The 144,179-nt window shown below is 32.5% G+C and overlaps 2 protein-coding genes across 3 annotated transcripts; one reads left to right on the forward strand and one right to left on the reverse strand.

Annotated features, from left to right (window-relative positions):
• Positions 1-2,635: 2,635 nt before the first annotated feature.
• LOC149902530 (neurotrimin-like) lies at positions 2,636-102,341 on the forward strand. 2 transcript variants are annotated; one of them, XM_090109937.1, is made up of 8 exons: positions 2,636-2,775; positions 48,842-49,072; positions 83,920-84,131; positions 92,451-92,579; positions 95,831-95,924; positions 99,475-99,602; positions 100,129-100,297; positions 101,713-102,341. In XM_090109937.1, exons 2-8 carry the CDS (start codon positions 48,967-48,969, stop codon positions 101,835-101,837), a joined length of 963 nt encoding a protein of 320 aa, XP_089966063.1. In that variant the 5' UTR covers positions 2,636-2,775; positions 48,842-48,966; the 3' UTR covers positions 101,838-102,341. The 2 variants fall into 2 exon arrangements, with proteins under 2 accessions (XP_089966063.1, XP_089966064.1); XM_090109938.1 differs by having other exon boundaries at positions 101,740-102,341.
• Positions 102,342-109,865: 7,524 nt separating this feature from the next.
• Positions 109,866-111,339, reverse strand: LOC149902531 (uncharacterized). The gene is made up of 2 exons (XM_090109920.1): positions 111,177-111,339; positions 109,866-111,082 (listed from the first exon to the last, which is right to left on the reverse strand). Exon 2 carries the CDS (start codon positions 111,007-111,009, stop codon positions 109,876-109,878), a length of 1,134 nt encoding a protein of 377 aa, XP_089966046.1. The 5' UTR covers positions 111,010-111,082; positions 111,177-111,339; the 3' UTR covers positions 109,866-109,875.
• Positions 111,340-144,179: the final 32,840 nt, after the last annotated feature.

Here is a 144,179-nt window from a genome sequence, read left to right on the forward strand (position 1 = left end):
GGCCTGTTGCAATACATAATAGCAACTTAACAAGAGGTTCTTTGTTGGTGATAAAAAATAGTGTAAGTTTATGATATTAGAGAAGAGAAGGTTAACGAATCGTATCATAGTTTGAAGTTAAAATATAACAAAGGGGTGTCAGTCCCTAATTATGTGTCCAAAAATATCTTTATTTAAAGCTAACCATCCACACATAAAACATTTTTGACGAATAGTGTGTAGCAACCTATCCTGATAATGCTTAGGTAAAATATAATAACTACACAGAATGTTTTATGAACAATTTTTATAAAGAACTAGCGGTCCGCCCCGGCTTCGCCCGTGGTACATGTTTACGTTTTCTCTACATAAGAACCATCCTCGTACTTCGAGGAATATAATAAAAAAAGAATTATCGAAATCGGTTCAGCCGTTCTCGAGTTATGCGCTTACCAACACATTTTGCGATTCATTTTTATATATAAAGATTTTCCTTTTGATTAAATGAAAAAATACATATTAAAGAAAAGTCTCTTATAAAGTTAATAAAACATAGAAAATTTGCAATATAATAAGAAGAACCCTTTCGACCGCCCGTTGCGAGCGATAAATAATTTTAAATTTGTGATATTTTCCAAGATATGAAATTAGACGGTAAAGGCCAATTTTGATCTAAATTAAATGCAGCGTATAGTATTAAATTGATTGAAACTTAAAAGCTTGTAGTTTATTAAATATTAGAGAGTAGAATCTTAAACGTAAACAAAACCTTGAGAATAATTTTATATTGTCTTTTTATAAATTAACTACGAATCACTCAACTTTATTCTATTATACGACCTCTAGTTAACCACCTAGACAAACAAGCTTAGAAAAAGTAAAAAGATTTATAACAACTTTCTTTTATATTGTGTTTCTATAGATCATTATTTAGCATTCATAAATTTAGGCTACGCTGCTACGCTTTTATTGGTTCTACGACTCACCGTAGTTTGCTACGACGCCACTACGCTCTACGACGTAGATCATAAAACACTGTTCATTTAAAATATTATAAGAAAAACTTTATTTTATCTTTATTCACAGCATTTAATTATTAAAATATAACTCCTAAATAATTTAGATTTAACTATTTGATATTATCTAATTTGCTTGAAATGGTTATTGGTTATTGTGCAGATCATATAATGTGTAATAATGTTGTTGCGAAAAACTTTCACCTATCGGTGACGTAATATAATTTATACTATCTATGAATTTTCAACATGTATCTCAAAGCATAAAATATGTTTTATATAATAAAAAAAGTTTCCTGTATATTTCCAAGACACATCGTATTTATTTAACACAATATTCCTTCTTTGATTACCCATAAAAATTCTCCAAACACTACCCAACTAAATTCGTTAAAACGATTATAAGCTAAACCAACGCACGAGCATAATCCAATAAAATTAAGACTCCGAAACGTATACACATAAATCAATTAAGAAGTCGCAGGAGTCTCGATGTAATCCCTTCTAGTGGGTCAAGCTGGGAAGAAAATTGACTTGCACATTCGGGGCAGTGATCTTAAAGGCTTAGAAAAAGGCTCTTTCGTTTCTTGGAATAGGAGATTGGGGACGTTGTTTGTATCTCCCTTTTTTCGCATAGTGTATTTTAAATTGTATGGATGGTGTGTGAAAGTGATTATTTTAATGGCAAAGGATAAGAGATATTAAAGAGATATAATTTTTAAGGTAACATAGACGAATATAATGCATACCTAGATACCTAAGCTTGGTTGTCAGGCAGATAATTGTTCTGATATTATAATTTACTAGCAGTTCCCCGCGGTTTCACCCGCATTGCTCCGCTTCTGTTGGTCTTAGCGTGATGATATTATATAGCCTATAAGCCTTCCTCGATAAAATATGGGCAACACCGAAAGAATTTTTCACATCGGACCAGTAGTTCCTGAGATTAGCGCGTTCAAACAAACAAACAAACAAACTCTTCAGCTTTATAATATTAGTATAGATTTATACTCGAATAATAATAATTAATTAATGCAAGTTAATAAAGCATTAAATATACGGAAAAACCGCACCGTATTGTCTTATTCAAAATTATACAAATTTGAATTGCGGTCATTTTCATAATTAATTCCTATTTAACTACAGCTTTTATTATATAATTTAATTTTCCTCAATACAAATTTATAAAAACATCATTAGCCTGGCCGAGACACGATCACTCAAAAATAAAAACCCATATTTATTAAAAAGAGAATACAAAAAAGAATCCCGCGCAAAGCCCGCGAAAGTATTTCAATTCGAGAAAAAACAACACTCCATGAATAATTATCAAATAGCACCCTTAGCCTCTCGAAAACTTTTAAGAGTTGCAATTTATTCCGTGGCACAAACAGTCGGACGAACCTCAACCGCCTGGAACTAATTAGCGTAACGTACACGCTTCTAATTAAGCATTTCTATCATAGCGAGATTTAAGCATCCAACTTATTTATCCTAAAGGCAGATCCGTTTTTCTTTCTGTCCTTACAGCGCATACTTTAGTTCCATTTGCCTGTGCAGAGGTGCGCGGGGCGAGGGCGCGGGGGCGGGGGGCAGGACACGCGCGGTAGCGGCGCCCCAGCCAGTCCGGCCAGCTATGATCGAGGGTTCGCTTGTGAGTGTGACAATCTAACAAAATAGTGACCTACAGCTCTGTGACGTGAAGTGGATGAAAACCCTAAATTGTTCTGTGACTTGTGAAAGTGTCTGTGTAACTTGGGCTTTTTGTACCGTTCTCGCGGTAAGTTCTTTTTAGAGTATAAGGTATCGGTGGAGGGATGATTATAGTGCAAGCAGTCGTGACGTGCTAATGATGAGGGCCCACTTATCGTATTATAATAATTATGTTATTTATGCACCTGAGAAAGTAGAACGAGCTTTAAAAAGTTGAAAATGTGTTGGGAGATACGCAATACGCAACCTTTAAAATATGTACAAGAAGATTGTTTAACCTTTTGCTCTACAAAGCGTATAATTATTACAAATTGTATTAATTATTATGAGTGAGTATTATGAGTAATAGTTCAATTGAAACTACTGACTTTATCTACAAGGAATTAAAGATATTGATTTAATTGTAAAAAAATAATCCGTTGAAATTACAGAAAACGCACCCCGAGAACTCCGTTCTTGCTTAAATGAAAAAAGATTATTTACACCCATTTTCTTATTCAAGGTAACGATAAAAAAGGTAATTATTTTATTGCTTAAAGTTCATAAAATAAAATAATTTTGTTATTTTATCATTTCCTTATTTACGAAAAATATCTAACAGGACTATCTACGTTATTCTTTTTCAGCTATTTTACCGCATATTTACATAAAAGAAAATCTGTTTTAATTACATTATAAGTACAAATCTACATGTTTTATTTCAATGCGTACAAACACAATTTTTACTTATAACTGGATTAAATGAATACAATATACACTTCAATTAATCGATACAAGATATACAATAACGTTAGCTGTATTTCTAGGATAGGATAGGTCCAATATCTATCACAAATAATAAACGTTATCACTTTGAGCGCTTACCGAATTTACTGAGCCAGGTACGTGTCTTTTGACCACTTCCTACGGAACGGAACTACGTGATTCGAATAAGGGACTATTTTGTACAAAAAATGTTAAAATCATCATATTATTATTTGCTATGCGTAGCGTTTGGACATGTGTGAGCGATATGAGTTTAGAGTTGTTTAAGGGTTTTTGAAGTGAAACTTCTTTATCGGGGTTGGAAAAAAATTTAGTGTAACATTTTTTCATTACGCGTGACATTTTTCCGTTACGCGCCATCTTTGATTCGACGTATTTCTGTAAAGTTGCATATAGTAAATTATTTTTTGAAAAATGAGGTCATAAAGAAGTTTCACTTCTTACGTGTGTATGTACACGCACACATTTTTTTGAAAGAGGGGTAATTTTTTTTCACTATATTTATGAGTTATTAACATTAAACCGACTTACTATTTTTTGGGTAAATTGGTTCTTGTATGCTTAGTAAAATGTGAAGTTCAGAGATTGTTTATAAATAAAATCATTGAGAAGAAAGTTTTCTATATCTTTGCTGTTTTAATATTGTGAAGTGGAAATTTTGTGTTGATACCTATGCGAATTTTTCTCTTCTAAGTGGGACACTGTTTTGCATAAAACGTAGGCCGTTCACATTAATATTTTCCAATTTTTAAGTAGTAACCTACACTTCTGACTTTAATGATAAAAAGGACAAGATCAAAAATAAAAGGGATTTAAAATTAAATATTTTCATATTCGTCATTTGAATATTCATCATGAATGACTTCGCGTTATTTACCAGTTATTTATACAACAAATCACTTTTGTAAATATAGATTCATTACGCCTTTGGGATCGAAACGGGTTAATTAATAAAAGAAATATCCAATTTATTGAAGAAAAACTTTAAGATACCCGATACTCGGATCTTGTAATTAAGGAATACTAATAATAATAAACAAACATTTAGACTTTAACTGGAAAACTAAGTTTGAAGGAATCCTCTGAAGATCTCAACGGTGAGGATAATGTTACTTTATCCTTGATTGAAAATAATAGGAAAAAGAAAGGTTTCTCAGAGTTAAGGAGTTAAAAACAACAAAAACTTTTAAAGCTTTACATTTAATTTTTTAGCTAGCAAAATAAACTTGTTTGGTTAGTCGATATGAATAAAGGCCTTTTTTGTAGAGAGTTTTTTATCAATGGTTCTTTTGGGTTAACAATTTTTTATTTCATTTTTCTCTGGGAAGAATACTTGAATAAGATTAGTACAGAAAATGTCCATAATCCACCACGCGGGCCAAGTGCGTGTTGGCGGATGACAAGTCATGTCGTCGAATTTTTGATTCTTCGACATGTCGTTTTCCTCACGATGTTTAGCAGTGGTGATGTTATTTATATAGTTTTAAATTGATTATTTTTCCGACCCAAATATCGACCAATAGAATTGCACCATTCGACGTCACGTGGTACAACCTACATGGTATTATACTGATAATTTTTTGAAAATTTTCTCTGGTCGTTGACGTCAAACTGACAGGTTGAATTCAATTGTGAAATTATTGGCCGACATTTGAGACGGAAAAATAATCCCCCGAATACCACACGAGCTTCAAAATTATCTGGCATTTCCCTCAAGGTTTCCTGCAAACAAATAAAGTCGTCAAGTTTTTCAGGTTAAAAAATCACGAGCGCGAAGCGCGAGTGATTTTTCCTTCTCTCTCCTTCATTTGTTTGCAACGAACCTATCGGAAAATACCCGATAATTTTGAAGCTCTTGTGGTATACTCCTTCATTTGTTTGCAACGAACCTATCGGAAAATACCCGATAATTTTGAAGCTCTAGTGGTATTATAAGTGAAAAATCAATGGTATTTCCTACGAGCTCATTTGGTGTCGAACCCCCACCTTATCGATTTGAAGTTCGAGTTTCATAACATAACATAAATAGAAATAATTAAAATATAATATAACACACAACATTGTTTATTTATACCTACACTATTAAAAGTATAATTCATATTTAATTCAATACGTGATTATAATACAACACGCGTGGTTTAAACTACAATAGAAAGTTCGCGTTCAAAAGCTGGATATTAACAATTAAACCAAATTAGTATTTGAAACATTCCACCGCAGTGACCACAAATAATTCCATGTTCCGACTGACTTTTATTAGACTAAAACGTATATTCGATACAATAAATGTTTATTTAGAAACACGGCTCGATGAATTTCCATGAAATTTGTAATAGGGTTTTATGGGAGCGAAAAATAGTTAGATTTCAAATCTGGGAAAAGACAATTCCTATTTTCACCTGAGTAGCATTCCGATTATTTAGAGTCTAATTTATTGAAAAAGTATATAGACAAGATACTGCGGTTTCTCTCAATTAATAATGGCATTTGTTTATGTTTCATATAAAATAATATGAGTTGCAAGTTCGACATAGAAGAGATTAGATTTTACAAACATTATTTTATGCAAAACTAGCGGTCCGCCCCGGCTTCGCCCGTGGTACATGTTTACGTTTTCTCTACATAAGAACCATCCTCGTACTTCAAGGAATATAATAAAAAAAGAATTATCGAAATAGGTTCAGCCGTTCTCGAGTTATGCGCTTACCAACACATTTTGCGATTCATTTTTATATTTTTACTAGCGGTCCGCCCCGGCTTCGCCCGTGGTACATATTTACATTTTCTCTACATAAAAACCATCCTCGTACTTCAAGGAATATAATAAAAAAAGAATTATCGAAATCGGTTCAGCCGTTCTCGAGTTATGCGCTTACCAACACATTTTGCGATTCATTTTTATATATAAGAGAAGATATATAAGATTATGTATCGCGTGGCGTGCAAAGTTTCATTGCCTGTTTATGCGAAAGGGAAGAATTAACTCGATCATTGGGTTTGGTAGTGGTACGTTTGAACACGGTAGAGGAAAGCTCTTAAGGCAAAAATAGTTTTACAATTATTATTATTATAGTTTTACAAACGCATTGGAGATTAAAACAAATACCCTGAAAATATTATAACATTAGTATGGCTTGATACACAAACTATTCGTAGAAATACCAAATTCGAATAATTTTATTATTATCTATACATTTGTATTTTTACGTTTTATACTATTTCGTATTATTAACTAGAAATAAATTTGACTTAATTGTAAATTGGTAGAGTTCCAAATTGAGCATTTATTTAAGCCCATTCTGCCGTTTTCTCGTCAAAGCCTTGTTTATTTTTCATCATTCACATTTCCCTTCCAACATGATTATCAAACAGTCCCTGATTTATAATTCAATTTCCCATTATATGTACCCTTTAAACAAAATCTTGCCATTCACAATACTCTGAATGAAATTTATTTAACAGAAATATTCAATCTTCCATCGAGCATTTGGAAGCATATCATTGGCTTACGACTTACCTTTTTATTCATCGAGTCGAAAAGCCCGATATTTTCACCCGTGATAATAAAATGTATATAAATAGGCACTCAGATTGATCAGTTCTCCGGTTTGTGTGTGAATTATTCACGTCTACCAGCCCGGGACGATATTGATTTGTTGAAAATAGCTGAAAAAGGTCTATTTGTATATTTTATACAGGTTGAAGTCAGGTCTAGATGGCTTTCCATCTATCGTTCACTGTGTATACTATATAAGGTTTATAGATGTGTTTTGAAGATTACATGAGATTGTGGTTTTGATGTAGATACTGAATTAAAATATATTTATTCTTTTTCTAGTAGCCTACTTTTTGATGTAAGGCTTTATTTCCAAAGACTAAAGAAGTTAATATTTAAATTACTTGCTTAATCTACGAGTAGCAAATTTTCATGGTTCATAGGCGGTTAAAGTTCAAAGGCTTTTCATTTCTTCAATAAAAGTATGACACGTTTGTATTAAATAAACATAAGCTTCTTTGAAATGTTTTTTACATAACAATTTTTTGTAAAACAGGTTTATCAACCGCTGGGGTTGAGTAACCTGTTTCTACGTAGACAGAATAGTAATAAACTCGGCGTTTTCCTTTTCAATACGTATTTAATTTCTTATAATAATTCGCAAATCATACATAATATAAATATTCAGATAGATAAAAAACTTATAAGATAATTATAACCTAAGAATAACCTCTATCTCTTTAGAACAAATATACAAAATTCGATCGATTTTTATACATTTAAAACGTGTTGTATATCTAACCCGTCGAAAATGTGTTAATAAATGTAGTTTTTTCGTATCTTATCTAGAACTCTGTACAAATAATAATATTATAATGAATGTATCATTCACTTGATATAAGTTTTTAGTGAAAAAGTAATAGAGCATGGACATTGTAAATAATAGTTATTTTAATTTGTAACCTTTAATGTCGTTTTTAATCTAAATAAGGAATTATAAATTATTATAAGTTCTACCATAAATAGAGTTCAAGCTACTTACTTTGAGCAAGTATACAATTTAGAATGAGTTATATTTATTATTGAAAAGCGTTCTGGTAAACGCATCGATGTAGCCCACTCTGTTACATTGGTAAGGCTTTCTAATTGCTATTTCAAACGTTCCAGGAAAGAGAATTTTTACTTGAATAGCGATACACGCTTTTAGCGTAGGAACTTTTAGAACGTTCTAGTGTGGTATTTCTTATTATGCTTTAGAACGGTGCCGATATTTATTTTAAAGAATTATGTTTTATACTCCGCTGTCAATTGTAATGGTTGATAAATAGTGAAATAGTTATACTTACTATATTATATAGCTAATTAGTGTTGTCTTCATAAATATATTTATATTCTTAAATCAGACATTCCGAAATGCGACAACCTTAAAAGAAAAAGAAGTAAAAGGGACATTTTTTGCAATATAAACACTTTTTTTTATCAATCACTGCATATTAATGCAGTTAAAATTTCTTCGCGAACTTAAAATTTGAATAGCGATAGTGTATTTTTTTCCTCCAACTACGTATCTACTGTAAGTATCAAAAAGTATACAATATAGAGCGAAATAAATTAGGGTAGAGAGCGAAAAAGCCTCTTTCTCACACCAGAAAACCTTATTATACGCAACCATTACCTACACCATACCTTACAAATACTAATAAAACTGATTACCAGATTGATCCTTACGTAAAATTGAATCTTCAATCTAGTATCGTCTGTAAGACCTCGTAATTGGCACAAAGGCAAAATCACAATATGATAAGACAAATACAATTTTCTGATCGCAATCTATTCGTGTTTTCTCTTTCAATATTTATTTTATTGGAGTAATCAATCACTTTTGTTGTAGTCTCGGCTTGTTTCGAGATGGTTTGAATAAATTAAATTTGTTATGAAGGGTCTCGGAGTGAGGTAGATATTGTGATGTCAATAGTTTATGAATACATTTGGAAAGGGTTTCTCAAAGTGATTTAGAATCGTATTGATAATGAGAATTTGTAAAGAGAGTTTATTTTTACGATTTAATTAAGGATTCTAAACAAGGTTAGGTATAACTTATAATAAAAAAATATAGTATAGTAAAATGATGATCTTTCCGGTAAGTGTTCTAAATAACTAAACTAACACGTTTTATATACTTTTGCTTATATCCATATTCTATATAGTTATGCTATCGAATTCGTATTTAAATTTGTTCAATTCATAAACCAACTCGATGAATTTATGATAAAAGATTTGACATCTTTCGATAAAAATAATGATTGAACTTGATAATAGAAATAATTTTAGCTTGTTATAAAATTATAGAGATAAAAAAGAACCGTTTCTTAATGGAAACATAATAATAATTTTCATTCCACTTCAGTATTCAATCTATATTTCACTAGTTTTTGTTGATACCAATAATAATGGGCGGGTGTAGTCTAAACAAAAAATATTTCGGATATAGATATAGTCTATTATTTTATGGAGGAAGGCTACTTATCATCCCGCTAATCTATACTAATATTATAAAGCTGAAGAGTTTGTTTGTGTGCTTGTTTGTTTGTTTGAACGCGCTAATCTCAGGCACTACTGATCTGTAAGGTTTGATAAGAGTATAATAGTGTGATGCCGTATTCGAGTAGGTACAGAAATACATTAGTGTTTCCGAAACCTCAGCTGGCGAAGCAAATGATACGAATTTTATTAACATAATGGCAGTGATCATTAATTTAATTTTTCCTCGCCACGTCCGAAAAAACAAACGACTCATGAAACTTCCATTATGAAATAATTAACATTTTTTATGATTATAAAATTTTATTATACTTCTGACGTGACTTGCTAAGCGTTTATTTGTGGGCTTTTTTTATAGCTGTCTGTGATACCATGAATTTTATATTGCGTTGAAGTTGAATTTTATTATTGTTCGTTAAAATGTTATCTTTTTGATAACTTGCTTGAGTTGTTGAGTTGTGCGCAATGTACTATGAATTGTATCGATTTACAAATCGATGTAGGTAATGTAGACTTTTTGTTTTTATATATTGTGGTGGAATGAAAATATATAATATAATGAATGAAAATGAAATTTCAAGTATTTATTAAAAATTAAAATACGAATATTGTTGAGTAATATAAGATGGCACTGGTAAACGGATTTATTGCATTCTCCGAAATAAAGATAAATCTTATCAATATTTAACAGAAAAAAGGATTTTCCTTAATTTTCTTCTACGAGTATATTTCTTGGTAGAGGTCCTTTGAAATGCAATGTTCGAATACCATGAATGCAATGTCTTAAACATAAAAGCAATAGAAATTACGAGAAATCATCGGAAGCTAAAATACTGATCAATTCTCAGCAACTATCTAACGCAAACTGAGAGCGTGGGAGCTGCAGTAAAGCTGCCACTTTCACAGAAGAGGGTAGAAATATAATTAAATTAGGGAAATTAATTTGTAAACTACTTTTCACCCGCGGCTTCACCCGCTTTGTCTATAATTAAACAAATTATATACTTAAACCTTAAGAACTACTGATCTATCTATTAAAAAAACCGTATCAATATCCGTTGCGTAGTTTTAAGCATTAAAGCATACATAGAGGAGGACTGACAGTGACAGCGACTTTATTCTATGTATCATATTATGTATCATAATATGTACATATTAGTTCTCTGTATTTATTTTACGTATCTGTCTATACCTACTATGTAGGTAGTTATTTACATTTTTATATTATATAGTTCACCAATTTTACAATTTAGTGCGAAAACAGTAACGTTAACATGCCAGATACAAAATCCAGATTTCGATTGGTTAAAATATGCAAAATGCATGCATGTTCTATACTTTATATGGACAATACATAATCCGGGGCGTTCAAAACTGCAATTGTACAAGTATTTCTAGTGTAATCCTATTTTATGTATTGCGGCCTGAGGATCAGGTTGCTTGGCTTCATGGATTGGATAATTATAATACAAGCTGATTGCCGCGGCTTCGTTTTGATTTACTTAAGATAAAAATAGTTTGTAGCTTTAAAGTTGTCAAGCAATTTAATAATTGGCACAGTAGTGTTTGTGTGAAAACATTACAAACAAACACACAATTGCTTTTAGTTTTTGCTTAGTGAAACCGTTGGCGTTACTCGCGTGGTACCCGGGAAAAACATCCAGAATTTATTTATTTATTTATTTATTTATATATATAATCAAGAATATAATCATCATCCATACAAATCTGATCATATTTTTTTAATGAGTTACATAAATTCGTGATTTCTGAAAAACTCTTGCGTTTATACTTAGTAGAATTTGTCTATGAATCGCAAGTATTATATAATATAGCAACGTCCAGCTATTAAAAAAAAAATATTATGTAACATGTAACCATACAGAGCAGGTATGTATGTTCTTATAATATTGGTATATGCATATATTTTTTACTATGCTTATCTTCACCGACTTGTCAACATTGTAGGGGATAAAATAAACTTTTAACCTCCATCTGTACTATAGAAGTGCCCTTCAAACAGTGTCTGTTACAATAGACGCTTACTGCAAAAGAGATAATAAGAATTAATAAGTACTAGTTGGAAATTTATCTCAATTATTATTATGTATACCGATATCGATATAAAGTAATTCACGCAACGTTCCAGAAATGCAAACTTTTTTAATATTATATACTTAACTGGAAAGCTTTCCACCCGCGGCTTCGCCTGCGTTATCTAAAACGTTAAAAATTATATACTAAAACCTTTCTCTTGAATCACTCTATCTATTAAAAACCGCATCAAAATACGTTGCTTAGTTTTAAAGATTTAGGCATACATAGGGACATTGGGACAGAGAAAGCAACTTTGTACTATGTAGTCTGATTTATATACTTTATTGTAATGTTTGAACATACATTCGTGTTGTCTTTTTAGCGTAACTTAAATCCCTTCTCAAAGGCGTTTAAAAATTTAAATTTGTCTTTATGTCTAGAGCTGCATAAAACGCAGTTTTGTAGTAATAGTTACTTCAAACTTTTTCTTGTAACATGCTGTTGATAAAACAGCTGTTTCTAACATAATATTGTCCAATAATAAATACACAAACCAATACCAAATTTGGTCTTCATATTCCATATCAATCATTCATATTCCATAATCATACCAGAAGAAAGGTTCAAATGATGAGTCATTCTTCATAGTAAAAATAATAAAAACACAATTTACTACCGCTGTATTACTGTATATCTAGGACACAATAAATATTCCAATTAGTAGCTGAATAGGGTCTTTAATATAAAACGAACACAATAGGATTACAGGTAATAAAATACGTTTGTTTATTAGGCCTCTAGGCCTCGCTTACCTAAATAATAACTAACTAAAAACCTACAAGTCTTTCCCTACTAATCTTTAATATTAAACCAAAGAAGAAGCCAAAGAAATATTGAGTAATGACGTATATATCACACACAATATAGTAAATTTAGTTATATTTTGATTAATGCGAACGCCGGGTTTTATAGTTATTTACACTAAAATTTAGCCTCGTAAAATCGCAAAATGTTAGCGGTAGGACAATAAAATTACAGGGATTATATCGTTCGTGTCGCGTTCGCGTGATTTTGTCAAGGAACCCTAATTGTAGTTAGAGGTTTTCGCTATTGCAACATACAATATGCTAAATAACCATTAAAAGTTGGGACTACTCGCGGTTTGTTTATAGGTTATTATGGGAACATTACACACGACATTTTGTGTTCTATTTAACTTTATAGATAGTTAGATTAAGTAAGGCTAGATATGCGGATAACTAAGGGGCTGACTCCACGAGCGAGAGAATCGCGACGAGTCTGCCCTTATATCGTCGGACAATCTCCACGAACGAGCGATAATTCCGCCGCGTATCGTCGCGTGTCGTAACGGAATCGCAGCGTTTCCGCGGCGACTCGTAACGGTATCGCCACGTTTCCTTGAAGAGAACTACGAGAAGACCAGAGGCAACGCTGAAATGACGCTGCGTTTGACAGCGGGCCCGCCGCGCGCTCGTCGCTAGCCCGCTGCTAGTCGCGGCGGGCTAGCGACGATGTAATGACGTTTCGCGCGCTCATTGCCACTCGTCGCATCGCGGCGATAATATCGCCGTGTGGAGACTGTTCCATAGAGAGTGTATAGAAATACGTGGCACGACGATAATATCGCCGCGATTCTCTCGCTCGTGGAGTCAGCGCCTAACTAGGCTTAGGCGCTGACTGAAACGCTGCGATTCCGTTACTACTCGTGACGATACGCGGCGGAATTATCGCTCGTTCGTGGAGATTATCCGACGATATAAGGGCGGACTCGTCGCGATTCTCTCGCTCGTGGAGTCAGCGCCTTAAGGTCGTGAAACACGTCATTATTATTAACCTGAATTTATTTGCGCTCTACCATATTCTGTAAATCTTAGCTGTAGATTTATTGCTGAAATTTCAAAGCAGTAATAGTATGTATCTATTTTTGTCAAAGTATAACATAAGAATAATTGACAAAAAATATTTTTAAGCTATTGCATAGCTTCTATCGCGGGCCTTGAGCGCGGGGACCGAATCCAGAAATTCCGTAACGAAAAAACCTCACGCTCCCCACTCCGACGGGCGCGGATGTGTGGCTTGAAGGCATAGCATGCAATAGCTTTACCGCAGCAGTCCCCGAGTGCTACACGTCTTTTTTTATTTAATAGTTTATTCGTTCTTCTCAGAAGAAACTATTTGGTTGAATTTGATTAATAAATACAGCAGATATAAGTTACAGATGACAGATATAAGCGATTCGAAATATACACAATACACATGTTATCCTAATCCTCCTTTATTATTCAAAATACACCAAAGACTAGATAAAAATCAGACGCGATACCGTGAGTCGTTACCGCGCTCCCTCTGGGAGAACACTGTAAATGCCAGTGTCATAATGGCTTCAAGCGTTAAGCAACGTGCTGTCTGCTCGTTACAAGCTTGTTAGACGCTCAAGTAACTGTTGTCAAATATCTGTGCTAATAATTCCGTAGTCTTTGTATGTTTACATTGTGTGTGTAGTATTTGATTTTGGTTTGAGATACAGTTTAATAAACAAGGTGGGCTTATATTGAGCATGGAATTCTCTAGAGCTTTGATTATGTTACTATTTGAGTGCTAGTTAATCAAATAAATTGTATTATAAGAAAGGTACGTAATATGAAATATTTGCATATTTACTGAAACATAAATAATTTCAAATAACATGATTAATATGGTTTAAAAAAAACACTCATCCTATAGAATAGTATTAGGTATTTTATCCAAAACTTACAAATCCCATTGTTTTAATTTTTGTTAAGATATTTTCACTATTATGTGTTAGTTCAGACATTAATTATTAAGATAATAATAGAGGTAAAGATCAATCATTCACTACTACTACAACTGCTACTAGTCCTTACGTATGTACTTACGTACCAGCCACCACTTAAAGCCTATCATGTTAGATCAACATTTTTCCCAGCACTTACAAACTAACAACACAAACTAGCAAGTTAAATTACTCCAAGACATTCGCGACAATTCACGAAACTTAACTGCTAATTCAGCTAAACAGTGAACTAGACACTTGTGCATGACACTTATAGAACATTCGAGTGAAGTGCACAACAAATGAATAAACTTTTGATTTCAAGGCACTTGACAGAACGCTGGTTGAAAGTTGGCTTTCTATTAAATACTTCTGTATTGGCAGTTTTTGTATAAAAGTTCGATTTGAAGATGAGAATTGTTCTTGTTTTTGACTTAAAATAGCATCGATTACTTTCATCAGAGTACTGCATCTATCACTTTTATCTTTGAACGTTATTTTACAAAAGAAAAAAGTAAGAAATATTATAATAAGCTCCGTACAATTTTGAATGTATTAATCTTCCGCATAATTCTCTAATTATTATTTATTTCATTCAATATATCTTTGGTTATTATAAGAACTTAGTTAACTGAATATAAGACATAAATATTTTAATAAAAACATAATTTTTATATCTCTCAAAAAACCAATACAAATCATGTATTAACCGTAAAGATTATTTGATAATAAATTGTATACTTTTATCGAACTCAAATAATAAATATAAATACGAAAAAAACATGAATTCGTTATTCTTAGATCCTTTTCTTGGAAGAAGTAGGCTTTCTAAGAAATAATATTATCAGGAGAAATAATTATTTTATGATATTCTAGGCATATTCACGACAATTCTGTATTCATTGAGAATTGAGATATTCTTTTTATTGGGAGCTAATGTGTTTTTCTGTTTATTTCTTACTAGTGGTCCGCCACGGCTTCGCCCGTGATACATATTTCGTAATAAAAGGTAGCCTATGTCCTTTCTCGGGTATCAAAATATATCCATACCAAATTTCATGCAAATTGGTTCAGTATTTTAGGCGTGATTGAGTAACAGACAGACAGACAGAGTTACTTTCGCATTTATAATATTAGTATGGATTCCCTAATCTCTACATAAAACAGAGTCGTTTCCCGTCTGTATTCATAGAACTTCCAAGCACGTAACGGGGTTTAAAAGATTTGTGTGAGGTGCAAAAAACATATATATTGGTGAGAAATTAACTCGACATGAGTATAAGTAAAATAAAGAATTTTTAATCAAATAATGAAACAAATCAAGTCTTTTTAACTTTTATATGCAGATTGTAGTTAGCTCAAATAAAATTCATAGATACTCGTGTTATTAGTTCTTGTGTTCCTATTAAGTAGATATTTGTAAGACTTGGGAATTGTAATTAATTGAAATTAGAAATACATTTTATAATGCGACAAATATCCGTCTATCCAGAAGTTACTTTGAATATTTATCTACACATCTACGTAATAGGAAAGGTAAAACATTGTATTATTTAAAGCAAAATCCCCGGATTTTATGATACACACGAGAACCGCGTATCAATACTCTCATTTATCACTGGAAAAGAAACTCGTAAAGAAACATAAGCCTGGGAATCCTTCGTGATAAAACCTTGATGAACGACTACAATATAGCCATTGTACTACGGTATGAATGTCTGCAAATACTGGGTCAAAGTAGGTGCGTAGAGATTACTTTAAGAGTTGTGAAATAACTATGTGATGTCTCATGCTCAGTTTAATGTAGATGCGTTAAGAACTGGCAGTTTATAAATAAAATAAAACCTTTAATACCCTTCGTTTGAATCATAGCGAATGTGTATGATCCCCGTGGGATAATAAATGAAATAGTCTTTATCTGTTAAGACACAGAAGGCTAATCACGTAATTGTCCATGAAGAAAATCGTACAAATTCATATACCTGTGTGTCGCCGTCATCTGATTGAATTAGCTATTTGATACTAGCCTAGTTATTCAATTAAATGTCGTCATTCAATGAACGCGCTAGTCATTCAATTAAATAGCAGATTCAACTAGATGACTGCGAAATATACAAGGTGACAAGGAATTTCTGTATCTTGATTATATATCCATACTAGCTTCCGCCCGCTGCTTCGTCCGCGTGATGTTTTGATAACCTATGATCTTTCTCAGGGTCTAAAGATTGTCTGTGCCAAATTTCATCAAAATCGGTTGAGAGGTTTAAGCGGAAAAGCGTAACAGACAGAGACAGGACAGTGTTACTTTCGCATTTATAATATTAGTAGGGATGACTTTAATCTCTTTACGTAAAACATCAAAATCCTTTAAATTCATACACTTTCAAATAAGCTAAAAGCAACATTCCCATGGATTTCATAGCCTTATTTTACTCTCCATATTTTTATCAATCACTCAACAAACAGCTGTGTACGATTATTCTACATTCACAAAGGATCTTTTGATCAATGGTGAATTTCATAAAAAAGATTTCGCATTTCGCGTTCAGAATTTTGTTTTGCAGAGAAAAAGAAACGTGAGCCGAATGTTATTATTAAGTGCAGCTGATGTATGAACATGTTAATTTAGTGAGTATATTACAATCTATAAAATTATAAGTTGAATTATTATTAAAACGATAATGATTTGTTGATTTATATAGGCAATTGAAATAATCAATTAGGTTTGTATATTTTGTTTCAGTTACATACTTACAATATATTATAGCATATTAATGTAACTATCTATAGGACAAACATTTATGAACTAGCAAGACATTGGCTAATGATAGTATTCAAATTATTTATTATTTCCTACGATGAAATCTAAAGTAGTAAAAGTTTGAAAGTGAATACGGATGTACAATGAAAAATTACAAAAAAGTGTGTAAAAAACGTCAAGGAAAATATAAATTATAGTTTTGAATCCGTAAACTCCTTCATGTTTGTTCCGGGAACATTTTAAAACGTCGAAATCGCCATCAATATACATTCCCCGGACAATAGCATACAATACCATACAAAGTATCACCTGACACGTATAAAATGTGCTTCTTGCCTCACACGGCCCTCGGGTGCCATTACTTTACAATACTTGTTCCACGGCGATATCAAATAAAAGTTTATTTACAGCTTTCTACGTTGTTCTGTTGCCCTGGTACCTACGTGGGGTAAACATGTGTGTTACAAATTGTTATTTAATTTTGTTGCGTTTGTAAGTTATGTGTGTAATAAATATCGATAACAGTAATTTTCGGAATTAATGTAACGACTTGCAAATGTAGAGCTAAGCTATTAAAAAAAACCTTTCTAAATTTGCACACACCAGTGTACCTACCCATAGTCATAAAAACGATTAAACAAAAAGAAGACTTCTAATTAGAATAAGTCCGACTTTATACGTAACTTGCATATTTCGAAGGTCTTTTCAATTTATAATAATATGAACGTAATAAGAATTTCCAAACTTAAGTAATAGGTGCAATTATACAGTGCTAAAATACAAACGCATGCTCAATTTCATTAGCCAAAGTAAACGTGGTTATTTAACGTTTCCAGCTTAAATTATAGAAAATTTAACGCTAAAAAGTCACCAGTGGCATAATAAGTAGGGTGAAATTAAGCCACGTTATATTTTACTGTGTTATACTATTTCTTAACGTATAGTGGGTACTTCGTTAACGTTTTAATTTCAAAACCAGGCCAAGACTGGTTTTTGTGAACATCTTAATAAATTCTTGATTGCGTTGAAAGACGAATAAGTAAGATTTTGGTCAAATGTTAGGAGTGACAAGAGATATTATCATGAATGTTTTCTTATTTCAAAATATTTTGTTTGTTAAATCAATAAAACAAGCAATTATTTGTCTTTTTATTGCATTTCGTGAACAATATTCGACACATTTCTCATTTTTCCTAAAACTATTTTATAGGTTACTTTTAATTACAATAAAAAACCTCAAACAAAAATTATTTTATAAAAAATAGAATTGTTGCCAGGCTTTTATAAATTGTCAGTAACAAATAAACTTGCAAATGATTGGACAGTTTTCAATAGCCTGTTTTATTTTGGATTCCTGTTTTAATCGGAATGTTTCTGATTAAAAATGTTTCTATTTATAGATTGGAATTTCTCGTTTAAGATATTTAAATAAAACTGAAATGAAATAATAAACCATCGTCATTGATAAAGTAATTTTTGGATATACAATAATAACTAAACTTTATCACTTACAGTAAAAGTAATTAAAAACACGCGTCTTTGTTCGATTATTTTGAAAAAAAAAAACTCTTTTAGGTTTTCGAAGTAAGATTATCTCATTAAAAAAAAACATCATAATAACGATGTTACGTTGCAGCGTATCGAAATTATCAAACAACATTGCATTTATAATGTAAAGATTTTTAACCCATGGACTTGTCACAAAACCTTCAAGAACACGGCTTTCACTATTTACTACTTAGATAAGGTTATTTAGCGTGTAATAGTTACATTATCGTAACATACCTCCGTGACATAAGTGAGATATAATCTTGATGAATACATTAGTTTGTTTTAAGACGGAAAATAGTGACTCGCTAGCCTTATTACAGAAACTAGTAACCTCGTTTATTTCGTGACCAATAAATAAGAGCAAGGTTTTTGGTTATGGCTGGCCTTAAGGTTAGGTGTAATGTGATTTATTTCATTATAATATATTGGCGCTTATTGGGTATGCAGAATGTGGGGATATTTCTGGTTTTATCAAAACATTTAAAACTGGACTACTGTTACTACTATTACAGCATTAAGGAATATAATATAGAAGATGAAAACCCATGGAGGGTTGTCGCATAAGAACCACAGGACAGTTCTTTGGCATAATATGATATTATATTATGTAGTTAAATACTTTGTAAATTTAAATTGTATTACTGAGATGATTTTAAAAGAGCAACTTATAGGCATGGATTTTCTTGCCGGTTGTTTCCCTAGATACTGCTTTACGAATCGGTGGTAAATTAAAAAAAAGACGTGTGGCACTCGGGGACTGCCGCGGTAAAGCTATTGCATAGCATACTTTCAAGCCACACCTCCGTGTCCGTCGGAGTGGGGAGCGTGAGGTTTTTTCGTTATGGAATTTCTGGATTCGGTCCCCGCGCTCAAGGCCCGCGATAGAAGCTATGCAATAGCTTAAAAATATGTTATGATGATTCAAAAGTGCTTCTAGAAGAAGTCTAATTCAATAAATGTTAAAGTTTGAGTTTGACTGTTTCTACATATTTAACTTTCTAGTACTTTCATTTGATCTACTTTTCTTAGCTTAATGAGTTCTATTTTTCTAGTGTTCGATACTTGTTTGTTAGGACTTGAGATATTAACTCAAACAATATGAACTTTGGCAATTTTCTTTCACAATATATCAAGATCAAATCTCGTATTATTTATGATAATATTTTATGGTGTTATATTATGTTTTAGCAACGTTTATTATTAATGTGGGTGAAGGTTAATATTTGGCTAGACGATATAGACTGGGGTAAAAGCCTTTGAAAATAATGAAAAGATAAAAAAAATCGCAGTCGGATGAAACCCATTAGAAAAGGAGGGGAATATGATAAAAATGTAAGGAAAAATAAATTACGGTCAATCCGAGTTCGGGAAGCGGGAGGGGGGAGCTTTAAAGAGAAAAAAATGGTTTCTCTCGATTTCCGTCAAAACTACAAGTCCTATAGAAAAAAGTTCAATCGCAAAGTTGTAGGTAATTAAAAGTTCTACAACTTTTGTATTCACAATTTTTTCACATAACCTAAAAATTTAGGTGAAAAATTCAAAATACCAAGTTTTTGGTCTTTTATTTCTATCTACTTCAAAATTTATTTATTTTCTACGAAATTTGGTGGAAACTTACTTTATTATGTCCCAAATACACTGTAATTTATTTGAATGAAAATATTTATTTTTTCGCCTTATTTTGAATTAAAACCAAAAAAACAACCTAATTTTCAATCGAAAAGTCACCCGTCAAAATATCAGCTTTTTTCAAAAACTTGGGGTGCCTTTTATTCATTGAAATCTCTACTTTCATATGGTGTAAAAAAAAATAAACACCACCATAGTAAATGTTCTCAAGAAATGCATACAAACAGTCTGAAAATTAGCTTTTACTAAATCAGGCACACTTCTTGAACTCTATATCTTCTCTTGTATCGGCTTTTCGGTAATATTTCAAAAGAAAAATAATTATCTGTTCTAAGTTTAATATTTTACAGCATATTCAAAAGCAAAATGATGTCGATAAAAACATTTCAGGTAGTTCGAGAAGTGTGCCTGATTTAGTAAAAGCTAATTTTCAGACTGTTTGTATGCATTTCTTGAGAACATTTACTATGGTGGTGTTTATTTTTTTTTACACCATATGAAAGTAGAGATTTCAATGAATAAAAGGCACCCCAAGTTTTTGAAAAAAGCTGATATTTTGACGGGTGACTTTTCGATTGAAAATTAGGTTGTTTTTTTGGTTTTAATTCAAAATAAGGCGAAAAAATAAATATTTTCATTCAAATAAATTACAGTGTATTTGGGACATAATAAAGTAAGTTTCCACCAAATTTCGTAGAAAATAAATAAATTTTGAAGTAGATAGAAATAAAAGACCAAAAACTTGGTATTTTGAATTTTTCACCTAAATTTTTAGGTTATGTGAAAAAATTGTGAATACAAAAGTTGTAGAACTTTTAATTACCTACAACTTTGCGATTGAACTTTTTTCTATAGGACTTGTAGTTTTGACGGAAATCGAGAGAAACCATTTTTTTCTCTTTAAAGCTCCCCCCTCCCGCTTCCCGAACTCGGATTGACCGTAATTTATTTTTCCTTACATTTTTATCATATTCCCCTCCTTTTCTAATGGGTTTCATCCGACTGCGATTTTTTTTTGTTTCAAAAATTATCTACTCTAGTCTAATAGATCTATGTACCTATATAAAAATGAAACCCGTTTTCCTTGGTCACGCCATCACGCGTGAACGGGTGGACCGATTTCGATAATTATTTTTTTATTATATTCCTTGAAGTACGAGGATGGTTTTTATGTAGAGAAAACGTAAATATGTACCACGGGCGAAGCCGGGGCGGACCGCTAGTAATAATATGAAAGTGTACAACCGAAATGTAGAGAGGACAAGTAATTTAATTCATTCACAATGAATGAATGAATATTAAAACAAAAAGTTACAGTTCAATTAATTTTATAAAACTTGGATTATTTCAAAGATCGTTTATCTTGATAAAATGGCAAGAAAAAAGGCGAACGAAAGATCCATCATTTATTTTCTTTGCATCAAATATCTACAAGTTTTTCTATATTATTCTTACTCCATTTAAAGAGGACAATTAAATAAAAATTACCATCACTTTAATAGAAATTCATTAACTTTACCGTCCATCTTTTTCCGCAGAAAATAATCGTAGTCATAATTCCATTGACTTGCTAAAGAATTAATTCCTCAGAGGTTTTTTCTCTCGATAAAACGAGAGTATAAAAAGGCAATATCTTGCAAGGTTTTACAACGTCAATTCTCTTTGAGTTTCGTTAAAACAACACTTCGAGTAAAATAAGCCTCTCCGGACATTTGAATCAACATAAGGCATTTTGAATACTCGGTAAAATTTTCTCTTGGTCAAAATATTTCCCACTTAAACGTAGTGGATTCTATTACGTTCCCGACTCACGTTGCGAATGACTCTAACATCAATAATTGTATATGTTTGAAATGAAACTCGCATTTGATACCGCTTTGAAAAAAATATTACCTATAATATGTTTTGAAGATATAAAAACATACATTTTGTAAATTATTATTTATTTTTCAATATTTTCATTGTAATGGCAACTGTTTTAATTTATGTATGTAATATATGTATTATCTAGCAAATTATCGTTAGTTATTTAATAACTGAACTAAGACAAAATTATACAGTAAAACACTTGTATTACATTGATCTGTTAATGAAATTCATATATTATAATAATATATTCATATATTATAATATATATAGATAATTTGAACACTGATCCTTTCTTTCGCAATGGCAACATACATAACTTAGTCCATGAATTTTCTTCCTCTATATTAAAAATATTTGATTTGCTTGCACCTCTTAAGCTCGTACTGGCACGTGATAAATGTTATCCTTGGATAACCTACAACATAAAACTGTTGATGAAGAAAAGAGATGAAGCTCATGTAAGAGCGAAGCGTACAAAGCTTCCGTCACATAAAAAGTTTTACAATGACCTGAAAAAATATGTTAGTGATGCAATAACTCGTGAAAAGGCTGCATATTTTCATCGATACATAAATCAAAACATAGACAGTCCACAAGCTCTCTGGAAACATATCAGCAAGCACGTTAATTTTAAAGCAAAGTATACCGATACATTACCACTACATATACGAGATCCGGACCAAATTAACAGTCATTTTTTAGACATACCCGGAGCGGATACAGTGCAGGCGGATATCATTAACTTCTATAATGCTAACAGGTTTGGAGGTGTTGAATTTGGTTTTAGTAAAGTATCTAAAGAAACAGTCTTGCAGCTGTTTAAGGGGCTCAAATCCAACGCTGTTGGCATCGATGGTTTATCTTTGGATATGATGCAGATTGTAATGTCAGATTTATTACCCGTTGTTACTCATATTATCAATTTTTCACTAGACTCGTGCACTTTTCCGTCTCTGTGGCAGCGGGCAATTGTGAGACCACTTCAGAAAAACAATAACCCTACTGATTTCAAAGATCTTCGACCTGTTAGTATACTGCCATGTCTCTCAAAGATCTTAGAAAAAGTTGTGTATAGCCAGATGATTAAATATTTGGAAGCAAATAATATTTTGCCAGTATTTCAGTCCGGTTTCCGTAAGCATCGAGGCACAGGAACTGCCTTAATTGATGTACTGGATAATGTACTTTCCGATCAAGACACAGGAATGGTTACTATTTTGGTTCTATTGGATTACTCCCGCGCTTTCGACACAATTAATATACCTTTACTATTAGCAAAGCTGTCCTACTATGGTTTCTATGAGAAAGCTGTGGAATGGTTCAGGAGCTACTTGAGTGATCGCAGCCAACTGGTCGCGGTGGCTCAAGATGATGGAACTACGTCTTATTCTAACGTGAGGTCAGTTGGGAGGGGGGTTCCGCAAGGGTCGATTCTAGGACCGTTACTATTTATTCTATATGCCGGAGATATAGGGGACTGTATAAAAAACTGCAGATACCATATGTATGCGGATGACATACAGCTCTACATATCATTTCCACCCAACGAAATACAGACAGCTTTGAAAAATCTAGGGGCCGATTTGGATAGGATAGTGAAATGGTCTGAAAATAATACACTGATTCTCAATCCAGACAAGACCAAATATCTTATTATGGGAACAGCAAAACAAATTGAGAAGCTTGAAAAACAGCAAAATATAGAAGTGTCAATTAAGGGCACGGTCCTGCAACGTGTTAATGAAGCCCGCAATCTAGGAATTATATTTGACGAAGGTTTGAGGTTTGAAAAACATGTGAACAAAATAATTTCAAATTGTTTTTATCGTCTTAAGGTCTTATACCGTCTGAAGCGTTATATAAATTCTGAAGTAAAGGTTAGATTATGTGATACATTAATTCTCTCAAAATTTGATTATGGAGATACTGTATACGGCCCTCGTTTACTTAAAAGAACTAAAAATGCTATTCAGCGGGTTCAAAATGCATGTGCTCGATTTTGCTGGAACATACCTTCTAGGCATCATATATCACCTTATCTTAATAAAGCCAAAATATTAAATATGGAAAATCGAAGGCACATGCATTTTGCCACCTTACTATTTGGAATAGTAAAATCTACTAAACCTGAGTATCTCCATAATAAAATAACTTGGGGGCGTAATATAAACAGCAGGTATAATACTAGGGCAACTCCGTATATAATGTATTTTCAAAAATTTCATACAAACGCATTCAGAGGCAGTTTTAAGTACAATGCAACTAAATGTTGGAATAACCTGCCTCCTCCTTATCGTAACATTCAATCTGTGACTAATTTTAAAAATAAATATAAAAATTATCTAATCATAAGGCAGGTAGGCCAGCTTTAGTTGCATCGTAACTAAATGTTTCACATTGTTTGCTCCCCTTACAACCTAGTCAATATATATGTAGTAAAGTTTCTATAATTCTATAACATACAAATTATAATGTAATTATGTATATTGTATATTTATGTAATATGTTTTTCTTTTTTAATATATTAATTATTTATGTATACCTATCGCTTTCTCTTAACTATATAAATATATTATTTAAAAATTTACACTGTTCCTTTGACTGTCGAGGAGGGCCCACTGAAAACCGGTGCTGCGATGCCTCTGCATCACAGAATATCACCGAGTGGTTCCCTTTTTTAATGTTTGATGCTGCACAGACCCTATGTGTTAATGTTAAAATCAGTATTGAATATAATTTTCTGTTTTCTTCGCACTCCAAACTTTATTGTATTTTACTATTCTCTGTTTTTTTCCTGTGTGGCAAGACATTAAAATAAATGTATTTTCTTTCTTTTCTTTCTTTCTTTCTTTCTTTCATATTCATAATTTCTTTCATTAATTCATAATAAATGATTATTATAATAAATATTCATATCAATGATGTTTCACCTCATGCAAATTATATACACAGGTAAATTTCGAAATAATCAAGACGCTATCTAATTGCACTGATTTCGCCTAAAGTCAGAATCGCGCAATGACGCACTGAAAATCGATTCCTAACAATCCGATGTTGAGTCAGCGTCTTCCAACTTTCACCCAGCCATAAAATAGGTAGTGCTTAGAAAAAACCTTTTTCGTGAACTGCTAATAGATGTGTTGAATCAGCGAAATCGCAGTTCAGTGGTAATTGTTACTATTCTATAATATCGAGCAAGTTATAACGAAGGTAACTGTAGAAGGTTGTGTATTTCTAAAGGTTCATCAAATCTATACTTAATATTATAAAGCTGAAGAGTTTGTTTGTTTCTTTGTTAATTTGTTTGAACGCGCAAATCTCGGGAACTACTGGTCAGATTTAAAAAAAAAATGTGTGCGTGTACTAGAGTACACACGTAAGAAGTGAAACTTCTTTATGTCCTTATTTTTCAAAAAATAATTTACTATATACAATATTAAAGAAATACGTTAGTCACACGCTCGTCGCTACCTACTTAAATATTTACACCGGCCGCTGCTGCAACTCGCTCGCTTCGCTCGCTCGGCTCGTGCGGTAGTTCAAAAGTTAACCTAAGATGCTCGTCGCTTCGCTCCTCGCTACCTATTTACATATTTACACCGGCCGCTGCTGCAACTCGCTCGCTTCGCTCGCTCGGCTCGTGCGGTAGTTCAAAAGTTAACCTAAGATGCTCGTCGCTTCGCTCCTCGCTACCTATTTACATATTTACACCGGCTGCTGCTGCAACTCGCTCGCTTCGCTCGCTCGGCTCGTGCGGTAGTTCAAAAGTTAACCTAAGATGCTCGTCGCTTCGCTCCTCGCTACCTATTTGAATATTTACGCCGGCCACTGCCGCGACTCGCTCGCTTCGCTCGCTTGGCTCGTGCGGTAGTTCAAAAGTTAACCTAAGATGCTCGTCGCTTCGCTCCTCGCTACCTATTTAAATATTTACACCGGCCGCTGCTGTAACTCGCTCGCTTCGCTCGCTCGGCTCGTGCGGTAGTTCAAAAGTTAACCTAAGATGCTCGTCGCTTCGCTCCTCGCTACCTATTTGAATATTTACGCCGGCCACTGAAGTTTTCAGCTTATAAAGGATTTCGACTTAGGCGGATTTTGATTGGACAGAGAGTTTGAGGTTTATTCTTATAAATTTTGAATTCATAAAATTATAATTGAATACCTGACACCAATCAAGCAAACACGTGTTTACGTGAGTCATAGTTTTATTATCGTATACTCCTAAAATGTTTTCTAAGAAACAATTGTGTACTTACATTGTCGGCACGTTCTTAAAGTCGGTAACTTATTTTTGTTCGAACAATAGAGGTAATAAATTCCTAATGATCAAGTTGTAAAGGTTGTAAAATAAAAAATATTCTATATTAAAACGTATATAATATAATATGTGCGTCATTAATTTCTGACTGTTTCGAAATTTGGTGCAAAATAAAATAGTGTGTAAATAAAATTTGTAAAAAATCAATAAAATAAAACAATTGAGTAAAGATCTATAGGCATATTATGTATGTATTTATACAAGATATGTATATATATATTTATACAGGGAACTTCTCAACGTGTTATCTATGAAATTATACTTTTACTCAATTGTTTAATTTTATTTACACACTGTTTTATTTTGCACCAAATCTCGAAACAGTCAGAAATTAATGACGCACATAGTACATAATATATACATATTAAGACAGAGGTTAAGCTTAAATAACTTGAAAAATAAATAACATGATCACGCCCACGTGTTGGTGTTTTAAAAAATTCAATCATAAACTGAGAATAACTGTAAATATTTTAGAATTAGAAAAATAAATATGTACCACAATAACATTCAAGTATTAGAAAAAATTTATACATAATTCCACCCACGTGCTAGTGTATCTATACATATTATCTATACATATTATAATAAAATTGAAAAAATTGAAAAATACAATCAAAAAGTGAGGTTAATTTTAAATAACTTAGAAAAATAAATACCATAATTACACCTAAGTATTAGAAAAAGATATGTAATTACTTACTTTTTTTTTAAATTCACTGGAATTAGAATAATTAAAATAAACACTTTGATTGTGCTGATCACTTTAATATAATATTATCACGTCACCATAGAGCGTTGGAAATAAATACGAGTGCAATAGAAAAACGGTCAAGTAAAGTGGTAGGACGTACGTTAAAACGATACGATATCCCTACTCCGCTGGAGAAAGTATACGTCGAATCACGCGTGGTAGGGATAAGAAAAAAAATGTCACGAGTACGGCGTAACGCAAAAATGTAACGCGCGCGGCGTAACGCAAAAAATGTAACGCGCGCGGCGTAACGCAAAAAATGTCTCACAAAATTTTTGTCCACCCCCGATAAAGAAGTTTCACTTCAATTATTTCGTTGTTAGATAGCCCATTCATCGAGTAAGGCTATATAATTATCATCTCGCTGAGAACCATCAGGATCGGGGCACTGCGGGTAAAACCGCGGAGCAGAGCTAGCAATATATATTTATGTTTTACTCCTTATTAGAGAGAAATAAAAATAATTGTAACATCCATATTTTAAACATACTTCACAAATACACCATATTTTCTAACGATTATTATTCTTGTGTAGTAGAGTCGACTCGTTATGAATAAAACAAAACCAAACATAAATTCAATGAACTCCACCTTAGAATACGCTACATATTGGCAATATTTTTGGAAGTCAGTTATAATCAACCCCATCTCCGACGTTCTGCCAATCAATTTCCGTCTAAAATCATCTCATATAATATAAAATTTTCTGCTAAATTTAACTTTGCTATTTCATTAGCCATCACGGCGTGTTATTACCCGACGTCATGCAGAAAGATATTACGTAGGCAATTTGATAAAATTTGCATGTAGCGGAAAATAACTAGTCAATCTGCGTTCGTAATAAGTATCAGCACATAGACTTCGACATATAGAGGCTTTACGCCTCATTTTTTGTAATAACATCGTCAATAGAAGAGGATGTTTACAATTTTTTGAAGAATTTACATAGCCGAGTCCTGGATTGTAGAGTATTTACTTTGCGAAATTAACAGAACTTTAAAGGAGTAGGTAGTACAATACAGCACAATATTGCAAAGATGATTTAATTTAATTTAATAAATATGCCTGAAACAGTTTATATTTCAAGGCAAGTGTGTAAACTTTGAGACTTCTATGTAAATTATTAATTATATTCTATTGTACGAGCTGGTGTACGAGTTAAGAGAATAATCAAAATTATTCAAAAATGTTATACTATAATATATTATCCTAGTATTTTTGTACAATAAAAATTTTAACTTTAAAACGTAACTAACTTAAACGCCAAAGTTGTTGCGCAACCATTTTTAAATCGTCATTAACTTCCCAAATCCAGCACAATCAAAACGCTGAAATGCAGCACATTCATTTTCAAGTAAATGCCAGTTTTCTTACAACAAAAGCCCAGTGTAAATGGCTTTTAAGATACGTAAGTGCCTTTATTAAAGTCTTAGCCAGGTTAGCTCGTAGATTTCATTAAGGTGTTATGACACGAAAACGTTGTGTATGTGTGAGTGTGTGTGTGTGCTGTGCTAGTGTTGAACTTTGGACGACGACCTTTTCAATACTGCGGGCTTAAAATTAAATTATTTTTGCTCTAGTTACTTACTTTGTAACTTCCTCTGCCTGTATACATTTAAATGGATAGTTGTTAAGATAAAATGTAACAATCTTATTTTTTGTAACGATGAAAGAAAGCGTTGTCTATCTTATACGGCTAGTAGGTCATGGCCATTCCTTAAAAGGGGTATAACGGTCCATTAACTATTCAACTGCGTCAAAGAAGGGTTATGTTTTTTCAGGAGTATACACAGTATACTTCTGAAGTATTTACAGTTAATAGAATCCAGGAACAACTTATTTGTACTTACAGAAATTAGGTACACAGAGATAGTAGTATATTATCACCTGAACAAATGAAACTTTTTATTCATGTTCTTGTGAGTGAAAAGCATCCGACTAAAGCTTATTAAATAAGTGAAACTTACAATTATTAGTATACAAAAATTATAATCCCATCTTATAAGTATTTCAAAATTAACGACTAAAAAGCTTCACCCTAATTCATAATTACCTTTGATCTTAATTCAGTAGCATTGAAAACATGCTGTGAACGTGTCCATTAACGAAGCTTATCGTCTCAGAGACGTTATTCCAATTACATTATATATTCAACAAACGAAACAGCTTTATGTTGCTTCAGTTTTAATGCCTATTATTCTGCTGTGTTAATGGCTGTTATAATGTTTGCATCATCGTCAGATTGAGGATTGCGAATATTTAACGATATTGTCTGAGTAATAAATAATCACTCAAGGAAAAGTGGTCATAAGATCTTTCAAAGTTTCAAGTAACGTCAAATTCTATAAATCAACAACTTGAAAAAAAAATGTAATAGATTATTTGATGTTATGACAGTTTTCGTATTGAACATCATGTATTAAACGGAGATAATAAAAAATACTAAACATGTTTTAGTTGCTACATTACGAGGAATAACTATTCCTAAGATGTTAATTCTTAGGAATAGTTATTCCTAGTTTCAGGGTTGATACGGTGTATGAAATATACATGAATATTCTTGTATTCCCATATAATATAATGAGACTATAATCCCTGTATTTTTGAACAGAGCCTGTGGTAAATCTCAGCAGCTATTACAACTGCAGGCACAGCTAATTTTGTTTAACCACCACTACCTAATGTCTCTTTCGTTCCACATTCAGCGATGTATTGGCAAGTTGCCAGTTACTGTGGCATACGGCGAATAAATGTATGTATTGCATATTATAATACGAATATAATATATACAATATTGTACGATCCAGCAGTGCAGTATTAAAACGTACGCCATTTGATTGGTTTGGTGTGAATAATTTGGTGCAGAGGTTTTAAATTCTGCATTGTTTGGGACTAAATAATGCTTTATTACCTTGGTACATGTTACTATCCGTCAATAGTTATCAATTATATTAAGGAGAAATTCCTTAAATTTCCTTTATTTTACCTTTTTTAATTATTAAATAGTGCATATTGTTAATGTCCTAACAAAAGAAACGTAAACACAAAGTGTATTAAATTAATACTCCTGCAGTCATGATTTTGCGTTGATTAAGTAAAGCTTATGAAAAGGGTTTCAGCCTATCTATTACTAAACATTAATCTCATCCTGCTTTTCCTTTTCTATAAATTTTACATAATATTATGTTTTAACAAAATTGGACTTAATGGTAGAATATTATGACATCGCAATACACTTCCACTTCAATTAAAAATGTATAAAACCTTTTGGGGCCATATTAACTCAATTTTCCATACCTTTAAGCAATCAATACGAGTACAATAAGTTCTAACGATCACCCGTTAGCAAAAACAATGTTATGCGAAGTATATTGCTCATGAAATTCGGCTTAAGGAAATTGCCTGTACTTCAAAGACGTTTGAAGGAGAAAATTTGATAGCTTATATACCTTTATAGCGCGACGTGAGTCCTGGGCATGCTCAGGTGCAAAAATTACGACTGTTTCATGCCAATGTTTGAACTGTTGTGTCTCTGTTAAAGACTGTTTAATAGCGGTTATATTGTGATTACATTATCCGTATTAATTTATTGTTAAATCTAACTCCTACATGAATAGAGGTATATGCAGTTAATTTGTTAGCAGAGTGTGATTAACTATTGTTGTATTGTTTAGTTTGGATATTTATAGCTTAATGTGTGGGCAGTTTGAGACTATTCAATTTAATGTTTAGGAAGCGTAGGCTACAATTGTTATACTTAGAATTAATTTAATATTACTACTTGACGGTCACTATGTCACTATGTTACTATGTCATCTAAATTAGTGGTTTTTTAATTGATAATCATATCACACTAACATTATAAATGCGAAATTTTTTGAGGATGGATGTATATGTATGTAGGTATGTTTGTTACTCTTTCACGCAAATACTACTGAACCGATTACAATAAAATTTATCACACATATGGAGTATTACTTGGATTAACACATAGGATAGGTTTTAACTTTTATCCCAGAAATTGCACTTTAGCAGTTTTGAATTGTCAAAACATTTTTTAACATTTACCACCGATTTGGATAGGCACAAACACTAACCATTGCTTCCATTGCTTGTTTCCATTTGCTTTTGGTTTTCCATCGTATCGCCCTATCAGTAATGAATAAGCAAGGGATTGGTGTAATATAGTATTCCATTAAATGCACGTTTCTGCAGTTTCATCAGGAATATTTGCGTATCCACAAAGCTGGAACACGAGAACATGTTGCAAGATTGAAGACGTTCATTACGTATTGAGTGCATGCTGAGAGTCGGTTTCACGCGGCGCCCGAAATAGTTCCCTGCAAGGTTATTGCAATATTAAACTATAGTTGTTTTAGTGACGGGAGACGAAAATTTCGATAAATGATTTCTATTTCTATGGACATTATACATCTATAAAGTTGTTCTTAAGATTTTCTATTTATTCCTACTTCGTCCTAACTATGTTACTTAGATGTAGAAAATTCGAATGAAGTGAATGAAAATTTTAGCAACAAAGAACTTGCAGTGTTGGTATTAGTCTTCAAGACAAGAGTGAACAGCTACCATCTAGAGAAGCGCGCTTCATTTTAGACCACATCTTCGCTTACCTGTAGGCGAGATCGTGATCAAACGCTATTTTTCATAACAAAGTGTATAAATAACCTTTCATCAAAATGCAAATACTAATTTGAAGATTATAATATTTGCAATTAACTTGCAAACATTGTACTCTAATTATTCAATGTACCATTCTTATTTTCGTATTTCTTTCCCTTTAACGTAAACGTGCCTTACAAGTGCCATTTACTAAAATCCATTCACTATAAAAGTGTAGTATGTCAACTCATCTCATAGCAAATATACGGGTACTAAGGACGCCCCAGATGTATGAAAGGCTGCCTTTCAACCTAAATTCCCTTCTAAATCGCCTTTCAAAACGTTTTCTTTTAGTTCCTTTAATCTTTAAATTAAAGGGATATTTGCGTGGGTGTATGTATTTCTGGCTAATGGTATAAGAAATAAGCTAAAAATCAAAATAATATAAAAATGTTGTGTGGTTTTATGAAACCACGGTAAAAGTGAAACTGTTCGAACGGTTCCGAACACTGCTTTGTGTAGCGCATGTCGCGTGACGGTCGGCTGCCGAGTAGGTATAGGTAGTAGGTAGGTACGATACACGCGACATGCGCTACACAGACCAAAAAGTTTGAGACGATGTAATAAAAGTTTCACTTTAAAAATTCTGAATTTTATGCCTGCTAAAGAATATCAAGAAATATGAAAAATGTAGTTTAGTTCTGAGGCCACATTCTGTTTTACAACTATATATAGTCAGATATAATATAGTCCCAACCTAGCATAGTAATATTATTGTATTTTTCTGTAATTTAGCTCACAGACACACAAAAAATATATATTATTGTATATGTACCTAACTATGTATATGTAACCTTTTAATATTATGTGATTGACTTATTTTATATGTGTCTTTATATGAACAACAATATAGCAAAAATTAGAGCAGTCTCAAAATACTTTCAAAACCATTTGATCGTAGACTAACCATTCTTTGTAACATTTAATTATCTCAGGAATCTGTTAAAGGAATAACTAATTAACAACAAACTTATAACATTTATTAGAGCGAACTAACGAAGTGTTCTAGAAAGATCTCCCTCACATAATGGACATGGCCTAACTGGAAGCCACACTTACAGACTTTGATGTTTGAGCTGAAACTTATACTTAGTAGATAACTAATTTGGTACGATAAAACTTTATTATTAAACTAGCGACCCGCCCCGGCTTCGCACGGGTGCAATGGCGGCCGGCCGGTACCGCCGCAAACGCTACGTCCCGCAATTTTTAAATCTGTAATATCTTCGAAAATATTCACTTAAATCATATGGTGTAAAGGGCCATATAGATCTATATTAAATGAACAATGCATTCAAGGTATTTAATTGGTTAAGGATTAATGCTGTATTGGTTAAAATCGCTTCGAAAATTAGCCATTATTTGTCGTAAAAAGAAAATGACAAAAAAAGTTGAGTAGTTTCAAAGATTTAAGCATACAAAGGGACATAGGGACAGAGAAAGCGACTTTGTTTTATACTATGTAGTGATGACTAGATTTTCGCCCCGGCTACGCTCTCCTGTTTTTCGGGTGATAGCGTAAAGTCATTCTTCATGTACTTGAATTAATTTCATCACCTTTTATAAGTAGTAGTGAAGGTTTTTGAAATGTAAGATTAATTAATCTAGGATCGTTACTAAGGAAAAAATAGATACATAAGTTTTCTAGTAGTAGTAGGAAGAAGTGAGTTTTTGAAGGAGCTTATATTTAGATATTTTAAACATTGATTTCCTTTTAAAATTTCCATAAAAACAGACTGCTAGACAGTATTACATTCCGTTTTGTTAAAAAAATCTACAATTTATAGATATTTCGAGTAACTACCTACTCAATACTTAAATGCACATTAGAAATTGGATAAAATACGACAATTTTATTTATATTGTGTAAAACAAATTCACGTTCCAGACATTACATAACACTACACTACATCTATATTATATAGGCTTACTGTTAATAAACCCTTGTGATAGGGAATACGCCCTCTGTGATCCTCAAGAGCCAAGGCTTACAAAACAATAAGGATTAGGCCCTTATTGCAAGGACGTTTCAAGGACACTAATCTAATTTCAATATCTATTGAATATATTTAATTGTGTTGGCATTGTTTGCGGGAATAAACTTGAAGCCAATTAGGATGGAGTTGGGAATTTTCGCGCTCCAACTTGTTTAGTTAATACAACTTTAATTGTATTGTAATTTTGTCACGTATCAAATTTCATTAAGATTGGTTGAATGATAAAATTGTGTGTGTATTTTTATATTCAAACTAAATTCGAGTGTCTAACAAAATGACGGGAGAAGGGGAAAAATAATATAAATTATGAGTTTTATAAGCTGGTCTAGGAAGAATCTAATTTAAATAGAGGTTATGGGGTGGTAACTAACTTTTAGTTGATGCGATTAAATGGTTGGTGGAAACTTAAAAAATGCACAGTCCAATTCTATTACACAAAATATCTACAAAGCATCATTCGCTTTAAAAGCAGTTTTAAACCAACCTTTTAAAGTGTATGTTATAACAAAAAAATAGGTACTTAATTCCATTATTTAAATAACGAAAAACAACGTTTTGTTCATAAACGTAAAGGCTACATTTAAAATGTAAACATGTATGAAATTTCAGGCCATATCACACAAAACCCGTCAGCAATGTTACATTTGATACGCAACAAAAAAAAAACAGCGTTGTAAGTTGAGGCCTTAATTGTTCGTACTAAAATAAAAGTTAAACGCTCTAAAAAGAACATGTTTATTTTTCTGTATATCTAAAGTATAATGTAGTTTCAACTGTTTCCTATTTCATGGTTAAAATTGTAGTGCAGTTTTCCTAACTGGTGCATAGAAAAAGCTTAAATAGTGTAGTTTTGATATTATTTTGTTTTTGATTTTTTATTATAATTGATAAGCTCTGAATACATTTTTCAAATAACCATTAAGTGCGGATTGTTAAGAAGTATTTTTTTTTTCATAAAAATATGTTGGAAGGAAATATCAAATACGTCATCGTAACAGCAACAAAGCATTACTTCAGAAAGCATTAATAATAATAAGCTTTATTTATTCCACCTTACAATTAATAAATACATATACATAATATGACATTTTAGTTTTTTATCGATTCCTTGTTAGGTGGCCCCTTATGGGTAAAAGCCTCTCCATCTTGTACCAAAGATCCCTATCTTGGGCCATACCTACGCATCCAGTTTTTGCCAGCTATGTTCTCTATGCCAGAAAGCATTAGCTTCTGAAAAGAATTGACTAATTTCATATACACTTGTATTTGAGCAACTTGCATACAAAATACATACTATGTAACAATAATTCGATAAGAAAACTGACATGCGATGTGTAAAGTCGTGTAAAGTTTTGAAAGTATGTTCTTATTTTTAAACCAAATCTGTCAACTTTATTCAATGTAGCACGCAAGTCACAAGACTGTCTCACCGTTCTATACTAAAAGTTGAATAAATCACATTTAGAATAACTTTTAAAAGTAAATCCATTACAAAGTCTTTATTTCAAGACCTTCTTCAGGGATTCGACCTAAAAGTTTACATTCGAATATATTTTCATATTCGATCGTATCGGTCAAATGTCGAAGTTCGTATTCCCTATGGGGATACTAAATCTTTATATTTGTAAGGTTGGCAAAATGCCTGCCAATGTATGGATTTTATTAGAAATATGGTTGATTTATTCAATGTTATGTTTTTGGCTGATGCCTTAATTAATTTAAGTGTGTTACGGTTATGTAGCGTCTTCTAATCAATATGATTAACTGAATACAATAGAGTATTATTTAGTTTTTGTTTAGGTAGTATCAAAAATCTACCACAGCATTTTTTATTCAACAGAATATAAAAACCAAACGTTTTTGTAAAGACGCGCTTATTTTCAAATTACTCGTAAATTAAACCACGTTTTAAAATACATCGTAATATTGTAGTAATGTTGTTTGATAGATGTGTCAAATAAAATTAATTTTAAATTCAACAGCGTGTGATTAGAGTACAATTAAACTTTAAACTATTGGTATTAAACTATGTATGAAAATATCAGCTGTATCCCAAAGGTTCTCTAAATCCATGTAATTCATATTAATAGCGCAAAATTTAGTTTAGTTTGTTACAAGTCGCTGTTTGGGGACCAATTCGGGCTCACCCAGTAAATCATAATAAATTGTTTCTTCGTAATATTGTTATTATTCCCTTTAATGAACTATGTAACGTTTTGTGATTTACGTAAGTATTCGTTTCAATCGAGTTAGCAATGGCCTTGCGAATGCTTACTGGATTAAATTGTGTCGCATTACAGCAAATAATGAAAATAGTTTTGCGTTTTACGTAATGAAATAATACCAATAGGTACTTGAAGTTATTTACTACTTGTCTTTGAGCGGTTTTAGAAATATAATTTCGTTATTTAATATTGACGCGGTATTGTCATCCTAAATCATGGAATACCTATTAGTTTTCAATTTCTTACACAAATGTATGACTATAATGAAAAATTAAGCAGATATTTACTTTTAATTTAATTTATTTTGTATTAAAATACTGTATACACACGAAGAAAATCATTCCATTCTTAAAAGACAATGATAGTGTATTATTACTTGAATACTCATGATTTATTAGGGTTCCGTAGCCAAAATGGCAAAAACGGAACCCTTATAGTTTCGTCATGTCCGTCTGTCCGTCTGTCCGTCTGTCCGTCTGTCACAGCCGATTTACTCGGAAACTATAAGTACTACAGTGATGAAATTTGATGGGAATATGTGTTGTATGAACCGCTACAAAAATATGACACTAAATAGTAAAAAAAAGAATTGGGGGTGGGGCCCCCCATACATGTAACTGAGGGATGAAATTTTTTTTTTCGATGTACATACCCGTGTGGGGTATCAATGGAAAGGTCTTTTAAAATGATATAAAGTTTTCTAAAAAACATTTTTCTTAAAGTGAACGGTTTTTGAGATATCAGCTCTCAAAGTCGTAAAAAGTATGTCCCCCCCCCTCTATTTTTATAACTACGGGGTATAAAATTCTAAAAAAAATAGAGGTGATGCATGCTAATTAACTCTTTCAACGATTTTTGGTTTGATCAAAGTATCTCTTATAGTTTTTGAGATAGGTTGATTTAACTGTAATTTATTATATTTGCTGCTACGGAACCCTTTGTGCGCGAGCCCGACTCGCACTTGGCCGGTTTTTAATATTATAATTCAATAACAGAACACGAACGAAGCGACCAAAGAATACCTTATAGAAATTGCACATTCATGGATGCACAAGTGTACAATACACACGCCTGCATACGAACGAAGCCCGCAATCTATCCACTTCACCCCCTTGTGATATACCAGCATATCGCTTATTACCGTCTTTTGTGTTCCTAATTAATGCATGGTTATCTTACGTGACACTTACGATAACAAACAGGTGCATCGAACAAAAAGATGCTTCCACTGCGCCTCGATGACTCCTTCAAACACTTGACCTGTTACCAAGGGTTGATCCAGGTGGAACAAAATATTCGTTATTTATCCGATTGAAGTGTTCTTTGATAGAGGTAATAAGTATTTATTGCGGTGGGCATAAAGTCGACTTTGCAATGAGCGTTGTTTTTAGCTCATACAGGAATTTTTTTGATGTTTGTATACCTAGTCTCTTATCCCTCTACAAAGAAAATGTAGACTATCATGCGGGGTATCAAAACTTTATAGATTTGGATTCCCTAATAATATATCGATCATTAAAAGCAGAAATCATTCCAAATCAAGTTAGAAATAAACCTTTATTTACACAATATAATATTGTGAATATGTAAATGTTAGTATCAGCATCATATTTCAGATAATGCTATTTACCTACCCATAATATAATTAACGAGGCCAGCCAGCTTAGATTTATGATGATGTCGGTTTGTAGTCTGTAAATATTGCTATACAACTTTTCCCATTTATCAAAATAATATTGTAATACCAAAAGCTCGCTGCATTAATCCGCCTCCTTATTAAGGATGACAAAACAATAAATAAAAATGTATGCGTGTACTAGAGTACACACGTAAGAAGTGAAACTTCTTTATGACCTTAAAAATGTCACGAGTATGGCGTAACGCAAAAATGTCACGCGTACGGCGTAACGCAAAAATGTCACGCGTACGGCATAACGCAAAAATATCACGCGTACGGCGTAACGCAAAAATGTTACACTAAATTTTTGTCCAACCCCGATAAAGAAGTTTCACTTCAAAAATCAAAAGCGCTCGTACGGCATAAATGACTGCACGCATTAATAAAGTGTAAAATTTTATCCTATTATACCGTAGCAATTACGCGAATATTATGAGAAGCAGGCGCGTCAAACGGAACGAGTGCAATTATTCAAAAGAGTCAGCCATTTTTTCACAACCCTAAGGTCTTTTGTCGTTGAAATTTCGAGTTGAAAATGTCGTTACTTTAATGTGGACTAAGCCACTTGAATTACTTTTGTTAATTATAAACTGGGGATAGTGGAAGGAGATTATGAAGGACTGATTTTATTCATCAGCTCGAAGTATCGGACCCAGATTAAGAATTGTAGGTAGTATTAGTAGGGCTAAATAAATATTGAATACCTACTCGGATTACCTGATGTAATTAAAGGTAAACAGATATACAGGGGACAGTCAAGCCAACACTTTTATAACATACTAGCTTTCCGCCCGCGACTTCGTCCGCATAGTCAAAGAATAAATTCGCATAGTTCTCGTTCCCGTGGAATTTCAGGGATACCTAATACCTATCCTGTCTCCTTTCTTCCTGTGGCTAACTTAATCCAAAAGGGTTCAATCAGTTTTAATATGAAAATTTCTAAGGTTACTGCTAATGTTATTTTAATCTTTCTGTAATAATAACAGTAGTGGTAAACTTTGTTTTTCCTTGTCGTTTTTGTAATAGGTAGATAATAAAAAAGTTTGGGTACGTGAACTAGTTTGAACTTTGTAAAATTAGTTTTAACATTTTTACCCAATTATGTCTGTTCAAAAACACAATGTTAAAATATGTTTAATGTTCGTATATCATTTTGCCTAAGAGATTTTTTTTTATAAAATGAAGTAATGTTAAAACCATATTATTATATTTATCTGTTTTTCAGATTGAACACTAATTCATTATGTATAAGCAGTCCAATCTAGCTGGCTTATTTGACTGGATATCAAACCTCTCTTTCTATTCTACGATCTTCTCTACACAAAGAGAGAGACGGGGACTAGAATTAAATTAATTTATATTATATCTGCAATTAGTTTAAATAGATGCCGTGTAACCTTGAGGCGTTTTTCTGTGCTCGAGGAATAATTGTTTGTTACAGTTTTATTAAGTATCAATCAAAGAAAAGAACTTCAGTAGCGAGATTATATTTTTAAAAGCGTCAGTGTTTTTCAAATTTAACACAAACTTCGCTAATTTAATAAGAACTGATCCAAAGTTGAATTATTTTATTAGTATTTTTTTTAGCACTTACAGAAAATGGTGATAATCAATTTCTTTTGCTTTTGAAAGAAAGATTATTAAATATAAAAAGGTCAGCTTGAAACTTTTGAAAATAAGGAAAGTACATATAACATTTAAGTTACCTAATTGGTAATTACTTTGGATACAATGTTTTAAATCACAAAAAAAGAGTACGTTTTAAAATAAGTATGAATTTATATTAACGATAGAATATATTTTAGACAATATTTAGTTCCAAATAAAACATTTCTTATAGTAAAAACATTAAACTGTTCATTCAGGATAATATCCATTCATAAACAAACGATCCCAATATCGCCTATTCATGACGTCATACTTTCTCCGCCTAGTAAGTTTATCGTTCCCAAATCTGTATAAATATCTTAATTTATATTTCCCTAATGCTTAATGAAGATGGAACAACCTTTACATTTCCTTATCAACTTGACAGAGGAAATATGTCAGAGGAACAGAGTTTCTGGACAAAAAATATGGCCGCGCTTTTGGAACGCTTCCAACGGTATGAAGGCAAGGCTATTGGTATGCAAGAACTAATACTGTTTGAATAAAATTTGTTATTTTTACGTTTATATTGTTTTCATAGATTTTTGACATTGTGATACATTATTATTATCCGACTTCTTTTACTTATGATATTTAAACGGCAGAATTGTTTCCTTTTTAAAGTAATTTCCAATTGTACTAAAAAAAACCGTCTTGTAAAAGCCATAATCAATAACCAAAAAATCCTACAAATGATACTTTTAAATTAACTATAAATTTAGTTTTAAAACAATAATAACTTAAAAGTTATACATAATACGCAAGCATAATAAACCACAAACTTCTACAAGATGTCATCGCTTTCATAGCTAAAACTAATTAGCAAGAGCCAAGACATTACGGGCAATATCAAAGTACTATTCGAAAAGCCGATGAAATATAAATGCGACTACATTAACGTAGATGTAAAAGGCTTCTAAGTGATAAATATTAAATTTGCGAAAGAGCCCGCGCTTTTATGCCTACACCGTTTCAATTTTTAATCAGCCCTTTCATTATGTATCTGTTGAATGTATTTGCTCGTAATTTCCGTACTTTTCAATTCTTCTACTCACAATCTGGTTTTGTGATTACATTTTTCGGTGTAACTTTTGGTGAATAAAATCCAATTTCATTTAGGTTTTATATTAATAAATTATACTAATAATTCAAAATATTTATCTCGTGACAAAAATTACAAAGATACGTACTAAATCCAATATAGAATGACCTAAATATATTCCTCCGATTCTGCAAAATAGGAGCCACCTGCATACGTTTAATAAAGCGGACGTTCGACAATACATCACTAGAAAAATCGACAGTCACCTTTATTTGATATTCCATGCCGGTTCGCCCTGATTCGCGGATAAGAATTGCTTCGCAGCTTCCGTGCGCGACGATACGTGAGCTAGTGGCATTTCTCTTTGACTTCTCTCTTTAACTGTACCGGAGTGTTGTTTCGTAACCGGTGTTGTGCTTACCAGCGGATGTGGTACAGTCGCGCGCAATGCATTGTATTTGAAATAAGCAATATTTTGTATTCTCTGTTCGACAGTACCTTCATATTCCGAACTTCAAACTTTGTATTATGTTGAGCAGGTGGAGTTTGTTGTTTTTTGTCCGCTGGGTCAACGTGTTTTTGCATAATTCATAAACTGAAAAGTGAAGTTTGTAGTCTCCGAAAATATACTAAGAATAAAAAGGGGAATATTATATATAAGGTATATACTTACATGGTCTAAATACTGGCAAAACTAAGAAAGGTACTATTTTTTAAATCTAACGAGGCACGGGTAAATTTATTATTCACTAATGACTCGCAATCATCATCCCGCTATTCATACTTCTATAGATTAAGCCTCGTGAGGGTTTAGGTTATAAAATTAATAGTATGACTAATGGATGAAGGTAATGTTTACGAATATAAAAATACTAGCTGTGCCGCGCGGTTTCAGCCGCGAACGAACCCCCCGTAAAAGTAAATATTTTTATAGCTTATAATAATATGTTATTCTGATAATATCAGAATAACATTATTTAAGCTACCTTCATCACTGCCAAGTATTATCAAACTCCGTTCAGTGGTTTTCCCGTGGAAACATACATACATCCAACCATGATCCAACCCCACAAACCTGCGTAAATGCCAACGATTAAATGTATAATAATTGTTAGGTACGTAGCACATTTAATAATCTGTGATATTAGTAGAACTATTAAATAAATAATTAAAACTAAGTGGTATATAGTGAGTATAATCTATATAAACTGGAAAACATTGTTTTACCTTACAATTTAGTTCTTTATTTTCGTAATGAAGTTTAATTCACAGAGTACCTTTTTTTTTTTTTTTTTTTATAGTGGGGAAATCTTCCAAAGATACCCACGGCCCCCGGGGAAGGAGCCGTGGGTTATGTCGGATTCTTACCGACTAAAACCCCACTGTGTTCCGTCGAGCCGCTTTAATGATGGGGCCGCGGGTATTTGTTAGAATTCTTCCGCGACCCCCTCGGCGGCAGCCCATCTCCAGGCCAGGCGCAAGCCAAGAACAGGAAAGGTGCCTGCTCTTCCCTCCCGTTGGCGGCATGAGCGGAACACGTCTCAAGTCGCCTCACCGCACCGGACGATGGATTACATTCCCCGTTCCACCGCCCGATTCACAGAGTACCTAACAAAGTTATATCAACAGCCTATTGTGTTCCCATTTTAGAGGCACAAGCCTCCTGAACTTGTAGCTTACAGCCTAAAACACTTATGTTTTCGGCTTACAGGCTATGTTGATAACAGAGTCTAAAACAATTTCTTGCTATCAATTTGCATAAATCCTCTTTAAAAAATGTGGCAAAAATGACGTCATCAATAACAATGTCTCAACGCATCTAACGAGCCACACCTAACCATTGCATTTAACCTAAAAGATATTGGCCATAAATTCAGTTAGTCGCCTTGCCATAAACTTTTTACATCAACAAAGTTACAGTGTAACAATGCAAATGAGTTCTTCAACTCCACACTGTAAATCTTTTAAGCGTGGCTGAATTGAAAGCCTACTTTGGAGAAAATATGGCAAGAGATTATATCGATCCGCTGCAAGGCCGACAAGCAACGAATTCTGTATTCATTCTTCAAGCGCTTTAATTAAGGTTTTATTGTCATTTGAATCTTGAATTTAATTATGCAGTTATGTATTGTTATTCAGCAGTATGTCGAAGTGGTAAGTAAATAAATTTCGATTATTTTATTGGTATTGTATCAACGTTACAGATAATAATTAATTAAATGTGCAAATACACAAAGCTCTACATGTATTTTATGTTTGATGAGATATTATTTGGTTTTTAAAAATTGATGATCCTAAAAATCGGATCGTATGTGTTGCCATTTGTCCCCGTATGATTCGAAATCAATCTATTTAAGACAAACTTCAAAATCTGACCTTCTTGAAGGAAAATCTTGCTCAAGCTAATTATATGTTCTGCACATATTTCCTACAATATTAAGCAACAAATCTACTCACCCTCCACGCCTTCAATACAAAACGAATCACAATAGGCAGATCTTAATACACCTACTGTAAAATAAAGCGTGTCATCTGGATAGGACGTCGGGACGTGCCATAAAATGGTTTTATGTTGACACAAACTTGTTTTTACGGCGTGTATATGACCTCGCCGAAAAATGGATATGTAAGGATGTCGGTGATTTCATATTTATCCTATATAATAACTTTTATTGTTGTTTACAAGCAGTTCCGTATCACAGCAAAATAAAGTGGGGAATTTGGTTGTTTGCGTCAACATGATTCGAATTAAAAGCTGCGAGCATTATTTTGTGTTGAAGTGTAGCTTTGTGTTATTAATTTTATGCTTAAAAAATAAAATATTTTAATTACATTAGGCTTGGCACTCTACGTCATGCTAATAGACTTTAAGCAATAAGAGACTTGTATAGGTATATTAAGAAGAGCTGGAACGTCAACACATTTACACATTGCACAATGCACATGTTAGGCCGGGAGATACTGACACAAAATTTCGGGTCATTTGTAACAGAATGGCGGTTCTACAGAGGTCTTATTACGCAATGACTAAAAGAAAAATGATGGTCAGAACTCAGAACGCTGGTACCGGCGGACTAGTCGCGTGGGCGTTAGTCGAACTCGTCGGAAAAATAGCGAAGTCAAACGATTTGTAACACAAAAATTTTAGAATTTACCGATAGCCCATAAAAAGAAGTAGGCGGTAGTGTATAGGCCATACTTTTCCGGTGTGACTTACAGCCCGCAATACCGACGCAAATGTGTTGATTAAAAAAAAAAAATTCAACCATTTGTACCAGGCTAACTTTTGCACAGGTAACCATCGTCGTGCAGCCATTTACAAAAATCGCCATGCCATACTTTTCGGACGATTTCAAATGGTCGCCATACCGCCGAAAATCTGCAAATTTTTTTTTTCGCCGAACCATTTGTAACACCCTAAATATTTTTTTCAACAACTCCTGAATGATTACTTATAAATAGAAGTGTGATAATTCATAATGCCATACCTGTGGGAGGTGCGAATGTGTATAAGATTTTTTTCTTATTGTAAGATTTTATTCGTAGTTTGAACGATTTGTAGCAGTAGGACACTAATTTTTTCCTCTATTAAAAGTATGGCAAATATAATAATGGTCACGTTGCATCATATACTTTCCAAAAATGCCGTACTGGTACAAATCACCAATTCTTTTCATTTTTTTTTACGTCTTGGCTTAAGTCTTACAATCATCCGCCCCATGTTTGCAATCTGCGATATTTTTTTCTAGGTAGAATTGTATACAAACAAACAGAATATAATGATCCCATACTGTAAAAAATTATTTTACGTATTGTACAGTCGTATTTTTGAAACGTGACGAATAAATTAATTTTCAAGTATAGCAGCACTTTTTCCCCCTACTAGAAGTATGGCAAATATAATAATGGTCACATTTTATCAAATACTCTCCAAAAATCCAAATGCAATACTGGTACAAATTGTTTGGCGAAAAAAAATTTTTTTGCAGATTTTCGGCGGTATGGTGGCCATTTGGAATCGTCCGAAAAGTATGGCATGGCGATTTTCGTAAATGTCTGCACGATGATGATTACCTGTGCAAAAGTTAGCCTGGTACAAATGTTTGAATTGTTTTTTTTTTAATCAACGCATCGCGTCGGTATGGGGGGCTGTAAGTTACACCGGAAAAGTATGGCATGACACTACCGCCTACATCTTTTTTATAGGCTATCGGTGAATTCTAAAATTTTTGTGTTACAAATCGTTTGACTTTCGCTATTTATCCGACGAGTTCGACTAACGCCCACGCGACTAGTCCGCCGGTACCAGCGTTCTGAGTTCTGACCATCATTTTTCTTTTAGTCATTGCGTAATAAGACCTCTGTAGAACCGCCATTCTGTTACAAATGACCCGAAATTTTGTGTCAGTATCTCCCGGCCTATGTATGTGTCATATTTTGCAATTGTTTATAAATACAGGGTGATGTAATTGGTGTAGTACGAATATCTAAAAATCTATGAAGAATTTTGTGATACAGTAAATGGAATAATTATAGACTATTTTACAGTATTTAATAAAATCATTTAATTTTTTGTTCATTTTCATTAGAAATGTCAATTTTTCTCACCAAGGTGGAAATTTGGATGATAAGGATCTTGTTAGAAAAATATAAATTTTGACTAAAACGGCATTTTTTTTTTCAAAAATCAAATTATTAATTAATAATCAGAGTTATCACATTATTAAAAAAAATAAGCCAAACTATACACCATTTTTACCTACTTGATGCAATCCTCAAAGATCATGGACATAGTGTATTACGCCTTCCACCATACCATCCAGAACTCAACCCAATAGAGTTACTGTGGGGCATAATTAAAGGGAAAGTAGCATCACAAAATGTGAACTTTAACTTGAAAACTGTGGAAGAATTATTTAGAAAGGAAGCAAATGCTAGATATTAGTTTGGATATGTTTAGTGACGTTTGGAGAAAGACGCGAGAACATGAGGAAAAATATATTCAATTAGAACCAAAAGTAGATAATTACACTGACTCATTTATAATATAACATTAAGAAATTCCGACAACGAAACATCGAGTTCTTCGAGCGATGAAAGTTACAGTGAAGTAGAAGATTACGATTATAATTAAATAGATTCTTCTTCTTCTCTATAGATACTGCTTTCTGAATTGGTGGTAAATGTTAAAACTGTTAAACTGTTATGACGATTCAAAAGTGCTTCTAGAAGAAGTCTAATTGTATAATTATGTTTGAGTTTGAGTTTAAAACCAATAGTGTGAAAATTATACAATAAACATGTAACACATATTTGTTAGCGCGTATTGGTAGGTATTACGTACTTACTACAAATATAATATTTCTTAGATATCTTTACTCGACCAAAGTCAGGAATTTAATTATTATTTGATAATTGAATGATTATTAATACTTTTATCCAATTGATTATTATTAGAATAAATAATTAACTTCATCAATTGATTTACTTTTAAATTATAATTTTACAGGTAAATTATGAGAGCTTTCATAAGTAATTATATTTGCATATATATATATATATATATATATATCTACAACGCACCCATTTTACAATTCAAGTCTAAAATGAAACTAGAGTCGCATTTATTTTTGAACATACTGTAAGTGAAATTGCATAAGTGTGAGTACTGTGAACATGCCAGCTTTCCCTAATTGACCGATAACTAAACTGACATAAATCGTAATATAAGAAACAATACAATTTGTACCATTCTGTACAAAATATGCTCTTTCTATATTACTAGTTATTTTGTATTAAATTACCTATACAAATGCAATTAAGAAAATATAGACTAATGTAATATAAACATGCAATATAAACACAGATGTAGCTAATAATAAGTACAACAATATAAAACAAAAATTTATTCTTTGCAATTTATTATTTGAAAGATAACCAACGGCATGAACTGGAGTGTAAATAATCTTGTTTCCTCTGCATTAACATCTGAAATAAATTGGAAAAAGCTTGAAAGGCAAAGAAATGATAGGATTTTACTGTCGCTTTGAGTAATCACAGACTCCCCTTTTTCCGTTTGAAGGCATTATTTAGATTACTTCATTAGGATTAGTTAAATTACAAACGAGTTACACGATACTGCATGTGTATAATCAAATATGTTAACATTTTTTGTAAATATAAAGAATAGTACGTTTTATCCGTATAAATATAATCAGAAAGATTTAGACTTTTCCTTTGTTTTGCGAAGAAAATTTAGGTGGTAGTGTGTTTTTCATCTTTACTATAATAAAATGTTGAAACATTTTAATCAATAATAAGTTTTTGACCCCTATTTTATCATCCCACACTTTGAAGAGCATCTGATTAATATTAATTTTATATTTGATATTAGCAAAATACATTTTATTTATCATTATCGTTTAATATTATTCGGCAACTATTTCGCATGTAATCTTAAACAAGGCAATCAAATTAATCCTTCAGACAACATCTTCATATAAAACAGTCAAGCGAGATCACAAGAGCTCTTCACCTATACTCTCATATAGGAATACTAAAACAATATGTTATATCCTTAAAATAATAGTACCACAAAGAGCTCATACCTGTGTAAGTGAATAAAACATTTCATTAGAAAAGCGCGGTACAAACAACGCCGTAATAAGTGGGTGACACGACAAAGAATAGACGAAGGTATACGGTAAACAGAAGTGACACTCGCGGGCAGTATAAAGCGACGTCACACAATACAATTTCTGCCTCGGACGCCTTTGTACAATATGTCGTCCTTTTCAGGTCAGCTATACGCTGTACTAATAATTATACAGGGTATTGTGTAAAAATTGGTTTTAATAATTGTACTAAGGGTTGTGCTGTTTCTATTATTTATTTACATATTCTATGAGTGGTTTTTTTACTTTATTTTGGTAATGTTTATTCAATCAATCAATACACAGATAATTAATTTAAAGGGCTGCCGTGGAATGTTTAAACTGATTAAGGTTTATATACACAGCGTAAATTGTATAGAAATTCAATAATATTGCACAAAACGTACGATTCATATAATGGCAAGTCACTTTTTAATAATACGTTCACAATAAAAGTTGTTCATTACAATTTAACACGTTTCCCACCTCGATACAAAAATAAAAGCGAATAAAGAATAATCTCCGGTTCGAAATTTCAGTAAGTAATTACCATATAACATTTCACGTTAATCGAATGAGTCATGGAAAGCGAATATCGTTCAAAGAATTTCTGAAGCGTTACAGTAACGACGGTTGTATCCAAGAATAGGTAAATTGGTAAAATATGGGTTCAAACGTATGTGACGAACGAGTGTAGCTGACAGCGGGAGAAATTGTGACGGACAGGCATGATTAGGGAGAAATGTTACATGGAGCGTCTGTACGATTAAGTTATCTGTGACCCGTTTATCTTGGCCTTAATTGTATTTGATTTTGTCGTAAAATTTTATTTGCTCGCATTAAAGTAACGTGTCATTGGGCAGGTCAACATGAATGGATGGGTGATGGCCGAAAATATTTTCGCCTTGCCCTGGCTAAGCTAGATTTATGTTTACAATTTACATTAACGACTAACAGGGTTATGCTCGTCTAGTTTAATTATTTGTCTTTTTTGTAAATTTAAAAGTTCAACTTGAAGCTTTTTTGTGTAAATATTTGTAAATATTATATTTGCCTAGCTAAAACTTTTATAGGGATGACTTTCGAATTTGAATTTTGTATGAGAGCAAGTAGTAACATTTTTATATTTACTTTTTAGCTTAACAAAAAAAACAAATCGTTAATTTTCCAGAAGTAATCAACATTAATATTTAACTATCTATAATTAATTGAAATTTTAAGGCTTATAAATAACTGTGACTACTTGTTGCTTAATCAACCGTATTTCGCAAACAACAATCACCTGACAATACAAATGACACATGTCGCTTGTCAATGTGACAAATTCATATATCATTACACCCCATTGCAATGGCGCGCATTCGTCTCGGTCTTTGAACGACTACCCTCATTTAGTATTAATTGTGACATGTTTTGAGTAGTTAGTTTATATTGACATCAATTATCCAGTTGTGTTGTATCACATTACATATTTTATATAATATTTCAATGTTATCAGCGTTTTTCATATTTTATGTCTTAAATCATATTATACAATGTGTAATTGTATAATTTCTTCTATGTATTACGTGGCTCAAAACTAAACATTAATAGGAAAACTACAATAATTAAAAACTTCTGCAATAATACATCAATGCCGCTGCGACTATAACTCAGGACGAACTTTTTCTTGTTGCAGATATGAACATTAAAACGAAACGGAGGGACATAAAATGCAGTTAGAAGTATCGACCGGAGGAGCAACGATGAATGCACACAGGCTTTAGTAACACCGTGATAGTACAGAAATAAAAATGTCGGTAAATGCTAGCGTGGGTTAAAAAAGAGAAAATGGGAAGCAAAGGTTTCGGCGGTGAGGTGGTCGGCTTTTTACTGGCAGTAGCGTTTTGTGTCACTTGCCCCGAATACGGTATGTATCCTTTTTTCCTTTATTTCAAAGTATTCACTGAAACGCTTTTTGTAGCCGAATTTTTGGAAAGTTACTCGCCAATTATGAACTTAACACAATGTGTTGGTGCATTTTTGTATTGTACATCGCGCTGTTTTTGTTTTCGAAGTTTGAAAAGAAATCTTGAATTAAAGGATAGCACAATATATATATTGCTGTGATATATTGTATGGATATATTTTTTCATCACAAAAATAAAATATTATATTTCATAAAAGTTTGGTCGACATTTTGAAAGACAGAATATGAGCAAAGAAATAATATTATTTTACATTCATTTAGAATCAAGTTTTGCTTTTACGTGAATGGGAAAAAAACGAGCCCTAATAAATTACGTGAATTTATTAAAATTGTTACCAAGCATATCATAGCCTTTAACTTCTCACCACTTTTCATATTATAATATACCTATATTCGATAATATTCATAAATAGTTTGGAAAATCCAAAAGTGCACGCCTCATAATTTTTTTTAAATAATTATTTATTAATTATTATTTTTGTTTATTTAATAACAATTAAACCACATCGAATCAGACCCTGAAAAATGAAAGGGTTCTATTCCTGAGCATACTCAAGCGTAAGAGAAAAAAAAAGACTCGATTAGTAAAGTATTTCGGTCGCTATCGTGTTAACAAGAAAAAGGATACGCACATACAGACACACGGACGTCCAAGACAGAACTTTTTTAAACTGTTTTTTAACTAGTTTAAATAACAAAAATGACATCAAAAATATCATGAACGTTAAAAATAGTGTTTTTTCTTAATATGTGTGTGTATGTATTATCTTACAAGTGCAATGTATGATACATAAAGACATTTTAAGTTTGAAAAATCAGATGTTTTGAGCGAAGTGACAGTAGTACCCACCTCAACGCTTCGCTTATGAGGCGTGCAATACCTAATTATCGACGGTTACATTGGGGATTTGGTAATAGCTGTCTCAAAAACCTTGAAAATGACACCCATGATGAAAAGATGTAAAATTTTCGTCGGCGCCATCTTCGATTTTAGTTTTGACCTCATATTGGTTAATAGCTACCCCAAAAACCATGAAAATGACACCCGTGTCGAAAAGATGTAAAATTTTCGTCGGCGCCATATTGAATTTTAGTTTTGACCTCATATTGGTTAATAGATACCCCAATAACCATGAAAATGACACCCATGACGAAAATATGTAAAATTTTCGTCGGCGCCATCTTGGATTTTAGTTTTGACCTCATATTGGTTAATAGCTACCCCAATAACCATGAAAATGACACCCATGACGAAAATGTGTAAAATTTTCGTCGGCGCCATCTTGAATTTTAATTTTGACCTCATATTGTTTAATAGCTACCCCAAAAACCATGAAAATGACACCCATGACGAAAAGATGTAAATTTTTTGTCGGCGCCATCTTGGATTTTAGTTTTGACCTAATATTCGTTAATAGCTACCCCAAAAACCATGAAAATGACACCCATCACGAAAAAAAGTCAAATTTTCATCAGCGCCATCTTGGATTATAGTTTTGACTTCATATTCGTTAATAGCTACCCCAAAAACCATGAAAATGACACCCATGACGAAAAGATTTCAAATTTTCGTCGGCGCCATCTTGGATTTTAGTTTTGACCTCATATTGGTTAATAGCTACCCCAAAAACCACCCACATTTGCAAATGTGTTTGCTACTTAGGAAAAGTTCAGATTTAAAGATATAAGTAGGTAATGTGACGAATTTAATTTATTTCATTCCGACTGTTTCTCGGAATAACATACATTTACTAAGAATTGCATACAATGCCGGTTTTAATATATTGCCGGTAACATAATATTATGTATGATAATAATTCTTAAAAAAGTATTTTATTCATTTCTTAAAAAGCTTCGATATTGTATACAATAATACAATTCATATTCAAATTGTTGTAAAATAGTCACACTTTTTTAAGTTGGTTGAATACACTAAAATACTTATAAGGATCGTACCTACTAATAAAAGTAACAAAATGAATTTTTAAAGTTCCCAGTAATCTTCTGGAATCAATTTCAATAAAAATATAAAAATTCACTTCAAAAAAAAAAAAAAACATCCGAGTTTTTTTTTGTTTATTTAATAACAATTAAACCACATCGAATCAGACCCTGAAAAATGAAAGGGTTCTATTCCTGAGCATACTCAAGCGTAAGAGAAAAAAAAGACTCGATTAGTAAAGTATTTCGGTCGCTATCGTGTTAACAAGAAAAAGGATCCGCACATACAGACACACGGACGTCCAAGACAGAACTTTTTTAAACTGTTTTTTAACTAGTTTAAATAACAAAAATGACATCAAAAATATCATGAACGTTAAAAATAGTGTTTTTTCTTAATATGTGTGTGTATGTATTATCTTACAAGTGCAATGTATGATACATAAAGACATTTTAAGTTTGAAAAATCAGGATGTTTTGCGCGAAGCGACAGTAGTACCCACCTCAACGCTTCGCTTATGAGGCGTGCAATAATGTTACACAAAATTTCTTAGATGTTTGAAAATATCAAGATTTTTCCAAATAATTAAATATTGTGTAATATTCGTTTCATCAACATTAATTCAACATTTCAATTTATTCTATTTTCAGATATTAGTTATAATATTCTTTTGTAAAACGATCGTCGTCGTCTTCATCAAAATTATTGCTCGTCTGGAATATTAAAAAATAATAAAGATTGTATGATGTTTCTAAATTAACTCGGCAGAATATTGCGAGACCTTTGGCATTTACGAATATCGCAAATTCCTTACATAGTGGAGAAAAATTACCCTTTTGAAGGAAACTTCTTATAAATGGGTTAGGGGGTTATATTTTAAATCCTGACGACCTAATTGGCAGAGTTAGAGCCTGACTGTTGCGTCAGAGTTTTGATTACTTGGTTAGGATTGAGTTTAATCCCTTCTGGGAAGAGAATGGCTGAATATGGGATTTAACTATATCTAGGAGAATTTCCTTTAGAATTTAAGATTATTTTACTAATAGGCTTGATTAATTAATTCTTAATTGATTAATGATTGGTTGATTGATTTTTATTGTTTATCTCGACGCTTCAAACACATAACAGTGAGCGTGGTTATTGACAAATTTAAATTATAATATAAAGATAATATATAAAATTATTATAAGCTAAAAAAAATCACTGAATGAGTAATATGTAGATAATACACGATAACTTTATTTTCTACTCTTATAGTTTCGTCGTTTTGTTAGCACACCTAGATTTATTCTATGTATAATATTTTATGCGTCTAACACTATTGTGGATAACAGAGCATATTGTAATAAATAGCCTGCTTTAATACAGAGGTTTTAAAGAGTGCTTGTGGTCCGCCTCGCTAATCCCTCTAACAAAAATCCGAATGCATACTACGGCTGTCGGACTACGCTTAGAGAGGATTTCTGTGCTGTTTTGAGCAGTTTTTTCGAATAATGTCAGGGAGAAAATAGAAATAGGTGTATTTTAACATGTTTTTTAACTGCATGCTTTTTTAAAGTATGTATATTGGATTCGTATATTGTAAAAAAAAAATATTTGATGACTATATTTTACGAGTAATATGGTTCAAAATCAACGTACAAAAATGTAAAACTTCTTAACAACGTACATTATATATTTAAAATCCATTAAGTTTCGCAATTACGATCCTAATTTGGATTCAGAGACTAACTGCAAAAAAGCATTCTAAAAGCAAAATTACAAGAGTAAAGAGCACTGAAATACATTACGCGAACGTGTTGTAGTTTCCCATTGAAAGGCAAACCGAGGGAAATTGTTCGCAAACCTAATTATCCGGCCCGAATTCAGCGGGGCTCCTTTCAAAAAGTCCCAATAACAAATTTAACTGTGACAAAACTAGTTTGGTGCATTCTGACGCAGGTCGCTAAAAGCTTAACAGGTATGCTAATGAAGTATATATACAGGATTACGACGAACGATCCTGATTCCGTTTTTCCCTTTGTCGTGGATTTAGAGATTTTTAAATCTTTCCAATCTTTCGTTCTTTTGTAGCTAGAATGCTCTTTTGTTTGTTAAAACAAATGCAATCTTAATTCATCTGTCTTGGAATTCACAATAGATTTTGCACTAGCTCATATATCTTAAAAAGTTATAAAACACAAAACTTAAATAGAACATGAATAGAACATTGCTACTCTTTGATTGGATTTCTTTATTAGACTGATATTTTAATAACGATGGAATTGGTAAATAAAAAAGAACGTATGGATACTTAGAGCTACGTTGGTGCAGATTTTAACTAATTACTTTTCATTTTTTCTACTTTGATGCAGATTTTAACGAATTACCTAACATTTTTTTCCAATATTTTAATATGACGTATTATAACAATAACAATTAAATAAAACTGTCGAACTTCATGAATCGACGTATTATAAGTTTGAACAGAATTATGGAAGATGGTTGAAAATTTCCCACATTACGGCAAACTTTAGGGTCTGACCCGTTCGAGGTTGAAGCAGGAACGTGCAGATGTGTTTTGTTTCTAGAAAGAATTTATTCTTAGTACTTGAACGTTTTATAGAACGTACATATGCTGCACTATACTAGGATTATATATTGGAATCCATGTAACGAGATAAACAGTCAGAATGTTAGGGCAATAACTGTAGAAGCTGTACATACAAACACTTTTTGCAACCTAAAAATTACAATTTATTTGCAAGAGATGATTTGTTTTTATAAACCATAAAATTTTACTTTAATTAATACTACTCTATAATAAACTAGGGACATAGTTGTTATACTATGTAATGATGATTTAACCAATGTAAAATTATTTATATCTACATCTGTCTGATTAAAAAAAAACATCATCTATAATGTTAATGATTAAAACCTAGTGAATATATCCCAAAGGCGCTGTGCTGAATTTCATTATAAAAGATACAATGTAGGTATGTACTTATAAATGAAAAATGTAGCATGTTTTGGTCTCGGTTATACCCTACGTTTTTTTAAATTTCAATAATGCTGAGTATAGCTTTTCTATCGCAGTTTAATTATTACTAAAAACAAAAGCTTTCAAAGTATACAAGTCGAAATATAAACCCACCAAGCCAAATGTAAACTTGCTGTTTAACAAAATTTAACAAATTCAACGCACCCTAAAATTGTCAAACGCAACTTTCCAAACAAGCTTATAATATTTCAAAATAATCGTTTACGGTCCCCTTAAAACTAATACCGTGAAATTAATTGCTTGCCCAGTTCACAAGAATGATTTTAAATTTCAGAAGATAAGGGTGTTAACTTTTAAATTTATAGTTCAGTAACCTTATTATAGGGTTATAGAGAAGTATTTAGTAAATGCGATTAATTAAGGTTATGGTAAAGTATGAGATGTTTTTACACGCAATTGAGCGATTATTCGGACTCTAAGCGATGTTATATTATATAAATAGCACTGACCGAGTTAAGTAGTTTGATTGCTAAAGATTGGGGTTACAGTTTAGGTGTTTTTATTGGCGTAGAGCAAGCTATGGCTATGGATATGTGTATAAAACATTCAACAGTAATCAGTACCTTTTTAACAGTGTATTTCAGAGAGTTTTGCCTTTTTCGGGAAAATTACACTAGAAAAACTTTAAGTTCATAGACAACAGATTACCAGAAGTGAGGGATGAACACACACGTTTAAACCATTTGATTTATTAACACTTAGTGACATATCACACTAGCGGATTGCGAGCGGTTTCAAAGCGGAGCGGGTGCGCAACGAATACGTTGCGGGCGCGCAACGAACACGCCGCGGTTGCGCAGCGAATTCGTTGCGGACGCGTCATTTTGTATACTCTCGCACAAAAGCCAGCCCTTCCGCCTTGCCTAACTTCCATTCAATATTTCCATCGTTTCTGTAGCACTCAATTTTTTAACCGTACTGTGGAAATGCACTTACTTAACAGTTAACTAAAGATGTAATAACAACTGGAGTTGTTAAAAAAAGGTGCTATAAAATTGAATTACTAGGACTTTTAGAATGTACCATACATTCCAAAAGTATGTAACGACTGACCAGTATAATCTCTCCCATAGCAACGTATGTTATAAAGAGATTTTGTGAACCTAATTATGAGCAAAGTGATAGTGAGTTGCTGGTTGCTTGATAAAATTTTCTATTCACTGCTATTTATCTAATAATAAGATAGCCCTGTTTTAGTTAAGGAGCTTTAACATTTATTTCACTAATGAACTTTCTTAATGAGCAATTAAGTTATCTGATTGCATTTCGACCAAGATTTAATAGATAAAACAATACCCTAAACATTAACATGTTATGAAACTCGTAAAAAATAATGATCTCATAATTATTATACTATCACAAGTTATAAGTAACAACCAGCACGGATTCCATTTTGTTAATGAGTGTACATGACTGCGACGTAAACGTTGCGCATCTGCCACGCGTCCGCAACGAATTCGCTGCGCAACCGCAACGTATTCGTTGCGCACCCGCTCCGCTTTGAAACCGCTCGCAATCCGCTAGTGTGATATGTCACAAATACTCGTAATAGTAAAAAAGACGGGTTGCACTCCGGGAGTGCCGGCAGAAGTGAAAACTTGATTATTAACGTTGAGCATGTTTGATATTTTGGAATGGTATCCGTCTTACGCTTTTTCGATCAGGTCACGTGTCCTGACGCGAGTTTAAGATTTTATACCCATTACAGAAAAAGTGCTTAACGCCGCTAAAGAAGTTTTCACTTCACAAAAAAAGACGTGTAGCACTCGGGGACTGCCACGGTAAAGCTATTGCATGCTATGCCTTCAAGCCACACCTCCGTGCCCGTCGGAGTGGGGAGCGTGAAGTTTTTCGTTACGCAATTTCTAGATTCCGTCCCCGTGCTCAAGGCCCGCGATAGAAGCTATGCAATAGCTTAATAACAAAAGATTATTGATTGTTGATTTGTTGTTGATTTAATGATTGTTCAATGTAAAAAGTTCATTTTCTCCTAAACTATAAAATCCATAACGCAAGAAATAAAACTCGCTTGCCTTCCAAAAGCAAACATTCATCCGCTTAATACTTTCACGACAAAGTTACATATTTTCCTTTAAATTCACGTTTGCAATTGCAAGTTTCGAATGAAGGTTGTATAAAATGAAATTACCGGGTAATAAAGTGGTAAATTCCGTAGCTTCGTAAAAACTATGAAAATACGCTAAAATTTTATAGCTCGAACTCGTTTGTCATGTAACGAGATTGGGATTTTGTTTCGATCTGATAGCCGGCCAATCTCAGTAATGCAGGGTTGGATGCGGATGCTTTTAATAAATTACTAGTAAATGTATGTTACTTGGATGTTGCGGTAAATTATACTGGTTTTAGATATTTAAATGAGTTAGCACGGGAACGAGTTTAGGGAATTACAACCAGCGCAATTTGACGTCGGAATTAGTCGTTTGTAGACTACTTTTGTGCGAACATTGTTTAGTGTGAAGTGAAAAGTTTATTAATATTAACGTATTTAATTGAAGATATTAAATTGCAAGAAACAAAGGATGAGGTTTTTTAACAGAAGGAGATAAAAGCTAGGAAAAGTTAAGTTTTACAACACAACTTTTTATTACCACTTTTGAAATCAAAACATAAACATTAATTTCGACATTAACTGTTATGTAACGATATTTAAAATACAAAATTTATAAAGTCATGCCGTAAATTAAAACTAAATTACAGCAGCAGAGCCTGTTAGACCGGGCTCCAAGGAGATGTTCGTTTGCATAAATCGCGGACCTAAATCTGACTTCTGATATATATTGTATAGATCCCAGACATCCTATAGAGTGATGTTGCCAACCAGTTTTGTGGTCCCCTTCCCCGCACCCCGGTAATTAAATATGGCATACAAAGAAAAAAATAAACATTTCCAAAACATGCCGTGTGGGGTATCAAATGAAAGAGCTTATTGAGTAGATCACGAATATATAGCATACTATAACATTTCTTACACTTTCTCTAAGATTTTTTAGAAAATTTACGAAAATGGTCCATTTTTGAGTTAACTTTAAACCACTATAGATTAAAAACTCATGAATATATTTTTTAAATTATTATTTTAAATAATTAACAATAGTCCATTGTTTACGATTCAATAGTTCGTACAGTGAAATAGTTGCATGGGGGAGTGGGGGGAGCATTCAAAGATGGCGAGTATATTTTCAAGTTTATGCCAGAAATAAAGGCCTAATACAACAATATCGGTGTCAGGGCTTAGAATACTTATCTCTGCACTGTCTTTGTGTTTGACTGAATGAAAAATATGGCAGAAAATTCTTGAATCAGCCTCTGTGTGATTAGATTTGGCATAAACTTGAAAATATACTCGCCATCTTTGGATGCTCCCCCCACTCCCCCATGCAACTATTTCACTGTACGAACTATTGAATCGTAAACAATGGACTATTGTTAATTATTTAAAATAATAATTTAAAAAATATATTCATGAGTTTTCAATCTATAGTGGTTTAAAGTTAACTCAAAAATGGACCATTTTCGTAAATTTTCTAAAAAATCTTAGAGAAAGTGTAAGAAATGTTATAGTATGCTATATATTCGTGATCTACTCAATAAGCTCTTTCATTTGATACCCCACGCGGCATGTTTTGGAAATGTTTATTTTTTTCTTTGTATGCCATATTTAATTACCGGGGTGCGGGGAAGGGGACCACAAAACTGGTTGGCAACATCTGTCTATAGGATGTCTGGAATCTATACAATATATATCAGAAGTCAGATTTAGGTCCGCGATTTATGCAAACGAACATCTCCTTGGAGCCTGCTCCTGTCACATTTTTGTGCAGTTTTTGTAATTCATGTACCTACCTAATTGATTAAAATGTATGAACGAATATATTTTTTAAGGGTTATATCAGTGTTTTCGTAGGAACATGAAAATTAAATGAATTAATATAAAATTTATTTCTTACTAAATTACTATCGATTGCAAAGTTTTTTTGCATCAAAGTGAAGGTCTAACCAGCAACAATATTATTCTAATAAGCAACCAGCTATCCTATCAATAAAGATATACATTACCCATATTAGCTGAACTGAAAAACATTATTCTTGTGGTACACCTTAATCACTTCTCAAACTTACTAGAACAAAAAAAATCGGTTGAGCCGTTTCAAATGGTTCTTACAAACATTGTGACACGGGCTTTTGATTCATATACAAGCAGATCTTACATAATACCACAGACTATACGACACAAATATTCCCATTCTTACTCTAAATTAATAACATAACAATAGTAAAAGAAATTCTATTTCAGCAGTTTTCTGCACGACAGTTTCTCGTGTTTCAAACTATATAGTAAAGGCACGAAGGCTGTATCACGAATGGGGTTAGTTTGGCGACTTGCAATTAAACTTTTTATTGAAAAATAAGGTTTAATATTAAGTTCTTTTTTTTTCTTTTAATTGTAGGTATCATCAAGACGCAGATTTTATATAAATTTTCAAAAAATAAAGTGGGTCCAGTTCCATTAGCATAAAAATGCGTTAAACTAGGAACTATTTTGTTTCTTTTAAAATATTAATTAAGGTCTTCTATTAATTTTAAATTGTAATAAATTGAATCAGTTTACAATTTCATAATCTATTCTTTCAGTGAAATCAGGTATTGCAACCAGCCGCATGTTGATCCAATGTATAAAATGTAGCCTTCGCTACTCGATAAAGTTAAAGATTTCTTATGCTTAAATTTTTTTTCCAAATCAGTCCAGTAGTTTGGAGTTCAATCACTTAAAATCCACTTTATAATATTATGAATAAGTATAAATGAATAAAGCTTAACAAGCTTTAATTAAGCATGACCAACAGTGCGGTGTGGAGCGGTTTTGATTCTATAGTTTCATTATACAATGGTAGTGTTTGCAGGGATTCAATCTTAGAGAGTAGGTCATCTCACTCGCTGTAGCATCTGTAGATTATTGTTAGATCGAAGACCAAGCTGTATATTGTTTTAAATAGTGTTTGTTAAACTATGGTTTATATATTCTACGCTTGTACTGATGCAGATGTTTCAATCACAATCATGTATGGCTTTATGTCGAGTTAGAAATACAATGCTTGGTAAATTATTTATTTTAAATTATTTTCCGAATCACGGCAAGCTATATTAACTTCAACTACCTACGTATGAATCTATAGATGAATAATTCTTAAAAATTCCAAATCCATATATTACCAACTATTTTTTCTTCAGCATACTTTACGAATGCTTTATCATTTAATTTATGAATGCTTTTCATAAAATAAATGTTCTGGAAACTTTCTTCATCAATACTAGTTACGCTTTAATCTGAACCAAAAGATGTCTTATTATTTTCATATCTTAACAATCTTATGTATCTAAATAAGTAATGAGGTTCGATAAGACTATTTGTTTTGCCTCTCCCATGTAACACATCCAAATTAGATTGCTCTAATAAATTGTACCGGTTAACACATCTGACCAAAATTTCATATTCCATCTATTTCAAACCCAAATTACTCTGGAGAACCACAACCGTACTCATATGGAGTTTAATTTATTGCAATAAATTACGTATCGTAATCAATTAAATATTTTATCCGAATGAAATCACTCTTATCGAATCAGTGATTAATTCTATTATGGCAGTCGGAACTGTGATAAAATAATTTAATTGCTATTCCATTTATTATTTTATTGCTATGCCGCTGGGAGTGATATTTTAATGTCCTGTATTGAGAGGTATTAAAAAACATAGTATTGCAATTTCACTAATCAAATGCGATTCCAATAGCAGTCCTCATGATGTTCATAGTTAATAGGCGGGTCTACACAGAGAAAAGCTCTGTCTATGTGAACGTGGCTCGATCGAGGAAACTGACAGTATACGGATTTTCTTGGCCAAGCTACGTCTATATAAAAGCTGCTGTAGCAATAGCTTCATGAGACTGCTTTTTTCAGCTCGGCCTACGAAAAAATCTCACTATAATATCACTACCTACGTCATAGTATTAAACAAAGTCGCTTCCTCTGTCCCTATATCCCTTTGTATGCTTAAATCTTTAAAACTACGCAACGGATTTTGATAAGATTTTTTTTAATAGATAGAGTGATTCAAGAGGAAGGTTTTAGTTTAAATAATTTATTAGGTTTTATACAAAGCGGGCGAAGCCGCTGGTGGTAAGCTAGTTAATTATATAATATGTCTCTAATTGACGTCAAAATTGCGAAAATTCGAATCCAATGTCACGCGCGCAACGTCAACCATCGGCTTTCGAAGAAAAGCCTACACTTGCATAATTGATAACGCAATGTGATAGCGAACTTCTAAATAAAAATATCGTTACCAGAATATCAAATTATACGAGTATGGTCGTTATTTCGTAGGTGTTTAGGTTGTGTTTTCCATTTATCGCATACGTTACTACGTCATAATATTACAATGCAAATATGTAAAGTGTACATTTTAGTCTAGTTGTAGTGGAACGCAGGTGATATAATGAGAATGTTGAATTAGAACCGAAGCGCCTCCAGTATTTAATAAAGTTTGGACAATAAAAGAGCGTTCTGTAATAAGCCATGATAAATAGAGCTGGCATTCGTTAAATTATTCATAACCCTCTAAATATGTTCATGTGAATGCGAAACAAGTAAAGTTATATTACGTTCAAGAAGTTAAATTACCGTTTAGCCGGATTTCTGGCGTATATAATAATATATAGAGGCGTTTTTCGCATGCACTGGATACCGAAAAGTTATCTCTATTTGGATTTCACTGCATATTTATTTATGTAAATTTAGATGTTATATCCAAAGTCTAATATAGTAGAAACGTGATTTTAGTTTAATTTAATATTTTATTTCATTATTGTGTTAGGCTATCTAGATTCTAAATTGTCAATTGAAGTTTTCCTTGAATTATTAGTAGGTCACTTGTTAAACATTTTTGGTCGCTTTTTCTAGACAAGGTAAGCTAGCTATTTTAATACATGTATCTATTATGATGTCCTTGGGACCAAGCCTTCAGAGAGGGGCTATTAATATTTTTTAGTTCTTTGTTTAGTAATTATTTATATATATTTCTTAAAAAAATCGGTAAAATATACGAAATAGCTATTACGACGCTTATTTCGTCATTAATAAAAATATCTTAATAAAGATTCAGACCATTTAATTAGCTTAAAGATTCCTATAAAAAACTTAAACAATTTTTTTATCGAGCGTCAGATTAGGCGCTCCAAAGCAATATGGCTTCCACTCAAACAGTATTTTTGTTAATTCAGCAGACTGTAATAAAAATCCTTTGAAAGCTGGTTATTCGATACTCAACGTTTATCAAACTCGTATTTGTAAGTATTCTTTATCTAATTTGTATAAAATTGAATGGAAAATAAACCTGATTTAATGGCCACGTGAATTGTATCGTATTTCAGCATCGTTGAAAGGCTTGTAGTTAAAATTATAAAATTAATTTATTTCATTTTAGATATCATTCTATAAACTTCATGTTAGATCAGTTTTCTTGTCGAGTCTATATTATTTATTTGCTTGTATGTATATTGCAAACTAAATTCATGTCTCTGTCTGTTTAAATATTGTTTCATTTTACAAAAGCCTCCTAAAATTGCGTCAATTGACCTAAAAACGCAAGAGTAGCTTACTTATATAATTATGTGAAACGAAACCCATCCTACATATTATTATGCTTCAAGTAAACAGAAAAACTTGAATCATTTGCTCGATAACTGAATGTTACATTATAAATAAATTGAAATACAAGTAATTAAAATCAAACTACAAATTTAGAATAAAAATTAACTCAGCCATAGAAAAGACATTTCTAAAACGAGGAGAAATGGATTTCCAAGAAAATCTCTTTATTACACTGCAAAATTAAACTTTCCCGTTTCAAAATCCCCGAAGAGGAGACATTTTAATTAAATCAGATTCGATAAACACATAAAGGACATGATTTATAAATAAATTGTATAAATGTTTGAAAGCAATTTGCGGGGGGCTTAAATGCGTAATGTTATCGAGAATACTGCTCCGACTTGAGTTTTAATGACGAATTGTGGAAATACTGATTTTCTGACACTGTTGTCCCATGACAAATATTCTTTGTCTATACTAAAATTATAAAGCTGAATCTTGTTTGTTTGAACACGATAATCTCAGGAACTACTGGTCTGATTTGAAAATTTCTCTAGTGTTGCTTGCAACTCCGCAAAATGTTAATTGAACTTTGTTGCGAATCGAACGTTTACTACGAGAGTCATGAGTAGAAACCTTTACAAAGTCTTTACTGACATTTTCAACAATATAATATAGACTGACCAAGACTGACCTGGTTGGCTTGGTTGGTAGTGGCCCTGCCTTCCAAGACAGAGGTCGTGGGTTCGATTCTGGCACCCGGGGCAAATATTTGTGTGATGAACATAGATGTTTGCTCTGTGTCTGGGTGTTAATAATCTATATTTAAGTATTTATTTAAAATTATATATGTATGTTTATCAGCCATCTGGTTTCCATAACACAAGCGAAAGCTTAGTATGGGATCAGATCGTGCCGTGTGTGAAAATCGTCGTGAAATATTTATTTATTTTATTTATTGAAGTGAAAACTTCTTTAGCGGCGTTGGGTATAAAATCTTAAACTCGCGTCAGGACACGTGGCCTGATCGAAAAAGCGTAAGACGGTTGTTTTTTTTTAGCCCTTATATTCCATGCGTAAGACGGATACCATTCCAAAATATCAAACATGCTGAACGTTAATAATCAAGTTTTCACTTCTGCCGGCACTCCCGGAGTGCAACACGTCTTTTTTTATTAATATCTATAGGTTACGCTTTCACTGCTAATCCAATTTAGATAAATTAAGAATGAAGATAGTCAAAGTCCCATCAAACAAAAGCTACTATTTGCTAGTCAACTCTATTGTATAAAATAACAATATGTTAAACGATTTATCCAAAGCAAAACTTATTAGCTTGTAACAGCGTTGCGTTGGATACTTGATAAATATAATAATAGTTGAGCAACTTCATTTGCTCGTACTATTATTACGTAGGACTATAGAAGTTATATACACTAAACAAACATGGACGATATTGATCGCAATCTGTTTGAATAGCCTTGATGAAAAAGTCTATTACAAAATTTTTATTCAATTTGTGAAGATATTATTCAATATTCAATTATTTTACAATAACGGATAAAATTCCATTTACATTTTACATCCCAAATTATTCGTGTTAATATAAGGTGTTTATCATTTTCATTTCGACGAATTGATAAATAACAAACAATAATTTATTAACATTAGCATGAGTAATGAAACAGATTTGAGTTTGAGTTTCAAGATATCTTCCGAAATAAATAGTTTAATAAAGGTAGGTTCTCTTTAAATATATGCATTGCTGAATATAACACTATTCAATGAATGATTCGTTTGCGTTGTTCGAACGGGTACGTATGCCTCGTTTGCGTACCTAAATAACAAAAAAAAAAAAATACAGTCGTAGTAAGAAGTAATAAATCATACGAAAATAAATCCTTAAGAACTATTAATTCAACCTTCACTGCGATAACGTACAATTTTATCATATTCCAAGGAAAGATACTAAGTCTTTCTTTAAAAAGTTAATGGACACAAAATAAACCGGAAAGAGCGAGTTGACTGTTAAATTTTCATTTTCCTTTTATACCTCAAGTTGTATAAAGTACGTTTCCGTAATTCCTCGAGGTGGCATCACGCTATTAAAGTTTTTCTTTTCAAAGCAGTACTGCACAAAGAAAAGTTTAAGAATAGCTTGAAATCACTAAACGTAAGGAACAAATGAGAAAGTAGCTTATTTCCTTTGTTCAGTCCAATATATACAGAGTTTTTGATTAAACTATCATACAATGTTACTCTCGGTATTGGAATTGAATTGCATCTTGAATCCGTGCGACTTAAATGTGTTTTTGTCCGATCTATTTGTTTTATCTTATTATGCACGTAGGGATCTCAAACGAAATAACTTTGTACAATGAAAACTAGATTTCTGATGTACTAGATTTTTTTTATTTGTGCTTACTTAGAATAGTATTGGATATAATAGCCTATGTCCAACAGTGGACGTCCTGTGGCTGAGAAAAGAATGGATAAAGAATTGTTTGCTACTCTTTCACACATGACAGTGAATGAATTTAATAATAAATTAGCTGTGCTCCGCGGTATATCCCGCAGTGCTCCACTCCTATTGATCTTAGCGAGATGATATATCGCCTATAGCCTTCCTAAGAGCTATCTAACACCGAAAGAATTTTTCAAATCGGGTCAGTAGTTCCTTAGATTAGCGCGTTCAAACAAACAAACAAACTCTTCAGCTTTATTATATTAGCATAGATTAGATAATAGTAAAAAATATAGTTCATAAACAACATTCTAACCAAGATGCTAAGGAACAGTTAGAAACAAACACAACATAAACCAATATTCACATACCGCCATTAGAAAAATAGCACACTTCGTGAAATGAAGACGCAGCATTGTAAGCACGCATTATAACCTGGGCACTTTCACGATGAACTCTGTGCGTTTCTACTGACACCGTTTTTAAGGACTTTTAACCTTATTTCTGTTCTTCCTACATCGAAAGAACATCGCCATGTGCCTTTGAGTTTAAGAGATCCTTTTCCTTGATGTATAAGTACATTTGCATTGTTTCCCGTCTCATTTCGCTTCCATGATGAGTCGAAACTGTACTGTGTACGTAAGTGAGAAAAAAAATTATAGCATTTTCGGTAGTACCAGCTGAATCAAAGTAAAAATTTAAAGGTAAAGAACTAAAGGTTATGTAAATATAAACACGAAGGCTTCCGCGTTTAATTATATACAGTTACAAAATAGATATTTTTATAAGATGATGTTATTATGTAAACCAAATGAACGTTTTCAACGTCAATTGAATATTTAAATTAAAATAAAGCCGCTCTATTGCTTGGTACAGCTGATTAAGGGTGACAAATCAACATCGAGCTATGCTGCGCTGTACTGCGCTGTGCTGTGCTGTGTTTCTTAAGCTACGTTTTTTTAACAATTAAACGATGCTGCGCTGTACTGCGCTGTGCTGTGCTGTGTTTCTTAAGCTACGTTTTTTAACCTTCCTATACTCGCGCGTTGGTCTGTGAGACCGACGAAACACATTTTCGTAATTATTTTTATGCAGGTAAATCCTGTGAAGTCGAGTTCCTTGCTAGTTTCCGGATTTGGGGCTAACTTCATTTTAGTGCAGGTCGCGTGGTCGGCAGAAGTTCACGTATCATAGCATTTGGCGCCAATCGGTCCATGAGACCGACGCGAGTATAGGTGCAACTTTTTGTGTAAGTATTAATATTATATATTTTGTACATTTATATATTTTTTAAGACTTTGAATACTTTATGAAGTATGTATAGTAAAATATATGTATGAATGTTACTCTAAATTATATTTTGACCAATTTTTTAGGCCATACTTCATGTCAAAATGAACGATGATCAAATCAGATTGTTGCTGGAAGAATCAAGTTTTGGTTCTGCTATGAAGACGAAAATGACAGTGAGGTGGAAGACAACGTGGAGGTACAAGAAGAGACATACGACACCGAGCAAGACGATGACAATGAAGAGATATCTGAAGTTCCCGTGATTTTTACTTGGGAAAAGATGGACAGACAAGGCTCAAAACTAAGCCAAACATAGATAAATATGTGCTTTGATATGTTTATTATTATTACTTAGAAGTATATTTTGTTTTGAAAAAGAAGTTCTGTTTTTAATTTAGTTTTCCCTAGTACTTAAGAAAAACATCTCAAATTCGAGGACTGATTAGACTATAAGTCAGTAAAATAATAAAAAAACTAAGCAAATTATATTTATCGCGCCCGAGAGTCCCAAAAAAAACCAATTTTCAAAGATAACTTTATTGAAGAAATATTACAAATAAAAATTAAACATTAAAATTACTTTAAATACCAATGGACTTGCTCGAGGTTAGAGGCTAAGTAAGGTGGAATCCATAGCGGCGATCCAATTTCGATGTCGATGCAAGTCAGCAAAATGTATCCATGAATGCTACCGATGAGTATGTATGTACGCAGAGGCGACTATAAAATATACCAAAGATTATGCAATGGTATAGAGGCGATATCAACTTGTAGATTTTACTATCGGATTTTACTATAGGCTTGGTAGTATATAACACCTCCCCCCTTAGTTCAAGGACTATTTTTGAACGACAGGAAAAAATGTCATTGGCAGCTTTCCACAGTCTTGGCTTGGTCCAGGTTCAGCATAAGTTTGTTCTTGGCGAGGCTTCTTGCTTGATTGGCTTCTTTCTTCATTCTTCTTTCTTCTGTTCAGGATTAATCTTCTGCCCAAAATTATGAGAGAAAGTGCAATAGCACTGAATAATATAGTATAGAAGGGAATAGTTGTGTTATAGAACATTGGAGTTTGTTCTAATTGAATAGGTTCTTGATGGTGAATCTTGTCTTGAATTTCATGAAGTTTCTTAAGGCTGATTGAATTACTTTTAATAGAGAAGGATAAGGTAGGCTCTTTTACATGAGCTGAAACTTTAGTAATTTTTATGGGCTGTCCTTTGATGTGATCGTTGGTGTTGACGATGGTGAAGTCTTCTGTGTGCAGCTTGCAGGTAGGTGGTATTGTAGCGAGGTAGCTTCCATTGAGATTAATGATTTCTTCTCTTTCGCAGGATAACCGGGCTTCAGTTGGAGACGGGAACACGACGACGTAGTGGCGGTCATCAAGTTTTTCCATTGCAGGTTTCATCAGGTTTACGGTAGTCATTTCGCAGGACCTGTCTTCATGGAGATTTCCTTCAACGATGTTGCTGATACAGTCCGGCTGGGGTTTCAGCATGTGGTGGAGCTCGTCTTCACATAAGTACCTCATGCCTGACTTCGGGCATTCTGCCTCTATGTACACGTGCATATTACCAGTGATTGCAAGGAAAGGAGAAGGAGGGATTATAGCTTGCCTATTTTTATTAGGAACAATAGCTAATTTATAAAAGTTATATTCGAGTGGTGAAACTATAGGAAATTTAAAAGCAAAAACTAACTGATCTCCATTAAAATAAGATGCTGGCTTAATTATATTGTAATAGTCTCTAATTTCTAAATCTAATATTTCTTCTTTATTATAAAATGTCTTAAGCTTACTTAACATATTTTTCATTACACCTATACCTATCATAGAATGATGAGTGCGCGAAGCACTGCAAAATGCTAGCGCATTCTCTAACCTAGTTATTTCGCTTACTAAACTGTCTACATTATTACTGCTTATTGCTAATGCTTGTGCGAATTTCGCAAATTTAACTATATCCGGTGAAGGAAATGAGTCAGGGTTTAATATCATAAATAATGTTTTATTAATTTTATTTTGACTTTCTATAATTTCAGCAATAATTTTATTTTGTTCATCCATCCAATCTTTGCTAAGACTGATGTGATGATTCTGTTCAATAACTATTTTATCTTGATTTTTCTTAAGTACTGAAAGAGCTTGATCATACTTTACTGCATCCGAATAATCTAAATTTCCAGTTATACTCTTAATTACTGACCCAAGACTATCTATTAAGCCTCTCTTAAACCTTAAGGGTTCTAGAGTTTTTAATTGTTGCAAAGCAAAATCAAGTTTATCACTTAAATAATCTATTTGCGATTCATAGACAGCATAAGTAAAGTTATCTAACTTACTTCTAATTTCACTTAGCTGAGACTGCACTAAACTAATGTTAGAATCTATTTCCCTTAATTCTATAAACTGTAAAAATGTATGATAATGATGGGTTAGTTGCATGGGACCTAACTTAAAGGGTAAAATTCCAGGGCTTTCTCCAAGATCTTCAAGTTTTATCTCGAGAGCTAGTGTTGATGTTAGAAGCATCATGATCAGCACCCTGCAACAATTTGGCGGTCTTAGGGATTCGTTTTAGCCTATTTTTAGCTATAGGAGCTTTCTTTTTGGATGTATAAATATGAATAGGTAAGTTTGCTAAAACAGTGTCCTGGGTATATCGAGGTGCGAGTTTAGATCTGGAAGCTGAGGGGTTACTGACAAAAATCTGCTGGTTAGGTTCATAATCTACTTCATTTTCTCTAGTTTCATTACGTTTTTCAATGATAGCCTCTCTGTTAGCTAATGATGATTCATTCACAACGTCATAAACCTGTTTCATTTGTTCTCTATGAGATTGCATATATTGTTGAAGTAAATGAATAGTTAAATCGACGTCAGTAGGGTCACGTGGATCAGTATGCCCTAATATAAGGTCATAGGGTTTACATTTAGTAAAACTATGTATGGAGCTATTATATGCAATTAAAGCGTAAGGCATTAAATTAATTACAGGTTGATCACGCTGTTTTAATTTTAATATACGGAGATGTTCAAGCAAAGTCGAATGAAAACGTTCTATATTACCATTAGCGTTAGGGGAATGAGCCAAAGTTTGATGATGAATTATTTTATGAATTTTACAAAATTCTGAAAACATTTGGTTATTAAATTCTGTACCCTGATCAGTAATTATGGTAAGTGGTAAACCGTGGTGAGTACTAAATGTTAACAAAGCCTGTATGACGCTGAGTGCCGTACCATCTCTAAGTAAGTATGCCTGTCCACTTAGATTACAAAATAAAATACAGATGGAGCATGTCAATCATTCATCGCCCTTGTCAAAGAAAATACGAAATCAAAAACGAATACGTTCCTCCGCTAGTGCTATAGCGATTCTAGTGTCATGCAATACGTCAAAAGGGGTTTGATATTTTAGTAAAAAAATGCTGTCTTGTGATATTAAAACGCTGTAAAACTTGTTCCCGAAAACAAACAAAAAGATAAAACATCGTTTTACAGATTTTCTGTAGATTATTTGGCTTATTTAATTTTGTATACAAATAATAATTTTACAAATACGAAGGAATTCAAAACTTCAACGTGTGCTGCCAGTATTTTGAAAATGAATTTGCCATTTTTAGGGGTAAAATGGTTAAAAGATATTCGGGGTAGTGCTGTTGGATTTTTCGATCGTGAATGTGATTATTTGTATAGTGCAATAAAAGTTCATGGTCATTATTAGATTATTTTAAAAAGCATTATACATTTTTTTTGTTACTTTTATAAAAAGCATCGTTTTCGCTTGCGATTTAATTCATGTGAACTCCATGATGGATATGATGAAAATAAAATGTCCCGCATTCTCGACTAAAAACTACCGCTATTCGCATTCATATGTTTTGAAAAATAAAAACTTTTTTTAATGTAATTTATGTAATAAATTTAATGTAATTTATTTAATAAATTTAATGTAATTTATTAAATAAATTTAATGTAATTTATTTAATAAAAATTGATTAAGATTATTTTGTCCATGTATAACTTTAGTAGATAGGTGCTTTATGTAACAAAATAATTTTTACAATATTATAAAATAATATCAAAAACCCGAATTTAGTTATATTAAAATAAAAATTAAAACATGACTGCTAATAATTTATGTAGCCTACGTCACTACCACCACAGCTACCTTCATAATTCAGATGATTGCAATGACACCTCACAAGTCACAACTCAAAATCGATCCAACAGTTTATACTGCAGGGCGTGTCAAAGAAATATTATACATACATACCTACACTCGAAAAACATAACCCTCTTTCTTCCGTAGTCGGGCAAAAATTTGGGAAATTTTTCATTATCTGGTAACATAACACGCACACAGAAGCACCGTGTTCGTACAGTGCAACGGCGAAATGACAGCACACATAGCTTTATGGAAATGACGATAAATCATTCGGTTTAGTTCGGCATCGCTCCATCTGTCTTTTATTTTGTAATCTAAGCCTGTCCATATTTCGAAAAAACATCTATAAGGGTTACATATTTTTCATTATTAGCTGTAAAGGTGTCCATATGTACGATCTCAAAAGGTTTTGTAGCTGGGGGTACTAAATTAAGCTTAGGTCTAATAGGGTTCCTGTCATACTTAGCTTGACCACATATTGTGCAATCATTAATATACTTTGTAATATGTTCTTTCATTTCAGGCCAGAAGTAACGTGCTGAAAGTGCAAGGTAGCATTCATTTATCCCGCGATGATTGGTTTTGCCTTCATGATAATTACGAATAATTTCTTGTTGCCTAAGATATTCCTTGACATTTTCTAATTCTATTTTAGCTATAAAAACTTTCATGCATGAGCTTTTAAATTTTTCCTGTAATATTGGGACTATTTTGTACATACCTAACGGAGGGTTAATAAGTATACCGGTCTTTATTTTAGGGTTTACATATTCTTTAATAGCATTGATTAAATCTGTTTCTAAATTTGATTCTGATAATTGTATAGATATCCTGGAATGAGTATCGAACGGTTTGGTAACCATTGTACGTTTCTTTACATCACTAACAATATTTAAAACTAACTGGCGATGAAATTTATTTAAGGGCTCAGAGGATATAGGTATTTCAAGGATTGGGTTTTCATTAGAGGTATGGGCGGTCATGGTACTTTCGGAGTCGTCGGCTACAGATACTTTGGATGTATTGCCTACTATTGAACTTATCTCTTCGTTAAAGATTTCCACACGAGATAGAGCGTCGGCATTTGTGTTCTTTTTGCCGGGCTTATATTGGGTAGTAAAATCAAACTCGCTTAATTTTAATCTCCATCTCGTTAGTCTAGAATTTGGTTCCTTCAGACTCATAACCCACTGTAATGGTTTATGGTCCGTTAAAATTTTAAATTTACGTCCAAAAAGATAAGGACGAAAATACTTAGTTGCCCATACTATGGCTAACAATTCTTTTTCAATTGTGCTATAATTTACTTCGCTATCATTCAAAGTACGAGAAGCGTACGCTATTGGTTTGTCAGATCCTATGGGTCCTTGTGAAAGTACTGCACCTATTGCAAAATTAGAAGCGTCAGTTGTCAGTAAAAAGTCCTTGTCAAAGTCAGGGTATATTAAAATAGGATCATTAGTTAAAAGTGTCTTACATCGTTCGAAACTGTTAACGTAATCTGAGTCAAAAGTAATTTTCTTTCCCTTTTTTAAACATTGAGTTAATGGTTTCGTGATCTTAGCAAAATCGGGAATGAATTTTCGGTAGTAGCCTACTAAACCCAGGAATGATTTTATTTCTTTAGATGTTTTAGGAATAGGGAATTTTTGAATTGCCGAAATTTTATCGGGATTAGGTTTTATTCCTTCTTCAGTTATTACATGTCCTAGATATGCTGTCTCGTGTTTAAGAAATTCTGATTTGTCAAGCTGAATTTTAAAGTTAGATTCACGTAATCTTTGGAAAACTTTTTCTAGATTTATTATATGTTCCTGTAATGAGGTTGAAAATACAATTATATCGTCGAGATAAACCAAGCAAATGACATTTTGAAGTCCTTTAAGAATATTATCCATAACTCTTTGGAACGTGGAGGGACTATTTTTTAAGCCCATTGGCATTCTGAGAAATTCAAATTTGCCGTTTTCTACACTGAAAGCGGTTTTATGAATATCCTCCTCCGACATTTCCACCTGATAGAAACCTGATGCTAGATCTAAGGTTGTGAAATATTGACATTTCCCTAATTTGTCAAGAATATCATTGATATTAGGTATGGGATATTTGTCGTCGATTGTTTTTTCGTTAACCTTGCGAAAATCAATGACTAATCTCCATTTCTGCTTCCCCGAGGCGTCCATTTTTTTAGGGACAATCCAGATCGGAGAGCTCCAGGCAGATTCCGATGGTCTAATTATGCCCTGACTTAGCATTTTTGAAATTTGGTCTTTTACCTCATCACGCAAAATATGTGGATAACGGTAGCTTTTTGTATATACGGGGACCTCATCATATGTACGGATTTTATGTTTAATTTTGTTCGTAAAAGACAAAGATTCTCCTTCAATATAAAAAACGTCTGCATATTTACTACAAAGTCCTGTTAAATTGGCTTTTTCTTCCTCATTTAAATGGTCTATTCGCAAACGTGAAATAACGTCACTGGCACGGTTTGAAGATTCTTGTGAAAATTCGGAATTAAAAATAGTTGCTTCTGTCGGATGGTCTAATGAAAAAATTATGTCATTTTTAGTATGATTGGTTACCTGAACTATGGCTTTATTATTTTTAACTGTAGTTAAACATTCACTTATAATGCAATTGCAAATTATTTGTTCTGGCACTAAAACTTCACCATCCGCGGCGTTTATTGGCAATCTAAGAAGTAAAGAGGTTTCACTTGGAATAACTTTTTCATACAAATTAAAATTTCGAGAATTATATAATTTAATTGGGTTTATGGCATTTTTAGTAATTAATGTTGAATTTTGAAGATCTAATTTAGCTTCAAATTTAGTTAACAAATCCATCCCTATCAGACCTTCAAAATAATTATGAAATTTATATACGTATAATTTAATATTACAGTTATCATTGAATTCCTTGAAACAAGGTAATGTAATTGAATAATTGTTTCTACTAGTTGCATGGACGTTAGTGACTTCAAACGGATCAAAATTTAGTGGTATGTCTGGAAAATATTGTTCTACGGCCTGTGGACTAATAAAGGATTGATTTGCTCCAGTATCTATCAAAAATTTTAAATAGAATCCATTTCCGAGGGAAATGCGAATAAATGGCAATTGGCGTTGAGTTTGGAGATTTAATTCTATTTTAACTTTTTTATACTCTGAACCTTCTGAAAATTTTCATTTGTTGATGGTTCTGGTTCTGACTGGGGTTGTTCTACTAACTCCTCGACTATAGGGCTTTCACCATATTCATATTGGTTCATTACGGGATAGTCATTATAATAACCTTCATAATTGTAATAATCATCATAGTAATTATAGTAATCATCATAATTATAATAATCAGGAGTATCGTATTCTAAGTTTGCACATTCATTCACATTAACATCTCGGGGTTTAAAATAATTAGAGGGTGGTGGATTGCCCTGCTTGGACCAATTCCATCCACTAGGACCTGGTTGCATCGGTCTTTCCCTAGTCACAAAATGAGAAACTCCACTCATAGGCTTAGGGCCTTGAGATGATGGTTGCGGTCTAGTTTGTACTTGAAAACCTTGATTATTATTTGGAAGTGGTGCACTGAAAATTTGTTGGGTGCGCGTGGGCATTCGAGGTTGATTAAAAGGCATTTTAAATTGATGTTGGGGTGAAAATGGTGGCTTATGCATAAATTGTGGTCTAGACGGACCTGGCATATTAAAATTATTAGGCCTGAAGGGCTGAAAACTATGAATAGGCATTTTAAAAGGCTGATTATTGTCACTAGGTTTTTTATCTGATACGTGTGAATTCCTATTCTGAATATACATGGTATTAATTTCTTCGTGTACTAACTCTAGAGCTTTTTCTATCGTTTCTGGACGCATACATCTAATACGAGAACCTAAAGGATCTTTTAACCCACGTAAAAATGCTTGAAGGGTTAATTTTTTATAAAGTTCTCGTTTAGCATCGATAGTGGAAACAAGAGATTCATGCAGTGAAACATACGTCATAACTGTACTGAATAAGTTCTGGCAACGTTCATAAAATTCTTGCGGCGTGTTAGACCCTTGTGTTAATAAAGCTAGATCATTGTATAGTGCAGTTTCGTCTCTTTGGTCTGCAAAATTATTTATTAAAGAATTACGAATGCTAGTCCAATCGTTGGGGATACCGTTGGCATTAATTTGTCGCGCGGCAGCACCAACTACTTTGTTCAAAATTCCATTTAAAAGACCCGAATTAATTAATTGATCACCGGCCTGACCATACTTTGCAACTAACTGATCACAAATATTAATAAATCTTACTAAAACATGAGAATTCCCATCAAATTCAGGAACTAAACGGAGGGCTTTACAGATATCATCTAGGGTAGCCATTTTAGATTCTTCAAATTGTCTTAAATTATCAACTAAAATATCCCTGTTAATTTCACTAATTTCTGAATCGTCAAGTTGTCTTAATCTGTCAATTAATTCTTCCCTACTACTCATTTAATTAAAATATTACCACAAATCTAAATTTTATAATTATTATAATGGAAAAATGATTTTAATTTCCTTCAATTAAATTTTTAAAATTTTACCTATTTCTAAAATCAAAAGAAAATTTTAATTCTTATTGATTTAAAGTTCTATACGCCTATAAAATATTAATTAAAATTTTCAGGATCGAAAATTTTGTAACACGTGTTGAAAAAAAAAATCTAAAACTAACATAGGAAATAAAGGAGCAATCACTGAAATAAAGTGTACTCACATAGATCTCGGCATTTCTTGGGAGGTATCGAGGTTTGGATGCTCGGCCACGTTGTTCTTCTAATTTCCGGTTCGGCTGGAAACGCCTATCTCCTCCAGAATTTTCCCTAATTTTGTATCCTGGGGGACCCGGAAATCCTACCGACTGCGCCAATTATATTTATCGCGCCCGAGAGTCCCAAAAAAAACCAATTTTCAAAGATAACTTTATTGAAGAAATATTACAAATAAAAATTAAACATTAAAATTACTTTAAATACCAATGGACTTGCTCGAGGTTAGAGGCTAAGTAAGGTGGAATCCATAGCGGCGATCCAATTTCGATGTCGATGCAAGTCAGCAAAATGTATCCATGAATGCTACCGATGAGTATGTATGTACGCAGAGGCGACTATAAAATATACCAAAGATTATGCAATGGTATAGAGGCGATATCAACTTGTAGATTTTACTATCGGATTTTACTATAGGCTTGGTAGTATATAACAAGCATGATCAATATCACTATTTTGTTTCAGTACATCGTAAACTTTAAAAAAATTGTTATAGTTGTCGGTTTTCTTAGTAAATATATATAGTGTAGGGGTAAACACTATCGGTCTGTGACACCGTGAGCGAGTATAGATAGGTGTTACAAAAATTGGCGCGAGTATAGGAAGGTCTAACAATCTAGCTCAGTATAAAGTAATCAGCAGCTCGTATATTCGTCATATTTGATTTGCTTGCACCTCTTAAGCTCGTACTGGCACGTGATAAATGTTATCCTTGGATAACCTACAACATAAAACTGTTGATGAAGAAAAGAGATGAAGCTCATGTAAGAGCGAAGCATACAAAGCTTCCGTCACATAAAAAGTTTTACAATGACCTGAAAAAATATGTTAGTGATGCAATAACTCGTGAAAAGGCCGCATATTTTCATCGATACATAAATCAAAACATAGACAGGCCACAAGCTCTCTGGAAACATATCAGCAAGCACGTTAATTTTAAAGCAAAGTATACCGATACATTACCACTACATATACGAGATCCGGACCAAATTAACAGTCATTTTTTAGACATACCCGGAGCGGATACAGTGCAGGCGGATATCATTAACTTCTATAATGCTAACAGGTTTGGAGGTGTTGAATTTGGTTTTAGTAAAGTATCTAAAGAAACAGTCTTGCAGCTGTTTAAGGGGCTCAAATCCAACGCTGTTGGCATCGATGGTTTATCTTTGGATATGATGCAGATTGTAATGTCAGATTTATTACCCGTTGTTACTCATATTATCAATTTTTCACTAGACTCGTGCACTTTTCCGTCTCTGTGGCAGCGGGCAATTGTGAGACCACTTCAGAAAAACAATAACCCTACTGATTTCAAAGATCTTCGACCTGTTAGTATACTGCCATGTCTCTCAAAGATCTTAGAAAAAGTTGTGTATAGCCAGATGATTAAATATTTGGAGGCAAATAATATTTTGCCGGTATTTCAGTCCGGTTTCCGTAAGCATCGAGGCACAGGAACTGCCTTAATTGATGTACTGGATAATGTACTTTCCGATCAAGACACAGGAATGGTTACTATTTTGGTTCTATTGGATTACTCCCGCGCTTTCGACACAATTAATATACCTTTACTATTAGCAAAGCTGTCCTACTATGGTTTCAATGAGAAAGCTGTGGAATGGTTCAGGAGCTACTTGAGTGATCGCAGCCAACTGGTCGCGGTGGCTCAAGATGATGGAACTACGTCTTATTCTAACGTGAGGTCAGTTGGGAGGGGGGTTCCGCAAGGGTCGATTCTAGGACCGTTACTATTTATTCTATATGCCGGAGATATAGGGGACTGTATAAAAAACTGCAGATACCATATGTATGCGGATGACATACAGCTCTACATATCATTTCCACCCAACGAAATACCGACAGCTTTGAAAAATCTAGGGGCCGATTTGGATAGGATAGTGAAATGGTCTGAAAATAATACACTGATTCTCAATCCAGACAAGACCAAATATCTTATTATGGGAACAGCAAAACAAATTGAGAAGCTTGAAAAACAGCAAAATATAGAAGTGTCAATTAAGGGCACGGTCCTGCAACGTGTTAATGAAGCCCGCAATCTAGGAATTATATTTGACGAAGGTTTGAGGTTTGAAAAACATGTGAACAAAATAATTTCAAATTGTTTTTATCGTCTTAAGGTCTTATATCGTCTGAAGCGTTATATAAATTCTGAAGTAAAGGTTAGATTATGTGAAACATTAATTCTCTCAAAATTTGATTATGGAGATACTGTATACGGCCCTCGTTTACTTAAAAGAACTAAAAATGCTATTCAGCGGGTTCAAAATGCATGTGCTCGATTTTGCTGGAACATACCTTCTAGGCATCATATATCACCTTATCTTAATGAAGCCAAAATATTAAATATGGAAAATCGAAGGCACATGCATTTTGCCACCTTACTATTTGGAATAGTAAAGTCTACTAAACCTGAGTATCTCCATAATAAAATAACTTGGGGGCGTAATATAAATAGCAGGTATAATACTAGGGCAACTCCGTATATAATGTATTTTCAAAAATTTCATACAAACGCATTCAGAGGCAGTTTTAAGTACAATGCAACTAAATGTTGGAATAACCTGCCTCCTCCTTATCGTAACATTCAGTCTGTGACTAATTTTAAAAATAAATATAAAAATTATCTAATCATAAGGCAGGTAGGCCAGCTTTAGTTGCATCGTAACTAAATGTTTCACATTGTTTGCTCCCCTTACAACCTAGTCAATATATATGTAGTAAAGTTTCTATAATTCTATAATAACATACAAATTATAATGTAATTATGTATATTGTATATTTATGTAATATGTTTTTCTTTTTTAATATATTAATTATTTATGTATAGGTACCTATTGCTTTCTCTTAACTATATAAATATATTATTTAAAAATTTACACTGTTCCTTTGACTGTCGAGGAGGGCCCACTGAAAACCGGTGCTGCGATGCCTCTGCATCACAGAATATCACCGAGTGGTTCCCTTTTTTAATGTTTGATGCTGCACAGACCCTAGATGTTTTAATGTTAAAATCAGTATTGAATATAATTTTCTGTTTTCTTCGCACTCCAAACTTTATTGTATTTTACTATATTCTCTGTTTTTTTCCTGTGTGGCAAGACATTAAAATAAATGTATTTTCTTTCTTTCTTTCTTTCTTCTTTCTCGTGTAGTCGTTTATCTCGTCAAATATGACCCTATTTTCAAAAAAACGTAAACATTACGACATAGTTGAATCCGATGAAGATGAAAGTGAAGAAGAAGCGGATATGGATATTTTATGTGTTATTTTGTCGTTAAAAGAGTCCAGTTACGGTAGCTTGTTACCTACCTAGTAAATGGTGTGAACCATACGTGAAAAATACGGAGAATTTTAATGAATTTAATGCGGCGATGGAGGGGCACGCAGCGTGCTCCAAACCTAGCATAGCTCGACACAGCGCAGCATGGCAGAGCTCCATAAAAACATAGCGCAGTTCGGCACAGCGCGGCCCAGCACGGCGGGTAGCGCGCCTCGCTCGAGACTGCTGCGTTTTTAAACAGAGCGTAGCCTCACACAGCGCAGCACAGCATGGGTTGTTTGTATCCTCATTAAAATATTAGACGAGCGAGTTGACCAAACACAGCACAGCGCAGTACAGCGCAGCATAGCTCGATGTTGATTTGTCACCCTTAGACCACGCCTATCTCTGCCCTTCAAGTTGTTTATTTCACGAAAGTTGTTTATTATGATTTTAATCAAAAGTAATAATTTTCAGCGGGCCGCGCTTGTATAAGTGAAAATCAAGATATTTTCAAATGATTCAGTCTTCACTTGTTAATCTACGCATTACTTTTTGAGACATACTTCTACATTAAAATTAAATTAGGTATTATCTAAATATATATAAATCTCGTGTCACAATGTTTGTCCTCAATGGACTCCTAAACCACTTAACCGATTATAATAAAATTCGCACACCATGTGCAATTCAATCCAACTTGAGAGATAGGATAGTTTAAACATGTAGGTACCACGGGCGAAGCCGGGGTGAACCGCTAGTTTATTATAAATAGTGACAACCGTAAAATAATATTTAACTATGATTCGATGTTCGCTTGTTAACCTACGCATTCCTTTTTAAGCTATACTTTTACATTAAAATTTAAACAGTTATTATTTCTTATGAACAGTCAAAACAGGAAAAATATAAAACCTCCTATAGTAATAGCAAAATACATAAACATTTCAGTGATTGCAAAAGTATAAATGTCAGAGTTCCTCTTCTTATCGTACCGTATTAGTTTAACCCCGCAATCCTATCTCTGTGAAATATGTGTTATCCCTTCACCGACCGAAACTGTGTCAATAACGAACCTTTCCGTACACATTCAATAAATATCTGAAATCCTTTATGAAGAAACCAAAACATCAGCGTTTCGGCCAGGTCCATACACATTACATCTGGATTTACGATAACTGTGTCTAACACAGTTTTTAGGGTTCCGTACTGAAACGGTAAAACGGGATCCTATTACTGAGACTTCGTTGTCTGTCTGTCTGTCTCCAGGCTGTATCTCATAAACCGTGACAGCTAGAAATCTGAAGTATTAACAAATGATGTATTTCCGTTGCCGCTATAACAACAAATACTAAAAAATAAAAAAGTAAAATATTAAGGGGTTACCGTATTATATACTCCATAGTACGGAACCCTTCGTGCGCGAGTCCGACTCGCACTTGGCTGGTTTTCTTATGTAATGGTCACTTTTATTATTACGTTCTCGCATTTATTTCATTGCCGTTCATATAAATCATATTAAAAGCTCAGTAAATATAAACTTCGTATAGTGAGGGAAAGATAATAGATGGTTATGTTACTTTATTCTTCAAGAATGAATTTAATTTTCCATTTCTAACTGGGCGTTTTATAGGGTAAGGTTTATGCTAATAGTTTCTAAGTATTTATTAGAATAGATATCAAAGCATGTAAATGAGGCTTGGTAAGTTGTTTCAATACAAATATATTTCACTTATTCAGTTTCTTAATTGAACAAATACGAAATAATTATCTATTTGCAATTTATCACGCAATTGTTTCTTGACTAGTTAGAATCGATAGTGTATGTTATTTTCTTTAAATTAGGGAAAATCTTATTAGATTGTATTACTGTCATGTCATTTGCATTTTATTTATTTATTTAAAAAAGGCTTACCATCTAGATAATTATATTTGTTACAATAATTCAAGTTAGTTTAAAATAAACATTGCACTTGCGTAAACAAACAACTTGCGTATCTACATTACAGGTAGGCACCGCTGTAACACTAAATCAACAATTTATCGAAAGCTATTTTCAGTAAAACAATAACCAATCCTTGATGTTTAGCTAAACAAGCTACATGGCATTCCTATTATGCCAACCATAGTATATACCATAGGTATATAAATTCCTCTGCAGTATTTGCACATAATTATATAATATTCATATGATATAACTTATTTGCCTTGCCAATTTATATATTTGCGGACACATGCAAGTCTAGTGCAGTTATTTATAGAATTTCCCTTTATGCTATGTTTATTTGATTTACATTTGCTACACTTATAAATACACTATGTATGTATAGTTCGAATACAAGCTGTGTTTTGATATAATTGTAGTTTTAGTGAATCGTTCATTTCGTCTTACATTTCAAAAGAAATTCGTGTAAATCCTTGTAAACATGTAACTATCCCTTCAGTATTCTTTAAAAACTAATCATAACCTTTATATAAAGTTCAACTAAATAAAAAAATGTATAGTTTACTTTCTATTCCCTATAACATTGTTTTATTCTACGCCAGGCTAAAAGCCTCGGGAAGAAACGTAGCCGGGGTTAAGCAAATATTTTGTTAGGGATTGTTGATATAAATGGAGTCGACCTTCGCATGAGTGACGCACTCGCAAGTTTTATTTTACGAAAAGTCTATCTTTAGGTAGGTATATATTGTGCTTTCACATTTATTTAAAACTAGCTGTTACCCGCAGCTTCGCCTGCGTGGAAAAGATAAATTTTCATGGTACAAACTTTCATCCCCTACTTGGGGGATGAATTTTCTAAAATCCTTTCTTAGGGGACGCCTACGTTATGACATCTACCTGCATGCCAAATTTCAGCCCGATACGTCCAGTGGTTTGGGCTGTGCGTTGATAGATCACTATATCAGTCACCTTTGAATTTTACATATTTTATTTAAAACTATGCTCTGACAGGTTTCATTACAGTATAGTTACATGGTTATGTAAGAAATGGGAATACAGATAAAATATCTTCATAGAAGATACTTTTGACAATTTCAGCGCAATATTTTTTTTTTGCGAATAGCTACCAGCACCACCCATGAACATTTACAGAGACCTTAAAAACTAAAATCTAATTAGTACGCTTTTAAACAATGTTGACAGCCAGTACTTTTCTTAAAATATTATGTTAAACCTCCTTGGTCAAGGCCACAATACCTATTCAGGTCCCAAATTTAAATCTCATTACCGTCCCTTACGAGTCTCTCGAAGACTTTACCCGCGTTTATTTAAGAACCAATCATGGCTTTTTGAATGGACGAGATAAAAAAGTAATTTTATGACCGAATTGTCAATCATGTGACATCCTTTGTTGAACTTCTATTATAACGTCGTAATAGAAATAAAACCACACAGAGAAATACTAAAATATCGTGTGATAAATCCTACTAATATTATAAATGCGAAAGTTTGTGAGGATGGATGGATGGATGGATGTTTGTTTTACTTTCACACAAACACTACTGAACCGAATACAATGATATTTGGTAGGTATGTAAGTAAGTAGTCCTACAATTATTTCAAAGACAAACGCGGGTGAAGCCACGGGTGGAAATCTATTAAGTAAATAATTTATTTGTTTGTGAAGTAAAACAGATAATCATTTATTGAGGATATATTAAACATATTATATTGTTCCAGAGCCTTCAAATATAATTTATTTAACCAAGTACAATTAATTACACAAATAAATCTACGATTTAGATTATCGGTAATCAATTATTCACATATCATATACGCTAAACCATAGTCAATTTAACTGAACTGCCTCATATTTAGGGCGCGTTTTGGATGAATGACGTCACAACCTTAGTTCCGTACAAAGGCCTACAATTTCAAGTGTCATGACGTTTCTCGTTAGCCGAGTTGAAGAGTTGGTCATTAACCTGCTTTCGTCACTGCGAAATAAAATCATTTATTAGCAAATAGAATTTGGATCCGGCAATTAATTATTAATGACGGAAAATTGGGTTGCGAAAATGTGTTGTGATGTTTTTATTGCTAATGATAATTGAGGAGGATATTATTATTGAATTTTCATCCTATTCTGGATTCAATTTGTCAAAAGTTTGGACTTTAAATCTGCGCTCATTCGTAAATTAATAAATTTATTACTTATTAGTCTATTCTCGCTTTTCGAGATTTGTTTTTATTATTATTGAACACTAGATTTCCGCCCGCGGCTTCGCCCGCGTTTTCAAAGGAAAACCCGCATAGTTCCCGTTCCCGTGGGATTTCCGGGATAAAACCTATCCTATGTGTTAATCCAAGTTACCCTCTATATGTGTGCTAAATTTCATTGTAATCGGTTCAGTAGTTTTTACGTGAAAGAGTAACAAACATCCATACATCCATACATCCATACATCCAAACAAACTTTCGCCTTTATAATAGTATTAAGATTAAGATTAAGATAACCAAGTGTTTTAAATATATATCTACTGTATAGTAGGTAAGGTTATATAACCGTAGGATTTTAATGAAATACTTAAATTTAATTAATTGCTTCTTATTTACTCTATACATCAACACATAAAGATATCAGATCAACCAAAAAGTTAAATATAATTTACTAGTTTACATAAGCATTAGATATTTATAAACTTTTAGTTAAATAAGTATAGAAATTAAAGTCTTTTCAAAGGATTAAGGATATTCACTTTTGTTTAATATATATCTCGATATTTAGATATTAAAGACTTTTTGTGTTCGAAAAGCCGGGAAAATAATATAATGAATAAATCGCGTTTAAAATCCGTTAAAAAGTCTTTAATTTCTAAATGTATAATACTCGCGTAAAATGAAAAAGCAAACACTAGAAAAAACTATACCTCGATATTACGAAATATGCAGAGAGCTGCGAGCGTGGTTCTGAGTAAGGAAGTGTTATAACCTGAATTTGAATCTAAACTTTACCTACATGGGTGGATTATAATATATGGTAAGTAACAAATTCTTAATTAATTATTTCGCAAAATAATTAATTTATACATTCAATTTAACATCGCGAATTCTCGTACCTACTTACATAATTAACCCTTAAAATTTCCTGTTATTATTGGTTTCCCGAATATTCTGAATGAGGAAACTCTTATAATAAACATGTCCGATGATCCATATTCTAGTACAATATTCTGTCATGTACGTATTTAGATAATATTGTCATGACATAATTCGGACATGAGAGTACTGTATTTCGTCTGATAAATGACGTTTTGACAAGCTCCAAATAGAGGCTCTATCACATAAGAGCTTTGTGTTGTTCTGTGTAAATCGCTTACTTGGTAATATCATAGATAATATTATAATACTATCGTCTATCACTACATAGGATAAAACAAAGTCGCTTTCTCTGTTCCTATGTATGCTTAAATCTTTAAAACTACGCAAAGGATTTTGATGCGGTTTTTTATAGATAGAGTGAATCAAGAGGAAGGTTTTAGTATATAATTTATTAGGTTTTAGACAAAGCAGGTGGAAAGTATTTATATTACATTTATTATTGAGCACGATGCGACTATAAAATATATTAATTATATAAGTCTTACTGAGAGAGAAGCTTAGAGAGATAATCGTATCCTTAAATAAGAGAGTTGCGTCTTGGATAACTTTTAATGCTTTTATTTATTGACTTTAAAAGACACATTATCGAGATAAAATATGTTTTAAGTGGATTAAAGATAATGTTACTACTCTTAGCATTCATTTAATATATAAGTAAAATGAACTATTACCTACTACTTCTATTAATAAGAAAGGAATGTGTCCTCTTCCATTTTATTTATATGTTATATCGGTTACGGATTTCCATCTTTAATTCCGTCTAAGCTTAATAAATACTAATGGATTATCAATATTTAGAATTGCACAATATTATTAGTGGGGGTGGATGAAGCAAACAAAATGCCCAATGCTACTTCCTAATAACATAGCTTCATATATTAATGAAAAAAATCATTAAAATCGGTCCAGAACTTTCGGAGCATATTCATCATAAACAAAAAAAAATTATGGTACAAGTGTAGATCATTTAATATTTATTTTCTAAAAGTATATCTTTTACAGTGTCATCAGCACAACGGGAGCTAGGGAAGGGGAACGCCACCGCGCCGCCGGCCGTGGACAACGCGATACGGCCGGGGGGCTCCATAGATGCTCCACGGCCGACGCCCCGCACCGGCCCGTACTTCGACTTGGCGGCCTCTAAGAATGTCACCGCGTTACTTGGCAAGACTGCGTACTTGAACTGCCGTGTTAAGAACCTGGGAAACAAAACGGTGAGCAATAAAAAGTATTATCAAATAGTGTGACAGTAGTTTGGTTGGTGGCTCGATGCCCCAAACTAGCTATACTTTGACTTGGCGGCTTATTTACTAAGAATGACACCGCGTTACTTGGCAAGACTGCATACTTAAACTGCCGAATTCTGAACCTGGGAAATAAGACGTTGAGTGATTAGTGGTATTAAGTAGATGCTGTTATAAAGGTTGTCTTGGTGGCTCGGTTTGTACCAGACCATGCTTTGACTTGGCGGCTTCTAAGAATGTCATCGCGTTACTTGGCAAGACTGCTTACCTGAACTGCCGAGTTAAGAACCTGGGAAATTAGACAGTCAGAGAGTAGTGGCCAAAATTGTCTGTTGTATAATGTTTTTAATAATTGTTAGCAAACGCATTTAAAATTAAAACTAGAAACTACTTAAAATAATATATAACAAATCTGTTGTATTGAAGAATCTATCGTAGGAATCCATACAGTAAGAGTATTCGCTTTTGGTATGTAGTAGAAATTCGGTGAGCATGGAAAACCCTACAAGGTTTTTACTGTATCTACTCTATGAAAATAAAAAAACAACTTGAATTTATCATCAAAAGAACAACTTCGTTCGAAATTCGAGGTAAAGCTTCCAATATTTTACAACAAATGGAAAACGAATAACGAGAAATACGTAACACTATCATAGTCATTTCATTAATGAAATAAAGTTGATTGAAGGGCACAGCAAAACAAGGCCATGCACGTTCTCACTAACGAGGTCCCTTATTTCATAACCAACGTCCAATTCAGATGGCGTACCACAAAATCCACGTTTCAAATGAAATGTAACAATGGCACAATGCAACTTTAAGCCGGCATTGTTGAAGCAAGTTTATAAATAAAAAGCTCATTAGGCCGCGATGCCACATCTTTCATAAATAGCAAGCGTTGAGTCAAGTTCATGTACTTTAATATCATCCACTATAACAACTCTTACGGTATAATGACTGTATTATTCCATCTTCCAATTCAGCATAATGTTATTCAAAAATGTTTCTGTACACCTCATTAGCTATAGAACACAAAAGGAACATTTTTGGCCTAGTTTTTTCCGAGTTCTCGTCAAAGACAGAAGACAACTTTCGGCCTGAATGATGATATAATTTATTCATAATTTCTTCGTGATAAACGGTTGTGCTAATTATAAAAGTTATTATTTGAAAGAGATGAAAATCCGTTTATAATGTTTTGTTTGTTTTTAAGTTTTTCAATTTTCAACTCGGCTCGTAGCTTTCTTTCAAATATATTTGAAAGCTTTGAAGCGTTATATTTGTTAATTAATGTTAAACTCTTAAACTCCTTTTTAGTTACTATCGTTATTTTTAATTAACAATACTTTTACGCTAATAACATTATATTTTTACATTGCTTTATTGTCATTTATAATACATACAATAAAACATCCATTTATATTCATTTATCATTCACAAATCGTTGCACAATATTGTATGCAGATTATATTTTAAGCTGGTAGCTTAAGCTCTAAACATGCATTGAAATTCACATCACTAAATGTATAATGAATAATTGTATGTCACACTGCGAGTGCTTGTAATTTGCATACAGTACTATTTCTATAGTTTTGTTATTATTAAACTCAAAACTTTTATTAAATTTCTTCACTTCTTCAGCAATTTGTACAGGGAAGAGCCAGAAAAAAATTCCCTGACAGAGAGAGACAATATCTCATTCGATGGTTTTTAACACAACAATACACAAAAATATCCTTACAAAATTGGTTAAAAAAACAAAGCGCATTAAAATCTCGTAATGTGCACCGCACAGGCAATAATCCCACAACCCACTTGAACTAACGAGAAAAATGTAACAAATCAACAGAAACGCCCCAGCGCATCCGTGAGATAGAACTAACGATCAGACAAATGAAAGTCGAGCTTGAAATTAGATATGCTAATGAGTAGCGCCTAGGAAATGGAGCATTAAACTGTATTTGTGGGTGTCACGTCCATTGCGCATTGGACGCCACATTAACTGTTATGACAAGTATTCCTAATGAGATCGTCAGCTCAGATTTTTATTTCACCGCGCTATTTATGACGACAATGTGGAAAATATAACGCCTTTTCTTCACTGTTAATGGTATTGGCCTAGTTTTGGTACCTTTTACTGGATGACCCCGAGAGTAATTGCTTTACGCGATGACACAGTTAGTGCCTTGGGTTATAGCTTACCGAATGAGCATATGAAATGGAGATCTGAATTCTGACTAAATATTTCAATTACTTTAGTGGTCAGTGGTCAGCATGCCAATGTTTAAGGTCAGTGTAGTATCTCACTTATTAAAGCTAAGCCAATGCTAACCACAAATACTTGAGTACTAAAATATGAAGATGAAAATAAAACACGGTTAGCTATAATATTATTCATGTAAGGTAAAAATATTCCGTGTTATGTTACCTTTCTTTTCAGTTTTATCAACACAAAGCGTCCTAATAAAAGATTCGTCCATGTCACATTTCGGCAAACTAACTTCAACTACATTTGTGCCCGTACAAATTTATAACACACCATAACGTAGAATGAAGATTGAAACCTTCGTCACACAATCAATTCCAGTGACACAAAAATAGACCCAGTCGGTAATGAATCGAGCTCCTTCAGCCACAATGATTTCCTGTGAGAATTGGCTCGCCCCAAATGCATTTGAACGGATCCTTTTCATTTACTTGACCTACATATATATGCGCAAACGGTTATTCGGCACTAGCTATGCTCCGCGGTTTTACCCGCAATGCTCTGTTCCTGTTGGTCTCAGCGAGATGATATATAGCATATAGCCTTCCTCGATAAATGGGCTATCTAACACCGAAAGAATTTTTCAATTTGGACCCGTAGTTCCCGAGATTAGCGCGTTCAAACAAACAAACTCTTCAGCTTTTTAATATTAGTATAGATTTGATCAAAACTATGAAAACGGATCGGCTAAATTCAGCACTGTGTTATTAGATTTACAGCCCATATAATATAACCTCTGTCAGAATAGTGCCAGTAAAAGAAGAAAATATGATCGGGTATCTGCTTTATAGGAGATACGATTGTTAGTACAGATTTTATGAGTTTCAGTTTCTTTTATGTTGTTTAATATTTATTACGTTCGTGTTTGTTTATGTGTGTGCTAATGTAATGGCTTTGGATATTCGTTCACGTAGTTGGCACCTTTATTTACGTGCAGGTTTAAAATTATTACCTTAGATAAGATAATAAATAGGAATATGTTTATTATAAATAGGTTTTAGGAATTAATACTTTAATTATTTATTTATTTTATTTATTTATTTATTCTTTATTGTACATAATATACCAAACATAAATAAGCTATTCTATAATTACAATTAAGATACAATGAAAACACACGGCACATACGTACTAAAAGGCGGCCTTATTGCTTAAAAGCAATCTCTTCCAGGCAACCCTGATTGGTAAGGAATGTATGCTAGAACGCGACTTGGCGCAAATTCAATTATTTGCTGCTTAATGTCCCTTTTGTAATAATAATAGTTTTAATTTGATGCTTTTTAATATTGTATTTGCCACGGTAGTGTTGGTTGTTATAATGATCAGGTCAGTCGTTTTTAATTTATAATTATTATACTAGATAAGAGAAGAAATGGTAATATAGGATATAGAATAGGTTGTTTAGGATATACCTCTACTGTAATTGATTACGGCTTTACTTCCCTTTCGTAATTATTATTAATACATTTCGTTACGTTTTTCCTCAGTTGTTCATCCACTCGCGTGGTTTAAGATGAAAGGGTTCTGAATACCGTGAAATCAGATACACTAACTGTCTAGATGAATCCAACCAGAAGAGAAGATAAAAAGAAATATAAGAGAATTCTCATTTTTAAAGTTTTACAAAGAGTCTATTTAAAAAAAGCTTAAGTACCTATGTAAAAGAAAAGCGCTAAGTGACTGCGAATTTATAAAATAGTGATTTTTGTTTTAATATTTTTCTTTTAACGGACTATAATTCACGTAGTAACTATTTATTTATTTATTTATTTCTGATTAGCTGTAAGGAATCTTCTTACAATAATTACATAATAATTGAACAATACGCCAATGAAAAGGAATTCCATTAATAGAATTATTATAATAAACATGTGACAAAGAAAATTGAGTAAGAAAGTAGGAGGAAAAGATATACGTTAAAATAATAAACAAAATACTATAGTGATGAGTGTAGGTGTAGGAATGGTGACTACACTACACACTCACTCACAAAAGACTTTTTTTGAGTGAGTGTGTGAATGAGAGTATGTATGTATATAATTTAAGTAACTAAAAATTAAGTACTGAAACCCATATTATATATTATGATAGTTATTATGAATTATTGGAAAAAGTGATTTCTTTTTTAAAACTATTATCTTATCTGTGCTTAAATTTAAGCAATGTTATAATAATTAACTAAACTAAATTACTGAAAATTTCACTGAATAAATTTGAAGAACTATCCAAGTATATCAAAATTATTCAATATAAAAATAGCCTCTGAATATTATAGCGAGTTCAACATTTGACCTCCAAAGTCTAATATCATTGTATACAGTCTTCGAAGTACTTATCGGAGGAATCTTTACATTTCACGTCTCACGGATTAACTGAGTGGTTTGGTTTCAAAGTAACCAAGTAAACTCAAATTATATTATCTTCTAGATGTCTCAAACAAATAAGAATGTTGGCTCCACTTAAATAAGTATTAAAATCGTAGCTTCAATCAAATTAATTGCAGACAAAATTAATTTTAGATTCAAGATTCCAATTTGTTTTAAAATTAACAAAGATTGAATGTTATTTAAATATTTAAAAGTGAAGTCCCATGTGGGGTAAGGGGCAGATGCATTATACATCTGTTTCACTGATCGATTTTCTTTAGGGACAAGTAGGTGATCAGCCTTCTGTGTCCTACCAGACCAAGACATTTTTTTTTCTTCGTCTCCACCGGGAATCGAACCCAGGACCCCTCGGTGTTACGATCACGCATCAACCACTGTATCGAGGAGGCGGTCTGGTCTATTTAAATATTTGGGTAACCTGGTATTACGTGGAAATGCGAAGGCTAAATTTACAATGTTCGCGAATGTGGTGCGTAGAAATTTGTGCAAAATTATCGTCCTATTATGAAGGAATATGAATAAATGAACAGCATGGCGTTCACCAGCGGTTTTGGATGATGTAGGGATAATAAATTTTACTGTATATTCCATGATAAAACTGTTTTTTTTTTTATAATAACATATATGCATTATCATTATACATAAATCTTCAGTATCTATTAGTAATTGATCGTAGAAATAGGTTCACTAATAACCTGCTTATTAGACAGAGAAGTTATGATTACTGGTATGTTTTTAAGGCAAAACTAAAACTACAAATTATTTCATCATATTACGGGTGGAACCGGAGCGAGTCGTTAGATTGTAATATAAATAATTATGAAATAGTAGTAGTATGATTGATTTTCTTTTTATATCCTGAAATGTTTTAATCTACGTCAGTCTTAGCTAATATTGCACATAATATTGAAAAGTATTATTATGAGCCTATTAAATGAAAGAAGTAAAACATAGCCATTAGTGATTATTAAAGCTGCCGTTCGGAATTAAAAATTGTTAAATTAACTCTTTCTATCTTTTTTAACGTTGTTACAACAGCATTTTATGCCTCTTTAGTTATTCTGTAATGCCCTATCGCAAAATTATTATGTTAATATTTTTCTTCGTATGAACAGATTCTGAAAGAATTGTTCATTTTTTTAGTTTATAAGTTAAAGCATATTTTAATTAATTTGTGTCTTTTCCAAGGATTTTACTTTATGAAAATTCAATCTCGAAGCTTCGGTGAATTTAAATGTTGTATCAATAGACCAATTTTTTATAAACTATACTCCAACTTATTAAAATTTTATGTATGGAATAAAAATTTCAAGTTTTTTTATTAAATTATAGTAACGAAAATCTGTATTTTTCTTTATGAATCAATTAAGTATATTATGTAATTTCAAAATTTGATTCTTTGAACTTGGAGATCAAAATAGTAAGAATGTGATGAATTAATTTTTATCTGCATAAAAATCAGTATTCTCGAAAAACTGAATTAATATTTTAATGAAAGGTCACTTATTTCTACACCACATTATATTCTTAAAAGTTCGAAGTTCATACAAACCTAAATTATACTTATTTTCACTACAAACAGTGTATTATACTTAAACTTAATTATACTTATTCTGATGTTTTTATCAATATTAGTGATAAAAACATCAGAATTATCGTTCAGCTAAAGTTGGAAGCATAGAAATCTAAATAACAAGACACTAGAAGTCGTAAGCGTGCGTGACCTTGTCGCCACTCAGGTGATGTTCACATCACCAGTGCATTCGTCACTGTTCAGTTGCTCTGGAGACGTATGAGTGTATACATGGTGTGTTTCAGCAATTCCCATTGCGGAAATTCTTCCACAAGTTGTAATTATACTTATAAAAGAATAATATTTCATCGGAAAATATTTTTTTTTAGAAATAATGCCGTTTTTCCTTAAAATTATAGAATATTTACAAGTATTACGAGTGTCACCATAGTAATCGAAATAACAATGAATGACACAGTCGACCATTCTTATTATCACGTTTGTTCGTATTGGAGCAAAAAGTCTCATATACTTAGGGATGTTATTCTAAAATAAACCGTAAATTCGTGCGTTAGGATACATATTCAAAAGCTTAATTTAATAGTTAAGTTAGTTTTCACTAAAATCAAGCTGTCCAATAAAAGGCATAGTTTACTTGTGTGTACTGTTTAGCTTTCGGTTTGAATGTGTTGATTTTGGCGACAGCGGTTTTCATACGAATTATGACATTACAGCACTTCTATGTGTCTTGTTATTTAGATTTCTATGGTTGGAAGCTTTTATAAGTAATTGATTAATTTTTGTTAGTTGTTATGTTTCTTTTTAAGTGAGTTTGAGTTTAATCCATGTAGGATGTAGATTGTTGGTCCTAAATTTTACTGAATTGATTAGTTCAGATCTTTCTGAACTGATAAACACACTTTGTATATTATGTTGATACAAGGACAGCATAACACACACGCACACACATAAATATAAAACATGAAGAACCGTAAAAGTTAAATAAGAAAGCACCACAACAAGAAATAGCAACAATAACACTTAAATTAATAACATAAAAAAACACGTACAGAAAATAAAATGATAACCAATATTTTTTATTAAGGTGTGTCATACGACCCTGACAAAAAGGAGACAGCTCAGCATATGCTGCAACGTTCAGGAACATTGGCAGCGCTGTTTTTCAGTGCCCCCTTTTATAATGACTTTGATATTATGTTAAATTACATGACAATAGTATGATAAATTACACGACAATAATGTGTTAATTCATCAGAATTATCATACAGCCGATGTCCGAAGTTTTAAAGTAATTAAGCCACGTCTCTAATAAAGGAACTGCGGTTTCGCATCCCAATGGGGACATAATTTAATTAGCTTCACAGTCCACTTAATTATTTCTAGTATATCTTCCCAAGCACTTTTGTAAGCATTTGAAATAATAATGAGATTACCGTCGTCGGTGATTACAAGAGCTCGGTCAGATAAATCAATCTTTGTTCGTTATTTATTATTCTTTAAAGGTTCCCAGCAACTTGGGGGGATTGTTTCTTAATAGATATTTAAATTTTCAATCATTTCGGTTTTCGAACGTAAACCTTATCGGTAAATTTCTCATGTATTGTGTTCGTATTTTATTTACTTAATTTGGAAAAGCAAAAATACGAAAGTTCTCAGAAGTGTTGACTGTGTCTTTTCCAGTGAAAGAAGAAGCAAAATATTTTTACGCTCATATTGTACGAAACGAAAATAAACGAAAAATTTCTTGAAAACCCCATGCTTCCAGTAATTTTTCTATAAAATTATATGAACCGTATTTAATTTTGAACATCGAAGTCATTGGACAAATAGATCTTCACCCTATACTAATAATGGTTGAAAATATCGTCCTTATTAGGCGGGTCCACACAGAGCGAGCAGCCTCGAGAAGGAAATGCTGCCCAAAGCAGCTCGGTCAGTGTGAACGTGGCGAGAAAATTATGGCACAGGCGCTTTCCCGTCCAAAACATGTCCATACTCACTGCTGCCAAGCCACGTCTACACTGACAGAGCTGCTTCACTACAATTTCTTCAAGGCTCCTCTTGAAACGTTTCCTACTATCTCACAATAGGTTCTGTTCCAGCTTAACATGCAAGTATCGTGGGTGAGGCACCGTGACATCCACCTGCTGACTGTGGGGAGGTACACCTACACGAGCGACCAGCGGTTTCGAGCTATACACCTTCCACATTCTGAAGACTGGACTTTACAGGTAGATATATTATAACTTTTACTCCTTTGACAATATTTTTATTTATTATATTTTCTAATTATATAATATGTTACCTATATATTCCTTCTACTTCTTACGGCATGTAATATTGTGTAGACAAGTTAACACTCTTTTGTTCATAACTATAAAAGTATCAGATTTTTTACGTCGTTAGTATTGCTTATTTCTTTTTAATTTATTGTTGTACTCGTGAAAGATATCCATTACACGTGTATACTAAACAGAGATCCTCGTAATTTTTCGGAACAATATTCAGCCCGTAATCCGAGGAACAAAACATCATGAACCATACCATAACATAGATATACTAGTACAGATGTATAGTTGGCAGGTTTCACAGCACCGTACCGGTCTTCTAACACAAACGACTTAATCCTATGTTCCCAGAACCAGCAGAATTTCAAGTCCTTACTAAACGCTATATTCAATGTATTATGAAATAGATACCATTGTGAAACTGGAGCGCCGCAGTTGAATAGTGCTGGGCGTTTGACTAATTTACGCAACGATGGTAGTTGTTTATCGATACCGGTCTTTGTATTGTTTTATAAGTACCATGTAATAGGAGTTTAAATAATTTGGATGGATCATTGCAATTTTGTGATAGACGAATTTTTGTATTCCCACATACAAAATATATCTTTTTGTTCCTAAGAATGATCTAATATCATGAATTTTAACCCGATGTTTGTTTTAAGTATTATTGGAGAAACTTTTAACGAAACTATTAAAATTCGGCAATGACCTGATGACGCTACTATCAAATTACACAAAAAGAGGTAAACATCGCATGCACGAGCTAGTGTTACACAAATCTATAACCTATATTGGTGAAAGGTTCTCTCGAGCGAATTCCCCGTTAAATTGATATCGATAGTGCATCGTTAATGAAGAAGCTTCCATCGCAATGCGCTTAGCATTATGCGGATATAATTAAAGAAATCTCATTTCACTCCAAGTATATTTTGGTTAGGGAGCCAGGTGCAAATTTGGTTAACTATTTCCTCTCAAGAGATAATTCGTCAGACGCCTCAGAGTATAGTATTATAAAGCCTCGTGAACGTCAGCTGGCGCTCGGTTGGGGGGGTGAGCGGTTGTAGCCTCCCACGCACATAGGAAAAAAAAATACATTCATTCATTCATTTCCTCTCAGCTAAAAATTTGTCAAATTGTAGCTAACCCAATATCTCAACGAAAAAAAATAGTCAGCTGGTTACAACATGGTGTATTATACGTCAGCTGGTGTCTCGAACATGAAAGTTAAATTTAAAGAAAAATTTATTTTCCGTTATTTCCTCTCAAACAAAAATTTACCTGATGATAGCTTATATGTAACTGTGGATAAATATATATGTCAGCTGGCTGTATCTTGGTGGAAAAACCGTCAGCTGATACGGGAGGCTACAACCGCTCTTCCCCCCAACCGAGCTCCAGCTGACGTTCACGAGGCTTCATAATACTATACTTTGATGCATTTTACTAATTACCGCTTGAGAGGAACTTGGTCATAAAATCTGCTGCTGGCTCCCGGACCATTTTAATTTAAATAATTAAAATAAATTTCGCGGAACAGAGCATTGTTCATTTAAAAATAGGACCTAGTATAACAGTCATAAGATTTGCATTAATACAGCAACTTCTCATTTTGAAAGGCTTTTGTTATTTTCATCGCCGTACTGAAAGTTGTCATCATAATGATGGTCTTTGTTTTCTGTTGTTCGCGATATATAGGCATTCATTTTAAAAATATCGTCTCTTATGTGGGAGTTCGTATATAACATACTTTTTCATATTCTCGTACATAATTATGATAAGTGTGCTGGATAAATTCCATGTATTTCAGTTTCATTTCAGTTGTAAGTATTCTTTACAATATGCGATAGATGCATTGGTTTTGTATATTTTACATTCTTTACATACATATAGATTCTTTTCTCGATTGACAGTAATTATAAAAGTAATGCAGGGAATACATTGTTAGTGTCTTGAATGAGTATTAGATAAAAGTAAAACTGATTTATGTATTGTTTTTATTTATTTATTTAGAGATCCATTTATGTTAGTACGTGACTTATAGGCTAATGTTAGTGAATATTAAAATATACTAATTATCAGTTGACGAGGCACCTTATCAACTGATAATATTTTGTGCATTATTCGAATTTTACATGACAATAATTTTCAGTTGTTTTTTGTGTTAATTTTAATGTTAACAAGTTCAAATAATGTAAGGAATAGGTTACAATTTATAAGTTCATAATTAAATAACGAATGAGCGATCCTATTTTATATTTCTAATTAATGTTAGGTATATTAATACCTACTTAACCTAATACCTACGTATTTTACATATAAAGGTACACACATTAAAGCATTGTTTTTCCATTAACTTTGTTAAAAGCCTTTGTTTTGTTAGCCCAATGGCCTTAAATTGACCTACAACCAGAGTCATTAAGGCGGTATTCAATAATGGATATTTAAAGTGCAGTTTGTTTTTCACTCAATATTCATCAAGAAATACACGCGTCATACTTTAATACTGATTTTTCTGAATACTTGTTTTTCAATTACCTACTTTGATGAAATGTTTACATACTAATAAATTTAACAATTTAAAATTCTTCATTTAGATCTAAGAATATACTTCAAATTTATTACTATAAATAAATTAAATGCAATAGATTGTGATCCCATATTTTATTTTGCATATAAATCTTATACAAACCAATTAATTGTAGCGTCTAGTTCTTCTTTGAAGTATCAATTATAAATGTATTATATTGAATGTTTATATTATCGCCTTTATCCCTTTAAAATGGATCTCATAAACCAATTAAACTATAAAATGATATTATAGTTCAACAAACGCCCTTCAATTGAAACTTCATTAAAACGAGACAAGTCATCCATACTAATCCATACTAATATTATAAATGCGAAAGTAACTCTGTCTGTCTGTTACTCAATCACGCCTAAACTACTGAACCAATTTGCATGAAATTTGGTATGGAGATATTTTGATAACCGAGAAAGGACATAGGCTACCTTTTATTGCGAAATATGTACCACGGGCGAAGCCGGGGCGGACCACTAGTTGAATATAAAGCAATTGGATCAGCTCCGCCTAAGATAATCTAATACTTCAGTTCAACAACTCTATCTATTGTTATTGAAATATGCAGCAGACGAGAAAATTGATGCGATCACACTAAAATGTATTGTTGTTTCAGATCAAATATCCACAACACAGGGATTCTGGTATTTACGAATGCCAAATATCGACGACACCACACATGAGTCACTTTATACATTTGAATGTTGTCGGTAAGTTCACTTTCATTATTTAGAAAGTATGTAAATTGGTGAAGTTTGCGAATTTGCATTTTAATTTGATAGAACGTTTCATATATTGTGTTTCATACACTTGAGGGTGGAATTTTTACGCGGTTGCCTGAGGCGGTTTATTTTGCGTTAGAATGTTTTTCATTTTATTTCAAAATACATAGACATATAATAGCACATGTGTAACAATTAGTGAATCATAACTATATAATATGTAGATATATCTATACTTAATATTATAAAGCTGAAAAGTTTGTTTGTTTGGACGCGCTAATCTCAGGAACTAAAATTCTTTCGGTGTCAGATAGCCCATTTATCGAGGAAGATTATTATCATTACGCTAAGACTAACAGGAACGGATCCACGCGGGTGAAACCGCGAGGTAGTTTCAAAATAAATTAACAAAATGGATGGAAAACAATGCTGTTAATATATTTTTAAACGGAAAATGCTTTCACATATTATAATATGTAAATCTGTTATTTCAACCTTAACCAGTGCTAATACAAACACTAAACAATGAACAAAAACGCACTCTCATCATATTTGATTCTCTTGATTTATGTTATTATTTGTGTTTCAAATTTAACGATAAATAATATTCTGTGGGAGGTCAACGACTGCCTTCTAACGTCTTCTATTTAGAGGTCAAAATTTATGAAATTTAATCTCATTATTTAAACTGTGAGGTGTCAATTATTGTGGTATAAAATTATATATATATAACTTAAAAATGAAACCCGTTTTCTTTGGTCACGGCATCACACATTCACGCGTGAACGGGTGGACCGATTTCGATAATTCTTTTTTTTTATTATATTCCTTGAAGTACAAATATGGTTCTTATGTAGAGAAAACGTAAATATGTACCACGGGCGAAGCCGGGGAGGACCGCTAGTAGATAATATTTTCCATCTATAGTTATTCGTAATCAGTTGCTAAGGTTTGGTAAAAAGTTTTAAAAGAGTGCAATTTCCGATACCATTAACTATAATAAAACAAAAACAATGTATCCTTTTCATAATTATAACATTCTGATACGCGTCTTATTAAAGAAAACAAACATAATTAAAGGTTGAAAACAAAATACTGCGCCGTTTTTCTTTGTTGAATTTCCCGCGTATGACGGACCGTTTTCCAACGTACCTTGTGTTTGCGTTTGAACAAGAAAACTAATTAACTCCGCTATATTGAAGACACGCAGGCCGTTACAAAATACGCATAATAGACTAAGTTCTGCTGCTATTTTATTTGGCTGGATTTTATGAGCAAACTTTATTGTTTTGTTGTTCTTTCGCAATTACGTATTGTGTGTGGCTTTCGTAATTAAGCTATATACAAATCGGTAGCAATGTAAATTGATTTCTAGCAGTTAATGAGAATTGCTGTTTTAGTCACGATACATTTAATTGCATATTGATTCTAGAGGTATATATTTAGGTACATTATTTTAAACTAAAAGATTATTATATCCATAATTTCAGATGAGAAGAACAGATGTATAAAGCATCTGCCCTTACCCCACAAGGGGACAAGGGATTTCACTTATATCCATAATTTTAAACTGAAAAATTTAGTAAAAAAGAAAAACATTATTAAGGCTGTATTAACATCGTAGCTTTTCTAATTAATAAAAACCGCAACTTAATTGTTAACTACAATAAATAACAAAAACATTTTTCATCACGGTATTTCTTCTTTTAAAGTGAAACTTTTATTTGTGTAAACGTAATAATCTCTTACAGTTGTTTATTAGTTGTTTACAAACCACAATGTTTACATCGTATATTATCATGTAATAAAGACGAGGCGACCACCCGAGAGTACAGTAAAAAATGTCTGCAAGACCAAAATTAATTTTCAACAATGCTAGCTGCGTCTTTTGCATTTTCATTATCTTTTTACCGTCTGCCATGTTATTTTAATGTGCACTTTATAGCTCTGAAGGACAATTTAAAATGTTGAAAGAATGAATAGTAATGGCGTTGAATTGTAAGTGATTTTAAAGCGTCTGGAAAATATAATTTCTTTCATACAATTTTTAGATGGTCTTTTTAGAGTCGATTTTTCAATGCTTGGATAAAACTTATTCGTCGAATAATGTATAAAACTACCATTTTAAAAACCTATTCCAATTGCCCGTATATGACAGTTACGTGACATTTTAATATTAACGTGTAATACTTTATTGGACGGATAAGTTTTATCCAAGCATTGAAAAATCGGCCCTTAAACTATGAATCTTATATTTATGTTGTGGGTAGGCTTATTTATAGCTTAATCATACGTAGGCGTTATTTTCGATTAAGCACTAAATTGGATGTCACGATAGATGATTTTTATTTTGTGAATGAATGGCATCTTTGATAAGCAGTGAACACTTTTAAAATTATAATCGAATATTATTTTTCGTATATGTGGGTTGTGATTTGAGTCTCGAGGGATATAATATTTAGGTTAATAAAGTCTTATACCGCTAGTTAACAAAACTATTTATATTTGTGTTGAGATCAAATAACATTAGAACACAAATTGTGCGGCTTCAATTTGGTTGAATTAAAAGAAAACATTTTTTACATACAGAATCACTTCTCTTTAAAAAAACAAGAAGAGGATCTTTAAACAATAGAACGTCTGCAATTAATTAATCACTGCAAATGAAAATATAATATTGAATATATTAAGAAAAAATCTTCAAAACATAATTATCTTTAAGCTACCTCTTACGCGTTGACTTCTCGATTTTTATAAGCCAAGACAATCAATACACAATGCGATATACCCATTAATTCTTGAATTGAAATTGACTTATTACAACATGGCTTGACCCTTTGCACTGTAAGCGAACCTTACGTCAAACCCAAGGGTTGCGGCTTAAATCCAGCAAAGGTATTGGGGCCCTTAACCTTTAACTAAATGCCTCACAGAGGTAAGAAACACCCAGAGCGTTTGTTATTACAATTTCTATCCATTTCACCGTTCCTGTGTATTGAAATCAACAAACACAGTTCTCTTTCAAATGTTTCTCTATATCGATCTGTATCTGTTTGTAATTTGTATTAAACTACGTTATAATTAATTTTATATCAGTTTCTCGAATTAGCTGAGGTTACCTGTAGGATTTGTAGTCACAATACAATGTAATAAATTCATAATTTTTGTACATTTTTCACCATTAAAATAAGCTTTTTGGAAAAACTTAACGACTCTTAGAATATTACAGTTTTTTTTAACTAATAACTTTACATCATATGTCATCATATCATAGTTTATTTTTATAAAGCTCATTAATCTATACAAGTTTCTACTACCTTTTACAACGTTTTTAACAAGCATCATTAGTTTCCAAAAAGATTGAGAAATGTTTGATAAAAAAGTTGTAAAAGAATAGTAGGTACTCATTATTTTTCGTGTCCCTCAGTCAATTATTATTTAACTCACATCTATCCACGATTCCTATAATTGCGTCTCACAAACAATACATCAGCCGCACTCAAACATTGTCCTTACGATTTAATTGGATTTGTTGCAGAACCTACGACGGAGATAATTGGCGGGCCCGAGCTATACATCGATCGGGGGAGCACTATAAACTTAACGTGCGTGGTGCTGTACTCCCCTGAACCACCAGCGTATATTTTCTGGAACCATAATGATGCGGTTTGTGATTATATACCTTGTATCCTTGATATAAAGTTTAATTTCTAACGTGTAAATCAATCAATTTTCATTCGATCGGCTGAAGTAGATTTTAAGGTAAAGATACACAGTTTTTTTATTTGCTAACGATTTTCTGTCATATTGGTAGACTGGCAATTGAAGTGATATACTTATTTTGTTCGTTCACAATGTAACATGCTTTAGGTGCCTATATTTATAATGATCCGCTACGATAATATACAGCTCCGATACTATGATGGCTTTTAGCAGTAATATTTTCAGTGTGGAAAAATGACAGCGCTCGTAATAGTGGATAACGATCGTCGAGCGCCATCACTTTCCCACATTAGAAAGTAGGTATACTGTTATAAAAGACATTATGATAACTCCCTTCATATACAGACCAATCAGGCAATCTGTGTAAAGAACTAACGAACTATGGAGCTGATGATCACTTTCCCTATTGTTAAGTCACCACTATATCAAAAACGATTTATATAATATCGTAGCTTATTTTCTATTCTAGATAATAAGCTACGACTCGCCTCGAGGAGGTGTTTCAGTGGTCACCGAGAAGGGGGAGACAACCACGTCGTTCCTCCTCATCCAGCAAGCTAGACCCTCGGATTCTGGCACCTACCAGTGCAACCCGAGCAACGCGCAGTCTAAGAGCGTTGTTGTTCATGTGCTTAATGGTAAGAATACGTAGTAGATGTTAGATATTGTTTTTATAAGATTATGATAATTTAATAAGATGTTTTTAGGTAAAAGGCGACTAAAAGATTAGAGTGACTTTTGATATTCTTGGCGTAAAACAAACAAATAAAAGGCTCATTAAAACAAATTTGAAACAGACGAACTTTCAAATAAAACGACATCTATAAAAGATTATTGATAAAGGCAATTACCACCCAACAATTTCTTACATCGATTTATCATAATAACTGTATTTATTAGAACGATGACAAATCGTCCACACAACACCAATTTGATACAGTGAATATGTAATGAAGTCTGAAGCGACTGATTTTATCTTACACTTTCCTTGACCCAGTACGAGTCGTAAAACAGGTCACTGTTGAATATAAATTTTCCAATCTTCAGTCAACATTTTGATTCCCTGTCCATAAAGAGATTAGTTTTATGATAAACGCCCTCGGTACTTACAATAATTTAAGATGAAAGACGATTACAGTGATAAAAGGTTCAGAAGCTTGAATAAAATATTGATGACGTGGTTGGAAAATTTTGGGGAGATTTTAGAAAATGATTTCGGACGCAGGCGAATTCTTAAATAATGTATAGAATAAGTAAAAAGATAATAATTGAAGAATGATGTCGATATTACCTTTGGTTCTTCAGTTTTTTCATCATTTATTATCTATTATTTTACTGCAAAAAGTAACCTACCCTTTCCTACTGATATTTTTCAATATAATATTCTCCAAATTATATACTATAGAGATAAAAATTCGCTGTTTATTTTTAAAGATAACTCGCATGAACTACCACACATCAGACAATACGGTCTTTGTGAGGAAATGCCGGTTTTCCGACCGAGCTGCTACATTGTAACCACGAACAAAAGTCACTTTAAACTGAATTTCATGTGAATAATTTCCTTAGGCTTTACCAGATATTTATATGCTAAATAAAACAACATGTTAATTTCAGTAGAAAAATATTTTTTAATAACCAATTAACTTATAACGGATATTGAATATTGCCTTATTATTTATCATATACAGTCAATAATTAAATTAATTGAATGCTTTATTTTATTTAATAGCCTACAGATTCGATAGCATGAAATCTCTGATAATGAAATTTAAACACAAGTTGTTAAATTACAAAAAATGAATGCATTAATCAATTTGTTTGAAAAAAAAAACATTTGATGGTTTAATTTTACTAGCAGATGTACCTACTACTAATACCATCCCTTTTAGAGTCGACAAGATCAACTATTTTTATTTTTTTCACAATATAACGTTTTTACATTTTAACGTCTTAACAACGTCATGTAGTCGCGAACCGCGGGCAGGCTAATTAACACTGTATACATTCCAACAATCGGCAATGTTAAAGACAGTTTTAATGTTTGCCGCAGAAGCAAACTCGATTTTTCCTCTCTCAGGTGAGTACCCAGCCGCGATGCAGCGGGGTGGCCGGAGCTTCACACCGCACACGCACTGCGTTCTGCTCGCCATGGCCCTGTTGCTCGCGGTCTCTTGACAAACACTGAATGGACATTTGTAAATAGTTTTATCTTGAACTGGGTGTATTGACCTTTGTGGATTCGTGGAAATGTTACACATTATGACACAATGGGTTCTGTTGACGATGGGCGCAGTTGAGCGAGTAGTTTATTCGTAATCACCGTAATAGCGGCATCGACGATCATTTATTGGCGCAACGTTCTCCATTGTGAAGAGGAACCACGATAGTCATGTGTTGGCTAGTTTGAATATGTACAAAGTAAACTATGTTTTCGATATATTATTGTGTTTATTATGTTAATGTTTTATTGCATTAATCAGTAAAGGGATGTATCGTATATTTGTGTTTTATTTTAAATATGAACGTGAAAAATATAGCGTGATTGTAAATGTATAAATTGAGCCATTACAGATATTGGATCATTAAAAAGCAATTATTTATTTTGCTATATATTTTTATATTGACCCAAGTTTGATAGCAATACCTTAATGAACTTATTCGATCCATATTGATTACCAATAATAACATGATATGCTTTTAAATCTACATTTTGTCTATATACATTGAACCTATAATTACGAAATATGTATAAAATATAATATGTGGTCAACCTTTTATCATACATTTTAAATGAATTGTTCAATGTAATCAGAACTAAAATACTCAAAGATTATACGAATATGAACCATTAATTATTATTATACTTTGAGTAATTTCAAAAGAATTTGATACAAATATATTTTTGACTCGATGTCATTATTTATTAACCAAAATTTCATTTTAAACACTTATAATAAATCAAATTAACCTATATTATGAATTTTAATGCGGACTTTCGTAGCAGTTTTTGTTTCCCAATTACGTCTATAATAAACTTGATTCACAAAGGTCGATACAAGCTGTTATGTTTTTTGCTATTTTATATAATATAGTGTGGGTTGTGTTATGTACTATATAATTAAATCCATGAGCAAGTAGCTAATGTGCTTGTTACATAGAACTGTATATAATGTATTCTAAGTCTTTCGTACTGGTTTCTTTCATTTTCTCCGAGTTCAAATGTATTTTCAATAATGGATATAGTGTTTGATGAAATCGTATGCCCTAAAACGATCGTATCGTAATATTAGTGTACTAAGTGCAATAGTAAGAAATAATTACTAGGTTAGACCGTCGGTGATAGTAAGTATTATCATCGAAAGGACATAAGTACACTTGTAGAGAAAACCTTTATCACTACAACATGTGTGAAATGCCTTTATACCATCAATGGGACTTAATTAACGTAATAGTCCGTTTTCTAGAAAAAAACGAAGATGATATTCAATTTGATTAAATATATTGTAAAAAACAGTGAGTTGTTCACTTCTATATAATTATAAATTATGTTATAAATATGAAAATAAAAAAGTCTTTCTTTTCCACGAATAACACGTATTTTATTTACCACAAGTTCTCGGTAAAAATATTTTTATCGAATAAAATAACGCCGAGTAAATATAAACAATATTCTTAGTAATTCTCTTGATTTGCTCAAATGCGAAATTCTTGACTGCGCGTAAACAATATTACGATATTTAAATGTGAACTCAAATGCCGCATTGCTGTCGCCGAGTTCACGAAATAAAGCAAATTTTCTACAAAGGGCATACGATTTTATCATTTGATAATCGTAATTGTTTGACAGACATGTAAATGGATTAGAAGAGTATTAAATAATACAAAAGATATATGATAGATCACACCAGGCAAGCAGCTGACAATACTATGTTAACAGAGAGATATTTCGTGGTTTGTACATATTATATGTATGGTATATTATGACCTATACGAACATTCTATTTAGCTTTATTTCGGCATAAGAATGTAAATTGTAAGTACAGTTAGTGATCATTATAAATGTCTTAATTATTGTACATATAAAATTAGTATTTACAGGCTATTTTAAATTATTTTCCTCCATTCTTTTTGATTGCTTGTAGCCTGTAAATAATCGTGTAAAATAAAATATTTAGGTAATAAATAGTATAATAAGTAAAAATATATAAATTTTATAGCATAGATAAATGAGGTAATGATTATTTAATTTTAATAACGCTGTTTATACTTAACGTTCTTCCTCGGAGCAACTGCGGTAGTCATAATGTGGTCCCAGATCATATCTTAGGTAATTAATTTTGGAAGCTAAATCTAGTGAAGGTTACCTGTTTTATTTAATTTTATAGGCGTGCCCCGTCCTACTTTTAATATCTGCATTTTGTATAGAATTTCGAAGTGCTTTCAAGACAGATACTGTCGATAAATATAAATATTTTATTTACTAAAATAACTATGATAATTGTATATAATTTTTGTGTCCGATAGTATTTCATTCATCTCGATGTTAAACGAAGATAAGTATTTGGTCTTCGGCTATGTAAATCAGAATCTCCTTTAGTATAACAAGTTATTATTATGTGAAAAGTTTATTATTGTATACAATAACAATAGACATTTGTTGTACGTATAATACTTGACTGTGCGGACGCACGATATAAATTATGTGTATAATAAACATTATAAAGAAAATAATAAAGTTTTGAAAAAATATTTGCGTTTTCTTTCAAAATTTTCTAATAACCTTAAATGGAGTAGCATCTTCATTCATTTCAAAAAACTTGATGTCAATTTATCGAATGAGCTATTTGCTTTCTGGAAGCTAGCTGGAAGAGGAAACAAACAAGGATTGTTACTGCTAGTCATGTTACTGGGTTGCTTTGGGAATATCAATTAAGTGAGTATTTCTATAGGTAATATCTAGATTCTAGATATTTCTTAAATGCATAAACAAATAAAATATAATAATACTTCGTATTCGATATTGAAATCGCAGACATCTCCTAAATTTCCATTACAATTTATTGAAGTAATATTCTTATGTAGAGCGAGGGATAAATCTAACGTTCGGTAATATAATACGCACTCCCCTACCTAAATCGCTCCATAAACAACTATCATATCACTTCCAAAGGGTGTCTGGACCCCACGTCTCAAGTATTCGCACCCCAGAAAACTGATGATTAAACGAATATGAATTAGGCGGGACAGCCCAGAGTTATGCATTATAGATTCAGAATATAACAGAGTTGCAAAACTTTTTGTTTACATGCGAGGAAAATACAGAAATCCGTTTGTAGGCCGTTCTAAACAGTAATGGGGCGGCCCCGACGGCGCCTTATGAATATCTAATCGTGTTGAAAAGAGATGAAAGATGCTTTCCCTAATTCATAGAGACGTATTTACATGTTACGTAGGCAGTCTATCGAGGAAAATGTACAAGCCCGTAATAGCACGAAAGTCGCTTATTAAAATTTTATTTTGAGGACGTTTTTCTTATCTCGAGCGTAATGCCTCGTAAACAAATTGTAAAAGTTCGTCTGTATGGATAAGTTCGTTTTCCGTATTAAAAGTTTTAACTTTATAGCCCTGGAGCTGATGTAATATTTAGCGCATTGAAAATTATGTGTTATTTACTTCTACTAAAGCATTTTCTCGTTTAGTAGTAAGTAGTTTATCTTTTACCATTCACATTCTTCGAAATAAGGAAAACACTTTAAATTGCAATTTAATAATAAACAACGACATATTTTCAAATGGTGTCCAGAATCAGTCTTAATTATTTATCTATTGATTTTCTTTGAGGTTTAATTAAGTATTAAGCTTCGAGAAGAGGGTAAAAATATTAACGTATTATGGACACACTTAGAAAGTATTGATCAGGCTATAAAAAGAATGAAATATGAACGAGACGTGAGGCGTATCTGGCAGATGCGATTCAGCAAGATATCTATATCTTTATATATTTATCAGACCAAGAATGCTTTTATTGTAGGATAAGTATTAAACCCCAGTAAATGTTTAAAAAGTTTTTCACCTTAAGTTACCGAAGTATTATTTTGTTTAAGTATAAAATTTATTTTAAATACATCATAACAAATTATAACACAATCACATTCATTAATATAATATAAAAGTTTTATGAACACTTATTGCGATTAATGACAGTTTAACCCAAAAGAATGGATGGTATAAACTAACTCTGAAAAAAAAAGACGGGTTGCACTCCGGGAGTGCCAGCAGAAGTGAAAACTTGATTATTAACGTTGAGCATGTTTGATATTTTGGAATGGTATCCATCTTACGCTTTTTCGATCAGGTCACGTGTCCTGACGCGAGTTCAAGATTTTATACCCATTACAGAAAAAGTGCTCAACGCCGCTAAAGAAGTTTTCACTCCAAAAACTGCCATACCTATGACTGACGACTACACGCTCAATAATTCAAGTCTATTTTGTGACTACAATGCTACTCATATCTTTATTAAACATAATATTTATTTTTAACTGAACCCTGAATACCTTCCCCCTTTCTCCGCAGACAAACATACTGCCCACGTAATCAGAAAATTCTATAAAAAGACGTTCAAAGGGAAAACATGATAATTGGATATAAAAGAAAACCCGTAAATGTATATAAGGTATTTTCCCAAGTTTTGGGCGACACAAAACACAATTGAGTTTCTCTGTAAATAAAGTTTTTATTGTAATTAGTTTACATAGTTCACATTTAGTATTCATTAGTTCAATTTCACATTTAGTATTAACACAAGATCGTACCTGTAAATAAAGAAACAACATTTAATGTTTATAATTGTGTCGTTTCTTAATTAAATCACAATAAAGGATCAATAGTAATTTTATCCACAATGACGAGCGCTTTTTGTGAGATCCATAGATTACCTTCAAGTTTTCTTTACCACAGATTAGACTCAAACATAGAATTATACACTGTTTTGATGTTTCGGTCAGATTGCGCGGGAATTCAAATTAATGAAAAATATATTTTTCATTACATCTCCCTCCCAAAGAGAAAAATAATGAGCTCAACACTCTTCAAGTGCAGTCAGGGGCTGGCGTTAGTTTCGAGATGTGGAAAAAATTTGATTCTGACTTCCTATGATCCGTGTTTATCCTGTAAATTGACTTTGATATTTTTTCTAAAATTTTGTAGGGCCCAAGTTTTAATACATCAAGCTTCTTCCTATTAAGTCTGTTTCCATTCTCCACAAAAACGGTATCACCAATTTTGAAGTCTATATGTCTGCGATTTTTATCATAAATTGTCTTGTTGTAATCATGTGATCTGATTGTATTTTCAAGAGCTTTTTTCCTGGCCTGGAACAAATTGTATTCTGTCTTCTTTTGCTTCAGCTCATTTGGTAAAATTGTCACATCTGTGCCATAGAGTAGGTATTTTGGAGCATACCCTGTAACAGTGTGTTCTGTTTCGTTGTAATTTTTTACACAGTTGTGGGCTATAGTTGACCAAGCTATTTTTGTTTCACGTTCATTTATCCGGCACCTGATTCTATTGACTAGCGTTTGGTTTAGTCTTTCATTTATGCCATTTGAGAAAGGAGAGTTCACTGCAGTAAAAATTAATGAAATATTCTTTTCATCCAAAAAATTTTTGAACTCCTTTGAATTGATACCTGGGTACTGGTCTGAGAGTATCAATTCAATCTCATCTGTTTCTGCACAGTTGCTTATCAGTTTGATGAAATCATTTGCATTTTGAGTGCTTGATGTTAAAATATATGCATACCTAGTAAAGTGGTCTGATAGCAGGTGTAAGTATCTCTTTGTTGATCTAGAACCTCCAAAACCCCCAATGGTATCAATAGAGCATATCTGAAAAGGTTTTGTAGCAGGACCCAAGTGGGACATCAATCCATATTTATTTTGTCCTCTTGATTTATTTTTTAAACATACTATACAATTTTCACAGATACTTTTTATATTTTTTGACATGTTTTCTGCTGTATACACTGAGCTAATCATTCTTTGCATCTGTTTAATTCCTATGTGACCAAGATCTGTATGGACATTTTTCATAAATTCTAAGCTGAATTTCTCCGATATAATTATTTTCTCTTTTTTGTTTACTTTCTTGTAGTAAACATTGTTCCTTATTTGTAACTTATCTTTTCTGCACTGTATATATTTATTTTTTATTTGATCTTTTAAGATGTCTTCTAGTGTTATTGTGTTAACTATTTTTAACTGTTCATCTTGGTTTTCATTTGCTTCCAACACAGGATTCCTACTGAGGCAGTCCGCTTCCAAATTATCTTTTCCTGGAGCATATTTTATATTAAAATCATACTGTGATAGGTAGTATGTCAAGTCGCCTAATTCTTCATCTGTTCTCGCTTTCAAATTCATATGTTCTAGTGGTTTATGGTCTGAATAAACTGTAAATGATTTTCCTATCAGCCAGTACTGCCAGTATCGCACTGCTTCTTTGATAGCCAAGCACTCTAAATATATCGCTTTTTTTTTCTTTTGGGCTCCATTAAGTTTCTTAGAAAAATAAGCTACTGGTTTTTCTTTTCCATCTAACTGCGTCTGTTTCAAAATAGCTCCAACACCTTGAATAGAAGCATCTGTGTAAATATTAATCGGTAAATCTTTATCAAAAATTTCTAGCACTGGTTGAGAGCATAGGAGACTTTTTATTTTCTCAAATGCTTTCTGACATTCATCAGACCAAATAAATGGTTGATTTTTCCTAAGTAAATTATGCAACGGATCTAATATTATCGCACTTCCTGGTATATATTCATTATAAAAATTGATTTTTCCTAGAAACTGTCTTACATTTTTCTGAGTTTTAGGAGTAGGGAAATTCTTTATCGAAATCAGATTATCTTTCACTGGTTTAATAGAATTATTTTGAATTATATGACCTAGGTATTTTACAGAGTTTGATGCAAATGTACACTTTTTAAATTTTAATCTGAATCCTTCTGTTTTTATGGCTTCAAACAGCTGTGTTAGGTGATGGATATGTTCGTCAAAAGATTTTGAAAATATCAAAATGTCATCTATGTAATTTACAGCAAAATCTGTGAGTCTGTATTTTCTTAGTATGTTACTTAATATCCTTTGGAAAATTGCTGGTGCAGTTTTTAGACCAAACGGGAGACAAGTCCACTGGAAGTGTCCTTCTTGTGTTACAAATCCTGTCTTCTTCCTGTCTTCTATTCTCAAAGGGATAGACCAGAATGCAGAGTTTATGTCAAGTGTTGAATAAAAATTGCAATTTCTTGTCTTAGTTATTAAATCTTCTATTAGCGGAAATGGTTGGGCTTCTGGTACTACAATCTTGTTTAAATCTCTGAAGTCTATACATAGCCTTGATTTTTTATTTTCTTCTTTTTTAAATGCCAATGTGACAGGTGCAGCAAATGGGCTGTAGGATTCTTCTATAAGTGTATTATCCAATAATTTACCTATTTGCTCTTCTATTTCTCTTTTGTCTTCGACAGTGCATCTGTAGGGCCTTTTATTGCAATATGTGTCTACTAACAAATCTATTCTGGCTTCATAGCCGTTAACAGTTCCAACATCATATTTATTCTTTGCAAAAACTGTGTTATATTTATTAATCAATTTATTTATTTCCGCTTTCTGATATTCATTTAAATTGTTAGTATTTATTTCAAAATCCTCTTCTTTTACATTTTCATTAAAATTAATCCTATATTCTTTCTTTATATTTTTGTTTTCTATTATTTCATTAGAAGCTTCTTCCACTTTCTTTTGTTTTTTTCTCTTAGTATTTATTTGTATATTTGTATCAATATCTTCTACTTGTTCTTCATTCAAGTTTAGTTTTTGGGTAATTTTTAAGTCCTCATTTTGTATTAACTTGAACTTCTTTATCATGTCTAATCCAATCAAAAAATCATATTTGAAGTTTTGTTCATCTATAATGTATACTTTGACATTTTCTTCTATTTTAAATATTTTAATTTTTAAGTTTGTCAAACCACTTGCCTTTTTGACACCATTAATTGTTACTAAATTTGCTTTGTTCAAACTGTTTCCTTTGCCTTTTAGTTTTAATAATTTTGAATTAATTAGAGAAACATTTGAACCCGAATCATATATTCCATCAATTGCTAATGTATCATTTATTAACAGTTTGACATTTATTAACGGTGTCACTATTAGTTTTTTTGTTCCGTTTCATGTAATTCTGCTTCTATCACTGAGTTATTTATATGTTTTATGTTTTTCTCTTTTGTTTTATCATCTTCTCTTGTTTTAAACCAACAGGCAGATTCGGGGTGATAGCGAATTCCCTTTTTTAACATTTCACAAATTTTACATGGGGTTTTATCTTCGTTTTTATAGTTGCCTTTTAAGTTTCCATATTTTCTATAGTTAGAATAATTCTTTTTGTTTTCCAAATGTTCAAACTTTCTCAGTTCATTGAAAAGATCTATTGTATCTTTCAATGTTTCCCTATCAATCCTGTTAAGTACATGTTCTGGCAAACCAGCCGCAATAAGGTCTATTAGGGTACCTGAATCCATTGTTTTCCTTATCTCGAGTAAAAGTTTTTCCTTTTTCACTGCATAGTCTAGTAAAGATCCTGATTGATACTTGAACGATAAAGCATACTTGCTAGATGTCCAACCTTTATTGGCATAGGTTTGCAAGAAACTTGATTTCCATTTTGACCATTCGGAGTGTATACTTAACTTTATCATCATGGAAGAATACCAATCAATGCATGATTTTTCTAAAAATAGTCGGAAGATTTCAATTTTTTCTTCATCTTTTATTATATCAAACCTTGTACATTCTTTTTCAAATACATTCATCCACTCATATGCACTTGAGTTTCTTCCGTCAAACTTTTCAATAACAAATCTCTCGGCTAACTTTTTTACGCTTTGTTTTTCTTTGTTTTGTTGATCTTCAACTAATTTTTCTAAAATTTTTATTACAGGATCTTCAGAATACTTTTTACTCTCAAAAGATAATTGTTCTTGGGTACTTTCCTCTAGAAATTGGTCCTGGAAAATCATGTTGCCGTCCTCATCAACATATGTTTTCAAAATATCCTCTGTAGTTTTTATCCAAACATTTCTGGTTTGATATCGTTTTTTTAATGTATTTTTCACAGTGGTGAAGCTTTTCGAGGCTAAGATATGTTTATGAAACGATATTGTTTGATATTCTTCAGGGATTAAGTAGACTCTGTCATCTTGCATGGCAATTGAGGTTATGGCAATAAAGTTTGACTTTCCATCTGTTGTTGGTTTTACTTGGAACATAAATTTTAATTTTTCCATCTTCTTACAATAAATGTTGTTTTATAAGGTATTTTCCCAAGTTTTGGGCGACACAAAACACAATTGAGTTTCTCTGTAAATAAAGTTTTTATTGTAATTAGTTTACATAGTTCACATTTAGTATTCATTAGTTCAATTTCACATTTAGTATTAACACAAGATCGTACCTGTAAATAAAGAAACAACATTTAATGTTTATAATTGTGTCGTTTCTTAATTAAATCACAATAAAGGATCAATAGTAATTTTATCCACAATGACGAGCGCTTTTTGTGAGATCCATAGATTACCTTCAAGTTTTCTTTACCACAGATTAGACTCAAACATAGAATTATACACTGTTTTGATGTTTCGGTCAGATTGCGCGGGAATTCAAATTAATGAAAAATATATTTTTCATTACATGTATTCTAGCTGTTATTTAATAGATTACGTATTTTCGAAGCAAATTTGTTTGAAGTTAAACTGTAATGGGTCCATTGACAGAACAGAGGCGTATTACCTACGCAAGAGCCGTTCTGAATAAATTGGATCATGTGCCTTGTAAAGAAGAGCCTTCTCTGTATTATAATTCAAGTACTTATGGTAGCGGTAACGAATAAGCTCTACTATATTAAAAGTTATCGTGATCTCTTTAAAAATTTGACTCACCGGTTAGCTTGGTTGGTAGTGACCCTGCCCTCCAAGCCAGAGGTCGTGGGTTCGATTCCTACCCAGGGTAAATATTTGTGTGATGAACATAGATGTTTGCTCTGTGTCTGGGTGTTAATTATTTATATAAGTATTTATTTAAAATTATATATGTATGCTTATCAGCCATCTGGTTTCCATAACACAAGCGAAAGCTTATAGTATGGGACCAGATCGTGCCGTGTGAGAAAAATTGTCCCGTCTTAATTATTAAGCTATTTATTTATTTATTACTGCTGTATTCCACAAAACTACTATAATTAAGAAAGACAGATATGATTTTCGATTAAACAAAATTTCAAATAGTAAATTGCACTGACATTAATAAAATTTGGGATATAATTGCGATGGAAACTTAAGCTCAATTATTAATTTTTCATTCATTTATTCACCTAATCTAACCTATCGACAGAACAAAGGTCAGCAGCCATGTTTGGCTATTAACTTTTTTCTCTACATTAAGTATTCATTAGATTTGTGTTTTGTTTATTAATGGCGGTACTGGCTCTCGTCATGAAGTATTCAACCCAAGGTTACAGGTATTCGTGCGTGCATCGATTTGCAGTAAGGGAAAATAAAAATAAATTTCTAATTTGTACTATATCTTTATGTAGCTTGTTTATAACGCTTTACTAGTAATTTTGAGTAATTATTATTAATTGAGTGGAAACCACGACTCGGCAAACGTAGTGTAGGACGCCCTATAGCAAGGTGGAGCAACGATATACGCAGGATTGCTGGTACAGAATGGCGGCGAAAAGCTGACGACCGAGCCAAACGGCGTGCCTAAGGAGAGGCCTATATCCAACAGTGGACGGAAAAAGGTTGAAAAGAGAGAGAGAGAGAGAGATGTAAAAATTATTCTTAAAAAAAAGTAAACTCATTGAATAGTACTTACTCATTTTATAAGTTTGGGAGAGATTTTATTGCCGTAAATTGACGGATAATATATTTCAATCAAAAATGGAATATGATTTGTATGACTTCATGTTGCCGAGGTTAGTATCATGCGACTAGAGTTAATTCTAAATAATTAAAGTTTGAGTACAATAAACTAGAACTTACAATACAAATTTTCCCTGAAATAACGAGCATTGAAATTGGTAAAGCTACAATAAAGAGTATAAGAATGTATCTAGATTTTTTTATACTTACGTTTTGCGTATAAGTTTAATAGTCATTGTAAATTATTAAGTTCACCAGAATATAAACATTTACTATCATAACATATACATATAGCAGAACATCAGTAGATATTTGCATATTATGCAATTTATGAAATTTTTACGGAAGGTATCGGCTAATGACCCCGCATGTTACTGATGACTAGCAATAAAACACAGCTCATAAATCCATAACAATCATATACGAATACACTAATGATTTATCATACGCATCAATATGAATAATGTTCATTTAAATTGAATTACCGTATCATTAATGTATTTATTAGAATTCTGTATAAGTTTGAGTGTTAAAGACTGACACATCTCTTTTAATTCATCTGAGCAATGTTTTATAAAACAAAGTTTTTTGGACTCTTCAAACCGGTTAAAAATGGAAAAAAAACAATACTTCCCTTATAATGGTTGCAATTTAAATCAATAAGAAAGTATAAATTTTAAATATCGTATATCTATTACTAATATCATACATTTTATGAACATGCTCTTCTCATAATTTAATAAAATAATCAAGCACATTTACTTTCCATTTCGGTGGAATAAATATAACATATCAAACAATTATAAAGACGTTTACTAAGTTTGATACACGAGATGAATAAATGATTCGACTCACTTTGAATTCCAAGTATCAATTGACTACAATACGTTCTTTCTGAGCAAATATTTTAACAATTCCCAACATTATATCTACATAAATTAAATCTACCGCGGCCTCACATTCGCGTATTCGCTCTTTGAAAAACCACTTATTTCTCGGGACCAACATAAACGAAATTCATAAAGAATTTTTTCTCGCAAACTCAAAGAAATTTCTGTTTATCTTAATAATTAAGAGCGTAAAACTTTTAACTTAGTTAAGCTTTGCAACTAGTTATATTAAAGTGGCGAGATTGCTTATCCTGCCAGGGCGGAGTTAATAAAGGTAGTTCTATTTAGGTATATTCGGAAGAGCTGTTACTTTCATAAACTTTGACTGTACTTTGTTAATGAAAGTGTTTTAGTTACATCTTTGTTTCGGCTTTAAAGCCGTACGTTTATAACTCTTTAAGTTCTTTCAAAATTAATTCTTATGCGTTATTTCTACCACATAGTACTTTGTACAGTTAAGATTAAAGCTAAGATAGAATATACTTAGTAATAATGAAAGGTAACATTTGGGTGATTACAGGAATATGTTTTCTCAAATAATATATCTATATATGCCGTGTTTAGATACCTACTGTATACATCTTGTTTATTGTTTACATCTGTGAAGGTAGAGCTGATTTAAGCTGGTTGTGTGGAAGCCAAATACATTTACGAATGAAGTAAATAAATTTCTTTTGCTTTACTTTTATATTACCGTAGACCAATTAAATAAGCTCGAACGTCTCCAAAACCTTTGTATCCGCTTCATATTTGGTCTACGGAAATATGACCACGTCTCTGAGTTTCGTTCTCAGCTCAAGTGGCTACCCATTCGATTTCGCCGGGATGCTCACGTGCTGCAACTATTATATCAAGTTTTGTTTAACCCTAAAACACCGAAATATCTCAAGGACAATTTCGTATTCAGAGGAGAGAACGGAGATTCTGTCCGCTCATCGGAAAAGCTCCGATTAATAATGCCAGCGCACCATACAAGCTTTCTGGATAACTCTTTCACTGTTCGTGCAATTAAATTATGGAATGCATTGCCGGATCCAATCAAGAAGGCTCAATCTATAAATACTTTTAAAAATATGGTTCGTGATTTTTATCTTTCTCAATGTCCCTAGTAGTTATGTTTATTATATATATTTATATAGGTATATATATATGACGGAAGAAGGGCCCAAAGGCTATTTTTTTAAAAAGAGTGACGTCAGCAATTCTGACGTCACCATCATCAGGGCAGGCGCTCACACTCGAAGTAGAACGCCTGTGGGTATTTTTACTGCCTTTTTAATCTACGTGGAAATTATAGAGAGAGCTCCGAACGCTCCAACGGCCGGCGAGTGAATGTGCTCTGTGCCGTCGGTCGCTCGTATTTAAAGCAAACAATGACTCACAAGAATTAGTTTGAGTGTTGCCACTCGAATTTTTACAATGAATTTTCATCAGTTTTAACAAACATTAATTATTTCGTTAATTTAATTATTTCATTAGTGGTTGATTAATGAATCAGCCACTTATTTAAAAAGATCAAAGTAAACTTTAGCTAGTTATAATTATTTAGTAGTTTGAGGGTAGTTGTTTATCGTCGTTGCGCCGACACGGCCATACTGACAGGCGGTGCGCGCTCTGCACCAGCCTCGTTGTAAATGTCTCGTTGTAAAAGCAGGTCACTAATGCGCTGGACTGACCAAGTGAAATCTGCTATAGGAATTTGTGTATCAGACTGCACCAGACAGTCCAGTAACAGGAAGACATGGCGGGAGATCGTGCGGAAAGCTATGTCCGCCTCCACTACCAATGTGGATGTCTCAACGTGACCACGAGCACTCTGCCAAGAGTGAATCGACAAAGAAGAAGAGAACGATTCTCGGCGTATTTTGTGTCGGTTCTCGGAGAGTCTCGAAGGTTCTCGTAGATTTCTCGGAGGTTCTCGAAGGTTCTCGTAGATTTTAAGTCTAACACGGCCATATTGACAATCGTACGTCCTCGTACGCCTTTTCTCGTATTACAACACTACGGTAGTTCATCTCAGGATTTCAAAAACACACTGCCTCGGCCACACTGACCTTTCAGAATACTGAACACTCCACATGACAGAGACAGTCCGTTCGCGTATCATGTGATCAACACCTACTCATTTGTGATATAGGCAGATTCTCGAAGGTTCTCGTAGATTTCTCGGAGGTTCTCGTAGATTTCTCGGAGGTTCTCGTAGATTTATGCTTATCACAAAGAGAGGCGCAGCTCAGATAACACACACAATTCCTTCGATGAACTACACTCCCGTTACAATAATCCACGTAACAAACTTTTACTTTACACAACGCACGAAAAAACACAAACGCCAGTATGCCGTTACAAAACTACGTAAACGTTTAACATTTAAAAAGAGAGAGCTTGAATTCTATCCCACTTCTGATGACGGAAGAAGGGCCCAAAGGCTATTTTTTTAAAAAGAGTGACGTCAGCAATTCTGACGTCACCATCATCAGGGCAGGCGCTCACACTCGAAGTAGAACGCCTGTGGGTATTTTTACTGCCTTTTTAATCTACGTGGAAATTATAGAGAGAGCTCCGAACGCTCCAACGGCCGGCGAGTGAATGTGCTCTGTGCCGTCGGTCGCTCGTATTTAAAGCAAACAATGACTCACAAGAATTAGTTTGAGTGTTGCCACTCGAATTTTTACAATGAATTTTCATCAGTTTTAACAAACATTAATTATTTCGTTAATTTAATTATTTCATTAGTGGTTGATTAATGAATCAGCCACTTATTTAAAAAGATCAAAGTAAACTTTAGCTAGTTATAATTATTTAGTAGTTTGAGGGTAGTTGTTTATCGTCGTTGCGCCGACATATATATATATTTATTTATTTGTTTTTTTTTTCTTCTCCTAGGTATGTATCTATTTGTGAACATATGTATATTATTTATCTCATTCTTGTGGCTTGTATTTTATGCTGTTATTATTTTATTTATTATTATTACCTATTTATTTATATTTGTATGTATATATTTATTTGTGCTCTGCCCTATTCCTATCATTTACTTAATTTCTCTCTGTACAACCGGTTGTCTGGAAGAAATCGCTATTTAGCGATAAGACCGCCGTTTGTTATATTGTATCCTAGGCTAAGTCTCGATTTGTAATTTATCTAGAGCAATAAAGCATAAATAAATAAATAAATAATTTTATACGTACGTGGATTTATATTAGGGAGATATTATGTTTAATAAAAATCTGGTATGATGGTGCACAGAATATTGTTCAACGACATGCTTGTAAAAAATAATCAGATGAATAAAATTTAAATGAAAGAATATAATATATCTTTTCATTTAAATTTTATTCATCTGATTAATATATATATATATACTTCACAATCAAAGAGAATGTACTCCTCCTATATTTTCTCATCCATTAAGTTTAAATTTTGCAACAAATATCTCCGTAGATATTAAAACGTTTATCTAAGAACCCTATAAAATATTGAAATACATAAAAGGGTTTGCTATTTTCTCTCTGAAATAACAAAATAACCTGAATCCCTACTAATATTATAAATGCGAAAGTAACTGTCTGTCTGACTGTCTGTTACGCCGCTTAAACCTCTCAACCGTTTTTGATGAAATTTGGACAATCTTTAGACCCTGAGAAAGAACATACCTTTAATATACCTTTAATCAAAACACTACTCGGGCGAAGCCGCGGGCGGAAGCTAGTAGTATATAACTTGAACTGAATATAATATTAAAATTATATCATATGTACCGCTTTCTAGAAAATCACTAGTGTGTACACAAAATAACAACTGTTTTCCTACTAAGCGTGGAAACTTCTGAATCAATACACCGTACTCGCTAGTGTAGGCCAAAGTTGCAGGATTTTCTTTCAAACTCCAAGTGAAGCTTGTTAAACGTACACCAGGTGAAGCAAAGTGCAAAATTAAAGGGAACGCTTCACACCCGCTCGCTGCGATAAAAACCCCACTCCAAGCATAATAACAGTGTGACGTCATTCTGCGTAGATTGCATTTTAATTGTGAAAACTTAATTGCGGTGTAAAATGTTTTAAATCGTCAAAATGATTCGCTGAAAGACTTGCTTTTCATGCTAGTTAATTAAATAACACAATACTGGGATGATTATAGTAATTATTGGAGTTTTTTGTAAACATGTCGTTTGTTTGTTGATATACATATATGAATAATATTGTGCCAATCTCAGTGAAAAAATCGTATTCTAAGACCTAACGAAACCAGCCCCCCTAGTCAAGTGGCTTTCTGTTAGCGTAGCGTTCAATAGAATAGACTACGAATGTATGAGATTGACGTAGGCTGTAGATTTATCTACAACTAGCGACCCGCCCCGGCTTCGCACGGGTGCAATGCTGATACTAAATACACTACAGAATAAATGATAGTTTAAAAAAACTAAAAAACACGCTTTATCAAATTAGTGTATTGTCATCGGTCCTCAATAAATCTACAAAGTTTGAACGAAATCTGGCCGTTTAAATTGGGTCAAAATCGCGCCCAAAGAAGTCGGTTACAAACAAACATACAAACATACAGGTGAGTGTCCTTTTGTCCTTTTTATGTTATGACTATCTACAGCCTACGTCAATCTCATACATTCGTAGTCTATTCTATTGAACGCTACGCTAACAGAAAGCCACTTGACTAGGGGGGCTAGGATTTTCCAATCTTTCATTTATGAAATAACATGACCAGTCATAATATAAAAAGGACAAACGCAAATATATACATTGTATAAAACCAACTTACGCATTATTAAACAAAATTAAAATACCATGAAGAGCAGTATTACTAAGGGTAGTTAAACAATTAGAAATGAAACATTCGGGGTAATGATAATTACGTTTATGGCAATGACCCTGCTTATTCGCTGCTTAGACTTCTTCGTATAGCTTTAATGTTTCTCTCTGATTTTAAATACGAATGAAAATATGCCTCTTTCTCTGATTGTTAAGACAAAAGATGGCTTTTTGTTTTTTTAGCAAGAACTATTTGGAAGCGGGTTATATTCATATGTTTCTACGAAGGTTATATATTTTTTATATCAAAAATAGACTAGTAAGCGCGTCACACACGGTGAAGATACTATAATATTTTATCTTAAGATACTGTTATATTTTATATTAGGTACAGTATCTTAACGCATCCGGTATCAGCGTTCGGACCATCATTTTTCTTTTTGTCATTGCGTACTAAGACCCCTGTAGAACCGCCATCCTGTTACAAATGACGCGAAATTTTGTGGGTTATATACTAAAACCTTCCTCTTGAATCAATCTATCTATAAAAAAAACCGCATCAAAATCCGTGGCGTAGTTTTAAAGATTTAAGCATACAAAGGGAGAGAAAGCGACTTTGTTTTATACTAGGTATGTAGTGAATAGTGATGTAATGGTAACTTCCCAAGACGGATGTTAAGAGGAATCTTATGACATTACATTCACAGTAGGTACGAAGAAGTATACATAAATAAAATTCAATATAGATGCGTATAATATTAAAGCATAATTATATTATTACTTAGTAATTACATTAAGCTTATATAAAATTTCAGTGTGAGTTCCATATGCAATACATAATTGTATAGGACAGGTTATAAGCATGCCTTTTTGTAGGCCGATTAATACAATCGATTTAGTCATAGTTAATGTTCGACAGCAAAACAATTAGTTACGCGTCGATCGATGAGGGCTGAATCGTTGTTTTATACGTTCCGTTGGTTTAGGATATTGTGGATTGTTTAATTGATGAGACGAAACGTTTAGATTGGATATTTACTATTTGTATATCCTGTACTTTTGCCTTATTTACTTTTTGGTTATAATCCGATTTGTGTCCATCTTGTATGAGTAATTACATACATTACGAGAAAAAGTGAATAATAATGTCTATTGAAAACATTCGTTTTTTGTATTTGCAGTTCCGAGATTTCATGGGTCTATTTTCAAAGAACTATTAGCTCTATTGTAAAGTGAAAAGAGGAAGAAAATACAACGAAATTTAAAGATGTTGTTACATGCCACACTGCGGTTATTTTAGTAATCGTCCTTCAGAATGATAAATATAAATACGATCAATTTTTTATTATTATTATCTACTTAGTATATTACAAAACCAATACAGACAAACAAATCACATGCAAGGGAATGATATAAAAAACCAAAACACAAATGGCGCGAATAAAATAAATAAATGGCGGACGCCACCCACTTGAATGAATTGAGGAATAATGTATCCGGAATTACGCAGTTATCTATACGAGTAATGATCCTTGAGACAAATTTGTATAGAAGATATCTTCCTTATTGGAAATGTATTGAGGATAGTTACGATTGAAAAACATGGTTGAATTAAAGTTATGCTACAAGAAAATTACAAAAAAATACAAAAAAAAAAACATCGCTTCAGCTCCCGTCTCTTTGCTTATATCTTTGACTACAGGCCCATGTTGAAAAATTTATGGTTCATTTGAACCTCCAGGTGACCTATCTACAACGATATATTAAGAGCATAAAATAATAAGATTTGTAGAGTACAAAAAGAGTACAAAAAATAAAATAATGATTTTAACTTGCACTGAGCTAAAAATCCCACACCATCATTTCAATGTGATACAAATAATTAGCACATAAAAATCGTAAAATTTCACCCATTACAAGTAATCAGGGACTATAGCATGCAATGTATAAGTATTTATATGGTTTGTAGAGTACAAAAAATAAATGGTTTTAACTTAATAGCCACACTGAGCATTCATATATCACACTTATTGCACCTAATTCGTCTCGCTTTAAATAAAATAACGCCTGTATTCTGCGGGATAATTGCTATTATTATTTCGACTTATTTCTAACACGCGTTTAATAGCTTCACCTGTGTTTGTATGCTTGTTTATTTGCATGTAACGAACTCGTTTAGACAGACTCGATTTCACTTTAAACGCACATAATTAAAACTTTATACAGGTAATATCATGGAGCGGTAACAATACAATAATTTCATGAGTTTAGTTTGAACGCGTATTTTTTCTTTCAACTAAGTATACTTATTTTATTAGCATCATTTTTTATACCACAACTTATTTGGATAAATTGATAGAGTCTTTTTGATGAACTGCTGTCATAAAATTTATCATAACAAAAATATAGAGTCATTCTAATAAAATTCTTTGTATATTGTCACTGAACCTTTTTCTACACGAAATACATCGTTCTATACGAGGAACTACACGCACTTGTTATTACCTACTAGATAGCTTGGAAAATGTAAAAAGGCTTAAGCATTTAAGTTTAATTTATCACAAAACATACCATCCAAGTAATAAGATTATGCTCGAAGTCTTACATTCCTGTATTAACTGGGTAAAGTTTAACAATTTTGCCTATACTGGCAAAATATCAGAACAACAGTCTGCTGAACTTGTTGTAGTGAAACGATCAAAACTAGTCAATTGCCGTACTGCTTTATTGCAGTAAATATATTATAAAATAACATGTGATCATTGTTATTTGAGAAGAAAACGACAGCGAGCATGCGTTAATTTTTATTTTCATTGATAATTGTCGTCAATGTATATTCGCAACACTAATATGGTTACACTGGATGGATGGAAGTTGAAGTTATATCGCATTTACTTCCGATTTATAGAAACATATTTAGTCATTTATAGGCAAGTTATATAACTTTAAAAGAGGCTCTTTATTTAATTCGTTTCAGGCTTTGATTTTTAAATACATAGGTACCGACTCTTTCACTTGAGACCACTGGATCACCGCAGGTGGTAAGTCATAAAATAAGCTTAGCTTGGTTTGTGGTTGATTGCCAAACATAATAATTTGATAATTATTTGGTATTTATTATTCAAATTTTATAATGAGGCAAACGATTAAGAACCCTTTAGTTAAAGAAATTGTATGTTATACGAACAATTTAACAGCTATGTAACATTAAATTAAACTTGGTGTCAAGGCTTTAAGATAGCATTATTCATGACGAATCACATTTCTTCTTAACTACATATTTCTGGACAAATAAAATCTGAATTCAGGACATAACTGCGACATGGATAAGTTTGCGAATGTATATCCTGAACGATGTAATGGCATTTGACTCTCCTTCCGTAGTTTAGCTTAAGTTGTATGAAGATATTGTCCGTATAATCTGTATCGAAACCTACGTTATATGAATTTATTTACGAGTATAAGAACGATTTTTAAATATTTCCAAAATAGAAATAATTCATTAATAAAATCGTCTCTATAAAAAGGGCCATAACCTGAAGGAGATATGAAGTCAATACAATAATGGTTCTATTGGTCAATGAAGCAATTATTATTATTCTGATGGTAATCGCTAGATCCTCTGTCAGTGCGAAGAGACGATGCGTCTCTCTGTATACGGTGATGACCACTTAACAACATGATGTTAAGTGGTCATCACCGGCCCCTTTGCTTGCTCTGACATAAAAAAATAAATCAACAAAAAATATAATAAAAAATGTTTGAGTGAACAAAATATTTACAACTGTAAAATACAACATAAGTATTTATATTTTAAATTGCACCACATCTAAATGCACCTTTTATAATGCGTTCGAACAAAAGGAAACAACTTTTGACTTAATATCCATAAAAATTTAAAAGCATACTTTTCAGACGTAAAGTGCAGCCAATTTCGTATTTCGTCTACAAAAATAGCAAAAGTTTGAATCTGATTCCTTATCAGAGGCGAGTCTTGCCAAATTTAATCTAGGAATCCGCGATGCGCTCACATAAAAATAGTAAAACGGGAGGGTCAAACGTTACTGTTATTGCAAAAGATATGTAATATAACTTGCTTGGGTCTCGTGAGAAGGGTGAATAAAGAAATATTGGAGTCTTATTTCGCTTAACATTTATTTAACAACCGATATAGATGTGGGCCAAGGGGAGTCGGAATTAAGACGGGAGGCGTTGTATGTTTCGAATTTTACGCATATCGTTTGTGTATTATAGCATGGGGGTGTGATAAAATGAAAAAGCACATAGGCATAGAGCAAATTTTGTACTAGTATGAAGGTTTTTATTTCTGTGTGCCCATTGAGGGAATTTTCACACAATGAAAAACAAGCCGACTGAAATATATGAAAATAATGCAGTACTTAAAATTATGATTTTTAACCTAAAACAAATCTGTATATTTAATTTTAGTTTTAAACATCAATCATAAGAAAATTCAATAATAAATTCTGTAAAATTTAATAAGAATAATATAGCGTTTATTAAGTCAACTAAAATGAAATTTATTCAACATTATTATTTACAAAACAAAAACATTCCTAGACAGTCTAAGCAACGATTAACGAAGTGATCATATTTCGAAACGTGGGACTGAAAGGGTAAGACATTCAATACGGTCTCAAAATATTATGGCTTCCTTTCAAGTAGATTATTATTATGCTATGGTATTCAAAATAATAATTTACAAGCTGTTGCCCCCAGATTCGTACGCGTGGTCAAAATAAATATTCATGGTAAAAAATTTCACCTGAAGGGCGGAATTTATTAAAATTCTTTCTTAGCGGATACCTGCATGCCAAATTTTAATCTAATCGGTCCATTAGTTTGGGTTGTGCGATGATAAATTATCTTTTCAATGTATAACTAAACTAAGCTTTTTTTAAGATATATAACAATGAATGCTAATAACATAAAATAAATCTTGTCAATATTAAAATATGCTTATGTGGCTAATTAATGTTATAAATAAGAAAATTTGTAGTGCAGCTTTTCTCTTAATTTTGCGAATCTATAAATTACCTACCTCTATACTACAACGAATTCAATTATGAATGTAGTTTTCCCAGTGCAACAATAATTAGGTACAGTACTAAGTAAGATCAAAGCGTAGGTTTCAAAACAATATTATAATAATAATAACAGTATTTGTTGTTTGTAGTAAAATTCTACCAAACCATCCACTTGGCAAAACTAAGACAAATTATATCTCCTTTCCTCCCAAGATCGTATTTTAATTCTATCTATTACAAAATACAACATCAAATCCAATGCGTAGTTTTAAAGATATGAGCTTGAGCATACATTGATACATAGGAACAGACAGCGAAAAACGAATTTGTTTTATACTATTAGTGATACGATGCATGCATTTATGACGAAGATTTACTTATTAGTATTTAATTTAATTAATAACGAGGAGCAATATGCAACGAGGTTGTTGGTTTATGATTCACAGAAATATAAGATGGATAAGCTTTAAGCTCTATAAAACAGAAACCACCAGCCTTATGGTTATCTAATCCGTAAAACGTGTATACTCTTATTAAACATTAATACTAATATTCTATATACGCACAATTTGCCTCTTTGAAAGCTGGGGAAAGATAAATCGTACTTATGTTTTTGAGTATATATTCGAAGCTAGCTGCTCCGCGCGGTTTCACCTAATAACCTTCCTCGATAAATGGGCTATCTAACACCGAAATAATTTTTCAAATCGGACCAGTAGTTCCCGAGATTAGCGCGTTCAAACAAACAAACAAACTCTTCAGCCTTATAATATTAGTATAGATTAGAAATAATATTTTTTGGAATATATTTAGAAAGAAGTAGTTAACCAAGCATGCTCAACTCCCCCTTTTTAACATGCATTTATTAACTGCACTTGTATGTAACTGATATGTATGTATGATCCTCCTTTACACGCGATATATTGAATTCAAACGGACAGATTTATTTGAAATTTTGTACACTTATCAAGGATCGGGACCAATAATAAATAAATAAATATTTCAGGACAATTTTCACACACGGCATGATCTGATCTCATACTAAACTTTTCGCTTGTGTTATAGAAACAGATGGCTGATAAACATACATATTATATATATAATTTTAAATAAATACTTATATAGATAATTAACACCCAGACACAGAGCAAACATCTATGTTCATCACACAAATATTTGCCCCGGGTGGGAATCGAACCCACGACCTCTGACTTGAAAGTCAGGGCCACTACCAACCAAGCCAACCGGTCAGTCAATTAACCGGTCGGTCAATAATACGTTCATGATTTAAGCGTGTTTTTTGAACACTATTAATTATTTAATTAGTACCCTGATAATTTAAAATGCTTTAGGTACATTAAAACAGTGGCTTCCAAGGAATTTCCTGACAACGCCGGTCTCTGGAGCATTATCTACGTGCAGTTTGCGAAAGTTCCACCGCGAATTCTTGAATTCTTCGTTTCAATTGTATTTTTCTTGATTAAATTTGGTTTGCTTGAGATTGCACTTATTGAATTCATTAAAAAAAATCCTATACCTATATTGTAATATGTAAGATAAGAAAACAAACCGCTAACCCCAGCTTCACCCGGCTTAACCCAGGCCAAGATGTAGCATAATATATTACTCGGAAAATAAGCTTTCTGATGGTGAAAGAATTTTGGAAATCAATAGTGTAGTTTTTTAATCAAACCATAACAAACAAAAAAATCTATTTTCTTATTATTAGTATTAGTTTAGAGCTTTATTTTATATACAAAAGCATAATTCTAACCACATTAGACCAAACCTAGTCTCTGATTTCATTAGTTACAAAAGAAACATTATCTCTTTATAACATCAGACCCTTATAATTTCACGTGAAGCGTCAGCTAATGTAGGTAACGAATCACGTAGCCCAGTTAATTTACAATCACACTCGGATCTCCTCTAGCCTCTTCACACAATTATTATTTCAGCGCAGACCAAGTTCCTTTATTATTTACTTTCACTTAGAAGGCGAAGCACGTACCGCCCATGGCCGCGGACTTATTGTTTTTGCTTTTTTCCTTTAATTAGAAACTTGTTGGGGTAAACGTTGAAAAAGTATATTAGGTAAGAGTTATGTGACGTCGTAATTCAGAGAATATGGTATATTGTTTGCTATAAATCAGCAGTTTATAAAAGAAGAAAGGATACAAATGTTTGCTGTCGTAGTCGCTATAGAATAAAATTACAATAGAACTATAAAATATTCTCACTTAAATTGCAGAGAAATACCAACTTTCTCTCTATTGTAAAGGAATTAACCTCAAATTACGTAATCCAATAAATATAAACACAACCAGCATCGAAATCCGCTTAAAATTCACTAAACACCGTTCCCACTGAAAGATTTTTCACTCGGCCGGTTAAATTGATTACCTCAGTCGACAATAGCCGACGAATAGTCATAATTGCTTATTCGATAAAGCCCAAAATCGCTTACCCGAATCACCGAGGTCGTCTGGATTAGGGGGCGTAAAATTTAATGAGCCATACTGATAATGGCTGCGCCTCATTAGACCAGAAAGCGGGCTAGACTAAGTATTCAAACAATTTAGTTCGTCATATCACTCCAACAATAATCCTATTACTTGGATGTTTCGTTCCTAATGAGGTGCATTCTATCTGTCTGTCTTTAGTCGGTGATTATATACACAATAGAAGGTATTATTGGAAACGTCAATGGATAATATAGTTAGTTGTTAATACGCTTATGATTGAACCACAATTGAGCAGTTTATCTCTGTGTGTGTCTTGAAGGTCCATAGCCCTAATCTCTTTTGACTGATTCATTACCTATTTAGAACGAAATATTCATATTTTCATGACGTCAAGGAGACGTAAAAAGCCCCGTCTGTAATCTATGTCTGCTTTAATATTCAAAGGCATGTTTTGTATATGCTCATGGATAGCTATTATATTTTAACCTTTCAGAGTTTCGAAAGGTATAAATAGAAATGTTGCAAAGTTCAAAATTATTTATAAAAATACGTTTTATACTTACAATTTACGTGAACAAAAATAATTTCATTTCCGTCGCTATTTATTCTGAACAATATAGCTAGTAATAAAGAGATAAAATCATTTCAAAAACAAAGCTGTCAAAACAGAGAATCCATTCTGTACCTGAACTGCAATTCCGCACAACTTGTCTTAGTAAATACTCGTGTTTGTTGACTCGGGCGCCTGCGAGTCGAGCGAAATCTGCTTTATTTGAATAATTTGATTAAGGTCCATCTATCACGAGCAATTCTCAAACATTGCTTATATTGTACATTGCTCTGTACATAGGAGCGGTTGTAAGAAAGCGGCTTAAATCCCTTATGGAGACAGCGATGTAATACTCTTTCGGGCTTCACGATCACGCTCGGTTGGTTATAAGCCGGCCCGCGATGACCGGATGGTCCTTAAGACATTACAATAAAGCTGCTTATTGTATAATCTGGAGCTAATGTTTCCGTGGATCGTAGCTAGCAGTTGTTTATGGTGAATCATTTATTCTACGACGTTTGTATGTAATTTATGTTATGACTAGTTATCATGTTATTCTGGTGCCAATTATGTTTAGTGAGATTGTTAGAGGGTAAGGTCCCTATGACCTACTTTTTCATATAAATAGAAATTTTCGTTGTTATTTTTGTTTATACCAAAAGTTATATCTAACATATTGATAGTATTTTAATAACCACTAAGGGTTCTTAGATTAGAAAGCAAAAGAAAACCAAAAGCACATACCTAGACCTAAATATCCTAAGATATATAAGTAATTTATATCTACAAAACTTAAAAAAACCCCAGAATCTATTTCGTTTCTAAACATGAATACATTTTAATATTCTCATTATAATAACGCTGATATTCAATTATAAGGTCCTGAAAGATTGTAGCACTGCCTAAAATAGTCTTCATAAGATTTCATAACCTGTTATATTAACAGAATAAACTTTTAATAACAGTAAAAAAGAAGCCGAAATATTTGGAAAAAATTATCAACGTCCAACCAAAACGCCCACACTCGTCCACAAGTATTTCTTCGATGTCTCTCACAATACAAACTTCTAAGAAACGAGAAACAGACCGTTTTCAATTCTAAATAGTTTCGATTACATTATAACATTTTGTGGAACATCCTTCATATTAATTGAATAGCATTTATGGGACATTCGGGTTAATAGAGGCGTAATAAAGGAAACAGGCTGTAAGGAGTCTAAACATTTCTAATAATAGATACACTTTGTGTGTTTTACAAACAATTTTTGAAACTAATACGTCGTAAATATAAGACAATATTATTGCATTTAAAAATAGCTTAGATTTTCAATCAAATAAGTATTTTTAGAAATAGGTATATTTCTAAAATATTGTACACATTTCTATTCAATCTTTGAAAGATAAAGAAATAAATTTAGTTCGATAAATCTTCCAAAACACACAATATCATAAATCTATGCATTACATTTCCACAGTTTTGTTGAATACGTAATAATATCACAAGGCGTAATGTTAAAATTTCTGTAGGATATTAATTAAAACAGTTCTTTTACATGATAATATAATTTAATTCAAGGACTCAACATAGGTTTCACAAATTAAAATCTATTTTCATAACAATAAATTAATTACGAAAATACTAAAATTACACTCACTAACAAATCCAATTAAGTCTTTGGAAGTTTTATTTGCACTAATAGCTTAATAACTAAAGTACATTAATTAAACAAATATTAGTTCTCGTTTATCATCTTTACTTTATTTTATAAATTATGGAATATTATCAAAATTTGTTATTTTATTCCATCATCATAATAATATATTCTCAAAGTTATTTTGTTGGTCAAATAATTCTAGATAATTGAACGTCTTTTTACCTTTGAGTTCTATAAACTTAGCTTTTGGACTTTGGCCCGTTTTCAGGCCGCATATTGCTTTGAGCCATACCAATAGATAAGCAGAAGATTACTGCTCTTCGACTAGTAGGTAGAAGATGAAGAAGAAGGTAATTTGTATAGTTTCATAGATTTTATTATCCACATTAATGTACTAGACATGGGTGATATTTTATTTAAAGGAGAAGGAAAAATTAAAAATTTGGACAAGTTAATGTTCTATCAATTACTTAAAATAAATAATCACAAATCTATCTTCATTCAGACTGCTTAATCAAACCTAAGATACGCCCTAATACTTATAAAACACCAAACCCAAGCTCTACCAGCAATATATTTCGCACGATCGCACAAAACCCAGTACACAGAACAAATCCAATAAAACAAGTTTAAATTGATACAACGACAATGATAGTCTTTAATTCGAATTACGCGCTTCGAAGTTTAAAAGGATTTATTTTATACAAATGTAGGGAAAACGAAATTATTTCCCCTTTGCCGACGGTAATGTAGGGGGATTGCGTGTTGTCCGTGATGTTCCGTTATTCGGAAGATCGGTGCCCCGATGTATTGAATCTGTGGAAACGTTTGCCTGTTTGTTCACAGAATGTGCATAGTCATAATATTAGGTCGCGGGATTTTTGATTTAGGACCCTTTTTTTACGATTTTGGTGCAAAATTAAAAGCTATCAAAACAGGATTCATTCTAAAATGTAATTTTTTATACAATACATACAAAAGCCGTGTCGTGGTGATTATTACCAGACTCCGAAACGTGTCTACCGTTTTTATGAAAGTTTGTGAGCATATAGGGTAAGTTTGAGAATTATTTATAATCTGTCTCTTACATAGAGTATCCTAACCATAAATATGGTAAACTAATATTAATTTTACACAACACAAAACATAACCATACATATAAAACAATTTCTGGATATCAGTACTTACACTCTGAAGTAGTAAAGTACTTTCATCCAATTAATCTTAATTTAAAGACACTGCTATAGCTAGTTCTATCAAGTCACTCGAATATAATAGGATTAGAGACATCTATTTAAGGCCACAGGGCAATAAATCTTAGACAGTCGAATAATTCGATTGATTAATCGTTCGGCTTCGATAGTTTTCCACACTCTAATCTAACATTTAATCAACCCAATTGTAAGACTTGGGAATTGTCAGGGAATTTTCACAATTAGTCCGGAATTTTGTTCTTAAATTTTGTTCGAAATGAAGCGTATTCTGGGAAGAAATGGCTTGGATATTTGTAGTTAGATTATTTACTGCTGATACAGCAGTGTGATTTTAGCTAATATTTAGTATAAATGTAGCAAATATAGACGTGACCTAAAATTTCCTAGAGGTCACAAAATAAATAATAATATTATATATAAAATAATTCTGTTTATCTAACGCTTATAAATAAAAAAATAGTGCTCTATATACGTAAAGAGAAACTCAATTCATTATATTACCAAACGAACCATATTATATCCCATTTGGCAGGTACTAATTCACCCTGTACATCGTAAACAAGAGTCATGTTAGGCCGATTACATACTAGTAAAATTAGATTGTCCCAAGGGATACCTTAAAGCGTAGTACACACGCTGGCCTGCTCATAAAATTTTTGCCGAATTAGCCTATTAAGGCCTGTCACCTGTGTTAAGGTGGGTACTGTCAATTGGTACCATAACTTTTTTTTATGGATAAGGCAATTAATGAGAGACAATCAATTTACTAATAAACGGAGCGTGTTTACGAGAATCCTGCAGTCGTATGGTTTCACTGTGAGCCTGGCTTTACTGAAATAAATCGAAAGCGTGCAAATAATAATAAATGGGATTTGTAATCCGTGTAAAAATAAATAACGAAGTAATTGTTATGTAAGTGCTAAGAATTACAATTAAAAGTATTATTGCATTATAAGCTTAATAATATAAGCATTATAAGCTCATTCACATCGATCAACCTTATTTTGAGGATGGAAACAAAAATAATCATGGTACTCACATCTCACATGTTAAAAACGTTTCTCGCTTGAAGAAGACTCACAAACAATATTTAAAACACTGACATGGAACCACATCAATTAATTTCCCTTAAATATGTGTCCTATATGAATACAACCTTTTAAAAGTTAATCGTATTTATTTACCGAAAAGCGTTGATTGATTTACGACTGCGGTACACTAATAAGTAATGAAATGTGTTCCAAGGACGACAATTACACAGAGCCGTACAAAAACAGTGTTTGAAAGCTAATTGCGTGACTAACAACCAACCAGGACTGAATAGTTAAAGGCAACAATTTGTACCTAACTAACAACTACGTTAATTATCAAACTGTCTGCTTCTAATGTTACCGTTGGGCTCCAAATTGATAGTGTGCGTTTTATTCTTGCCGTTTCGTGTTGACGTGTCACAATTTGTTTAGATTTCTCATACTATAACAGTTTAATATTAGGTTTAATTGGCAATAAAGCATGATTACTAAGTCATTATTTCCTTGCTCGCATATATTGAATAGAAAGCGATGAGAAGAGTCTGATTAGACTATGTAAAAAAAGGTCAATTTTCTCATTTAAACGTTTTTTGATAAGACTTGTTGCCCTAATACCACGTAGTTACATACGAATAATGGTTTCGGAGAAATGCATGGACATACATAGTTAGTTCTGAAGTATGTATGTATTTCCAAATATTTAAAGTTGTTTAGAATATTCTGTAACTCAATTTAGTGCATTCGGGAAAAACTTTAAAAAAAATCGAGACTACACCATTTGTTTAAAATTACAACATTCCAACAACAGACGGCATTAAAACATTAAAACCTCATTTCCATCAAAATTTATGTTCCATAAAATAAAAATGGAAACATAACAACATTGCAAAACTCAGATATAGCTCAATTATTTCTTCCATTACACGAAACAATATTTTATTTCAAGAAATGCATTAATTTCTTTCAAATTGTTTCTTCATACTTTTAAAATAACTTTTCATTCTGTCTAAGAGTATAAATGGATTTTACTATAATAGCGTTTCCCTGAATTGACTAAAATGCACTATGCATCGTAAGTGCCGTTTTGCGTGACTCCTTATTGGTTCTAGTTTTATTGACGATAAACTTTTTTGATAGAGAGAAATCATATTTTTACGTATTTGCGTTTAGAAAGGTATGGAAATTAAAATTGTCTGGTCTTTGAATTAGAGCTAGCGCGCACGAGCAACTTTGTCTCCGCAACTATTTTGTCTCTCCCATCAATTGTATGGGGAGTTGCGTCGCTACGTGCGCGCACTTTCATACTTGCCCATGGGTGGAGAGACAAAATAGTAGCTCTATGGGAAAACTATATCTTGCATGTTTCATTAAGAAAATTTACCGCATACAAACTTGCTACGTATGTCGTAGCACGTCGTAGCTCCTTTTTAATTCAAATACTTCTTATATTATTTAGTTAATGTAAATCTATAGCAATGTTTTTTTATGGTTGACTGTATTTAGATAAAAGTTGTCTTTTTTGTAGAGATAAAAGTTACACATACATAAATTAAATAAAATTGAAGTCAAATATGACGGTTCAGATCTGAGATTTCTTTTTCTTTGTTTTTAAATTTTCTTTGTCAATGATCAGCTTAGCAGTGAATTAAATTATACCAATAGGTATGTATTTGATATAATATTCGTTTACTTACATAAGAATTAGCGCACCTTTGCTAATTGGGTAAAAATATCAAAGCACGATACATATTATTACAAACATCAAACAAGAAAGTGGGAATCGAAACGTTACTGAATTTTCATTGACCGCGGGTCACGCAAAGTCTCACTTAAGAGTTTTTCGTGTATTCCAAGGCATTTTCACTCGTTTTATATTTCGACATGACATTCTACCATTAGATTGTAAGCCTCCGTGCGTAGCGATACTTCGGTGTGAAGGTAATCATTAATTTTGATTTATAGAAACTGTTCTAAGCGAGACGCAAATACGTTTAAATTTCGTTAATTGGTTTAGATTTTAGCTTTTATTACTTTATTAGTTCAATTTGCGAATTGTTTGAATTCGTGGTTTTAATTTATGTATTTATCATCATACTATATTTAATATTTTATGTTTGGATGAAGCTTTTATTGAACTGAAACAAATGTCGTGCAATTATACATTGAATGTAGAGACTTAATTATCTAAATACAAATATTACGTAATTGATTTTATTTTAGCTTACTACAAATTGAATTAAATCATCAAGAAACGAGTCTAATTCGTTATTATTAATTAGTTATTACTATCTAAGAATATATTAAAGCTTTAGAAATCAAAGATAAACTCAGTTTTAAAACATTCGTGGAGTCCACAATATTTCTTCAATATACCATTATATTTTAATATTTACAATACAAAGTACCGAATTATATTAATGCGTATTTAGTATATCTAGACCACATGCCAATAAGCTAAGTTCTCGATAAATTCCGAAAGGTAGTTAGGGATCTATTTTAGGAATCTTAAAATGTAACGGCCTACAAATTACCCCTAGTTCAATGTAACTACGTGATCCGAATGGTAAGTGATTTGCAGAGGAATTGGGCGTTACACAAACGTTTTTAACAGGCAAGCCTCGTCGGTTCGATTCCCGGTGGACTATGAGATTGTAGATCGTTTTGGTAAAGAAAACATACATTTTTTTCGGACAAATTAGCTGCTCGTTTTTTGTGTGTATGTCAAGTAACTTTGTTAATACGTACAAAACGTGAGTTCCCTTTTTATAATGTAATCTATTCTGAATTTCCATCAATATTGAAGTTGTTATTATAAACCTCTTTTTGTATTGTCCGTTAACAAGCCGTGGCAACTTGTAATTAAAACAACACTCGGCTATCTATTTGTATCTTTTATATTTGTAATGGTGTCTGTTTTGTAAGTTGTCCTAAATAAATAAATAAATTAAATAGGTACTTTCTATGTTCCCGAACGTACTTGCAAAATCCTATCTCCACACTGTATCGACTTCACCCCAAAAAACAATAAAATACAGGAGTACAGAATGTCACATTTTTTATAAATATGTAAATGAAAATATCTATACTAAATCACTTTTATCATTGTTTTTATTACGATAGCGTGTTTTTTTCCTTTATCTATATCGGTTAAAATAGGTTTATCTATTGTAGAGTGCATAAATATAATAAACAAGATTTCAACCCGCGGCTTCGTCCGCGTTTTCAAAGGAAAACCCGCAAGAGCTTCGCAATCAGGCATTTAGGAAAACTGATTTAGTTTTAATTTTCCTTAAACATAGGAAAAGCTAGGTTTCATAAAAAAAGGTGTGCAGTAAAAAGCTCTTTCTCCTGCTCATTTTTAAATATTTCATTGAATAGTTAAATGCGTGTATACATTGATAATACAAATAATTTGAGATGAAACACTTACATTCTCCCATAAAAATGAATTAAACATTAACATCGTTCACTTCGCACATTACACCCAATAACAATTTATTCATTTTATTACCACATATGAAATGGTATTCAAATTGTATGTATGCAAAATTCATTCAGGCCGATAAGCCTTTGATGCTCGATTACCCAGACAACGAATTTAAAGATTAAATTCGCAAATCAACATTGATAAACTGTATTGAATGAATGTGGAACTTTAAAATTTTATGGCCATACGGATTTGAGCGTATAAACAAATTTAAACTCAATGTTTACATTTATCGATACTATACGGACGTTATATGATTTTATTATGATAAAAATGGGTTTAACAGACAACTATGATGTGTAATGTATGAGTTAGAATTATTAGGATTAAGCGTATGTATATAGCAGGGATGTTAAGGATATGAAGTTTCGGATACGGATTGGATACGGATCTAGGAATGATTATTATACTGGATACGGTTACGGATACGGATATGAAATTATTTCGGATTATCCGTTAGTTTCGGATAATTTCGGTTACGGATATTAAAATTTTAAGGAATTTCAAAAGTAAAATACAAATAGCTAATATAATGGTTTTCTTTAACTGTAATGCGCGGCTTGTGTGTCGGCTGCGCCCGGCCGATCGAAACAACAAGTCATAACGTGTCTCAATTAAGCTCTGCCCCTATCCGATACTATCCGAAACTTTTATTTCGGATTCGGTTACGGTTACGGATATTTTTTTATATCGGATATCCGATAGTTTCGGTTACGGTTACGGAGCTCCCTAACATCCCTGGTATATAGTATAGATTGATCCCTACCAATCTATACCAATCTAAGCTTACACGGCTATATTTTTTTTATAGTAAAAGTGGCTCATAAACGACAAAAAATAGTATATGTAATTATGTAGATTGATAGGGTATTCAGAGAGATATATGGATACACATTTTATACTCCCAGAATAAAAAAAATCGAAAGTACGAATCATTCAACCAATTCGTTGATACGGTAAAAATGTAGGACACAAATGTAGGATTTCAAATGTCGAACTACTATTATTATAATCAAACCCGCGCAGAAAATTATTTTTTTTGCGTGACTAGTTTGTCCCGCCTAATTTGAATAGCCTATATAGACTATAATTATAACATATTGACTTACTATTTGTCTAAAATTAAGGAAAATATTAAAAACAATAAACGAATTTTATTCCAGAATTTCGAACCCATTCGACAGCTTAAATTAAAACGATAGATTTTACAGCGCATGTCCATTTTATGAAAACGTTTTTATCAATTGACAAAGGAGTCAAAGCGCGTCCAATTTTATTTTAAACTCGAACTAAAAACACTTTTGTCGAACGACTTTTCGATTAGGACCAACGAGCTAGCGTCAATCCGGGGGTCTATTACAAATTCACTCATGGTTCAAAATAGAAATTTACCCGAATTCAAATGAAACGGTTCGATCCGAAATGTACTCTTATTCACTTACGTCCGTATTATTTTATTGAAATTGTACCTTTAAAATCCCTCGTCCTATCGGCCCTTATGTTGATATGTAGAGGACCCTTCCATTGTGTTCGAATTTTGTATACTTTTGTCGGTAACATTGTTATTCATGTGTATTTTGCTCAATAATGTGAACGGCAAATTGTCCTGTTATTTAAAAGTAACAAGTTTTGGACCGAATTCGTATAACATAACGGTGTCTAGGGATGTTATTTCAAGTAACCCTTTTCTTTTCAATGTCATGATATGACCTATTATATATTATTTACGTTGTTCACCGACTTAATGTATCTTTTGAAAAAAAATTCCTAAGTTTCATTACAGAACCAGTAACAGCAAAACCACCGTAAACCGAAACCTCTCCAAATAATAGTATCTATAATCTTAAATGAATTTCTTTGATTAAATACGTTTACATTTCCCCAAATATGCTGATAAAAACCAAAATACGTTTCCACTCTCCTTTGTTTTAACCCTTTCTAATTTGAACGTAACATTTTAGAATAAACAAAAGCACTATCTCTCCAGCCTGTATCTACTACATTAGTGATATTCCATATTTTAGCTTTTCCACTATACAATTTAATAATAAGGACGTAACTGCAAGAATACAGTGGAGAAAAACAATGGGAAACGGTTGCCATCCTAAATCCGGACCGGCACTTTAGTCCAGCTTATAAATATGTAAAAGGTTACATTTTACACTACACGCTCTTAACCATACACCCACCTGATGTAGATGTTAAGGTAACTCTATATTTAGCCACAAATATATACTAATATTATAAAGCAGAAGAGTTTGTTTGTTTGAACGCGCTAATCTAAAGAACTACTGGTCCGATTTGAAAAATTCTTTCGGTGTTGGAAAGCCGATTTATCGGGGAAGGCTATAGGCTATATATCATCACGCTAAGACCAACAGAAGCGGAGCCACGCGAGTGAAACCGCGGAGCGCAGTCAGTACATAATATATTAGTCACTGCATCTTGTTTTCTTGGAAATACTGAAGCTTATCCTCAGTGAGGTTTGAAACTCACTCACTGTTTGACTAACCTACATTTGGCTGAAATCCAGATCAATTAAAGCAGATGATAAGAAATGTGGTATTACAACCATGTTCTTGAATATTAGGAAACTATATCCTAGGTTTTAAAACTATAATTTATTTATTTATTTATTTAAATAGGTACACATCACAGCTGACAATAGATGTTGGCCGATTCTCAGACTTACCCGATATGCACAGAAAATTTCATGAGAATCGGTCCACCCATTTCGGAGGAGTATGCAGACTAACATTGTGACACGAGAATTTTATATATAAGATGTAGGACGTAGGTACTAAATATGCAAAAAAGACTTTCAAAATAAACAACTGTAATATACATAATATTAGTTTAATGTTTTATTCTATATCCTGTCCTCGCATTTTCTCACTGCCTCTTACGAATCGTTGAATTTCAATAAAATGGACAGGCCTGGGAACGGGTAGATATGCCATCATCGGCTGCATCATTAAACACCAAATGGTTACGTTCATTGCCGATTTTCATGTTATTTGCTAAATTTAATTCAGTCGCAATACATGTTAGAACTGCGAACAGAATCCGTCTTATATATTTGCATTTTGATCTTAAAGATCTTGAAGAAGTTTTTATTTGATCGGTAGGAACGGTAAACGTAGAATTTTGTGTACTAGGTTCTAGTTAAACAACGTAAAGTAAAGCATTACTTTTTATTGTTTTTCGAACCACCATGTACAATTTAGTTTTACTTAAAGGTATTTATATAATATTTAGTTACTTTATTAAGATTTCAACAACAAACAAACGCAGTAAAGATAAACAACATAATAATATAAAGTAAATCGATAATCAAATTTATTAATTTAAGTTTAAAGCTGAATAAAAATTTATATGAATAGACTGACATGAAACTAAAACTTTGTATTATGTACTCAGTAGAACTTATAGTAGACTCACAACATAAATAATTGTGCTGATGACTCTAGTCTGCTACTGCTATCAGTATATTCAACACCGATTTCCATCTATCATAGAAAACACACAATAAAACTGCAAAAACAAATATCAATGCATAATTCAACTGTATAAAGTTGAAAAATATCGAGTTTATTTTTCCACATCGGCGCTCTGTTTAAAAACAAATCGTAAATGAATCGAAATAAAACTCAAAGTTCATAGATCCGTTCGTTTGTTATCTGTAGTGCTTCGCCGAGCCGCTTGCGTACTCGTGTTTATGATTGGTCTAAATAAGAAAATTGAGCGGGCGACACATTTTATACTTTAATTTTTGAAGTGAAAACTTCTTTAGCGGTGTTGGGTATAAAATCTTAAACTCGCGTCAGGACACGTGGCCTGATCGAAAAAGCGTAAGACTATGAATATTAGTTTTCACTTCTGCCGGCACTCCCGGAGTGCAACCCGTCTTTTTTTAATATTATAAAGCTGAAGAGTTTGTTTGTTTGTTTGTTTGAACGCGCTTATCTCAGGAACTACAGGTCCGATTTGAAAAATTATTTCGGTGCTAGATAGCCCATTTATCGAGGAAGGCTATAATTATCACGCTAAGACCAATAGGAGCGGAGCAGTGCGGGTAAAACCGCGGGGCACAGCTAGTCAATTTATATGTCCTCAGAATTGTAAAAAAATATATGATATACAATAAATGTGTAAAAGCACATAATAAATAGCTTATAATTTATCTGTTACATAAAATTACAACTCATTCGAGAAAAATAAAGATTAATAATAATATGAGGTTCCTACCTCATATTATTATTACCTCTACTGTTTATTTAGATATGATTTTACTTCCCACTACTACTTAGTAACGAAAGCCATACTTCACATTTTTGTAGTTCAATCTATTTTTACCCAGATTTAGTTACCTTAGTAAAAATATTAATAAGGGAATTGTGTTTAATGCCCACTATAAACCCGCCCATCTTATTATGCCTAATAGCAATTTCATTTTATTAAGCCCTCGCCTTGGCATAGAAATCATAAGAATGTGTATTAAAACTAACGAAACGAACGAAAAACCTCAACTTGTAATGATACAAATTACTTACAAACTTACACTCTTTAATTATTTAGAAATATATTAAATTGATTCGTATTAAAATTTGTAAAGTTTGTGATTGTATAAAAATGAAATGGAAAGAAGAAAACCCTTACTCGAAAGTAAATAATAATATTCATCAGTCATCACATTTTATAGACGAGTATATTATTCAACGGCAAGATAATATTATAGCTTTTACTAAAAATAGCTCTCCATGCAAAAGTTCCATCCACGTTTACTCTACAAAAAATATTTATAGGTACTTAGTAACAATTCCACATACAAAAATCGTAATTTCATTTGAATTGGACCTTTACAAATTACTAGACAACGCGGTGCGTCGCGGTTACCTTTAATTAACTACAAACTGAAAACTTGAAGCAATAGTTATTTGAAAATTACGAACACAACTAATTCGTTTGGATTTTCCCCGTTGCGACTAATTAAAAATAGAGGTATTCAAAACTAAATTTGAATTTATTCATAAAAATAATATATTTAAATTAAAAAGCTTTTAGCCCGAATATTCTGGATGGACTGAATTTTGTGATGGAATTTATTAAGTGTAATTGAAGTAGTACGTATATCTCTTTTCGATTGCGCTTTAACAAAACCACCTGGGGACAGACAAGAATAAATAACTTTGATGAATAGTAAAATACAAAATGAATGTTTTTGAATAAAAATAGCTTGTTTCAATACCGCTTAAAGGTTGAGAGATTCAGTCTGGAGTATGTTTTATGAGCTTAATCAAAAATCTATATTGTAACATAGTAAAATAATCGTAAAAATGCAATGTTATAAAAACATGAAAACTGCTATACTACAAATATACTTCAAGCAAGATGGCCAACTATTAAACAGAATGTATTTAAAAGTGTAAATTTTAAACTAAATAAGTAACTCCCAATATGTTAAGTAGACGACAAAGATCGTGACATTAACTATACTGAAAGTCTTTATCTATTTCCACAACAAAAAAATAAAATCCTAAAACCTTCCTGTACCTACTACTGTATTTATTTCTTCCATGTATCTTTCTTGCATGTGTCTTTCTTCTTCGTACCTACTACTGTATTTATTTCTTCCATGGAGTGCTTATAAAATCAATCCCAAGCAAGTCATTCAAAAACACACATGCCTATTTCTAAAAGATATATACAGTTGGCAATCGTCCGTGATCCAGAACGATAAGCTCGCCACAAATCCCTTCAATTAAAGCGAACTAATTACTCTAGATCGACGCGCGACAATAAAAAGAACAGACTTAAAAAACTGGAGCACCCTTACCATATTTTTCAGGATTTGTTTGGTTTTATGCGTATATTTATTCACTGTACAATCGTTTTTATGTTTTTCTAGTTAAAGTAATATGAAGTAATTAAAGACGAAAGACAAAAAACATTTTTAACGAAAAATATGTTATATGACAATAAGCCTAGTTTCTAAATTATCAATTGTTTTTATTATGACATTTAACACATAATGATCACTGTACAGCGAGCATGATAAATCTGTCAATTCCCGAACTACATTATGGCCTCATTAATATTATTGAATGTTAAAGCCGAATGATACTTGGTTAATAAATAAATTTCTACTTTCATATGAAACACAAAGAGTTGTATGTCTGTCTATGAATGTTGTCAAAATAACACTTTCTTGACTCCGGGCTAGCATTACAGATTCACAAGAAAAACCGCCCTACAATGTTGTTCTCCAATGACAATATTTACCCAAATTAAGGATAACACGGTGAATTTGATTAATAAACTCTCGAAGCTTTCTTAGAATACGCTTAACATTTCCTAGTAGGGGTAAAGGAGCTTATATGGATAATCCAAAGGATCAACGTTAGAGTCCCTTCTCTATCTCTGATGGATGCAGCTCACGTATACACAACTGAAATAACTCTCAAGGTTACGTAAATAATGGTACGTGGAAGAGTTAGTAATAGATACCTGGATGTTTGGACTTTGCTTTGTGGACGTGGAAGTTTCTAGAAGCATCCCAACTAATAGACTAGAGGTAGTTCATGTTAACGTATGGATTTCCGATTTATATTAGAAACTGGATTGTTATACTATAATATTATGATGATTGAAACACACTTTTATTTTTTTCTTACTAATTAATAGATTTAAGTTTTCTTTAGTTTTACTGCAGATAAAATATCGCTCTGTCAATACATAAAGTTCAAAACGCAATACTTATTGTATAATTGTATCTACTATAAACACATAGCCCGGTATAATTTTATTACCACACGATTTGGCACGACTCGAAGCCATCGTTCAATACATTGTAAAGTCGAGGTTTAAAACTGTAGCCGGTTTAAACCGTGAACTCTCTTCTATTCGCCTTTATGGTGGATTGTATTGCGTGTTCCTGTCCAGAGATAGCCGCTTATCTGATGGCCATACGGTCTGAGTGCTTCCGTATGTTTCTTTGTAATCGTTTTAAGAGATTTTCTATTGTTGACTTTGGAGCTTCGATATTGGGCGGGAATAGTTTTGAGTCTTGTATGGTTTTGTGAACAATGGTCGGTAATGGGTTTTATCAAACTCTATGTATTGTGTGACATCTTTCGTTGCAAGTTGTGCAATGAAGATGAAGGAAAATGATATTATATTATAATATTTTAAACCACATACCTAATATATATATTCAGTCGGTTGTGTATGTATAGAGAAAAGATTATAATTTTGGATTTTTAAACAGAAATTGTTTCTTTTAATTGGAGTCAAAAGTTTTCCCTCTATTTTATAACATTACGAATTGTGATTATTTTTCTGTCACAATTAAAAACTCATTTCTATAAGCATTGAAGACAGGAGTTTATAGCAGGTTTATATTGCAGCAATAAATAAAAATGTTGTGTGGTTTTATGAAACCACGGTAAAAGTGAAACTGTTCGAACGGTTCCGAACACTGCTTTGTGTAGCGCATGTCGCGTGACGGTCGGCTGCCGAGTAGGTATACCTACTCGGCAACCGCGATACACGCGACATGCGCTACACAGACCAAAAAGTTTGAGACGATGTAATAAAAGTTTCACTTTAAAAATATTTAACCTATATCTTGAACTATTCCAAACTTTTACACACAACCCATTGTCCAATCTTAAAACTAGGTATGCATCTCCTTAACATTTTCTTTCAGCACAACTGTCCTTAACATCTGATCTAGCTATAATAGATCGAGCCATGCGAGTCGACATCAAAGCAAGCAGCCAAGATGGTTGAAGATTACTCCAGTGCTCTTAAAGGAGCGCCTGATCCCTTTGTGTGAAAGGTGATAATTGTGAAATTAAGATTGACCTTTGACCTTTTCTTCGTTGTTGGCGAAGTGGGGCACGGGGTATTTAAACTCTGGTTACAAATAGTTTTATGTTGGATACATATTCAATTAAGGGCCGATTTTTCAATGCTTGGATAAAACGTATCCGTCCAATAAAGTATTACACGATAAAATTAAAATGTCACGTAAACTGTCAAATACGGGCAATTAGAATACGTTTTTAAAATGGTAGTTTTATACATTATTCGACGAATAAGATTTATCCATCAAAGAATAAAAAATCGAAATTGAAATTGCATTGAAAAATCGGCCCTTATTTAGTTACTCGAATTGTATGCGGTAGCGAATTATGAAATTAGATTAATAACAAATGACACAGAAAATTAATTATCATAGTTTATGATTTATTTATGTAATTTATGTATAGTTTAATTCACATTTCATATTTATCTATACTAATATTATAAAACTGAAGAGTTTGTTTAAACGCGCTAATCACAAGAACTACTGGTCCAATTTGAAAAATTATTTCGGTGTTAGATAGCCCATTTATCGAACAAGGCTATGAGCTATATACCATCACACTAAGACCAACAGGAGCGGAGCACTGCGGAGTGCGGGGAAAACCGCGGGGCATAGCTAGTTGTATAATATGTGCAAAGATTTGATCAGAATTCAAGCGCTGTAGATATTTCTCGGAAATTTTCTATAAATAAGCCTCTAAGGTATAGAAATAAAAACATTGTCTCGAACAAAAGCTTGAGCCAAGAAACAGCTTTAGTGGACTTGTACAAAATCATTCCACTAGAAAAAACTGTTGCTATGGCAACATTCATATTATTTTATGAATCCTACTTAATATTATAAATGCTAAAGTTTGTGAGGATGTGTGTTTGTTACTCTTTCATGCAAGTACTACTGAACCGATTACAATGAAATTTAGCACACATATAGAGGGTAACTTAGATTAACACATAGGATAGGTTTTATTCTGGAAATTCCACGGGAACGGGAACTATACGGGTTTTTCTTTGAAAAGGAGGGCGAAGCCGCGGGCGGAAAGCTAGTTACCTTTAAATATCATAGGTAATTATTATAAGAATATTCTCGTATATAATATAACGTGAATGTTATAATTAAATTCAAGGTCCAAATATAAAATTAATCATAATATGTATTTTCTTTAAATAGAATAGCTTAGTACTCTTGTGTTTTATTTTTCGGGAGTAATATGTATTTAGAAATAATACATTAAAACGAATGAATAAATTTCTAAAAATCTTCTATTTTCTACACAGAATTTAAAACAAACAAAAGAACAAATCTTTTCCCATCCTGCCATATTATTCTGACATACGCAATACATTTCCTCTATTTATTATATACCCAGTAATCAAGGCTTTTGTTGTCCACCATCAAACCTTGGGGAAAACAAAGGGTTGAATAAAAGCGTTTTTCTTTCTGTCAGAGAAAACCGTCACGTCACATCATGACATACGCCCATAGGTTTCGCGATGCATTGTAAAGGCATTTGATATGTCTTTTTGAACATTTTGTCGGATTCATTAATGCAAATCCATGTGGAATATTTCGTTAGCAAAATTTGTTTGATTTTGTATAAGATATTTTTGAATTTTTAATTTTTATACAATTTGTTACAATGATTTCTCTTATTTAAGTTATCTCGCTTGTAAAGAGCCAATATAATATTTTTTTTTCTTCAATAACTTTATCTGTCTCGAACAAATATTTGAAACGTAAAATAATCGAATTGTTTCAGCTGTTACCGAGATGGGTATATATTATTTCTTCCTCTTTCGTCAATTCATTTTTGAAGTGGAACTTCTTTAGGCACGTTGAGAGTAAAATTTTAAAGTCACGTCATGGCAATACCGTCACGTAATTGGAGTAAGGCGACGATTTTGGTATCTTTGAATATTACCAAAGAAGTTTCACTTCTGACACATGTGCTCGGCAGACACGCTCTTTAAAAAAAAATATATATTTAAATAGGTAGCAAGCTGTTAGTTCAAACGTAAAAAAATCCAACCCACATAATAATATAGAGCCAATTACCCTACCTACATACACTGAAACAAAATTTTCAAAATAAGATCATCTAATTAACTTTATATGTGGTCAGACATACGATAGGTTGAACGGAACCTAATTGAAACTTGGATTAGACTGTTATCTTTGGACATTTTCCAGTTGCAAGCTTCTTAACTGTAATTGTGTTAGAGTTGGACTAATAAGATGTCTTGGCGACGTTGGGTAACTACAGATAACATTTACATTTAGATTTTGTCATTTCTAGAATATAGACTTTGTTCTGGAGATAAGTAGGTCTATTATAATGTAGTAAAAACGATTTGCTTTAATGACGCGTTATCCTAAAGCATTAGAGATGAAGCTGTAAGAAGTATGTATTATTAAATCGTATAGACTGTCATTGATATTGATATTTAGAACTCTTTATTAATATTACCGAAAGTTCTAGATTGTCATTAGTAAGAATAAATTGCCTACGTCTAGTTTGGAATCAAATTATTAAAAAAATGTAGTTTCGTATATCATATATCT

The sequence above is a fragment of the Colias eurytheme genome, chromosome 15, assembly GCF_061535395.1.
Source record: "Colias eurytheme isolate Ceu_HAF_F1 chromosome 15, ilColEury1 Martin Lab GWU primary, whole genome shotgun sequence".
Classification (NCBI taxonomy): domain Eukaryota; kingdom Metazoa; phylum Arthropoda; class Insecta; order Lepidoptera; family Pieridae; genus Colias; species Colias eurytheme.

Bases quoted from the DNA above. Each gene is read 5' to 3' on its own strand.
- LOC149902531 (XM_090109920.1), bottom strand. From the start codon at position 111,009: ATGGAAAAATTAAAATTTATGTTCCAAGTAAAACCAACAACAGATGGA.
- LOC149902530 (XM_090109937.1), top strand. From the start codon at position 48,967: ATGCTAGCGTGGGTTAAAAAAGAGAAAATGGGAAGCAAAGGTTTCGGC. The intron at 92,580-95,830 runs GTAGATATATTA...TTGTTGTTTCAG, and splicing joins CTGAAGACTGGACTTTACAG to ATCAAATATCCACAACACAG. The intron at 99,603-100,128 runs GTTTGTGATTAT...TTTCTATTCTAG, and splicing joins TCTGGAACCATAATGATGCG to ATAATAAGCTACGACTCGCC.